This window comes from Choloepus didactylus, chromosome 2 (genome assembly GCF_015220235.1).
Source record: "Choloepus didactylus isolate mChoDid1 chromosome 2, mChoDid1.pri, whole genome shotgun sequence".
Taxonomy (NCBI): domain Eukaryota; kingdom Metazoa; phylum Chordata; class Mammalia; order Pilosa; family Megalonychidae; genus Choloepus; species Choloepus didactylus.
In genome coordinates, this window is record NC_051308.1 from 136,997,730 (window position 1) to 137,141,908 (window position 144,179).

Below are 144,179 nucleotides of genomic sequence, written 5' to 3' on the forward strand. Positions count from 1 at the left end.
CTTCAGGCGGCTAAACGGGGTGGCTGCTTTCTTATAGGTGGAGGAGGGGGTTCATCGAAAGGTAAAATCATCGGAAGGTGCCCAACATTTTGTCATATCTTTGATTATTATCCAGAGTATATACCAAATAATAACATTAGCAAAGAAAAAGAGAAAGCAGAAGCACAAAGATTAAAAGAATCAGCATTGCAATAGTCCATCGGTGGTAGGCTTTGCCAGGATCCGTCGAGGGGCCACGCCCACTGCCGTGCAGCACATCCACAGTAATGTTTTCTGTTGAAACTGAGGCCTTGCCATCAGGTTTAGGATGTGGTGATTTGGCTCCCGACAGAAAATGGTATTTTTTTCTTGAGTGCTTCTTCAGTTTGTTCATTTCTAGCATATAGAAACATTACTGACTTATGTGCATTAATCTTGTATCCTGCTACTTTGCTGAATTTGTTTATTTGCTCTAGTAGCTGTATCGTCGATTTCTCAGGGTTTTCCAGATATAAGATCATATCATCTGCAAACAATGACAGTTTTACTTCTTCTTTTCCAATTTGGATGCTTTTTATTTCTTTGTCTTGCAGGATTGCCCTGGCTAGCACTTCCAGCACAATGTTGAATAACAGTGGTGACAGCGGGCATCCTTGTCTTGTTCCTGATCTTAGAGGGAAGGCTTTCAGTCTCTCACCCCTTGTCTTGTTCCTGATCTTAGAGGGAAGGCTTTCAGTCTCTCACCACTGAGTACTATGCTGGCTGTGGGTTTTTCATATATGCTCTTTATCATACTGAGGAAGTTTCCTTCAATTCCTACCTTTTGAAGTGTTTTTATCAAAAACAAATGTTGAATTTTGTCAAATGCTTTTTCAGCATCTATTGAGATGATCATCTGATTTTTCCCTTTTGATTTGTTAATGTGTTGTAATACATTGATCGATTTTCCTATGTTGAACCATCCTTGCATACCTGGAATGAACCCCACTTGGTCATGGTGTATGATTTTTTTAAAGTGTCTTTGGATTCAATTTGCAGGTATTTTGTTGAAGACTTTTGCATCTATATTCATTAGGGAGATTGGCTGGTAGTTTTCCTTTTTTGTAGCATCTTTGCCTGGTTTTGGTATTAGATTGATGTTAGCTTCATAAAATGAGTTAGGTTGTGTTCCATTTTCTTCAATGTTTTGAAAGAGTTTGAGTAATATTGGTGTCAGTTCTTTCTGGAAAGTTTGGTAGAATTCCCCTGTGAAGCCATCTGGCCCAGGGCATTTATTTGTGGGAAGATTTTTGATGACTGATTGGATCTCTTAGCTTGTGATGGGTTGATTGAGGTCTTCTATTTCTTCTCTGGTCAGTCTAGGTTGTTCATATGTTTCCAGGAAATTGTCCATTTCCTCCACATTATCCAGTTTGTTGCCATAAAGTTGTTCATAGTATCCTCTTATAATTTTTTTAATTTCTTCAGGATCTGCAGTTATGTCACCTTTTCCATTCATTATTTTGTTTATATGGGTCTTCACTCTTTTTGAATTTGTCAGTCTAGCTAGGGGCTTGTCAATCTTGTTGATCTTCTCAAAGAACCAACTTTTGGTGATATTTATCCTCTCTATTGTTTTTTTGTTCTCTATGTCATTTATTTCTGCTTTAATCCTTGTTATTTCTTTTCTTCTACTTGGTTTAGGATTGGTTTGCTGTTCATTTTCTAGCTTCTTCAGTTGATCCATTAGTTCTTTGATTTTGGCTCTTTCTTCCTTTTTAATATATGCATTTAGTGCTATAAATTTCCCCCTCAGCACTACTTTTGCTGCATCCCATAGGTTTTGGTGTGTTGTGTTCTCATTTTCGTTCGTCTCTATATATTTAGCAATTTCCCTTGCTATTTCTTCTTTAACCCACTGATTGTTTTGGAGTGTGTTGTTTAACCTCCAGGTATTTGTGAATTTTCTAAGTCTCTGATGGTTATTAACTTCTAATTGTATTCCATTGTGGTCAGAGAATGTGCTTTGAATAATTTCAATCTTTTTAAATTTATTGAGGCTTGTTTTATGTCCCAGAACATGATCTATTCTGGAGAAAGTTCCGTGAACACTAGAAAAGTATGTGTATCCTGGTGATTTGGGATGTAATGTTCTGTATATGTCTGTTAAATCTAATTCATTTATCAGATTGTTTAGGTTTTCAATTTCCTTATTGGTCTTCTGTCTGGTTGATCTATCTATAGGAGAAAGTGATGTGTTGAAGTCTCCCACAATTATTGTGGAAACATCAATTGCTTCCTTTAGTTTTGCCAGTGTTTCTCTCATGTATTTTGTGGCACCTTGATTGGGTGCATAGATATTTATGATTGTTATTTTTTCTTGTTGAATTGCCCCTTTTATTAGTATGTAGTGGCCTTCTTTGTCTCTCAAAACATCCCTGCATTTGAAGTCTATTTTATCTGAGATTAATATTGCTACACCTGCTTTCTTTTGGCTGTAGCTTGCATGAAATATTTTTTTCCATCCTTTCACTTTCACTTTCTTTGTGTCCCTGTGTCTAAGATGAGTCTCTTGTATGCAACATATTGATGGTTCATTTTTTTTGATCCATTCTGTGAATCTATATTTTTAATTGGGGAGTTTAACACATTTACATTCAACGTTATAACCGTGAAGGCATTTCTTGAATCAGCCATCTTATCCTTTGGTTTATGTTTGTCATATATATTTTTCCGCTCTCTATTAATATCCTTTATTGTACCCATACCGAATCTCTTTAGTACTGAACCTTTCTTCAAGTCTCTCTGTCCTTTCTTTGTTTCTCTGTCTGTAGGGCTCCCTTTAGTATCTCCAGTAGGGCAGGTCTCTTGTTAGCAAATTCTCTCAGCATTTGTTTGTCTGTGAAAAATTTAAGCTCTCCCTCAAATTTGAAGGAGAGCTTTGCTGGATAAAGTATTCTTGGTTGGAAATTTTTCTCACTCAGAATTTTAAATATATCATGCCACTGCCTTCTTGCCTCCATGGTGGCTGCTGAGTAGTCACTACTTAGTCTTATGCTGTTTCCCTTGTTTGTGGTGAATTGCTTTTCTCTTGCTGCTTTCAGAACTTGCTCCTTCTCTTCCGTGTTTGACATTGTGATCAGAATATGTCTCGGAGTGGGTTTATTTGGATTTATTCTATTTGGAGTTCGCTGAGCATTTATCATTTGTGTATTTATGTTGTTTAGAAGATTTGGGAAGTTTTCCCCAACAATTTCTTTGAATACTCTTCCTAGACCTTTACCCTTTTCTTCCCCTTCTGGGACACCAATGAGTCTTATATTAGGACATTTTATATTATCTATCATATCCCTGAGGTCCGTTTCAATCTTTTCAATTTTTTCCCCATTCTTTCTTTTATGCTTTCATTTTCTATTCTGTCATCTTCCAGGTCACTGATTCGTTGTTCAACTTCCTCTAGTCTTGTACTATGAGTGTCCAGAAACTTTTTAATTTGGTCAACAGTTTCTTTAATTTCCATAAGATCATCTATTTTTTTATTTAGTCTTGCAATGTCTTCTTTATGCTCTTCTAGGGTCTTCTTGATATCCTTTGTTTCCCGTACTATGGTCTCATTGTTCATCTTTAGTTCTTTGAGTAGCTGCTATAGGTGCTGTGTCTCTTCTGATATTTTGATTTGGGTGCTTGGGCTTGGGTTATCCATATCATCTGGTTTTTTCATATGCTTTATAATTTTCTATTGTTTTTGGCCTCTTGGCATTTGCTGAACTTGATAGGGTTCTTTTAGGATTTGTAGACCAATTGAAGTCCTTATCTCTAATTGATCAGATCTACAGCTTCGTGGAGTACACTTTCTCTAACTAACCAGCAGGTGGCGTCCACAAGCCACCTGTTCTCCACAAGCCAGTTCTCCCCTGCTTTGCCTTTGTGGTGAGTGGGGGAGTGAGCCTTGTGGGGTCCAATTGGTGTACCAAGCTTGCGTGTGTAGTTGGTCTTGCCCGCCCTGTATATGGGGCGTGTTTCTGGGCAGTCCGGGAGGGGGGGTGGCTCTAACAATCAAATCTCCTTAGTGATCCTGGAGTTTTAAAGCTGCTGCAATAGTCTAATCCTTCAGTTCAGTCCTGCCACAGTTTGTCTCTGCCACTGACCCAGAAGTCCTTGGTATTGGCGTATGGCTCCTGAGACTTGCAAGTGTGTCCCTCTTCCAGGCCGTGCACCCCCTGGTCCTCTGTTGAGGGATGACTGTGCTGTTACAGTTGAGTGCCGTCCCCCCAGGGCGGTTCTGGGCTGCTGGGCTGTGTAGGGAGGCTCCCAGTCTGCTGAAATGATGGCTGAATGGGGCTTTGTTAATTCACACTGCTCCACCTTGTGAACTCTGGGACAATCACCTGAGGTTGCAGGGAAGGCTAATGTCCATGCCCAGTTTTGTGGTGTGTGCCTGTTATTTGAAGCACTTCCGTCACACTGGGTTTTCTGGGGCAGCTCTGGGCTATGGGGCTGGCGAAGGGCAGGAGTGTTTCCTGTCCACCAGGATGATGGCTGTGAGTGGACACCCCCCTTTTCTTGGGAAGTTGTGGTGTTTAGTGAATTTTCTCAGCCACTGAATTATTGCCTTTTGTGTCAGAGCTCTCTTAGTTCTGCTCTTGTCTTGACCTGCCCAAACTGCAAGTCTTTGAAGCTTTCTGTATTGGGCTTCTTAGAGTAATTGTTTTAGAAAAAGAAAAAGGATTTTTTTTTTTTTAAAAAAAGGGCCGTCCTCACAGATCTAATGGGTTATTGAAATGCTAAGAGAGAAAGCAATTAGGGCCATAAAGGAAAGGTCCACAGGGCAGAGAGATCATCTTTTCTTCGGGATTTGCATATGAGCCTCAGGGCCTGAGCTCTGCCCTTCTCCTTTCTATGTTCACCAGAACTCCAAAAATCCTCCGCTTTTATTTTGGAGCTTTTCATGGCATTTTTTTCTATGCCTGTCTCCTCTCTGCTGGGCTGGCTGCTCTCAGATTCTCTGGTGTCTGGTCTCAGTCTATCTGTGGTTGGAGTTTGGATCAGTAGAATGAGTTTCCGATAAGGGCTGCCACTGCAGTTCTCCCTTCTCCTTCTCGGAGCTGACAGCCCCTCCTCCCATGGGACTGAGCCTGGCAGGGAGGGGTGCGGGTACCCTGGCCACAAAAACTTACCGATTTCGCTGATCTCAGCAGTTCGACGTGTTCATGAGTGTTGTATGAAGTATGCCCAAAGTCAGATTGCTCTGTAGTGTCCAGTCCACGCAGTTCCTGGCTTTCTACCTACTTTCCTGGAGGAGAAACTAAAACATACAGCTCACCAGTCCGCCATCTTGCCCCGCCTCCTCCCATAGTTTTTCAATCAAACACTAGTCTACGTACTGCAGTGAAGGAACTTTGCAGATGGAATTAAGGTTAAGAATCAACTGGCCTTAAACAGGAAGATTATCCTGGTTTATCTGTGTGGATCCAATGCAATCATGAGTCCGTAAAAGCAAAGAGGAAAGCAGAAAAATCAGTCAGAGAAATGAAACGCAGAAAGAGAAGTCAGAGAGATTATAAACATGAGAAGGATTTGATGAGAGGTTGCTGGCTCTGAGAAGAAGAGGACATAAGCAAGGACAGGAGGACGGCCTCTAAGAGGTAAGAGTGACTTCCAACTCTCAAACAGCAAGAAAATGGGACTTCAGTTCTTCAACAAGAAAGAACTGAATCCTGCCATTAACTTGAATGTGCTTAGAAGGAAATTCTTCCTAGAGCCTCCACATAAGAATGCAGCCCTGCTGATACCTTGAATTTGGCCTTGTGAAAAACATAAAAGAAAACCAGCTGAGTCACACCATGCCTGACTTCTGACTTATAAAACTGTAAAATAATAAATGAATGTTGTTTTAAGCTACTAAATATGTGGCAATTTGTTATGGTGTATAAAGCAAATATACTGATTTTTATTTTATTTTTTCCAGAGAGACAACTATCTTCCTAGTTTCCACAGAGGTAAGATTTTCTCCTTTTATGAATGAGTAATTTTGGGGAAAGGGTTGTTTTTGGTTTCTGTCCCTTTAAGTCTGTAGTAGATATCTGTTTATAGTGTATACTCCTTCTAGATTTTTACAAGCTTCTGTCCATATTATTTCCTTGAATTTGCTAGAAATAGTTATCTCATAGTCTATATCTGACAGTTTCAATCTCTGTTTTTGTTGTTTTTTTTTTTTTTAATCATTTCTGCTTATTCTCACTCATGGTGCATTGTTAGCTTGTGGATTTGGTTACCTTTAACACAGTGATGGTAATTGTACCCTTCCTGAAATTTTACTTGTAAATATAAAATCCATGTGAGGACTGGCTTTCTTCTGGTCCTTATTCTGAAGATATAATACTGCAGGATCCCAGGTTATTATAAGAGATACTTCTATTATGTTGTATGCATGCATTTCTTCCTAATTCTCTCTATATTTCCCCTCATAAGGTTGAACAGTAATGAAAGATTCCTAAGCTTTAACCATTCATTTGTAGTAATAGAGACAAAAATTATTCCTCTTGAAAGATAAAAGTGTAGAAATAGTTTTTAAAAGGAATGAAGCAATACATAAGTTATTAAAATGAAGCATTTAAATGAAAGAAAGGTTAACTAATTAAATAAATATATCACTTTAAAGACAAAAAAATCACTAAAATATTTGTGATTCAGCATTTCTTTAGACATTAAACTATTGTGGTTTATTTTTACAAGTTAACAAATTCTGGTGAATAATTTTTTTTTTTCTTCAGAACTAAACTCAGCATGTTAAGTATAAATCTATAATTGAAATAACATTAATATTCATGAACATTTTGTCAGTTACACAATGTAATAAGTTATTGAGGATCCAAATATTATGTTCCAAACTCAAGAAGCCAACAAAATAAGCATATATTGATTCTCTTTAGCAGGACTTTGCATGCATGTTCAGCTTCTGTTAGTGTTGTTCCCTAACAGTTCACAGTTCTCTACTTCTCTGAAGACTTGCTCTTGGCTGTTTAGTAACCCTCATCCAGGAGATTATGTGCTATACTCAGGGGCAACTTACAACATATGACTGATTGCACAGATGTACAAAAAGACAGCTCTCTTATCTAAGGAGGCAATTTTTCCTCTAGAGATTCCCATGGAATTCTGATGAAGCTGGACTCACTCACACTGAGCTTGTAAATTTGTTTATTTCCTATGCTACTCCCCTCACTCCTTTTTTCCTAGAATCATTCCCTCAATAAATTACATACATCTGAATCTCTGTTCCAGGGTCTGCTTCTGTAGAACCTGACCTAAGATATTGTCTGAATCTAGATCACTGCCATTTCCAAATACCTAGGAGACAGATGATTTACCTAACTCTGAGAGTGACCCAACTTGGTCCAAACAGCTATGGTCAGAGATGATAGGTCATGATGCAATGAATTAAGGATGGAGGCAAATATGGATAGAGATATTCTGATAGTCTTCAGATCAAATTATATCACACCTTCTCTGTTAAACATGTGAGTAAATTAAATTCTAGTACAAATCATGCTTTCTCTGCAATGATAAAGTATCATTATTGTTAAGTCACTTCATTCTTATGGCTCTAATAAGATATATTACACTGGATATAGAATCTCAATTTAGAATACTTTTAAAATAAAGCACTTCTTATATAAAAATTTATTTTCAAACAAAGGACTAACTAATAACAAAGCAAATGTATTATTCTCCCCCAGTGTGACAGTGATGAATAAAAAACTAATATCCCTAAGTTCAGTTGCTGGTCCTAGTTAAGCCCAAATCAATTGCATGCTTTGGAATGTAGCTTTTTATCTGTAAAATAGGAGCAGGGTATTGGTTTCATTTAATTCCAACAAATCTTTATTCAGGGTCTATTGTGCACAGTTTCAGTCTTTTTGACTTCCAGATTAAAAATGGTGAGGAAAACAGGCTACAGAATTGAGATCAATATAAATTATGTAGTTAGAGATACAGTTTTTTAAAATATCACAAGGAATTGAATCAAATGGAAAAATTAATGTTGATTATAGGTCAACAGAAACTTTAGAAAGGGTTGATAGCTGAGATGCACATTGAAAAATGTGTTTAATATCAATAGAAAGAGAAGGAATGAAAATTAATAAAGGATTAAGTGACAGTAGAGCAATTGCATGCAGACTTCAAAGGACAAGATACAGAATATTCAGATGCATTTTGGAAAGGTACATATAATGAGAAATCAGTTATGAATTTATATTTATAATAACTTGTGCAGTTGTTAAACTAAATGGCAATATTTTTAATACATTTTAATATTTTTATTTAATTTCAAATATGTATATTTATATATTGTCATTGTCATTAAGTAGAGTATTAAATCTCACAAAATGGAGAATCAACTGAGTCTTGGGTTCATTTAACTAGCAAATACATTTTCAGTACCTTTTACAAGCTAGTGTATCTCTAAACAAACTGGGTTTTTAAAAATATGTTCTGAGACATCATCAACATGGCAAGGTAACATAGCCCCTGAAAAATCCTCCCCAGAGAGTCAGCAAATAAAGTACAAAACCCACTTGTTTAGAACTTTGGAGGATGGTAGAGATTGGAAAAGGACCCCACAGGTTCTGAATCAAAGAAAGAGAAAAATATCATGCAGGAAACTTCCATCCTGGGCCATCCTCTTCTCTCCCTCTCACTTGGTCCTACGAGTGTGGGACTTGCCCAGAGGCAGTGGCCCAGTCCCTCCCACTGGGGATACAGAATATAGAGGACCTCACAGCAGCAAGTTAGAAACCCATGCACAGGGACCCAACTCCATAGAGACCCACAGCAGAAAACAAGATGCTAAGAAGTGCTGCATAAATGAATGACTGTGTGAGCTACTGGAGCTGAATTGGTTCTTTTCAAATTAGTAGATTATAGATGTAGGATGTGTAATATAAACCCTAGGGTTACCTCAAAGAAAGTGTTTAAAAGTATACAGAAACAAATGAGAAATCAGTAAATATCTCAAGATGAATGAAAACAAGAAAACTTGTAGGATGCAGTGGAGGCAGTGCTGAGAGGGAAATTTATAGCCCTTAGTACCTATGTTAAAAAATAAGAAAAAACTAAAATCAAAAACCTAATTGCACACTTGGAGGAACTAGAAAAAGAACTAAGTCTGAAGCAAGCAGAAGGAAAGAAATAACAAAGATTACAGTAGAAATAAATGAAATTGAGAATAAAAAATAACAATAAAAAGAAGCAAAGCCAAAAGTTGATTCTTTGAGCAGATCTTATCTAGACTGCCAAAGATAAAAGAGAAGATGCAAATAAATAAAATTAGAAATGAGAAGGGGGACCTCACTAATGGGTTCACAGAAATAAAAAGGGCCATAAGAGGATATCATGGACAACTGTATGCCAACAAATTAGAAAACTTATATGAAATGGACAAATTCCTAGAAACACACAAATGACCTACATTGACTCTAGAAGAATTAGAAGACTTCAACAAACCAATCAAAGGTAAAGAGATTGAAACTGTCATGAAAAAAAAACTCCCAAAAAAGAAAGGCTTAAAAACAAACACAACTACTTAAGCATACAACTTAAATGGTTGAATCAACTATACATGCATTTAGTAGAAAACAGAATAGTCAAAATTTTGCAATTATTTACCTTTCAATGACTGTTTCATTTTGTAATGTATGTAAATATGATATTGGTTAATCAAGGAAGATGGTTGTATTAGGGTTCTCTATAGAAACAACTAACAAGAGATTATTTATCGATATTATAGGATGTTATGAAATCATCCCAATTCCACATTGTAGGCAAAAGATAAGGGCTCTGAGGAAGGTTTTTGATGAATTCCTCAGGAGAAGCTTGCTGGCTGAAGTGGTGATGAAAATTCTCTCTTCTGACTTCTCCTTTTAAAGCCCTTCAACTGATTGGATGAAACATTGCTCATTGCTGAAGGCAGTCTCCTCAGTTGATTTTAGATATAATCAGCCATAAATGCAATCAACTTACTGATGATTTAAGAACACAAAATATCCTCAGAGTAGCTATTTAGCCAGTGCTTGCCTGACTGAACAAGTGAGCACCATTACCTGGCCAACTTGACACATGAACTTAACCATCACTTCAGTTAATCAGAAGTTATTTAAGAAAACATATATGATACATGTGGTAGTTTGGAGGCTGTTATGGACCCCAGAAAAGGCCATTTTCTTTTAATCCATTCCTATTGTGAGTGTGACCTTTTGATTAGGTTACTACAATTGAAATGTGACCCACCCCATTCAAGATGGGTCTTAATCCACTTACTGGAGTCCTTTATGAGAGGATAAAACATATACAGATGAAATTAAGAGACGCTTACAGAAAAAGCCCCATAGAAGCTGACAGGAAGCCACTGAAACCAGAAGCTGAAAGCAAGAAAACCCAGGAGAGAAGGACCAGCAGACATTGCCATGTGCCTTGCTATCTGAGAAAGGAGCCCAGGCTCAAAAGTTAACTGGTCTTCAGAGAAGGTATTGTCCTGTTGATGCCTTAATTGGGAGATTTTCATGGCCTAAGAACTGTAAATCATAAATTAATAAATCCCCATTTTAAAAGCCCACCCATTTCTGTTATAATGCATTCTGCAGCTTTAGCAAACCAAAACAATACACATACACTTGTATTAAACAGGTTAATCTTGGTTAAACCAAGTCAATTTATCCTTGTAAATTTCTACATTGTTAGGTCAATACAATCTGAACTCTGACTTCCTCTTTATTACCACATGAGAGCCAACTTTCATATTCTTAACAATTGAACATTAAAGTGACTAGTATATGAATATTGCATATTATCTTGAGTTTGAACACAGTTTAAGTTGATAGATAAAAATAACTTTATTACCGGGACTGTATAACGTGGCAAAAACTGGAGTGGCCAATTACTGTTACTAAATATACAAATATAAAAATGTTTTTGCATGTGGGAAAGCAAATGAATGTCAACCATGTAGAAATTTGAATAAGGGATGGTATTCAGGAAAAAACATAATCAAAGCAAACTGGAGTCTATGGTCAACAGTAACATTGTAATATACCTCCATTAAATGTAACAAAGGCAATACGCCAATGCTAAATGTATATGAGAGGGGGATATAGGGGAGTAATGTGGGATTCTTGGTAGTGGTGTTGTTTGCTGTCCTTGACAGTGTATTGTATTGTATGACATGTTGTTTTTCTTTTTAACATTTTTTCTTATTGCTGAAAAGAAAGAAAACAATTTTTCTTGTAGTAATCAGTATGTTCGGATGCAGATTGTGGTGATAAATGTACAACTTTATGATGATACCATGAACAACTGATTGTACACTGTGGATAAATGTATGGTATGTGAATATAACTATAAAATTGTAGGAAAAAATATATATAGGAGTAAAAGTGTTGGAGAAAGCATGGTGAGAAGGATGATGCCTCACCAATATGGACTAACTACAATGTGTAAACTCAGAATTGAATCTTAGAACACAGCCTAACGTGGACACAATAATTGTAATAGTCCCTAGATTGTAAGCTCTTACAGCAGTTAACTCTATCCCTGAATTGTAAAGCCTATCTCTAAACTTTGAGATGCTGATCCCCTAGCATATGTTGTTACAAACATTGGGACTGGTGGTTTGATGTGCTGAGCCCTTGAGTATGGGACTTGCCCTTATGAAGCTCATTACCACAAAGGACAGTCTAAAGTTGTATCTAATGGTGCCTAAGAGTCTCCCCCTGAGTACCTCTTTGTTGCTCAGATGTGGCCCTCTCTCTCTCTAACTGAGCCATCTCGGCAGGTGAACTCGCTGCCCTCCCCCCTACGTGGGACCTGACTCCCAGGGGTGTAAATCTCCCTGGCAACGCAGATTATGACTCCCGGGGATGAATGCGGACCCGGCATCGTGGGACTGAGAGTATCTTCTTGACCAAAAGGGGGATGCAAAATGAGACGAAATAGTTTCAGTGGCTGAGAGATTCCAAATGGAGTCGAGAGGTCACTCTGGTGGACATTCTTATGCACTATATAGATAACACCTCTTAGGCTTTAATGTATTGGAATAGCTAGAAGTAAATACCTGAAACTACCAAACTCCAACCCAGCAGTCTGGACTCCTGAAGACAATTATATAATAATGTAGAGTACAAGGGGTGACAGTGTGATTGTGAAGACCTTGTGGATCACACCCCCTTTATCTAGTGTATGGATGAGTGGAGGAATGGGGACAAAAACTAAAGGACAAATGGGGTGGGATGGGGGGATGATTTGGGTGTTTTTTTTTCACTTTTATTTTTTATTCTTGTTCTGGTTCTTTCTGATGTAAGGAAAATGTTCAGAGATAGATTGTGGTGATGAACGCATAACTATGTTATCATACTGTGGACAGTGGATTGTATATCATGGATGATTGTATGGTGTGTGAATGTATTTCAATAAAACTGAATTTAATTAAAAAAAAATAACTTTATTTACAAATTGACTTCATTTTGCTTTAGAGAACTTATTCCCTATGCAGGTAGTGCATGTCTTATGTATAACATACACTTACCTTTAGATATAACAATCAGCAGAGCAGAAGTCAATAGCAACTTTGAACTATACTATTTACTCAGAGCATGAGTGAAATATTATAGCTCTGTTTCTCTGTGCTCATAGATAATTCAAAAAGTAAAAAAATTCTATAATACATCATGAGAAGTGCCCTATTGACTTGATTACAATAAAAATGATAGCTTACACCATCTGTTGATTCTGCAATTCATTTCTAGCATGTTAATGTATTTATCATTAATTAGTACATGTTTTAACTTTCTAACTTAGTAAATTAATTTTGAACATATTTAATAATGTCAGTCACCCAGGCGTTTATCAATTTCCCCTTGCATTAAATAGTAATTCACTCACAGAGTGATTGTGAAGACCTTGTGGATCGCACCCCGTTTATCTAGTGTATGGATGAGTGGAGGAATGGGGATAGAAACTAAAGGACAAATGGGGTGGGATGGGGGGATGATTTGGGTGTTCTTTTTTCACTTATATTTTTTATTCTTGTTCTGGTTCTCTCTGGTGTAGGGAAAATGTTCAGAGATAGATTGTGGTGATGAACGCATAACTATGTTATCATACTGTGGACAGTGGATTGTATATCATGGATGATTGTATGGTGTGTGAATGTATTTCAATAAAACTGAATTTAATAAAAAAAATAGTAATTCACTCAGCAGGTATTTTTATATCATTATTTTATAAAAGCTGTTCCAAATTATGTAAAATTTCTGGGAATTTCTAATTTCATGTCCTTTTACCTTGCTCAGTGAAAACATTTTCAAGATAAAAGCACAGGATATTCTCAAATAATTTTAGAAGTCCATGTAATATGAAACTGTACACTCAGGAATTGGAAATTTGCAAGTATTAAGTGTTTTAGTTATAATAGCATCCACCTACATGCCACATTTGCTGCATTGTAGATTTGCTAAAAATAATCTGCTATTGCATGAGTTGATTTAAAAAAAAAAAAAAGGTCTAAAAAGAATATTTATGAACTGGAAACAGGTACCTTAAAAGAGAATTCATGTTTAGATCACTAACATATTCTTCAAGAAAACAAAGTAAACTAGGGGCAGAAAGCAGAGAGCACAGTAAGAAGGAGATACCTATAGGAAACAAAGTAAAGAGAGAGACTTTTTAGTTTTGCAATAAAATTATGGAAAGTTTTGAAGAGAAGAAAGATGACCAACATAAACTAGAAGTTAGATAATGAACAACTTGTTTATTATTGAAAAAGAACAACAAAAATTTTAGAAAAAAGAATTATGAATTATTCTCTGCTAATGTAAAATACAAGACATAGTAAATAATTACAAGCTTCTAAATATTGGGAATATCATAAATATAATCTTAATTCCACGTAACTGCTGTTTTGAATAGCTTTAAAAATGTTTTCTTAATCTTTTCTAGTAGTTCAAATAATTAAAGTAACATTACTTGTGTCATGACATTGTTTATTATGTGGCGATATTAACTATCCCTAAAATAGAGGTTGAAACAAGAAGGAATAGGTGAAAATGTTTTAAAAGGTGATATACAATTGCAAGTTATAATCATTATGAATAAAAATTTATCAGACAAAATGCTTCTTTTGCACTGAAACTCAATGAAATAAGCATAAATACTCAATATTCTTGGAACACATAAATGTTTCTTGTTCCTATGAACTAAGATACTCACCAAAATGAAAAATTGTTGTTTCTTTAAGGCAATCCTGTATTACATTTTTGTTTGCATCATTATGTCCATGTAGGATCATAATTTGTTTTAATTCTCTTGAAAAGAAGATCTATACAACCAGGAACACCCTGCTTGGTAAAAGCTATAAGAACTCATTAATCCTCTCAGTTATTTTTAAAACAAGTTACAAAGGAATTGGAAATCAATGACAAAGGTCACTTCACATTAAAAGTATTCCAATGAGTTAAAAATACAGGAATTTATCTATTATAAAATCAGTGCTGGCAAAACAGAACAGACAGTGCTCATATAAATATCTATGAGAAAATTCCAATAAGCCTCTATTCTATTGACAGTATGCTGGAATGGCACCAATTTCTTGCAAATTATCAACACAAATAAAACAAATAAGTATTAGCAGATCTTGTTAGCATATTTTTGAGTGCACAAACACTATCAATACAATAATTGTGTCCCCATTGTCAACATCTTGTTCACTACTGATGAACAAGAGTAAAGTCAACATCTTACTCAGTACTGGTGAACAAAAATAAGCATTGTCACTGATGTAAATGACAAAGAATGTTGAAATTTGCAATCTGTAAGATCATGATTGCCTTGAATATTTTAGGTAATAGAGTGGTATCAGTTTTTATTTTTAAATTACCATTGTCTAAGTAAGGTAGGCTTATTGCAAATTTGTATGACATTATGACGCTTCTCTTAGCCCTCTAAGCGTAAGTGATATGCAGGAAGGGTAATCAAAAGCAGCAAGAGGGAAGAGAAGAGAGCACAAAAACATTCTTCTGACATATGAAACATGTACAAAGAATGTACAAATATTGAAGCTACTTATCATGCATACATGAGAATACAAAAAGTCAGAATCCAGTATCTATGAATTCAAGACATAGCTCCACCTGTTTCAATCCTTTAAGTTAAAAATACAATATTAAAAATTTCAAATTAAATTCCTAAATAATGAAATAAAGGCAAGTGTCTGGTTTATTTATAAAAATGATTGCTAAAATAAGTTTAAGCTCCCATATTATTCATTTTTTACATCAAGATGAATATAACCAAGATGACTATAATTAGACCATAGTATAAGTTTGTATGCCTTCCTTAGAGAAGTTTTTAATTAATATATGCCAAAATACTCATTTTTAAGCAATCATCCTCATTTGAAGACCATTAATTATCAGTCTGATTATATCAACTTTCATTGAGTCCCCAGGCAAAGATTACTATAATATTACTCAGAACAAAGGGGAAAGAGCTGCTTGAGACATACAGGAAATGATCAATCCAAGTGTTTTACTACTTAACAGTACAAATGGTGATGGATCAGGGAAGATGCTGAAAATTACATTTTCCCAAAGGTGCTTCCCTAATGGAGCACTTGGCAGCTGCATCAGTAAACTCCAGTAGTTGAAATAAACACCATAGCTGTGATTATATTTCTCAATATAACACATAATAACCTAACTGAGATCAACACTGAATAAGAAAGAGACTAGTTGTTATTGATGAACTGATGAATGAGAAGTGAAGAGATCAAGTAGATCAGAGAAGTCACAGGCTGGAAATGAAAACAAATGCTGGAAAAACCCATCCACTTCCCAGTTGCAACAATCATACTACTCTAAGCAATAATTTTAGGTTGAAGATTTCAAAAACTAAACATCTATTACAAGTCCTATGTAAGCTTTACTTCCCAACCCAGAAAAAGGGAAATAACAGAGAATAATAACCGAAAGGACCGAAAGGACTCAGAGATGTAGGAGAAAATCACAGAACCCTGGCAGCCCAACATCACAGCTGGGGATATTTGGGGAACCCCTTGCTGGTGACATAAATGGTCACAGGTTTTCAGAGAATGGATTGCAAAAACGGTATACCATTGTTTCAAGTTTGTCTCTTCCATTTCAGTTTCTGACCTCAGATTGAGATTGAAAATGGCCCTTAAAATCTGTCCAATTTAATTTTCTGCTCAAGACGTCATCTTGGACTTTCTCTTTTCTTCTCTTTTCCTTTCTTTTGTTTTTATTTTTTAAACGACACTGTAAAATTTAGTCCTCTTATAATTTATATATTCAGGCAACTCTGCAACTTCAAGTTAGCCCCTTTCAGGTAACTGAATTTGACTATCTTTAGCATTGCTAAGTAGGTTAGTCCTAAATTCTGCTCCTAGGTAGATTTTGGTTTTCTCATTGTCATATGCATAGCCTCTAGGCTTAACAGGATCCAATTTGTTGCTAGCATTTAAAGGACTTTATACTTAAAGACTCGGCATCCCACAGTTTTCTTGCTTCTTTCCTTATGGCTAGAGACTTGCTTGTGAACTCTCATCCTGAATCCAAGAAATTGCTGAAGGAGTAGGATGCTGCAATCTTTCATTCAGAATTTATGGAATCATCTTTGGCAAAAATCAGAAGTTTCAGTTTCTTTTAAAATTGGTTGTTTCTTGGTTTTCTGTCAATTGAACTTCTGGGCCAGGAACTGAAAAAATAAAAATAAATAAAAATTAATATCATTAAAATTAGAATTGTCTTATATTTCAAAAGCCTGAAAGAGCCTTTGAAGTGACAAACTAAAATAAATGGAAGATTTAATAAAAATACTCCCCAAATACTTTTGAGAAGAAAAAAAAAAGTGTCTTTGTCAACAGCTATTACTGCAATGCACCTCTGTATGTAGATGGTGCCACCTTCTTTTAATGAAAGAATAACAGCTCTTTTAGTAACTTGCACATTATAAAAAAATAGTATGTTCCCTATCTGTCTAGTATGTCTCTTATTTCATCACATAAACTTTTCTGGCATGAACTCTCATTTGACAATGCAGTTTTGAATTTTTTGTCATACTCAACAGCTATAGTTACATGTCAATATTTAGACATGCATTTATATACCTCACTAGAATAAATAAATAAATATACTCCTAAGTCCCATTATTACACATGTAATACTCATTACACATTCAACTTTACTGAAGGTTTAGTTAAGAATTGCCATGTACATAAGACTTCAATGTATTTTTTGTAAACAAAATAGCTGTTATGAATAAGCTTTATATATGGTTTAATGTACTGAATATAAGGGGCAAGTGAGAAAATTCCAGAATTCAGAACTGGGAAGACAAAGACTTAAGGATGCTCTGTTAGGTAATTGAAACTATAATACATTGTATTTTGTTCTTCCTAGCTACAAAACAACTCATAGTTAAATTCTGTGAATTTATTTTCTCAGTATAGCTATTTAAGTAAACTTTTTTTTTTAAATTTACTTTCTCTTTCTCCATTTCAATACTTAATTCATGGATTTTAATTTTTTACAGTAGTGTTTTCTTTTGCTATATACATGGTTTTTATTATAAATTACATAAAATAGTTTTTAGAATATAGGGGACATTTTTAAAAATAAAATAATAATTTATTTTTATATTTTCAAAGTGAACCCAGGGAGGACAATAGATGACAAGTAGTGTGTAAAAAATGTACTTTATTTTTTAGAACATGAACTTATTTTGTTTAGTCTACTAATTAAAATTAGTAGGCAATATAGCAGTGATACATAAATATGAGTGGAAAAACTTGTAAACTGGGCATTTAAGGGGAAATTACTACAAATTATAAAATATATACAGGCCGTTAGAAGCAATTTCAGATATCAATTTTTTTCAGAAAGCATTTTATTAAAAGTCAGAACAAATGTTAAAGTATGAAATGCATTAATTTTTTCAAACAAAATTGTTCAAATAGTTATGTCATACATTTAAAGCAACTTCTTCCAAATTGTACAGTAATTTAATCTTTTTAAATAGAAGAATAAAGCTTCTTAAACTCCCAAACTTTCTCCCAAAATAAAAGAATGCTTTTCTAGCTCTAGATGAGTTTCTTAGTGCAGCCATGTACACTTCCTTACAAATGTAGTTTTACCACTTATATATTCAATATGTCTAGAACTTTTACCAATATGTTAAGCTACTTTCTTATAGGTATAAAAGCTTGGCATTTTTATTGCATAGTGCATGCTGTTGGTTATAAAGTACCAGAACTGGTAACCTAAGACTCTCGGATACCATCTTCAACTTTCAGCTAGTCATGTATAATAGACCAGTGCTACAAACTCAGTCCTTTAGGAAAAAGGATATTAAAATCAACCTTATGTGCCTATTTTTTATACTTTCCATCTTGACATCCTAGTAGTGCACATATCATGTGTGGTTTTGCAGTGGAAAGTTGGTCTCTACAGGTTTTGAAATATTTCAAAAATTATTTTTTACAGGAAAATCATGGAAACAGCATCTCACAGGCTTAAACAATTCATATATTTACCTATTTTTCCTTATTTTTGAAATAAGCTAAACTATCCTGTAAAGCAGGTACTTAAATACTAATTAACTCAAATCATTAAAAGTCCCTTTTAAGCAAATTTCACACATCGAAGACATCTATCATGGGCGGCAGAACAAGAACTCTTAAAGTACTCTGCCCAGAAACACGACAAACAGGACCGTTATCTGCAGAGCCCTCCATTACTAGGAAGACTGACCTGACGGCACCCCAAGAGTCCATCCATCCGGAGCTTTGAGGGCCTTGGTGGTCCAGTGCTGGGAGCTGAGGCGTTCATACCCTCCCCCTCAGAGAAACTAGCTTTGGCCCTTGGGCAGTCCCCCCTCCCCTTCCCCCACCCGTATATGCAGGAACTAGGAAGCTTTCCTCAGGAGACCAAATTCCGAGGGTCATCAGGTATCAACAGACAACACAACTGTCACCAAAAGTGACAGACTGAGCATGACCTTTGAAAGCTAGAAGAGTCGTGATGTAGCTATCAGGAAAGAATCCTGCTTTTTCTGGAAGGAGGAAAGAGAGCACCATTTCTCTTTATGGCTGCAGGAAGAAGTGTTTCCACAAACATTACTCAGATCACCTCAGAATTGGTTTCACTGCCTACCACACTTGCCACCAACCCCACCCACTGAATATGCAGCTCCTACTGCCGTTTTAAAATCTATTGAGAGCCACTGGAGCATGGGGGGCATTAGACAAACATGTGGGGAATGAGAAGGCAGTGGTCACCTGTAGCTCTAAGACAGTCCCAGTGAGCATACATCAAACCCAGGACGGACATGGACACTGGACCCCTAACTGGCTGGGAGGCCACTGCTGGGCAGAAACTGAAACAAGGAATGGAACCTACGACTGTAAATTAGACTCTCTTCCCAGGACTGATGTCCCAAGCAAAAGCACCTTGAAAACCATACCTTTTTACTACTGTTTGCCAACACTCTTTGCTTTCCACATGGTCACTGTTGGAAATATATTTGAAGATATCTTTCAAGAGACATTATTACTGAAATAAATCTCTACTGACCCCTCTGAGTGAATGGATAATAAAAATTCAGGTTTTTGAAAGAAAAAGATGTTCTGTGGCTTCACAGTGAAAAAAAAATTAAAGGTTATAATTAAAGTGTTTGCACCTCCTCAATAAAATTTCTCTGAAGTCACTTTTCAGTTCACCAGGTTACAGCTCCTTCAAAGACATATGCTATTCTAACCACAACTCCTATTCTAAGTGTTGATAAGACTCATATCTTTGCTTACGAAAGCAGCACAACCTTCACTTTTTCATCATACTGCATTCAATTTTCTTTCAAGTTTAGTACATTCTGAATTTTGAAAGATATTAAAACAAAAAATTCAAATCACACAGCATATAAGGTATAAAACATGGTTGGAGACATGGCTGAAGGTTAAGAAGTTAGTGACGAGATTATCAGTGATCTGTGCAGTTAAATATATACTTTTTATTATGAAACAGAATATGCCAAGATTATGTCAAAGTTAACATTCTAGTTTTCCCAAGATTTCCTGTCCTGCAGGGGAGGAAGTGTTCCGTGGGGTTGGAGGTGTGTGGCATAAGCAGGTTCAGCAGCAGTACATGCACACACCTTGAGACAGATCTCCAGCTCCCCCTCCACACCTGGAACACAGTGTACAGTCAGGGAAGCCCTGACTCGGCAGGATTTGTATGCACGGTAATGTTTACAAACAAGGGCTTTGTGTAGCGGGGAAGAAACCCTAAAAAGATCAACATGCGTACATTAGGAAGTTGAACGAGTTTTACTTCTCACCAAAGCTCTTTATTATAAAAGTCAAAGAAAGTGATTACTGCATCCAGTACCACCTACCCAAGAGATGGGGGCTCTGCCTTGTCACACCTTTGAAGAACCACATTATCTGTCTCAGAGATGAGAGGGAGAAGAGCCTTAGTGTTGTTTAAATTGCTTGGTAAAATCTAGAATTGCTATATTTTCCAGAGAAAAAAAGAGAGAACCCAAAACTCCATGCTTGCCCCTGGGCCACGGAGGGCATTTGTGCGTGTGTCTTTTATCTTAATACTTTTCTCAGATTAGTTTCAAATCTAGGCAATTGATAGGCATTAAACATTCAAGACCCACCTCAGAAAGGGCTGCAGAACCCTCCCACCACCTGAATTCTCCATTTCAATGCATGCATTTTCCAAGACAGCAGAGTGAAAACTTGTTACGCTACATCAAAATAAAGCTCCTTTTAGTCTTGAGGAAGGATGGCCCTTCACCATTAATTAGATTTCATCTACATGTGTTCCAATCACATGATCTTCTCTGAAGAGAACTTTTTTTTTTTTTTTTTTTTTTTTAGCCATTTCAGATTTGGTCATTTCTTTATGAGTCCATCAACACTGGAAGAGCTATGTCTGTGAATAAAGAGGGAATATTTTCTTCAACCCACTTCAAATCTTCATAAAAATTCTCAGAAATAGCAGGTTTACCTGTTCCACTGGAAAACGTTTTGGAGAATCTTAATTTTATTCCTTCAGTTAAATTTTCAGATGTGACCATGAATTCTTCAATTTTGTCATTGGGATCATCTATTAAGGGCATGAAGGCATATCTCTGATTATTGACTGACGGCCTCCACAGAAACATTATCACAATAAGTTTAAACAGGAAGCTCCAAAAGACATCATCAACCCAGCCTTCCATCCAATCTGATTGGCATTTTGCAATTCTACATGTCTTAGTTGTCCATACCATAAGCACTACAGAAGCCGGTACGGCAAAGATCAGAGCATTTGTAAACTGTCTGTATAAAGAAAATGTTACCGTGTTCTTTCCAAGCCTTGGAGTCTTCATCATTTGTGCCAAACTTACAAAAAATGAACCATACAAATAAGGAGTCAATAACTGCTAACTAATGTCACCCCAAAAAGCAGCTAAATGGTTAGAACCCCCAGTGACTCGCATGACACCTTCGGCAACTGTGAAGATGAAGTGAAGAGCGCCCTTCCCCATCACATGGTGCACGAAGCCTCCTGAAGGAGGCTTCACGATGCGGTAGCTCAAGCTGACGACAATCCCCAGGAGGCCAGCCAAGGTCCTCTTCATCGCAGATGCCAACTCCTCGAGGATCAGCACACCCTGTGTCCACAGGACAGTGCTGTTGATGTTTTGGTATTCAGTATAAAACACTGCCTTTTCAAGCATTCCCAAGAAAATAACAGCTACAATTCAGAACTGGATTCTTAATGTATCTATTCAGTAACAGGCAGACCACATTAGCCAGAGTACACCATAGAAAATACAAATAACACACACCACCATGTAAAAAATCATTAGAGGCCAATCTGATGCAGAGATATACCCCTGAGGCCCCATCATAGAAAGAGAGCCATTCAAATTCCAGCTTGCACCTGTTTTTCTTTTCTTTTTTTTTTTTTTTTTTTCTGTTTTAATAGAAACGATAAAGATAATGAAACCCACCCCTCTGTGTTCCTGCTAAAACATGCATTGATCCGTCCTGGTTTGAAACATTTCTGATTTTTGATATTGTTTCTTAACCCAGAAAATGTGATCTCAGTAATGTTAAACATAGTTTTCCTGAATATCAAAGGTCTTGATTTGTGGGTGGCCGAAATCTTAATTGCCCACAGCCTGGGCTTGGAGACGGCACCCACGGCCGCCGGGGTGCAGCACAGGAGGCCCAGGGTCATGTGCAGGGGCGGGCGCCAGGCGGGGAGGAGGCGGGCAGGAGCCATCTTGATGCCAAAGCAGCACCTGGGGCTGCAAGATGCTGGGTCCACCCCGAGCCCTGCACCTGTGAAAGAATTTGGGCTATATTTTAATATCAGTTCTGAGAGATAAAGATTTTTCTGTCAATTAGATAGTCCAAGAAAAAAAGCATGAATAATCCTGACAAATACTATCTAGGCTGAAAGAACACAGATCAAATTACAGTCTTTGAGAATGGTGAAGGGCTAAGGCAGGGGTTTATTAAAGACGCGATAAATGATTAAAAAAGGAAATGACAGAAATCAGTGCTACCCAACATTTTTTGTAAATAATAAAGCTATTTACATAATATCTTATGGCACTACTGACAAGGCATCTGCATTAATTTTTTAAATATTTTAATCAAAAAGAGATGCACACCATCCTAAGACATTGGGAACAAAAATACTCCAGATGTTAGAAGGCGGCCACTTTGATTTTTTTAAATTCAATTTTATTGAGATATGTTCAGATACCATACAATCATCCCGAGTGTACAGTTGTTCACCGTACCATCATATAGTTGTGCACTGATCACCCCAATCTATTTTTTGAACATTTTCCTTGTACTTCCAGAAAAAGTGAAAATACAAATAAAAAAATAAAAGTAAAAAAGAACACCCAAATCATCATCCCCCCTCCCACCCTATTTTTCATTTAGTTTTTTTATCCCCATTTTTCTACACATCCATCCATACACTGGATGAAGGGAGGGTGATCCACAAGGCTTTCTCAATCACACTGTCACCCCTTTTAAGCTACATTGCTATACAATCGTTTTCAAGAGTGAAGGCTACTGGGTTGAAGTTTGATAGTTTCAGGTATTTACTTCTAGCTATTCCACTACACTAAAACCTAAAAACGAAGATCTATATATAGTGCATAAGAATGCCCATCAGAGTAACCTCTCGGCTCCATTTGGAATCTCTCAGCCACTGAAACCTTATTTCATTTCATTTTGCTCCCCCTTTTTGGTCAAGAAGATGTTCTCAATCCCACAATATTGGGTCCAGATTCATCCTCTGGGAGTCATATCCTGTGTTTCCAGGGAGATTTACACCCCAGGGTGTCAGACCCCACATAGTAGGGGAGGACAGTGAGTTCACCCACAGAGTTGGCTTAGCTACAGAGAGAGGGCCACATATGAGCAACAAAGAGGCACTCAGGGGGAGACTCTTAGGCACAATTATAAGCAGGTTTAGCCTCTCCTTTGCAGTAAGGAGCTTCATAAGGGCAAGTCCCATGATAGAGGGCTCAGCACATCAAACCACCACTCCTCAGTGTTTGTGAGAACATCAGCAACAATCCAGGTGATGAAGTCCAACACCTCTGCATTTTCCCCTCCTCATGGGGGCCCTGCAAATATATTTTTATTCTTTATCCAAATTAATTTGGGATGTGTCTCTATTTCACAATAATCTGTGCAAACCTACCAGGTCTCACTTCTTATTAAAAGTTCCATGTAATTATGGTATTTGAACAAAGTGTACAAATTAGATTGTTTAGGAAATATAGATCTTGCACCAACTGAACATCTCTTCTCTTGGTCTCACATGGAATCTGAAGTTTTAAAATGCAGTCCATATTGTCCTTTACCCTTTGGCCACTTTGATTTTTATAATACTGATTTTACTGTCATTCACATTATAATTATCATCTTCATTGGTTGGAAATTAAAGGTACAATTATATTTAGAATACATTGTGGCAACCTAATGATTTAAATTATAAAGTTTTCAAGTAATAGACAAACATGTTGTATTCAAACATTCATACAAAAAAGTCCAGTTTCCCCATTTTATAAATAATTTACTATTCTCTTATTCCTAGGAGAAATTTATAAGAAGGGATCATAGTTGCTTTGAAAATCAAATAAAAATATCTTAGAAAAATGGGAAAGCAATGATAAAAAAAATGTGATGAGTATTAAAAGCAACACCCAAAGCTCTTAGAAATATTTTGTGTTACTGCAACAGTAGTGGTGTTCTAGCTTTTACTTAAATTCTCCATTTACAAGACAGGTTTTGCCAACGAAGTTTATAGGCACTTTGATAGACATGTGACATTAGACCTCACAAAAATGATGACATTTTTAACAAATTTCTTTTTCTCACTTGCTATTATATTTTATAAATGTTGTTCTGAAAGTTCATTATTTTGACTATATTTTATAAACTTACATTCATCCAATTTCAACTTCAGATCCAGGAATCTCAGAGAACACCAAGCAGAATGAATACTAACTACCAATAAATAACAAAAAGGCTAAACCTAGGCACATCATATTCAACTGCACAAAACCAAAGACAAAGAGAAATCTTGAACAAAGCCAGAAGGGGAAAAGCTAAAAAAAACAAAACACAAAAACACTTGCCTATCAATGAATAAAATAAGAATTACAGCAAATTACTGAGATAAACCATACAAGCAAGAAGAGAGTGAAGTGAAATACATATGCAATATACCAGCTTTGCTATATACCAGCAATGAAAAATTTGAATTTGAAATTTAAAACACAGTATCATTTCCAACAGCACCAACAAAAAAAAAAGAGAAAGAAATGCTTAAGTATGAATCAAACACAATATGTACAGGAACCTACAAAACTCTGATGAAAGAAATCAAATAAGATCTAATAAGTGAAAAGATATTCCATGTCCATTAATTGGAAGATTCAGTATTAAAAAGTCAATTCTTTGTAACTGAGTCAATAGATGCAATGCAATCCAATCAAAGTCCCAGCAAGCTTTGTACGGATATTGACAAAGGTATTGTAAACTTTATATAGAAAGACAAACGACCCAGAATACTAAAGAACAAAGTTGGAGGACTGATGCCACTTGATATCAAGATTCAACATAAAACTACAGTAATTGGGACACCATGGTATTGGTGAAAGAACAGATACATAGATGAATGGAACAAAATAGAGTGCCCAGAAATAGACCCAGATGCATAGAGTCAGATGATCTTAGAAGAAACAAAAAGTAAGTTAACGGAGAAAAAATAGTTTTTACAGCATACTATGTTGGAAAAATTGGATGTACATAAGCAAAAAAATGAATCTAGACACAGCTCTTACAACTGTCACAAAAAAATAAGCTTAAAGTGGATGATAAATGTAAACATAAATGCAAAACTAAAATGTTTAGAAGAAAACATAGGAGAAAAACCTAGGTTTCCTGCAGTTTGACAATGATATTTTAGAGACAACACTAAAAGCTTGATCCCTGAGAGAAAAAAAAATGGTAAGGTGGACTTGATTAAAAATTAAACATTTCTTCTCTGTTGAGACAATTAATAGACAAGCCAAAAATTGGGAGAAAATATTTTCAAAACACATATATAATGAAAGGTTTGTATCTAAAATATAAAAATCATACCTAAAATTCAACAATAAAAAATCAAACAGCCCAATTAAATAATGAACAGTTTTGAACAGATATCTCACCAAAGAAGATAGGCAGACAGCAAGATAGAAACAGGCATATGAAAATATGCTCTACATCATTGTCTTTAGGGAAATTGCAAATTAAAACAGCAGCAAATTCCACACACACCTATTAGAACAACTAAAGTCAAAAAAAAAAAAAAAAGAAAGAAAGAAAAAAAACCGAAAACCCTGGTAATACCAAATGCTGGTGAGGATCTAGAGCAAAAGGAACTTTTTTTCATTGGAATGAATCCAAAATGGTATCCCTCTGTGAAAAACAGCATGGCAATTTCTTACAAAGCTAAATATATCTGCCACATCATCCAGCAATCATGCTCCTTCAGATTTAGCCAACTGATTTGAAAAATTATGTCCACACAAACCTGCATGGGAATTTTCATAGCAGATTTGTTAAATCACCAAAACCTGGAAGCAGCCAAGATGTCCTTCAGTAAGTGAATGGATCAACTGTAGTTCACTCATACAATGGAATATTATTCAGCACTAAAAAGAATGGGATAGCAAGCCATGAAAAGGTGTGGATTTGTGTCAAATTCATGTTCTTAAGTGAAAGAAGCAAGCCTGAAAATCTATATACTCTATGATCCCATTATAATACCTTCTGGGAAAGCAAAAATATAGTGATGGTTAAAAGTTCTGCTGTTTTCAGTGGTTCAGGAGGAGGGGACAGAGTTGTATAGGTGAAGCACAGGGGATGATTTTTGCATCTATATTAACACTCTGTAGTTTTGTCAAAACTCATTGAACTTACAGTATAAAGAGTGAATCTTAATGAATGCAAATTTTTTTAATTATGTAGAACATCTGATGATCCTATTGTATGGAATGCAGAATGTGTGAGTTCCAGTTTGCTAATGCTGCCTTTCCGCAAAACACCAGAAATGGATTGCATTTTGTAATGGGCGTTTATTTGGTTACACAGTTATAGTCTTAAGGACATAAACTGTCTAAGGTACTGCATCAACAATTGGATACCTTCACTGGAGGATGGCAATGGCATCCGGAAAACCTGTTAGCTGGGAAGGCATGTGGCTGGCATCTGCTCCAAGTAAAATGTCTTCCTCCCAGGACATTCTTCTCTAGGCTATAGCTCCTCTAAAATGTCACTCTCAGTTGCTCTTGGGGTATTTGCCCTCTCTTAGCTTCTCTAGAGCAAGAGTCTGCTTTCAACAACCACCTTCAAACTGTCTCTCATCTGCGGCTCCTCTCTCAGCTCCTGTGCATTCTTCAAAGTGTCCCTCTTGTCTGTAGCAAGCTTGTTCCTTTGGTCTGAGCTTATACAGTGCTCTGGTAAACTAATCAAGGCCGATGCTGAATGGGTAGGGCCACACCTCCATGGAAATTATACAATCAGAGTTATCACCTACAGTTGGGTGGGCCACATCTCCATGGAAACAAAGAATTAAAATCTAATCAACACTAATACATCTGCCACCACACAAGATTGCATCAAAGATAATGGCGTTTTGGGGGACATAATACATTCAAACTGGTACATTCCACCCCCTGGACCCCAAAATGACATGATCTTTCCATATACAAACTACATTAATCCCATGACAATATCACAGAAACCTAAATCATTTTAGTAATAATAGTTAAGTACAAGATCCCATCAAAATCAGTTACAAGCATGGTCTGTCCAAAAGCAAAATTCCCCTCTGGCTCTGTACCTGTGAAATTTAGAACAAGTTATCTGCTTCCAATATACAAAGGAGGAACAGTCATAGGGTAAACATTCCCATTGCCATAAGGAGAAACTGAGAGGAAACAGGGTTTAACAGACCAAAACAATTTCTAAAAAAAACCTGCAGGGCAAACTCCATTAGATTTCCAAGTCTGAGAGCCATTTATAGAATGATGTTTATCCTTGGGGCTTGAAATAGTGAGAGTCCAACCCTTTCCAACGGCTTTTGTGGCAGCACTTTTCTCTCCAAACACTGGGGTGAGTGCTCCAACATATCCATACACTGGGGAGACCACCTTTTCAGCCACACCCTCCTCAAACATCAGGGTGCCACCTGGGCTCTGCCTCTCTGGGGCAAAGGCTCTACCCTCTCCAAACAGTGAGGTGATGGCCAGGATCTTCCCAATCCCAAGGGAATGTGCTCCACCATTTCTAAGGCCTGGGGTGGCAAAACTTCCTGAGCATTGAAGCGGAAGGCCTGTCCTCAACCTCAGAGGCAAACTCACCCTTTCCATGCATGTGGGCCACTCGACTCTCCCAGCCTGAGACTTCTTGACTTCAGACCGTAACCTCCATGGCTCTGTCTTTGAAAAGGGTCCCTCTTGTCTGTAGCCAGCTTGCTCCTTTGGTCTGAGTTTATACGGTGCTCTAGAAAACTAATCAAGACCCATGCTAAATGGGTAGGTCCACACCTCCATAGAAATTATCCAATCAGAGTTATCACCTACAGTTGGGTGGGTCACATCTCCATGGAGTCACTCAATCAAAGAGTTACAATCTAATCAACACTAATACCTCTGCCCCCACACAAGATTGCATCAAAGATAATGGCATTTAGGGGACATAATACATTCAAACTGGCACAATGTGACAAAATAATTACTTGCATTACAAATTCGAGTACACTGGAATTGAACAAATCAGTAAATGAATAGTGGATAGTAGGAATTGTATTTCTTACTCTTGGAGCTGGCGGTGACAGATAAATTAGGGCAAGAGGGTACAATGATCCACATGGTAATGGTTCAGAGTCAGATACATCAGTATGAACTCATGTTTGACTTCATATGGATAGATGGGCAACACACTGAGATATTTATAGATATCTGTATATACACAGATTAGCGTACACGCAGCAGTTTCCTTGCTCTATTAGCTGAGGGTGCAATGAGACACCAGTAACAATGAGCATGCCTACCACCCAGATCTTGGTTTCTAATGCCACTCTCCAATTAAAAGAATCAAAGTACCTTCGAAAAATGGCTGATTCTAGAACTGGGAAAATAAATATCCAAGGTGAACCTGGAGCACCTTTTACTGCCAGAAAGTAATGAATGTTCTAAAAAAAATAAAAAAAAAAAGGTAAAAAAACAAACCATCAAGCAAGCCAATAATAGAGGTATGTCAAAGAGAGGGACCCAGTAAGAATTGCCAATGGCAAAAGCTGGAACAGTATCCATCAGTACATACTGATATTTAAAAACAAAAAAACAAAACAAAACAAAACAACAAAAAAAACTGTTTAAAAAAACATAAATGAATGGAGAAGAGACAAATCAACTTTGAAAAAAATTACAAATAATTTATGTAGATACTATGCCTTCAAGGTAGTAGAGGATAACTCCCCATTCCTTAAGAGTGCATTTTGCATGATGAATCCCATTCAAATAGTACGGTGTGGAAAGGTGGGGAAAAAATAACTTTATCATTGAAAAACATGACAAACACTACCTCAGTCAGGTGATCAAAGTTAACACCAGTAGGGATGTCATTTTTTAATATGTAGCCTTGCTACAATGTGATGAAATGGCACTTTTCCTCTGAGGTCTTTCTCAGAAAAACACATAAATACAATCTAATAATAAGAAAAACATCATAAAAATCCCAAAGGTGTTCTGCAAAACACCTGAACAATATTCCTTAAAACTGTCAAGATCATTCACACGTCAGAAGAAACATCAGCAAAACTGTCATAACCAAGAGGATCCCAAGAAGACCCAAACACTGATTTTAATATGATAACTTGGATGGGAAGTTGGAACAAAAACAAAGGACATTAGGGAAAAACTAATCTGAATAAAGTATGTACTTCAGCTAATAATAAAATATCAATATTGGTTCATGAATTGTAACAAATGTACAATACTAGTTGTTCTAGTTTGCTAATGCTGCCAGAATGCAAAACACCAGAAATGGATTGGCTTTTATAAAGGGGGTTTATTAGGTTACACAATTACAGTCTTAAGGCCAAAAAGTGTCCAAGGTAAGGGGGTACGTTCACTAGAGGATGGCCAATGGTGTCTGGAAAACCTTTATTAGCTGGGAAGGCATGTGGCTGGCATCTGCTCCAGAGTTCTGGTTTCAAAATGGCTTTCTCCCAGGACATTCTTCTCTAGGCTTCAGCTTCTCTCCAAAATGTCACTCTCACTTGCTCTTGGTGTGTCTGTCCTCTCTTAGCTTCTCTAGAGCAAAAGTCTGCTTTCAGCAGCCATCTTCAAACTGTCTCTCATCTGCAGCTTCTCTCTCAGCTCCTATGCATTCTTCAAAGTGTCCCTCTTGGCTGTAGCAAGCTCTCCCCTTCTGTATGAGCTTATATACTGCCCCAGCAATCACCTACAGTGGGGTGGGTCACATCTCCATGAAAACACTCAAAGGATTCCAAAATCTAATCAACACTAATATGTCTGCCCACACAAGACTGCATCAAAGATAATGGCATTTTTGGGGGACATAATACATTGAACTGGCACACTAGTATTAGATGTTAATAATAGGGTGAGTAGGGTGATGGGCATATGAGAACTCCCCATACTATTTTCACAATTTTCTAATAGTTTTCAAAAATTGTTATAAAATACAAAGTTTATTAACAAAAAATATAAAGAACCTCCCAAAATATGCAGCAAAAACTTGTGAAAATTGGAACTTTATAAACAAGTATAATGTAAATGCAATTGAATTCCTAGAAAGAAAAAGAAATAAAAATAGATCAGAAATTACATTTGAAAAAACAGTGGCAGAGAATTTTCCAAAACTCATAAAAGACATCAACACAAATTCAAGTAGTTTTTTTTTTAATCTACAACAGAAAAATTATTACTAAGCCTAATATAGTAAAATTTGTAAAAAATAAAAGACAAAGAAAATTTTAGGTGTCCTGAGAAGTAAAGACATTTCCTTCAGAGGAACAATGCAGAAGACTGAAAAGAAGCAATGGACTGAAAGAAGCAATGGAGGCCAAAAGATGGCATAGAAATATATTCAAAATTCTGAAAAGTAACTGCCAGATTAGAATTTTATATAGTGTGAAAATATCTTTCAAAATGTTAAAATAAATATATTTCCATTTAAGCAAAAATTATAAGTATTCATCACCAGCCAACCTGATCAAAAGGAACTACTAAATAGAATTCTTTAAATGAAAGAAAAATAATCCCAGAGAGAAGCACATATGCAACAAGGAAAGATGAGTTGTTATTCTGGAAAATCTAATGAAATATCAGCTTAATCAAATGCTACTATTAAATAATAATAATGATGTGTTATCAGATTTAAACATATATAGAATTAAAATATGTGGCACAAATAGTACAAAAGTTGTCAGTGGGTATAAATGGAATAAAAGTGTATGCAGACCCTTAAATTTTCTGGAAAGTGACAAAAGTACTTATTTACATTAGATTTTCATCAGTCAAGATTATTATTGTAATTTCTAGGGCAAAGACTTAAAGTATTAAAGATATCTAAATGAAATATAATAGAAAATGGAATGAAAATATGAATTAATGCAAAAGAAGACAAGACAAAAAAAGAGGAAAGAAATAAAGCAGATGTAATTAATAGAAGACAAATAGTAAAATATGTTGAACAGACTTTGGGAAGATGGCAGAGTAGGGAGCTCTAAGACTAAGTCCTTCCACCAAAACATCATTAAACATGTATGAACTATCTGAAATAACTTTTGAAAATCCAGGGGCCAAGAGCATACTATACAGAATCCAGGGAAGATCAGGAGGAAGAGGCTGATAAATTACAGTAAAGAACAATAAACTGCTCTCTCCACATGGTGGTCACTGGTGCCCACACCCTACACTTGTGGCAGGCTGCCATGGGATCTAGTCCCTGATTAGCTTGCTGGTGATGGAAAGGGACAAAAACATTTTCTTCCCCAAGAACAGGGGTGGGCACAGCCAATTACTGATCTGGCATTTGATTAGAGAATTTGCATTACCGGGGGCCTGGCTCTGAGAGCAGCCATTGTTTCACCCACTGCATTAGGGATGGCCACGGTGGCAGTAAAGACTTAAGGACACTGTTTCCTCAGGGCTGCAGCATACAGGTAGTTGAAAGGTGGCATTTGCTTGGCAGCTTAGCCATGGGGAGAAATTGGAGAAGTTTTTGGTGCCCTTCCTGATCCACTCTTCAGGACATTTTAGAAAAAGGCTTCATCCACTTCATGGGTCCCTGGCCTTGTTTTGGTGAAGAATAGGAAAGACTGACTTGGGAAAGTAATCTCTGGTGTGCCCTCCTCCCAGAATTTGCCCACCAGACAAAAGCAGCTTGAGACATTGAAAGAATTTAAGAAACTATCGAGGTGACATTCTGGGGTAAAGGCCTGCCAGCTTCAAACACCCAAGAAAATGAGGTCTCTCCCCTGGAAAGGAAAGGGGACAATGAAACTCCTTTATAAAGAAGAACTCCAAAACAACTAACAGGCAAGTGTCCAGGACAAAACAGAGGACCAGAAAGACAGGTGAAATACTGCACACTGCAGTCACCTTGGGCAAACCTTCTTGATAAGGGCTGAAGCTCAAGAAAATCTCCATCTAATCACCAGCTGGTTACAAAATTAAAAAAACAAAACAACAGCAACAAAAAAAAACAGACATCTCAGTGAATAAATCACAGTGTGCCACAAAATCATACAAAACAAACAAAGAAACAGTAAATGTTGGCCCATCCAAAGGAAGAGGATAAAAATCCAAAAACATTACTGAAAAAGACCAGACTGTGGACATACTGGACAAAGACTTTTAAAAAGTTATCTTCAACATGCCCAAGGAAATGTAAGAATATATAGAAGAAGAACTAAAGATATCAGTAAAACAATGAATGAACAGTAAAAGACTCTCAATAAAAAGGTAGAAATTTTAAAGAGGAACAAAGAGAACCACAATAACTGAAATGGAAAATTCCTGGGAGGCTTTCAACAGCAGATTGGAGCTGACAAAAGAAAGAAAGAAAGAAAAAAGCCAGTGAATTCACAGACAAGACAACTGAAATGTGTCAGGCTGAGGAGGAGAAAAGAAAAAGAGTTATAAAAAATGAAAATAGCCTAAGAAATCTGTGGGACACCAGCAAGCATACCAATATACACATTATAGACAGCAAAAAGAGAAAATGGCAGAAGGACTATTCGAAGAAATAATGACAGAAGACTTATTAAACTTATAAAAGTAGTAAATATGCACATCCAAGAGGCCCAGTGAACACCAAGCAGGATAAACTGGAAAAAAAAAAAAATACACTGTGTCACACATATTGACCAAACTGTTGAATGCAAAGGACAAGGAGAGAGTTCTGAATGATCAAGAGAAAAGCAATGTATTATGTACAAGAAGTCCCAATTAGATTAAGTACTGAATTATCATCAGACCATGGCAACAAGAATGAAGTGTGTGAAAATACTTAAAGCACTGAAGGAAGACAATTGCCAACCAGGAATTTTATATTGGGTGAGATTTTCTTTCAAAAATGGGGGAGATTAAGGCATTCCCAGATAAACAAAAGCCGAAGGAGTTCATTACCACTAGAAATGCCCAATAAACAATGCTAAAGGGAGTTCTTCAGACTGAAAGGAAAGAACAATAGACAGTGTTTCAAAGCCACAGCATAAAGAAATAGACTTGTGGTAAAGGTAAGCACTTGGGTAATTATAAATGCCATTATTATTGCAGTGGATTGTTTGGTATGGAACTCCACTTTTTACTTGCAAAAGGTGCTAAACTGTAAATGCATAAAAAGTAATGATAAATCTATGGTTTTCAGTATATAATGTATAAAGATATAAGTGGTATCAAGTTAAAAAAGTGTGGGATTTAGAGTATAAGAAAAGTATATTTGCAGATCATTGAAGTTAAGGTTGTGTGCCAGTTTGAAACTGTTATGTACTCCCGGAAATACCATGTTCTTTTAATCCAGTCTTGTGGATGTGGATTTATTGTGGGTGGGACCTTTCAGTTAGATTGTATCCATGGAGATGTGACTCACCCAACTGTGGTGAGACCTTTTGATTAGATTATTTCCATGGAGGTGTGACCCCACCCATTCAGGGTGGGTCTTAGATCATTGGAGTCATTAAGAGAGCTGGGAGCCCACACAGACCCAGATGCTTGGAGATGCTTTGAGATGCTGGGAATTCAGACCGAAGGATATTTGGACATGCTAATCTAAGAGATGAAGCAGAGTTTACCCTGGAGAAGCTGAGAGGACCCTCCCCCAGGTACTTAGAAACACCTGGGAAAACAAGCAAGGATGCACAGAGGCTGAGAGTGAGAAGCTAAGAGAGACAGAAGCCCAGAGACATTTTGGAGAAAGCCATTTTGAAACCAGAACCCAGAAGCAAAGGACCAGCAGACACCAGCCATATGCCTTCCCAGCTGACAGAGGTGTTCTGGATGCCATCAGCCTTTCTTCAGTAAAGATACCATCTTGTTGATTCCTTAGTTTGGACACTTTTATGGCCTTATTTGTAAACTAGTAACCCCCTTTATAAAAGCCAATCCATTTCTGATATTTTGCCTAATGGCAGTTTTAGCAAAACAGAACAGGTGGTATCAAACCAAATATGATTCTTATATATTTAGGATGTTAAAATTTAACCCCATGGTAAACACAAGGAAAATAAGTGAAAAATATATGTAGATATAAAAAAGAAGGCACTCACTATGGAACAACACACATTAAAAAAAAAAATGTAAAATTAGGCCATAATGGAAGAAATGAGGTACAGAAAAAGGTATGACAAAAAAAAAGAAAGGTTAAATAACAACATGGCAGAAGAAAGTCCTGCATTATCAGTATAAATTGATTAGACTCTCCAGTCAAAATGCATAAATTGGCAGAATGGGTTAAAAACATGACCCAAACATATGCTGTCTGCAAGAAACTTAAATTCAAAGATAAGAGAGGGTTGAAAATGAAATCATGGAAAAATACATCATGAAATTAGTAACAAAAAGAGAGTTCAGTTAGCTATACTCAATCAGATAAAATTTAAGTCAAAAACCATTAAAAGGGGAAAAGATGGTCATTATGTACTGATAAAAGCGAGAATTCAATAAGAAGATATAATAATTATAATTATATATGCACCTAACAGCAGAGCATCAAAAGATTTGAAGGGAGAAATTGGCAGTTCTACATTAATAGTAGGAGACTTCAACATACCACTCCTAATAATGGATAGAACAATAAGGATATCTAAGACTTGATTGACACTGAAACCAACTAGACCTGACAAACATATATACTTCACCCAACAAAATCAGAATATACATTTTTTATGAGTACACATAGATCATTCTCCCAGTTAGACCATATGGTGCATCACAAACTCAGTGTCAATAAATTAAAAACATATTGAAACCATACAATATATACTCTCCAAACATAACAGAAATGAAGCAAAAAATGAATAACAGAAAGAGAAATGGAAAATTCACAAACATGGAAATTAAACCATGCAGTCTTAAAAAACCAATAGTTTCTTTGTAGACAGGATAGTTGGGTCATGTTTATTCAGAAGAAAAATTAGGAACTATTTTGAGCTGAATGGTAATGAAAATACAACATACAAAAATTTTGGGGATGCAGTGAAGGCAGTGCAGAGGGGGAAATTGATAGCTCTAAATGCTTGCAATTAAAAAGAAGAGAGCTTCTGGGAAGATGGTGGATTAGGAGAGACAGAGTAAAATTCTCTTCCATGAAAAACACTCGATAAAAGAAAAAAAGCAATCCAGAACAGCAGTTCCAGGGTTCTACCACCTGGGCATGGACTTCTACACCCATAGTGAGTGTCTACTGGGAGAAACTGATAGACTTTTTTTGTTTGTTTGTTTGATAGGTGAGTGTTTGGCCCAGAATGCTGCCAGGGAATAGGCAAAGCCAGCAGACAAGCACAATGGGAGCAGCTTTCCATGCCCCAGGCACCTTCCTCAGTATTTGACTTGGGTGATAAAGCTACACAGACCCACAGCCAAGAGCCCCCGTGCCAGGAACTGGCAGTTGGAGCAGGCAGATGAGTGCAGAAAACGGAAGCTTTCCATACCCCATGCAGCCATCTTTGCAGTTGGCTGAGAGATAACCCCCCACAGCTCTGAACCAAGAGTTTGCTTGAGGGAATTCTGGATTTGTTAGACTTGTGATGGCATCCACTCTTCCTCCACAGAAGCCCATGGTGAGCATGGCCTAGAGGCAAGGCCATCACATGGAAGTGTCAGGAGCCATCCTCCAATCCCAGTGACCCATGGGTACATGGCAAAGAAAGACTGTGGGACACTTGAGCTGCAAGGTAAGATGCACAGTTCTACAGCCCCAGAGTACTCCACCCACAGCAGTAGGAATGGCTGGGACCACTGTGTCCTGGAGTGGATTTCCTGCCAAAATGTGCAGGGCACATTCCACACCCACAAGACTAGCAGTCCCCAGTGCACACAGAAAATTGGTGCACTGATTGGACTTCCATATTGTTTGGACCCCCATTCAGTGCATAGACGAATTTGGAGAGAACTGTCTTGAGGGTAAGAAGTGGGTCAGGAGCACCATCAGCTGGTAGGCCAAGGAAAGTGCACTCCACCAAGCCGTAGCTCTGCCAAATTATCGATCAATGTTCAATTGATCCTGAATATCCTAAAAAAAAAAAAAAAAAAAAAAAAAACCCTATCAAGATGAGCAAAAGCCAAGAGGCCAAAAAGAATGGCAAATTATAAAACATACTAAGAAACCAGAAGATATGGGTAACCAAAACATCCAAATTCTGAAAACTGCAAGGGAGAAGCAATTCACTACATACAAGGGGAACAACATAAGACTAAGTACTGACAACTCAGTAGGCACCATGGAGGCAAGAAGCAGTAATATAACATATTTAAAATTCTGAAACAGAAAAATTGCCAGCCAAGAATTCTTTCTCCAGCAAAGCTCTTCTTCAAAATTGAGGGAGGGTTTACAATTTTCACAGACAAACAAATGCTGAGAGAATTTGTTAACAAAAGACCTATCCTACAAGAAATACTAAAGGGAGCGCTACTGGCTGTTAAAAAAGACAGGAGAGAGAAGTTTGGAGAAGGGCACAGAACTGAAGACTATTAGTAAGGGTAAATTAAAGGAAGTAATTAGAAATGACAAATAAAAAACAAAGGATAAGATAGCTGATTCAAGAACTGCCTTCACAGAAATAACAAAGAATGTGAATGGATTAACCCCCCCATTAAAAGATACAGACTGGCAGGATGGATTAAAAAATATGAACCATCAATATACTGTTTAAAAGAGACATATTGTCTCATGTTAGACCCAGAGACACAAAGAAATTGAAATGGAAAGGATGGAAAAAAAATATACCATGCAAGGTACAGCCAAAAGAAAGCAGGGGTAGCAATACTAATTTCAGTTGAAATAGATCTTAAATACAAGGATCTTATAAGAGACAAAAGAGGACACTATATACTAAAAAAGGGACAATTCACCAAGAAAAAATAACAATCATAAATGTTTATGCACTGAATCAAGGTGCTCCAAAGTACATGACACAAACATTGGCAAAACTGAAGGAAGCAATAGATGTTTCCACAATTGTGGGAGAATTCAATGCACCACTCTTTCCTGTAGATAGAACAACCAGACAGAGGACCAACAAAGAACTGATAACCTAAACAATGTAATAAATGAATTAGATTTAGCAGACATATGCATAGAATTTTATTCCAAATTACCAGGATATACATTCTTCTCTAGTGTTCATGGAACTTCCTCCAGGCTAGATCATATGTGGGGGCATAAAAAAGACTCAATGAATATAAAAAGATTGAAATTATTCAAAGCACATTCTCTAACCACAATGAAATGCAACTAGAAGTCAATAGCGGTCAAAAATCTAGAACATTCACAAATAACTGGAGGTTAAACAACACACTCTAAAACAATCAGTGGGTCAAAGAAGACATTGCAAGAGAAATTTTTAAATATATAGAGACAAATGAAAATGAAAAAACCAAATATCAAAACTTATGGGATGCAGTGAAGGCAGTTTGAGGCTTAAATTTACAGCCCTAAATGCATACATTAAAAAGGAAGAAAGAACTAAAATCAAAGTACTAACAGAACACCTGATGGAGCTAGAAAATGATCAGCAAACTAATTCTAAATCAGTAGAAGAAAATAAATAATAAGGATTAAAGCAGAAATAAATGATATGGGAAAAAAAGAGAGAGTGAATTAAACCAAAAGTTGTTCTCTGAGAAGATCAACACTGACAAACCCTTAGATGGACTGACAAAGTCAGAAAGAAAGTAGACTCAAATAAACAAAATAATAAATGAGAGGGGGGACATTACTGTGGATCCCAAAGAAATTTTAAAATCATAAGAGGATTCTATGAACAAATGTACACCAACAAACTAGATAATTTAGAGAAAATGGATAATTTCCTGGAAACACATGAGCAACCAAGACTAGCCAAAGAAGAAAGAGAAGACCTCAACAACCAATCACAAGTAAAGTGATCCAATCAATCATCAGAAAGCTCCCTATAAATAAAAGCCCAGGGACAGATGGCTTCATAGGGGAATTCTACCAAAGTTTCCAAAATGAAACGACACCATTCCTACTCAAATTATTTCAAAAAATTAAAGGAAAGGGAACACTACTTAACTCATTTTATGAAGGCAACATCACTCTAATACCAAAACCAGATAAAGATGCTACAAAAAAGGAAAACTACAGGCCAATCTCCCTAATGAATATAGATGCAAAAATTCTCAAAAAACAAAACCACAAAAACAAAAATAACTTGCAAATTTAATCCAAAGACACATAAAAAATTCATACATCTTGACCAAGTGGGACTCATCTGAGGCATGCAAGGGTGGTTCTGCATAAGAAAATCAATCAATGTAATACAAAACATTACAAAAGGGAAAAATCAAATGATCATCTCAATAGATGCTTAAAAAGCATTTGACAAAATTCAGAATCCTTTTTATAAAAACACTTCAAAAGGTAGGAATTGGGGGAAACTTTCTCAATATGATAAATGGCATATATGAAAAACCTACAGCCAGCAAAGCCCTGAATGGTAAGAGATTGAAAGCTTTCCCTCTAAGACCAGGAATGAGACATGTATGCCCACTGTCACCAGTATTATTCAACATTGTCCTAGAAGTTCTAGCGTGAGCAATCTGGAAAGACAAAGAAATAAAAGGCATCCAAATTGGAAAGAAAGAAGTGAAACTGTCATTATTTTCATGACATGATCTTATATTTGGAAAACCTGAATAATTGATGACATAGGTACTTAAACTAATAAATTCAGCAAAGTGGCAGGATATAAGATTAATGTGCATGTCAGTAATGTTCTTATACACTAGAAAAGACCTAACTGAAGAAACACTCAAGAAAAAGATTCCATTCTCAATAGCAACCAAAAAAAATCAAGTACCTAGGAATAAACTTAACCAAGGGTGCAAAAGACCTCTACACAGAAAATTGCATAGCTTTACTAAAAGAAATAAAAGAGGACCAAAAGAAATGGAAAGATATTCTGTGTTCATGGATAGGAAGGCTAAACTTTGTTAAGATGTCAGTCCTACCCAAACTAATCTACAGATTCAATGCAATTCCAATCAAAATCCCAACAACCTAATTTTAGACTTAGAAAAATCAGTTTTCAACTTTAATTGGAAGGGAAAGGAGCCTCAAAATGCTTAAAACATTCTGAAAAAAAGAGAAATGAAGTGGGAAGACTTACACTTCCTGACTTTGAAGCCTACTACAAAGCCACAGGAGTCAAAACAACATTGTATTGGCACAAAGATGGACATATTGATCAATGTAATCAAATAGAGATTTCAGAAATAGATCCCCGGATCTATGGTTGACTGATTTTTGATTAGGCCCCCAAATCCACTGAACTGGGACAAAACAGTCTCTTCAACAAATGGTGCTGGGAGAACTAGATATCAATATCCAAAAGAATGAAAGAGGACCCCCTACTTCACACCCTATACAAAAATTAACAACATAGATCAAAGACCTCAACATGAGATAGTACCATAAAACTCCTGGAAGATAATGTAGGGAAACCTCCTCAAGACCTAGTATTATGAGGTAGCTTCTTAGACCTTACACCCAAAGCACAAGCAATGAAACAAAAATTGACACATGGGGACTCCTCAAAATTAAAAGCTTCTGTAACTCAAAGGAATTTGTAAAAAGTTGAAGAGACAACCAATGCAATGGGAGAAAATATTTGGAAACCATGCATCTGATAAAAGACTGATATTTTGCATATGAAAAAAAATCCTAAAACTCAATGATAATAGTGCAAACAGCCCAATTATAATATGGACAAAAGATAGGAAAAGACATTTCTCTGAAGAGGAAACACACATGGCTGAAAGGCACATGAAAAAATGTTCATCTTCACAAGATATTAGGGAGATGCAACTCAAGACCACAATGAGATATCATCTCACACCAATAAGAATGGCTGCCATCAAACAAACAGGAAACTACAAATGCTGGATAGGATGTGGAGAAATTGGAACACTTATTCATTGCTGATAGGACTGTACAATGGTACAGCCACTCTAGAAGACAGCTTGGCAGTTCCCCAGAAAACTAGATATTGAGAAACCCTATGAACCAGCAATTTCACTTCTTAGTATATACCCAGAATATCTGAAATCAGTGACACAAACAGATATTTGCACACTGATGTTCATAGAGCATTGTTCACAATTGCTAAGAGATGGAAACAATCCAAATATCCTTCAACTGATGAGTGGATACACAAAATGTGGTATATACACATGATGGAATAGTATGCAGCATTAAAAAGGAATGAGGTGATGAAACATATGACAACATGGATGATCCTTGAAGAAATAATGCTGAGTAAAATAAGTCAAACACAAAAGGAGAGATATTGTATGTTACCACTAATGTGAACTCCATGAAAAATGCAACATTTCTTATAAAGTAAAACATAAGAGTACTTGAGATGGTCAGAAGCTAGTGAAGGGGGAATCATAATCTAATATGTGCAGATATAATAATGGGGGTGAACTGAATCATTTGGGAATTGTCAGGTGTGACTATGATTGTTTAATTGGACTATAAGTATCAGTGATGCATTGAAGGCAAACATGTTTGAAAATGGTTGTTTAAAGGCATGTAACCTACAGAGAAGCACCACAAATCTAGATAAGTGTTCGCATAATATACTTATAAGGTATGACACTGATACAGAAGCTTAACAACAAAATGGTATTGCAAAGCTACCCATTACATATTATAGACTGTATTTAATAGGAATACATTACCAACAGTATACTAATACTAGGGATGAATAATTAGCAGCTGATAAGAGCTCTGGGATGTTTTATGTCATAATTTTGTAAAGTTGAGAGTGAGGAAGATTCTAAATCTAAGTGAAGATAATGTAAGAAATATAATATAATGTAAGAAATGCAATATAATATAATGTAAGAAAGACGTATTCTAACTTTGGATAGAATATATAAGTGAAATTAGGAACCGACTATTAATAAATCAAGTCCTCAATTGGAGGATTGCTCTTGTGACATTTAGGGTAGTAAATGGGAGGCTACGTTCTCCTATAATTATACCTAAGAAGCAACTCCAGGGACCCTCTTTTGTTTTTCAGATGTGGACTTTTTCTCTAAGCCCAACTCAGCAAATAAATTCATTAACTTTCCTTACACAAGAGACAGGACTTCAAGGGGAATGAATCTCCCTGGCAATATGAAACAGGAGCCTGGCCCTGGCAGCAAGGGATTGAAAATGCCTACTTGACCAAGGTAGGAAAGGTAAGAAAGGTAAGAAGCCAAGGTCACAGTGTCAGAGATCCCCAAAAGAGTCAAGAGGCTGTCCTGTAGGTTTCTCTCATGCAAACCCCAGCTAGACATCCAAAATACCCAAGATATGCCATGCCCTTACCAAAAGTAGTTCCCAAATATCTAGGTCCCTAACTGAGATTCCGTAAAAATTGACTCACTAAGATTTATCTCTCATTATCTTAAATCCACCAGTGTTCCTATGCCAGACAAGCCTTAAAACCCAGATGCAGCAGCCTCTTTAAGTTCAACAGTCAGATGAAGCCCATAGTGTTGAAACCCCCTTTCAACATGAACAAGTTAGGGAGCTCACTACCTAGACACCCCTGAAGATGGAGAAAGAGATTGAGAGGAACGGATAGCAACAAACAAGATAAGATTTAACAAAGTTCTATGAATAATGAAATTTTATATAAATATTATTTATACATATTAATAGATTCTGGTATGTTGGAATAGCTGGAAGGAAGTAATTGACATAGTGGAACTATGAACTATAACATCCTTTGAAATTTCTCTGTAGCTACTCACTGAATTGTGCTTTGAAGGTCTTCACATTTCTGTATATCCCTCATATTGCATAATGGGGAAGGAACAGAGACTGTGGAACTGTAACCCATAACAATTTTTGAAATTACCTGTATAACTGCTTGGCAAGCTGTAAATCAAAAGCTAACACAAATAATGGAAATAGCTGAAGTTGTGGAACTGTGACTCATGATATTCTTTTAAATTTGTCCTCTATCTACTTGTTGAATCATACTTTGAAAGTTGTCACTATTATGTATATATGTTAAAATTCATAATAAAAAATATTAAAAAAAGAGGAAAGTCTTCAAATCAGTGAACTAATCTCAAAACTGGAAGAACTAGGAAAAAAAAAAAAAGCAAACTAATCCCAAAACTGGCAGAAGGAAGGAAATAATAAAAATTAGAGCAGAGACAGATGAAATAGAAAAAATAGAGACAATAAACAAAAGCAAAAGTCAGTTCTTTGAAAAGATCAATAAAACTGACAAACCTTTAGCTAAACTGATGAAGGAAAAAAAAGAGAGGATGCAAATAACTAAAAACAAAAATGAATGTGGGGACAATACATAAAAGACTTGCTGAAATACAAGTGAATTTAAGAGGATATTATGAACAACTGTATACCAATAAATTAGATAAAGTAGATGCAATGGACAAATTCTTAGAAACACACAGACTACCTACATTGACTCAAAGAGAAGTAGAAGATCTCAACAAACTAATTACAAATAAAGAGACTGAATCAGTAATCAAAAGCCTCCCAACAATGAAAAGGGAAGTTAATGAATTTATTTGCTGAGTTGGGCTTAGAGAAAAAGGTCACACAAAATGGCTTCGCAGGGAAATTCTTCCAAACATTCTGAGAAGACTTAATTCCAATTCTGCTCAAACTTTTCCAAAAAATTGAAGAGGAGGGAACACTCCTTAATTCATTCTACAAGTCTAACATCACTCTAATATCAAAGACTTAAATATACCACAAGAAAAGAAAAATGCTAACAAATACTGCTCATGAATATAGATGCAAGAATCCTTAACAAAATAGCAGCAAACCAAATTCAATAGCATATTAAAAGAATGGTACACCCTGATCAAGTGGAACTTATCCTGGCTATGCAAGGTTTGTTTAATGTAAGAAAATCAATTAAGGTAATACACTACATTAATGCAATGAAGGAAAAAATAACACATGATCATCTCAATTGATGCAGAAAAGGCATTGGACAAATCCAGCACTCCTTCTTCATAAAAACACTAGGAATAGAGGGACACTTCCTCAATAAGATAAAGGGCATATATGAAAAGCCCACAGCTAACTTCCTACTTAATAGTGAAAGACTGACTGCTTTCCTTCTGAGATCAGTCATAACTGTTATTCAGCACTGTACTGGAAGTTCTTTCCAGAGCAATTAGGTAAGTAAAAGAAATAAAGGTCATTCAAATTGGAAAAGAAGTAAAACTTTCCCCATAGCCATTGATATGACTCTATATACAGAAAATCCTTAAAAGTCCACAACAAGGCTCCTAAAGCTAATAAATGAATACAGCAAAGTGGCATGGTACAATATCAACACTCCAAAATAAGTAGTCTTTCTATACACAAGCAATGAACAACCTGAGGAAGAAATTAAGAAAAAAATTCACTTTCAATGCAACTAAAGGACTCAAATATCTAGGAATAAATCTAACCAACAATTTAAAGGACTTGTGCACAGAAAATTATAAACCATTGCTAAAAAGAAATTTTTAAAATATCTAAATAAATGGAAGGATATTCCATGTTCATGGATTGTAAGACCAAATATCATTAAGATGTCAAGCTTATTCACAGCAATTTACAGATTCAATAGAAGCCCAATCAAAATTCCAACAACCTTCTTTGCAGAAATGGAAAAGCATACCATCAAATGTATATGGGATGTTAAGAGTACCCAAATAACCAAAGCCATCTTTAAAAATTAAAATGAAGTTGGAGGATTCACACTTTCTGATCTTAAAACTTATACAAAGCCACAGTTATTAAAACAGCATGGTATTTGCACAAGAACAGACACATAGACCAAAGAAATCAAATTGAGAACTCAGAACTAAACCCTCACATTTATGGCCAATGATTTTTGAGAAGGTGGCAAATACCACTCCATAGGGAAGGAACAGTCTCTTTGACAAATGGTGCTGGTAAAACTGGATCTTCATTTGAAAAAATATAAAAAGAAGGACCCCTACCTCATACTATATACTAAAATTGACTTAAAGTTCATCAAAGACTTTCATATAAGAGCTAGAGTTGTAACCCCCCTAGAAGAAAACATATGGAAACATGTTCAGGACCTTGTGTTAAGCAATGGTTTCTTAGATTTTACAACCAAAGCACACGCAACAAAAGAAACAAAAATAGATAAATACAACTCATGAAAATTAAAAACTTATGCCTCAAAAGACATTACAATGAGGGGGCAAGATGGCAGAGAAGTGAGGTGTGTAATTTAGTCTCTCCTCTAGAGCAGCTGGCAATTACCAAAGAACAATATGAAACAGCGTTTTGGGGGTCTCCAGTGACCAGTCACATATCAGACACAAGTTTGGATCACAGGAAAAGCTGATATCGCAGAGAACATTGTAAGTTCCACCAACCAGGGGTCTGGCGCCCCTCCCTACCCAGACCCAACAGACTGTCTTGCAGCTGGCTCCCTGAAAGGGAAAAAAAAAAAAACAAAAAGTAACAATCTGCTGAGGGCAAGAAGGAGGGCTCAACCCAGCCTCACCTACAGAAATTAATTAACAAATTAATTTACTAATTTTTGGAGCTGCGGGTGCTAAAGAAGGACTGGGCTCTGAGAAAGAGGGGGCAAATAAAAGCAGACACCCATTCCTAGGCTCCAAAAAAGACTTTTTATTCCACCCCTCCACAAACACATTTTGTCCCTTCTCCCTTCTTACTGACTCCTTATCTTTTTGCACTTCAATTGTCCCCAGCAGGGGCAGAATTGAAGCTGTTGGAGAGTAATTATCAGACAATAGCCCAAAGTACATCTTTAAATGCTCTATTTTGACAGGACAAAACCTCCAGGCTGGGGAAAGGCTTTTAAAAAGGTACTCCCTTTTTTTTTCTTTTTTCTTGTTTTTCTTTTCTATTTTTTAAATCTGAAAGTAACACATGTGGTCATTTTCTATCAGAAAGCCCATGTTGAAGGACAAGGCTAGTCTTAGGGGGAGACAGAGTGCCCAGAAATTCTTTGAATTCCAGCTTCACTTCTGAAGAAGGTCTCTACCACCATCTTTAAGTGGCAACTCAGGCTTACCAAGGAATTAAATTGGAGTTGCCCCAAAGAGGAGAGGGGAGAAGGGAAGAGTGTCCCTGGAAGAAAACTGGAGTTCCTAGGATTAGGAGAGTGGAGGGAGGTCCAGCTCAACTGGCAGTTTTCCTTCTGGGAACTCAGACCCCAGGGGCTGGAATTCAGATTCCAGCTTCAGTCAGCTACACCCCTGACAGGATCAGAGTCACCAGGAGAACTAGTCTCCATACCTCCTTACACTGGTGGGGGAGCTGTAGGCTGGCAAATACCACCCACCAGACAGGAGAGGAAAAGCACCAATTGTCAAGGCCTCACAGGAGGTCTCATTCTCAGGGAAACCCATACACCGTCCTCATGAGACCTGGGCCTCTCTAGACTGGGAAAATCTGAGTGGGGTTGAACATATCTGAGGAGACCCTCTCACAAAAAGGTTACATAGAGGCAGGGCAAGAAATAGAAAATCAAGAGATGAAAAATTCTGATCAACTAAATAGAACCTAAGTTAGAGGTCTAGAATAAGATGAACTGAACAACAGAGGTCAGAGAACAAAGCCAACCAACAAGAAACTCATAGGTAAAAGACTGAAAATGAGCTCCAGAATAAACTAATCAAGAAAATTAGATGCCTAGACAACTTAAGATAACAAGCCATACCTGGAAACATGAAAATATGGATCAGCCAAAGGAACAAACTAACAGTTCAACCAAGATACAGGAGTTGAGGCAACTAATGCTAAATCAATTCAGTGAACTGAAGGAAGATATGGAAAAAGAGATGAAGAATATAAAGAAGACACAAGATGATCATAAAGAAGAATTCATAAACTTGAAAAAACAAATGACAGAACTAATGGGAATGAAGGCCACAATGGAGGAGATGAAAAACACAATGGAGGGACACAACAGTAGATTTGAAGAGGTAGAAGAAAGGATCAGTGAACTGGAAGACAAGACATTTGAATTCATACACACAAAAGAAGAGGTGGTGAAAAAAATGGAAAAATATGAGCAGGGTCTTAGAGAGCTGAGTGACAACATACAATGCCTGAATATGGGTGATATGGGTATCCCAGAAGGAGAAGAGAAGGGAAAAGGGGTAGAAAGAATAATAGAAGAAATATTCACCAAAAATTTCCCAACAATTATGAAAGACAGAAAATTAGAGATTCAAGAAGTACAGTGTACTCTAAACAAAATAGATCCCAATAGACCTACCCCAAGACTATTACTGATCAGATTGTCCAATGTCAAAGACAAAGAGAGAATTCAGAAAGCAACAAGAGAAAAGCAATCCATCACGTACAAGGGAAGCTCCATAAGACTATGTACGGATTTCTGCACAGATACCATGGAAGCAAGAAGAGAGTGGCACGATATATTTAACATACTGAAAGAGAAAACTGCCAACCAAGAATTCTATATCCAGCAAAACTGTCCTGAAAAAATGAGGGGGAGATTAAAATATTTTCAGAAAAAAAGACACCGAGAGAGTTTGTGAATAAGAGACCAATGCTACAAGAAATACTAAAGGTGGTGCTACAGGCTGATAGGAAAAGACAGGAGAGAGAGAGAGTTGGAGAAGAGTGCAGAAATGAAGATTATTAGAAAAGGTAAAAGGAGAGAAAGGAAAAAATAAGATATGGCAGATAAATTCCAAAAGATAAAATGGTAGAAGAAAGTACTGCCCTTACAGTAATAACACAAAATGTTAATGGATTAAACTCCCCAATAATAAGACACAGACTGGCAGAATGGATTAAAAAATAGGATCCATCTCTATGTTGTCTACAAGAAACTCACTTTGACAGGACAAAAATAGACTGAAAGTGAAAGGCTGAAAAAAGATATTTCATGTAAACAACAACCAGAAAAAAGTGGGAGTAGCTATATTAATATCAGACAAATTAGATTTCAAAAATAAAACAATTAAAAGAGACAAAGAGAGACACTATATATTAATAAAAGGGTCAATTCATCAAGAAAACATAACAATCATAGATATTTATACTGAAAGCCAGAATGCCCCAAAATTCATGAGGCAAACAGTGAAATCACTGAAGGAGAAGTAGACACCTCTACAATAATAGTTGGAGACTTCAATACACCACTGTCATCAATGGATAGAACATCTAGAGAAAGGATCAATAAGGAAGCAGAGATGTTGAATTGAATGATAAATGAACTAGACTTGACAGAAATTTATAGAACACTATACCCCACAACAGCAGGATACATTCTTCTCAAGTGCTCATGGAACATTTTCTAGGATAGACCACATGCTGGGTCACAAAGCAAGCTTCAACAAATTTAAAAATATCGATATAAAAAATACTATCTCAGATCATAATGGAACGAAGTTGGGAATAAATAACAGGCAGAAGATTGAAAAATTCACAAATATCTGGAGACTGGACAACACCGTGTTTGAAAACCAGTGGATAAAGGAAGAAATTATAAGTGAAATTAGTAAATACCTTAAGGCAAATGTCAATGAAAACACAACATATCAACATTTATGGGATGGAGCAAAGGTGGTGCTGAGAGAAAAATTTATTGCCCTAAATGCCTATATTAAAAGAGAAGAGAGATCAAAAATTGAAGAATTAACTCTTCACCTGGAGGAATTACAGAAAGAACAGCAAACTAACCCCAAAGCAAACAGAAGGGAAGAAACAACAAAGAATAGAGCAGAAATAAATGAAATTGAGAACAGGAGAACAATAGAGAGAATCAACAAAACCAGAAGTTGGTTCTTTGAGAAAATCAATAAAATTGATGGACTGCTAGCTAGGCTAACAAGAGAGACAGAAAGAGAGAGAGAGAGAGAGAGAGAGAGAAAGAGGATGCAAATAAATACAATCAGAGATGGGAAAGGAGACATAACTACTGACCCTGCAGAAATTAAGGAGATAATGAGAAGATACTATGAGTAACTATATGCTAATAAACTAGACAATTTAGATGAAATGGACAACTTCCTGGAAAAGCAGAAACAACCAACATAGACTCAAGAAGAAGTAGACAACCTCAACAAACCAATCACAAGTAATGAGACTGAGTCAGTCATCAAAAAGACCCCAAAAAGGAAAAGCCCAGGACAAGATGGCTTCACATGTGAATTCTACCAAGCATTCAAGAAAAAATTAGTACCATTCCTGTTCAAACTCTTCAGAAAAATTGAAGAAGAGGGAAAGCTACCTAGCTCATTCTATGAAGCCAACATCATCCTAATACCAAAATCAAAGATACTGCAAAAAAAAAAAATTATAAACCAATCTCTTTAATGAATATAGATGCAAGGATCCTCAACAAGGTACTTGCAAATTGAATCCAATAGCACATTAAAAGAATTATACAACACAACCAGGTGGGATTTGTTCCAGATATGCAAGGCTGGTTCAACACAAGAAAATGAATTAATGTAATACTCCACATCAATAAATCAAAGCAGAAGAACCACATGATCATCTTGATCAATGCAGAAAGGGCATTTTGACAAAATTCAACATCCTTTTCTGATGTAAACACTTCAAAGGATAGGAATAGAAGGGAACTTTCTCAATATGATGAAGGCAATATGTGCAAAACCCATGGCTGACATCATACTCCATGGAGAGAGACTGGGGGCTTTCCTTCTAAGATCAAGATTGGGACAGGGATGCCCACTGTCCCCATTGTTATTCAGCATTGTGCTGGAAGTGCTGTCTAGAGCAATTAGGCAAGAAAAATAAATAAAAGGCATCCAGGTTAGAGAGGAAGTGTTGGAACTTTCACTATTTGCAGATGACATGATTCTATACGTAGAAAATCCAGAAAAATATACAGCAAAGCTACTAGAACTAGTCAACAAATGCAGCAAAGTGGCAGGCTACAAGGTAAACATGAAAATATCTGTAGTGTGCCTATACACAAGGAATGTGCAACAAGAGGAGAAAATCAAGAAAAGAATTCCATTTACAATAGCAACCAGAAGAATCAAGTATTTAGGAGTAAACTTAATGAAGGATACAAAAGACCTTTACACAGATAAGTATGAGAAACTGCTAAAAGAAATCAAACAGGACCTTAGAAAATGGAAGAACATGCTATGTCCTTAACTGATTTATATATTCAATGCAATGCCAATTAAAATCCCAATGGCTTGATTTGAAGAAATAGAAAAACCAATAACCAGATTTGTTTGGAAGGGCAAGGTGCCCTGAATAGCCAAGGATATCTTGAGAAGGAGGGGTGAGGAGGGAGGTCTCACACTACCAGACTTTGAAACATGTTGCAGGGCTGCAGGGGTCAAGACAGCATGGTGTTGGCATAAGGATGGATATACTGACTGGTGGAATCCAGTTGAGTGTTCAGAGGTAGACCCTTGCATCTGTGGACCATTGATCTTTGATGGGGCAGTCAAGCCCAGGCAGCTGGAACAGGGCAGCCTCTTTGATGAATGGTGTTTGGAAAACTGGATACCCATTTTCAAGGGAATGAGGGAGGACTCCTATCTCACATATTATATGGAAATTGACTTGGGATGAATCAAAGACCTAAACATTAGCACTAAGACCATGAGACCCTTGGAAGAGAATGTAGGGCAATGTCTTGAAGACCTTGTGATGGGAGGTGGTTTCCTGGGCCTCACACCCAAGGTGCGAGCAACCAAAGAACAAATAGACAAATGGGATTGCCTCAAGATTGAACACTTTTGTACATCAAAGGTCTTTGTCAGTAAAGTAAGAAGGCTACCTGCACAGTGGGAGATGATGTTTGGAGGCCACATATCAGATAGGGGTTTAATATCCCTAATGTGTGGTGGGATCCTACAGCTCAGCAACAGAAAGACAGGCAATCCGGTTGAAGGGTGGGCAGAAGACATGGACAGGTGCTTTTCTAAAGGGGAAATACAGATGGCTCAAAAACATCTGATGGAATGCTCAACTTCACTGGCTATTGGGAAGTGTGGATCGGAACCACGGTGAGGTATCATCTCACACCAACCAGAAGGGCCATTATCCAAAAAGCAGAGAATTGGTGCTGGAGGGGGTGTGGAGAAAGAGGCATGCTTATTCATTGTTGGTAGGGGTGTGGAGTGGTGCAGCCACTCTGGAAGACAGTGTGGAGGTTCCTCAGAAAGCTAAGTATAGATTTGCCATATGACCCAGCTATTCCATTGCTTGGTATATACTCAGAAGAACTGAAAGTTAAGACACTAATAGACATTTGTAAACTGACATTTGTTGCAACATTGTTCATAGTTGCCAAGGGATGGAGGCAGCCCAAATATCCATCAACAGATGGGTAGATGAACAAACTGTGGTATATACACATGATGGAACGTGCAGCTCTAAGACAGAACAAAAACATGGAACATATAATAAGGTGGATGAACCTTGAGCACATTGTGTCGAGTGAAGTTAGCCAGAAGCAAAGGGATGGATGCTGTGTGGTCTCACTAATATGAACAAATATTAGTGACAAAACTTCGAGAGTTAAAAGCTGACAACACAGGCCAGCAGGAAATGCTAAGAGGGTGGAGATCGGGTATTTGATGCTGAAGGACTACAGAATGTTCAGTAGGATTGATTACATAGATCCAGAAATAGATAGCATAATAGTGTGTAATGGCAGCACAATATTGTAAGTACACCAAAAAAAGATGTCTATGTGTAAAGCTGAAAGAGGAGGAATAGGGGAATGTATGACACCAGAGGTAAAGATGGATGATAAAGACTGGACTGTTTTACTTGGAAAAGACTGGAGTGGCCAATGACTTACTAAACGTACAAATATAAAAATGTTTTTACATGTGAGAAAACAAATGGATATCAACCATGCAGTGTTGAAAAACTGATGGTACTTGGGAAAAAACATAACCAAAGCAAACTGGAGTCTATGGTTAACAGTAACAGTGTAATATGTTTCCATTAAATGTAACAAAGGCAATATACCAAAGCTGGATGTATATGAAAGGGGGATGTGAGGGAGGGATATGGGATTCTTAGTGGTGGTGGTGTTTTCTGTCCTTACTATTATATTATATGACATGTTATTTTTCTTTTTATCATCTTTTTTATTATTCACTAAAAAAATCAACTTTTTTTCATAGTAATCAATATGTTCAAGTGCTGATTGTGGTGATAAATACACAACTATATGATGACACCATGAACAACTGACTGTACACTGTGGATAAATGTATGGTATGTGAATATAACTGTCAGATAGTAGGAAAAAATATAAATAGGAGTAAAAGTGTTGGAGAAAACATGGAGAGAGGGATGTATCTATCTACTGTTGATGAGCAGGCAGAATGGTATATCCTTTCTGGAGGTCAGTGTGGTGGTTCCACAAAAGCTAAGTATGTGGGGGCCATAAGGTCATGCAGCCTCATTATGGGGTATGTAATTGGAAGATCTGAGAGCAGAAACATGAATGGACATTTGCACACTGGTGTTCATGGAGGTGGTGTTCATGACTTGCAATGGGTGGAGGTGGCCTAAGGGTACATAGACTGAGGTACGGAATGGTGAACTGGAGTGCATGCAAACAATGGAATATTGAGCAACTATGAGGAGTGAAGCTGTGAGATATGCAGCAAGGTGAATGGATCCTGTACACAGCATTTTGAGTGACGTACACTAAAAACAAAGGCAAACACTATAATGCCTCATCAATATGGACTAACTACAATGTATAAACTCAGAATTTAATCTTAGAACACAGCCTAAGAGGGGAATGATTATTGTAATGGTGCCTAGATTGTAAGCTCTTACAGCAGTCAAATTCTGAATTGTAATGGCTATCTCCAAACTTTGAGATGCTGATCCCTTAGTATATAACCTGATCAGTCTCTGGAATACTGGTTATCTCTGTGACACCTGAAACTCAGAGCTAGAGTTTGGCAGATATGAATGTCAGTATTAGTGCATAGAGCAACTGTTAAAAAAAAAAAAAAAAGCTGAAAAAGAGCCCAGACTTTAATTAGTGATATGAATGAAGCAGATCTGGTTAAGACTAGGACAAACCAGGCCAAAGGGTAAACGTCAAAACCGACTGTGTGTTAAAACTTCAACTTCCATGTGATACCAAGGGAAGGGATGTCTATTTGGTGCAGGATCTATGTTTTCTAAACATTATAACTCTACAGTTTATTCAAACAGCACAATTACATGGAACTCTGAATGGGAAGTGAGACATGATCATTTGTATAGGTTAGAGTGAAATAATGACACATCCCAAAGTAATTTGGGCAGAGAATAAAAATATATTTGCAGGGACCCCCTGAGGAGCTGGGGGAAAACACAGAAGTGTTGGATTTCCTCACTTGGACTGATGCTGATGTTCTCACAAACACTGGGGACTGACAGTTTGATGTGCTGGGCCCTCTGTCTTGGGGCTGACCCCTATGAAGCTGGTTGCCGCAAGGAGAGGCTAACCCTGCTTACAACTGTGCTTAAGAGTCTCCCCCTGAGTGCCTCTTTGTTGCTCAGATGTGGCTCTCCCTCTCTAACTAAGCCACCTTGGCAGGTATCCTCACTGTCCTCCCCCCAGGTGAGACCTGATTCCCAGGGTTGTAAATCTCCCTGGAAATGCAGGATATGACTCCCAGGGATGCATCTGGACCTGGAATTGTGAGATTGAGAATATCTTCTTGACCAAAAGGGGAATGCAACATGCAACAAAATAAAGTTTCAGTGGCTGAGAGATTTCAAGTGGAGTCAAAAGTTCACTCTGGAGGACATTCTTATGCACTATATTGATAACACCTTTTAGGTTTTAATGTATTGGAATGGCTAGAAGTAAATACCTGAAACTTTCAAACTGCAACCCAGTAGTCTGGACTCTTGAAGATTATTTTATAACAATGTAGCTTACAAGGGGTGACGGTGTGATTGTGACAACCTTGTGGATCATGCTCCCTTTATCTAGTGTATGGATGGATGAGTAGAAAAATGGGGACAAAAACTAAATGAAAATTAGGGTGGGATGGGGGTGATGATTTGGGTGTTTCTTTTTACTTTTATTTTTTTATTCTTATTCTGATAATTTCTGATGTAAGGAAAATGTTCAAAAATAGCTAGGAGTGATGAATGCATAACTATATGATGGTGCTGTGAATAGGTGATTGTACACCATGGATGACTGTATGGTACGTTGGTATGTGAATATATTCCAGTAAAACTGAATTTAATTAAAAAAAAAAAAAAGACTTTACCATGAAAGTAAAATGTACAGAATGGGAGAAAAATTTTGGAAACAACATATCTTATAAATGTTTAGCATCCAAAATATATAAAGAAATTATTCAACTTACAACAGAAATAATTATAAAATGGACAAAAGACTTGAATAGAAATCTCCCAAAGAAGATATGCAAATAGCTCGAAAGCACAGGGAAAGATGCTTTACATCATTAGCCATTCAGGAAATGCAAAACAAAATTTCAATGACGTATCATTAGACCACAGGTTATTGAAAAAAAAAGACAGAAACTAACAAGTGTTAGGATGTGGAGAAATAGTAACACTCATTCATTTGCTGGTTGCAATGCAAAATAATGCAGCCGCTGTGGAAGACAGCATAGGGGTTCCTCAGGTAATTGAGTAGAGAACTACCATATGACCTGGCAATTCCACTACTAGGTGTATACCCAAAATAATTGAAAGCAGGACTCTAACAGATATTTGCAGACTGATATTCACAGCAGCATTATTCACAATTTCCAAAAGATGGAAGCAATCCAAATATCCATCAACCAATGAATGGATAAATACATGTGGTATATACATGCAATGGAATATTATTCAGTCATAAAAAGGTATGAAATTCTGATACATGTGACAACATGGATGAATCTTGAAGACATCATGCTGAGTGAAATAAGCCAGACACAAAAGGACAAATATCACACGATCTCACTGATTTCCAATAGTTAAAATAAGCAAATCCATAGAGATACATTTTAGAATATAGGCTACCAGGGGATGAGGTGGGGATAGAGAATTGGAAGTTAAGGCTTAAAATGTATAGGGCTCCTATTTGGAATAATAGAAATATTTAGATAATGGATGGTTGTGATGTTTGTATAACATTGCAAATGTAATTACAGCACTGAAATATATATCTCAATGTGATTAAACAGGGAAATGTTAGATTGCATATTTTGTAACAGAACAATTTAAAAAAATCCATGGAACTACGGTACACATGCAGTGAACTCTGTGTTAAACCATGGACTATAGCTAATAGCACAACTATAAAGATGCGCTGTTACCAATTGTAACAAATTTTCTACACCAGTGCAAGTTGTTAATGATAGTGTGGTATATCAGAATCCTGTATTTTTTGCATGTTGTTTTATAAACCCACAATGTCTCTAATAATGAAAAAATAAATTAAAAAATGATATGTTGTAACTAGATCATACTAATAACTACAATAAATGTAATGGTTTAAATACAGCAGATTAGAGAAAAAGTTTATAAGAGTAAATTAAAACATCTCTCTTATAGACAGTTTACATGTAATATACCAAAATGCAAAGATTCAAAATGCTTTAAAGAAAAGGATAGAAAATTGAACACCAGTAAAATATTAACTGAAGAAAGCTGGTAAAAGCAGCAGAACCAGGCAAACATGCACACATACTAACAAAAAATATGTGATTTGGGGAGTCAGGATGGTATTTACTTTCACAGAGATGAAGTTGATGGTTGAAAAGGATTTCAGTGATTTTTTTTTTTTAAATAAATATTTTTCTGGTTGTAGGCTACATGGATGTATTTACTTTGTGAAAAGTCAGAGAGCTGTACAATTTTGATATGGACTTTTTTGTCTTTTTATCATACTTCATTTAAAAGATTATCCTTGAACAAAGAAGAAAGCCCAAGAACGAGTATTTTCTGAGAAGAAACCAATGAAATCACATTACTAGGCAAATCACAGTACTAGGCCAAAGTTCACAGTTGGGTCCTCCAAATTCACAAAACATATGGAAATTGACAGTCTTGAGAGTGAGGATACAGGTCTTACAGAATATAAATCAACTGAAAATCTGTGTGAAAAGTGTTGGTCATTCAGGATTCTTCCGTTATGCTGCATATCCAGAAGACAACCACTCCACAATCTTTGCCTATGATCCATATAGTATTTGGACTGAGGGGATAACACTTTAATAAATCCTCTAATAAGACAGAATTCAAAAGAAAAATAGAATGGAAAATGAGAAAATCAAAGGAAGAAGTGAAAGAACATAGTAAAACATTAATTATGTGTGACGATTTGAAGCTCTATGTACCCTAGAAAAACATATTCTTAAATCTAATCCATTCTTGTGGGTGTGAAACCATTGCAAGTAGGACCTTTTGATGAGGTTACTTCAGTTAAAGTGTGGTCCAGCCCAATCACAATGGGTCTTAACATATTACTGGGGTCCTTTATAAATAGAATGAAATTCAGACACAGAAAGAGAAAGGCATAGAAGCCAGAAGCAGAAATTCAATGGAATCCTGAAGACAATGGTGAGGTCTGGAGAGGCCACCATGTGTATTGCCATGTGACGAAGGAGCTAAGGACCAAGGACTGCTGGCAGCCAGCCCTAGAACAAAAGTCTTCAGGAAAAAACCATTCCTTTGATAACACCTTGATACAGATTTTCTTTTAGCATCAAATTCAAGTGTGAAAAATTCCCACTGTTTAATCTGACCCATTTCATGGTATTTGCTTGAGCAACCCAGGAAATTAAACACCATATAGTAAAACAGAAACAAGTGATAAGAGAAGATATTAAACTTATAAAACAATAGCTACACACAATATAAAAGGAGCATGAAGAAAGCAAAAAGTATGTGCATGTCTGAAATGAATGATCCAACTGCAAGCTTAGAAGGATAAACAAAGAAAATTCTCATAGTAAGTAAAACAGAAATCAAAACCAAAAAAAAAAAAAAAGAAAAAGAAAACAAAACAAATTAAAAGAAATAAAAATGAGAGAACAATATCAATGATGTTACAAAAATTAGAGGCTTAATCCAGGAAGATTAACATGCAAATAATAGAAATTCTAGAAAGCTAGAAAAACTAAAATGGGGAGGGGGGGTCAACAAAAAAACAAGAGAAAATTTCTCAAAACTTAAGTAAACACAGAGTGTCTAGAATATTGGATGAAAATTAAAATGTGAACTTGATAATATTCAAAAAACTTCCACACAGATAAAAAAGTTTTTTCTTAATAATAATTATAGAATGAGTGCAATTATAACTATAAATAGCTAACCTGGAAAATAGAAAGCAATATTTATTCTTAAAAGTCTTTCTTTTTCCACCATAGAATCTTACACCCATCTACTAATCAAGCAAATATTTTAGTAAAGACATTTTCAGCAATACATGGTTTCAAAAAAACTTTCCCATTTACACTTTCTCAGAAACTAATGGAAATGATTACTCAAAATGATGAAAATTAGGAATTTAAAACCAAAACAGCACTCAGAAAATGGAATCAAACAACAGAGACCAGGAGTAGGTTGGGTACATGGGGAGGGAGGGAGGAAGGAAAGGAAGTGAGGGAGAAGGGTAGAGAGCCCACTGTGACAGTGAAAAGAAAATCACCTGTGCAGCAAATCTAAGAACAGGAGAACAATTAGTTGAGGTTAATTTTTGTTAACATAGTGAGAGTAATTTTCTGCCAGATAGCTTGGGCATGAATTAGTCATAGGTATTTAGCAAACTAAGCAAATGGAAAAACAAACAAACAACGACAGCCATTTGCTTCAGGCAAAAGAGCAAATTGAACAGAAAAGGAAATGAAATCTTATTTTACTACATGATTCAGCTCTGAACAATATTTATAGTGTAATTACATTAGATGTTGATCTAAATTAAACTATGATGGTGTTATGTGTACCTGAGAGAGAGGTCATACAGGGCATAAATACTCCTCTTTGACCACAGGAAGTCAGTATATAATATTTAAAACTCTATAATTAGTAATTAGCAACAAGATATGTTACTCAGATCTATTAAAAGAAAAAAAAAAGAAATAGCAGAACATATGGAAAACACCTGACTTGGGAAAGCAAGAATTGGCAGGAGTAGAGAGAGGAAACTGATACTTTTTCATTATCTATATTATAATATGAAGTCTAACTTTATATAGCACTTTCTGGTAAGTAGTGTGCTGGTTTGAATCTGTCATGTACCCCAGAAAAGCCTATGTTCTTTTAATCCATCCCTGTGGGTGCAGACCTATTGTGGGTGGGACTTTTCAATTATGTTGTTTCCATGGAGATGTGACCCAGCCCATTCAGGGTGGGTCTAAATCCTTTAGTGGAGTCCTTTAAGAGAGTCCACTGAGAGAGAGCTTAGAAAGAAAACCCAGGAGAAACAAGAAGGACCCACAGAAACTGAAAGAGACATTTTGAAACCAGAACCCAGCAGAAGGACCAACAGATGTTGTCATGTGCCTTCCCATATGACAGAGGAACCTCAGACACCATTAGCCTTTCCTCAGAGAAGGTTTTCTACATCTTGATGCCTTAATTTGGATGTTTTCATGCTTTAGAATTGTAAATTTGCAGCCCAATAAATCCCCATTGAAAAAGCCAACACATTGCTGTTATATTGCATTCCAGCAGCTTTAGCAAACTGAAACAGGTAGTATTAATATACTTATTTTACACATAAAGAAACTGAAATGCAAAGAGGTTACATACATTCCCAAGTCTTCCAACTAATGAATAGTATACCTGAGGTTGCAACCCAGGCAGTTTGTTTTTAATGACCTTGCACTTAACTCAACAAACAATATTGAAGTCTCTAGACTTTGAATAGATAAAATATATGCATTCATACTGAAAAACAAAGGTAAATTTGAAAACTCCAGCTATCTTGAACTTTTTTCTCATGTCATTATTACTTAAATGTCAAAAATAAGTATGAAAATAATGTGAAAGTAATGCATTGCTTGCAGGTTTCTGTCAATTCAGGTATTGGTGTACTAGCAAAGCTTTGTATACACTATGTACATTTCTTGAAAGGTGAAATAAGTTGACCAAGGATTGTAAGTAAATAATTGCCTTCATTAAGGAAGTTTGACTTAGACTGAATGTGATTCTCAGTCACATATTTCAGTTCATTGGCAATTTGGTGACACAGACTCATTAGGCTGTCTTTTTGATTTATATGGGGAAGGTAAGAAACTTGTACACAAAATATAATTGAAGACATACATAGAATTCCAGGAGAAATTAAAATATCAGATCAAAATTCTTAATTAAAAAGTAGAATAAATAATAAAGCACAAATAGAAAACATGTTTTTATTTGATAAAATAATTTTAAATAAATAATAAAGCACAAAGTTGCCTTTAAACAAATCTTATAGTATCCCCTTATAGCCACAGTTTATTCATCATTAGGAAATGGATCAAGTGACTGCAGAGACTAGTGCAAAACTTGCTTTTATGTAGAAATTCTCCCTACCTTATACTAACGATAACCTTGAGCAGCCTCCTGCAGATGATGTCTCATTGCCTTCTCCTTCAAGCATAATCAACACTAAATTCAGTATTAGAGGATCCTTATTTTCTTAAGTTTGGCCTTGTCTCAGTGTAGTTCATCCTGATTTTAAGCAACAATTTGAACTTAAACCAAAATCATTCACATCCCAAATGTCCCAAATATGGTGATTCTTTTAAGGAAATCCACTGGCAAAGATGTCTTCTGTTTAGTAACCATTCACAACCCCACTGCAGATATTTACCAAAAGAATTCCTCAACATCCAGGAAGAAACTAAGAATATTTTTAAAAAATTTAACATTACACTTTTAACATACTATAAGCCTAAATAAGGAGATGTCAACTAATTAACAAATGCAAAAACATCCTTTAAAGTAGAAACTACCTGAACCAGAGAGGCCTTAGGCTTTCCCACAATCCTATTACCAACATAATTCTCAACTTGGCCTGAGGTCACATAACAAATGTTGAATTAAGAGTATGTCACTGCTTAATTGCTCTCTATCACTAGTTCCCCTACATTCTACATTATAAACCATTCATTTTACATTTTTCAATGTTCGCATTAGTGGTAGCGTATAATATTTCTCTTTTTCTGCAGTTAAGGAAGGGGGAATGACAATCCAATAAGAACAGGTAAGCTATATTGGGTAAATTTAATGTTCTGGGAATGCCCAGGAATGACTATGGTCTGTTAATTTCTGATGGGTATAGTAGGAACAAGTTCACAGAAATGTTGCTATATTAGGTTACTTTCTTGGGGTAGAACAGGAACATGTTGGAAGTGAAGTATTTATCTTAGGTTAGTTGTCTTTTTCTTACTCCCTTGTTATGGTCTGTTTGAAATGTTCTTTTATTGTATTTTTTTTTATTTTTTTATTTTTTATACAGTTGATTTAAAAAAAAGAGTTAATTAAAAAAAAAAAAAACAAACAAACAAGGAAAAATAATATGCAAAGCCCCCTTGAGGAGCTGGTGGAGAATGCAGGGGTATTGGGCTGCCCCACCTAGATGGTTGCTAACGTGCTCACAGACATAGGGGACTGGTGGTTTGATTGGTTGAGCCCTCTACCACAGGACTTGCCCTTGGGAAGACTGTTGCTAGAAAGGAGAGGCTAGACCTCCCTATAATTGTGCCTAAGAGCCTCCTCCCAAATGCCTCTTTGTTGCTCAGATGTGGCCCTCTCTCTCTAGCTAAGCCAACTTGGCAGGTGAAATCACTGCCCTCCCCACTATGTGGGATCAGACTCCCAGGGGAGTGAATCTTCCTGGCAACATGGAATATGACTCCCAGGGAGGAATGTAGACCTGGCATTGTGGGATGGAGAACATCTTCTTGACCAAAAGGGGGAAGTGAAAGGAAATGAAATAAGCTTCAGTGGCAGAGAGATTCCAAAAGGAGCCAAGAGGTCACTCTGGTGGGCACTCTAACGCACAAAATAGACAACCCTTTTTAGGTTCTAATGAATTGAGGTAGCTGGTGGTAGATACCTGAAACTATCAAACTACAACCCAGAACCCGTGAATCTTGAGGATGATTGTATAAAAATGTAGCTTATGAGGGGTGACAATGTGATTGGGAAAGCCATATGGACCACACTCCCCTTTGTCTAGTTTATAGATGGATGAGTAGAAAAATGGGGGAAGGAAACAAACAAACAAACAAAGGCACTCAGTGTTCTTTTTCACTTTAATTGCCCTTTTTCACTTTAATTATTATTCTTGTTATTTTTGTGTGTGTGGTGATGAAGGTGTCAGAGATTGATTTTGGGGATAAATGCACAACTATGTAATGATACTGTGAACAATCAAATGTACGATTTGTTTTGTATGACTGCATGGTATGTGAATATATCTCAATAAAATGATTTAAAAAAAAATACATAAAGACTTTTACTTCTTCCATGAAGGATTAAACAGCTATGAGAACTGCTCTCCCATAATTAAAAAAAAAAAAAAAAAGAGAGAGTATATCATATATGCTATGTTAGACCAAAAGGATGGTCCACATTGAAGGAATCTGAAAATAAATAATCAGGCCCAATTAAAGACTATTGTAACTCTAGTTTAAGAATGAATCAAAACAGGCAGGACAAAAGTTATATACCTGATAAGGATACCTGTCAATATGTATATATTCAAGACAGGCAATATACTGTGAAGTATATCTACAATTATGACACTCTAAAAGATTATAAAATTAATTATTTTATGTTTCCTTTCAGCTACAAGATTGCATATCCTTTAAATTTGTTCTCTAGCTTTTGCAATAGTTGGGTTAGTTTTATTTTAAATATGCTATCATTCTTCCTAAAAAAATAATAGGTAGTAAGACAAGCATGAAAATTTACTTGAGCAATATTCACAGCTTGCATATTTTTAAAACATTTGGCTTCTAGAATGCTCACTCAGTCCAACTAATCTTTTTACATGCATTTGCAGATTGAGTTTTTTTTTCTATTTCATGATTAGAAGAATAGAATCTAATAGAATGTATTAAATGAAAATTGATAAGATTCATTTTTAGAAGATGCAAAGGTTTTGCTGAAACGTTTTAGAGATACAGTAGAAAATGAAATTAAAATGATGCAATTGTATCACAAATTTTCTTTTGATGGTTTTATTAGCCATGGGATTTCATTTTCTTTCAGGAGATGATATGTGATGAAAGCTCTAAATATATTCAGACTATTTTAGGAAACTTTCAATAGTCAATGGACTTTCTCAGAATACGGATCACTAACACTGCTAAATTATGTGCCCAATTTATTCCATCAAATATACTGAGTATTAAATAAATTAAATTAAATCATGAATAGTCTAATATTGTCACAGTTAATTTTATTATACTTCTTTCACATATATGAATTTTACTATCATATTATCAACATCAGCATATAGCCATTAAAACCCCAAAGTAGTCTCACTTTAAGGGTGTACATCTCATAAATTAGTTTCCCTGCATGAACCCAGTGAAACAAATGTTCTCTGAAACGTATTTTGTTAAACTGTTTGCTTGCATTTTTTATTTCTAGATATCATTTTATACCTGCCTTCATACATAGCAAAACATTCCCATGAGTGTTTTGATTTCCATTCCAAACCTGCAGCTGAAGAGTGTTTCTAAAAATGATGCATATAATACATCCCCTGAAAACTGATGTTAACAGAAAAGATGTTAAAGGTTGCCTTTACAAATGGGGACTGATATTGATCTTTATAAAGAGAGTTCTACTGTGCTTTTCATGTGTTCAGTCATTAACCAGGGCATTTGGATTATACTGCTTTTATGATTCTCTCAACAAATATAGACTGATTTAATTTTAGCATTCTCATTGATTTCAAGGGGTGTTGCAGAGGGCAAGAGAAATGAACTGAGTTGACAGAGTTCAACAAATGGCATTCAATTAGAGACACCAGAGAATGTCAGTACTTCTCTCTTAAAAAATAAATAAAAAGCACAAACACTATAACACAGTACTTGAGAGGAGAGTGTATCTAAGATTCCACTCAAAAGCCTTAATGGGATACCTTTGTTATCATAGTTTATCACAGTAATTTGCATGAGGTATATAAAAGTGTTATGTGAAATTTTAAAATCATAAGAAATATTTTTGGTGACAAGAACACTGGATATGGCACAAGATAGTACTATTTACTATCAAAATGGTGAACTTGGGTAATTTATTTAACCTCTCTTTGTCTCTGATTACTCATTGGTAAAATGAAACTGACAATCTAGCTCATTCAGTTGGAATGCATATATAAGGGGAATATGGTAAAAAAAAAAAATTCCCTTGTACATTATCCAATAATAATAGCTTCTCAATAAATATTAGAAGAATGATTGAGAAAAGGAAGTCAAAATAAATACAGTCGATACCTCTGCGGCAGCTGGTGGTGCTGGTGGTGCAGGTGGCTTGCGTGGACGCGGCCGGAGGCGGCCGACAGTAACAGCAGCCTCTAGTGCCTGCGGCCCCGGCAGGCGCGTCCAGCCGCCCAGAGGCATCCTCCTCCCCCTCCCGCCGGCATCCTCCTCCTCCTCCCGCCGGCATCCTCCTCCTCCTCCCGCCAGCCCCGGCCCCGGCTGCGCCGCCCGGCTCCCCGCCTCGGCTCCAGTCTGTCCTCCCGCATCCCCTCGCTTCCCGCAGCGCCGCAGCTCCTTCCTGGCCTTGGGACCCCCGGCATCACCCTCGAAACATGACTCGCGATTTCAAGCCTGGAGACCTCATCTTCGCCAAGATGAAAGGTTATCCTCATTGGCCAGCTACAGTAGATGAAGTTCCTGATGGAGCCGTAAAGCCACCCACAAACAAACTACCTATTTTCTTTTTTGGAACTCAAAAAAGACTGCTTTTTTAGGACCAAAGGACATATTTCCTTACTCTGAAAATAAGGAAAAGTACGTCAAGCCAAATAAACGAAAAGGTTTTAATGAAGGTTTATGGGAGATAGATAACAATCCGAAAGTTAAATTTTCAAGTCAACAGGCCTCAACTAAACAATCAAATGTATCATCTGATGTTGACGTTGAAGAAAAAAGAAACCAGTGTTTCAAAGGAGGATACTGCTCATGAAGAAAAAGCCAGTAACGAGGATGTGAGTAAAGCAATTGATATAACTACTCCGAAGGCTGCCCGAAGAGGGAGAAAGAGAAAGGCAGAAAAACAAGTAGAAATGGAGGAGGCAGAAGTAGTGACAACAGCAACAGCATCTGTTAATCTAAAAGTGAGCCCAAAAAGAGGACGACCTGCAGCTACGGAAGTCAAGATTCCAAAACCAAGAGGCAGACCCAAAATGGTAAAACAACCTTGTCCTTCAGAGAGTGACATGGTAACTGAAGAAGACAAAAGTAACAAAAGGGGGCAAGAGGAGAAACAACCTAAAAAACAGCTTAAAAAGGATGAAGAAGGCCAGAAGGAAGAAGATAAACCAAGAAAAGAGCCTGACAAAAAAGAGGGGAAGAAAGAAGTTGAATCTAAAAGGAAAAATTTAGCTAAAGCAGGGGTTACAACAACCTCTGATTCAGAAGAAAAAGGAGATGATCAAGAAGGTGAAAAGAAGAGAAAAGGTGGAAGAAACTTTCAGGCTGCTCATAGAAGGAATATGATGAAAAGCCAACATGAGAAAGAAGCAGCAGATAGAAAACGCAAACAAGAGGAACAAATGGAAACTGAGCAGCAGAATAAAGATGAAGGAAAGAAGCCAGAAGTTAAGAAAGTGGAGAAGAAGCGAGAAACATCAATGGATTCTCGGCTTCAAAGGATACATGCTGAAATCAAAAATTCACTTGAAATTGATAATCTTGATGTGAACAGATGTATTGAGGCCTTGGATAAACTTGCTTCACTTCAGGTCACAATGCAACAGGCTCAGAAACACACAGAGATGATTACAACACTGAAAAAAATACGGCGACTTAAAGTTAGGTTACCATGGAAAAATCTACTATGTTGTACAACAAGTTTAAGAACATGTTTTTGGTTGGTGAATGAGATTCTGTGATCACACAAGTGCTGAATAAATCTCTTGCTGAACAAAGACAGCATGAGGAAGCAAATAAAACCAAAGATCAAGGGAAGAAAGGGCCAAACAAAAAGCTAGAAAAGGAACAAACAGGTTCAAAGACTTTAAATGCAGGATCTGATGCTCAAGACAGTAGTCAGCCACAGCATAATGGAGACAGCAATGAAGATAGCAAAGACAACCATGAGGCCAGCACTAAGAAAAAGCCATCCAGTGAAGAGAGAGAGACTGAAATATCTCTGAAAGATTCTACAGTAGATAATTAGGTTGGCATACCTAGAAAGAAAGAACATTTGGGAAGTTTGTAATGGTTTTCATTTGAAATACGAAGACTGCTGAAAGTTTTAAATTGTTATAAGCGTAGGTTTTGAGGTTTAAAACTCGTTTTGAGGGAGAAAATCCCATTATCTTTGTTTTAAAGTAATTAAACATTATTGCTATTTGTACTTGTGCAGTATTAACAGCTACATTATACAGTAAATGTGGGAGAAAATCCATTTAGAAAATGTTAAACTGCTTTTCCAAACATTATGGTTGTAGCATATTTTCAATTAGTGTGTGTATGTTAATGTGTAATTGATAGTAGAAAAAGGTTACATTTTAAAAACTGCTACTTATATAAATCTTTCCTCTCTTGCCAAATACAGTGTTTTTTGTGCGTAGTTTTTACAAATCTTGGATTTACCTATCTTTTCACTGTTTGTGGGTTTTGTAGAAGTTGAGCATTTTTATGGTAGATAAAATGTTACTTCTATACAAGTACTCACTCCTTTTTATCAAAAGTTAATTTTAATCTCATAGCCTACATTGTGCAATTATCCTGCTTCTTTGTAACAATGTGTGGTCTGTATGCCTTTTTGTATGACAAATAGCTATCCAACTAAAGTTGAACTGGCAATCCTGTGAGGTACAAAACTTGTGTTAATTTTTGAAGGTAATTTAGTTTTGTGCTGGTAATCCAGTGAAATGATATGACTGTCCTGCAGAGAGAATGGGTTATAATTTGGAATGAATCTGGCTTTAGGGTTATTACCCCTCATGAAATCAACCATCAAATATTCTTTATAAGCACTAGTAACTAAATATTGAGAACTAAAAGATGAAAGTTTATTTTTGAGAAATGTCTCAAACTTCTAAGTTAAAAAAAAAATCAATCCATGATGTTTACACGGTAAATATAAGTAAAAACTATAAAGAAACTAGACTATTTTGAAAACATGGCTACATTAGAAGGAAATTTTCATTTATTTCTGTACCATATATGTGACAGGATTGCAAAGAATAGAAACATAAGTTGCTTTGAGATAGTAGACAAAATATGTCACTAAGGACTATGATAGTCTGTATACTCACATATATGGACTTAAATCAGGGGGAACCAATGTTAAGAAAATTAAGAGTTCCAAGACATTTTGAGTATTAGATCAGTTAGTGTTTTTCGGTAGCGAAAAGGGACTTACAACATTTTGAAAGTAAATCAATGTGTGAAAATGACTTAATACGAGGTAGAGTTACAATTGATGCCAGTGGTTTTTAAGTTGCCAATAAAAAAAATATGTATGTATGTCATGTGTATTGCCCCTCATGGATAATTGTTTTCAACTAATTTTGAATTACAGTAATTGGATTTCTGATTTTGAGGAGCTTTACAATGGAACTGGGACCCACTGTTTTGAAGGGACTCTGCTTTAATATTGTATAGACCAGTCATTATCTGTTTGGATTTGGACAGATTTATTCTAGTTAAGCCATAGTGTCAAAACCTGTAAACTTGTTTTCATTAAAGAATTTTTCTATCAAAAAAATAATAAATAAATAAATAAATAAATAAATAAGTAAGTAAGTAAGTAAGTAAGTAAATACAGTCACCAAATCCTGGGGTAAAGTAAGAGGTTCATGGTCCCAATGATGACAGACAAAGTCAGAACCTCAGGCATACCTGGCTAACTACAGGGTTGATCTCAGAGATTCAACAACTAAAGTTATAGGCAGGGGACATCTAGTTCAGCATTTGCAGAACATGCATTTAAACAGATTGTATATGTTACACTTAATAGAGCTTTAAAAATATGCAATCTTAGACCCCTTGTTTCTCTATTTTAATGGCTCTAGATAGGAGCAGTGTGCTACAGAGTTCATGTTTTCATAAAGTGCCAGTATTTTTTCTGATACCCAGCTAGGTTTGGGAACCACTAACTAAGCTGGTTTCCAAAAATCCATATGTTAGAGAATTTTAATATTTTAGACTAACTGTTTTCAGTTATAATATAAATAGTGCTCTTAGAAAATAAATTCTCCTCTAGAGTTCTTCCTAGATTTCACATCAAGATTTGCCTATTGTTCAGCTCCTCAGATTTCAGGTCTTCTTTGAATCCAAGGACATGATATCAAGTTAAAACAAAGAAGATGAGTTTGTAGCTAGAGTCATGGAGAAGTAATGACAAAGAGCCAGAATATAATTAGGGGGAAAAAATTACAGAAACTGGGGAGGGGGAATGTGAGAAAAAAATCTCTTTAAGAAGTATTTAGGAGGTTCTGGGAAGATGGTGGATTAGGAGAGACAAAGCAAAATTCTCCTCCATGAAAAACACTAGATAAAGGACGAAATCACTCCGGAACAGCAGTTCCAGTGTTCCATCAGCTGGGCAGGGACTTCTACAACACATAGTGAGTGTCTGGCTGGAAAAGCCGACACTGCATTTAAGACCAGTAGGTGTTCAGACCAGAACACCAACAGAGAATGGGTGATTAAAGCTGGCTGACAAGCATGGAGGGGAGTAGCCTTTCACACCCCATGCACCCTCTTCAGCACTTGCCTGGAACGGTAGCCCTTCTCTGACCCACAGCCAACAGCCCCCATGGCAAGGACTGGCATTTGGAGCAGACATATGAGTGAGGAGGCGGGGAGCTTTCCATGCCCTGTGCAGCCATCTTGGCAGTTGGCTGGGGAGAAAACCCTTCACAGCCTTCAAGGTGGCTGAGAACTCCCTTGGGGGAATTCATGATTTGGGGGACTTGTGACAGCATCCACACTTCCTCCACAGAAGCCCAAGGTGTGCACACCCTAGAGGCAAGGGTGCTGCATGGAAGTGCCAGGAGCCCTCCCACAATCCCAGGGACTTGTGGGCACATGGCAGACAGGGGATGAAGGGCATTTGAGCTGGAAGGTAAAATGTGCAGTTCTGCAGCCACAGAGTACTCCACCTGTAGCCCTGGGAATAGCCAGGACCACTGTGTCCTGGAATGGACTCTCTGCTTACCTGCACATAGCATGCCCCCACCCACAGGGCTGGCAGTCCCCAGTGCACATAGAAAATTGGTGCATTGATTGGATTTACACATGGTTTGGACCCTCATTCAGTGCATAGATGAAGTTGGGGGAGAAATGATTTGAGGGTAAGAGGTGGCTCAAGAGCACCATCTGCTGGTAGGACAGGGAAAGTGCACGCCACCAAGCTGTAGCTATGTCAAATTATAGAAAAACACTCAAATAATCCTGCATATCCTAAAAGAACTCTATCAAGATAAGCAAATGCCAAGAGGCCAAAAATAACAGGCAATTATAAAGCACATGAAAAAGCGAAAAGATACGGGCAACCAAAACATCCAAATTAAAAAGGCAGAAGAGACACAGAACTTGGAGCAATTAAACAAAGAAGTACACACAAACATCAATGTCATGGCTCAGGATATACGAGACATGAAGAAGACCCTAGAAAAGTATAAAGAAGAATTTGCAAGAGTAAATTAAAAAATAGCAGATCTTATGGAAATTAAAGATAATATTCATCAAATTAAAAATATTCTCAAGACACATAACAGCAGATTTGAAGAGGCAGAGTAAAGAATTAGTGAACCAGAGGAATGATGATGCAATGCAAAAGCAAAAAAGAACAAATGGTGAAAAACTTAAAAAGTTTGAAATAGATCTCAGGAAATGATGGAAACATGAAGCACACAAATATAATAATCATTGGTGTTCCATAACCTGAAGAGAAGGGAAAAGGCTAGGAAGAGTATTTGAAGACATTGTTTGAGAAAACTTCCAAATCCTTTTACTTAACATAAATATGCAAATCAAAGATGCCCAATGAACTCCAAATAGAATAAATCCAATAAACCCACTCTGAGACATATTCTGATCAGATTGCCAAATGCTGAAGATAAGGAGAATGTTCTTAAGGCAGCAAGGAAGAGGTGAGTTACCACATACAAGGGAAAGAACATAAAACTAATTACTGACTACTCAGCAGGCACTGTGGAGATGAGAAGGCAGTAGTATGACATATTTAAAATTCTGAAAGAGAAATATTGCCAGCCAAGTATTCTTTATCCAGCAAAGCTCTCCTTCAAAATTGAAGGGGAGCTTAATTTTCACAGACAAACAAATGCTGAGAGAATTTGCTAACAAGAGACCTGCCCTACAAGAAATACTAAAGGGAGATCTACCACCTGAGAAAAAAAAAAAGACAGGAGAGATTGGCCTGGAGACAGGAAAAGAAATGAATAGTATTAGTAAGATAACTTAGAGGAAATAAAGAAAGAGAGGGAAAAAAATAGATCTGACAACTATAAACCAAAGGATAAGATGCCTGATTCAAGAAAAGCCTCCACAGTAATAACATTGAATGTGAATGGATTAAACTCCCACTTAAAAGATATAGTTTGGCAGAATGGATTAAAAAATGTGAACAATCAATATGCTGTTTACAAGAGACTCATCTTAGACCCACTGAGGCACACAAAGAGATACAAATTGAAAGGATGAAAATAATATTACACATAAGCTACAGCCAAAAGAAAGCAGGGGTAGCAATACTAATTTCAGATAAAATAGACTTTAAATGGATGGATGTCATAAGAGAAAAAGAACACCATATACTACAAAAGGGACAATTCACCAAGAAGAAACAATCATAAATGTTCACACACCCAATCAAGGTGTCCCAAAGTACATGCGACAAACATTGGCAAAACTGAAGGAAGCAACAGATGTTTCCACAAAAATCATGAGAGACTTCAATACACCACTCTCTCCTATAAATAGAGAAATCAGAGGACCAATAAGGAAATTGAAAACCTAAACAAGGTGACAAATGAATTAGACTTAACAGACATATACAGAGCATTATATCCCAAATTACCAGAACAGATATTCTTCTCTAGTGCTCCTGGAACTTTCTCCAGGATAGATCATATGCTGGGGCATAAAATGAGTCTCAATAAATTTAAAAAGATTGAAATTATTCAAAGCACATTCTCTAAATGGAATGCAACTAGAAATCAATAAACATCAAAGATCTAGAGCATTCACAAATATCTGGAAGTTAAACAGCACACTCCTAAACAATCAGATCAACAAAGAAGAAATTGCAAGAGAAATTACTAAATATCTAGAGATGAATGAAAATGAGAACACAACCTATCAAAACTTATGGGATGCAATGAAGGTGGTGTTGAGGTGGAAATTTATAGCTCTAAAAGCATTCATTAAAAAAATAAGAGAGCTAAAATCAAAGAATTAAAGAAACAACTGAAGAGGCTAGAGAATGATCAGCAAACTAATCCTAAAGCAAGTAGAAGAAAAGAAATAACAAGGACTAAAGCAGAAATAAGTTATATGGAGACCAAAAAAAAAAAAAAAAAGAATAAATAAAACCAAAAGTTGGCTCTTTGAGAAGCTCAACAAGATTGACAAACCCTTAGCTAGACTGACAAAGTCAAAAAGAGAGAAGACCCAAATAAACAAAATAATAAATGAGAGGCAGGATATTACAGTGGATCCTGAAGAAATTAAAAAAATAATAAGACGATACTATGAACAACTGTACACCAACAAACTAGACAATTTGGAGGAAATGGATAATTTCCTGCAAACCCATGAACAACCTAGACTGACCAGAGAAGAAGTAGAAGACTTCAGCAAACAAGTCACAAGTAAAGAGATCCAATCAGTCATCAAAAAGTTTCCTACAAATTAAAGTCCAGGGACAAGTTTCACAGGGGAATTTTACCAAACTTTCCAAAAAAAATTGATCCATTCCTACTCAAACTTCTTTCAAGTAATTGAAGAAAATGTGATAACACTTAATTCATTTTATAAACCATCATCACTCTAATACCAAAACCAGATAAAGATGCTATAAGAAAGGAAGGCTACAGGCCAATCTCCCTAATGCATATAGATGCAGAAATTCTCAACAAAATACCTGCAAATAGAATCCAAAGACACATCAAAAAAATCATACACCTTGACCAAGCGGGGTTCATTCCAGGCATGGTTCTACATAAGAAAATCAATCAATTTAATACCTCACATTAACAAATCAAAAAAGAAAAATCAAATGATCATCTCAATAGATGCTGGAAAAGCATTCAACGAAATTTAGTATCCTTTTCTGATAAAAACACTTCAAAACATAGGAATTAAAGGAAACTTCCTCAATATGAGGGCATGTATGAAAAACCCACAACCAGTATAGTACACAATGATGAGAGACTGAAAGTCTTCCTTCTATGATCAGGAATGAGACAAGGATGCCTGCTGTCATCACTATTATTCAACATTGTCCTAGAAGTTCTAGCCAGAACAATCCAGCAAGACAAAGAAATAAAAGGCATCCAAATTGGAAAGGAAGAAGTAACACTGTCATTATTTGCAGATATGATCTTATATTTGGAAAATCCTGACAAATCAATGGCAAAGCTCCTTGTGCTAATAAATTCAGCAAAATGTTGGGATACAAGGTTAATGCACATAAGTCAGTAATGTTCTATACACTAGAAAATACCTAACTGAAGAGACACTCAAGAAAAAGATTCCATTCTCAATAGCAACCAAAAAAATCAAGACCTAAGAATAAACTTAACCAAGGATGTAAAAGACCTTTACACAAAAATTACATAACTTTACTAAAAGAAATAATAAAAGAGTACCAAAAGAGATGGAAAGATATTCTGTGTTCATGGGTAGGAAGGCTAAACATCGTTAAGATATAAATCCAACCCAAACTGATCTACAGATTCAATGCAATTCCAATCAAAATTACAACCTAATTTTCAGACTTGTGAAAGCTAGTTATCAAATTTATTTGGAAGAGAAAGGGACCTCAAATTGCTAAAAACATTCTAAAAAAAGGAAAACAATGTGGGAGGACTTACACTTTATGACTTTGAAGCCTACTAAAAGCCATAGTAGTCAAAACAGCATGGTATTGGCCCAAAGACAGACATATTGATCAATGGAAATCAAATTGAGAATTTGGAGATAGACCCCTGGATCTATGGTCGACTGATTTTTGATAAGGCCCCCAAATCCACTGAACTGGGACGGAACAGTCTCTTCAACACATGGGGCTGGGAGAACTGGATATCCATATCCAAAAGAATGAAAGAGGACCCCTACCTCACACCCTATACAAAAATTAACTCAAAGTTGATCAAAGATTTCAATATAATAGTCAGTGCCATAAAACCCCTAGAAGACAATATAGGGAAATATCTCCAAGATCTAGTTATAAGAGGTACCTTCTTAGACCTTACACCAAAAGCACAAGCAATGAATGAAAAAATAGATGACAGTTGTCACTGTTATGTATGTATGTTAAAGTTCACAATAAAAAATGCATTTAAAAAAAGGAAGTATTTAGATTCCCAGAAACTTTTTTTTTTTTTTTTTTTTTTGCTCTATGCCTCTAGAAGACTGAAACTTTCCTGCCAACAACTTAACATGACTTATCTGAAGAAGATAAAAAAGTTGGTTTATAGATTGGTGTTGTTATTAGGTACCTATAAGAACTTGAGAACTTATAGACAGGGATAGATCCTGTTTGTAGGACCAGAAACTTACACAAATTGACCAGACTTCTTTAGGAAAAATAATGCAAAATTATGAATATGAAATTAATTTCAACAGTGAATATTTAATGAGAATGGAAAAAATCCACAAGGAATAAATTTTTAAATGCTGGTAAATTCTAAAGTATCAAAAAATTTAGAAAATTATAGAAAATATTTATATACTGTCTGCCTGAAACACTTCTGTAGTACTTTTCCCCTACATTTTTTCCTGTATGATATCCAATTATAGATTAGGAAACTCTTGCTCAGAATAATATGTGAATAACCCAAGGTTAAAATAGCTGAAAATTGGCATAGCTTGACTTTGAACCTAGTCTTACTCTAGAATACATGCTTTTAGTTTCTCTGCTATTCTACCCAAATAAGAGGAACTCTCTATTACCTACATAGATGCTTATGAATCATTATAGTATCTTTGAAAGTATGGAGAGGAAGTTGGCAAGAGTGATTACGTCTGCAGAGGAGAACTGAAAGACTAAGGAAAAGGATGGGAAGGAAAGTTTTTCATTTTTTACTCTTTTGAATGTTATACTATGTTCACGTTTTTTATAAATCAACAAAATAGAACAAAAAAAAAGAGAACAAAAGAAGGGAGAAAGTAAGGAAAGAAGAAAATTAGAAGGAAGAAATAAAGCAAGAAAGAAGAAACTAGTAGAGCCCATGTCTATATTATGGATAATTTGCTTTTCCAATCATGAGATATTATACCACTTAATCATGGACAATATTTCATGAGTTTTATAATAATGTAAAAACATATTAATTGACATAGAAATATTTATACCTGATATGGTTGTGTCTTAAAAGCAATTTACAAAATATGTGTACATTTAGATATTATTAGACAATGTATATATACTATACATTATATAGCATATAGAATGATAAATATCAAAAGCAAAAGATAATATGGATATCTGTGGTTAGATCTGAGATTGTGCCTTTTTAAACTTCTTACCTAAAATCAAGGAATATATAACATTACCATATAATAAACTGTTAAACAATAATGTAATTAATTTTGTTCCCAAAACAGCCATATGTGTGTGAATCTTAAGTAATTCAGGCTGTTTTCAATATTAACACATTCATTTTCCTTCATGAAATAACTTGCATTTTGTTCATTAGCATGAGTATACATAATGAGGTTATATTCTGAACCACAGGAAGCCAAGAAAAAGATTTCATATATTCTAGGCATAAATATTTTTATTTTATTTTATTTTATTTTTTTATTTGGGGGAAAGCAGGCTTCTTGGTTGATTCCTCTATATGGACTCAAATCAATTCTGTTTACATACAAAAAACATTGTACAGACACATACTATTCTCTTCCGTATTCCAAAATAAATACTTGCTATCTTAATGGTACATAATGCCAAGTTATATACAATCATGACAATATTAGCAATGTATTTTGATTAGATTGTATTTATTTGATAACATTTCAGTGCAAAAGTGCCAAAAAGCACAAAGGCAGAGATACAGAAACAATGACAACTTTCAGGTTTTCACTGCTTTTGTGTAGTGTATATAGAATCCTAGATGAAGATAAGAGTTACACTCCCTTTCAAACAAGAAAATACAAGTCAACATCATTTGATGAAATGTCAAAATGCTAACTCTGATCAAGCCTTCTTTTTCCAAGAAGAAAAATTAGACCAACAAAATTGAAATCAGGAAACTGAAATATAACCAATATATTTATAATGTAAAATATAGACAAATGCAACTATATAAATATATTATATTATATTATATTATATTATGTTGTATTATATTATTATATGTTATATAAATACATTATACACATGTATCTTCTCAGGTCAAAGTCAAATAAATAAATACAAAATACTCTTCAGTATTAAAATGGATCTATTGGACATATGAATTATTATTAGTGGGGTTTTAGAGAAATTTTTGGAGGCATGTATGAACACAATAAAAATGAGTGACATTTGCTGCATGATGGTTATCTGCAGCTCTGAAAGTAATTCTCAACTACTAAACTTGAATTTAGTTTTCCACATTCATTAATGAAGTTGCTTTCCAAAGCCTCCCTGGCATTTTACTTTTATTAAACAGTTCTATGCACAGGAAAATAACTAGTGCTTCACACAATTCTATAGGTCTGTCTATTATCATTTCTTTTTCATCGTGTGCTTGCTGTATATTACCAGAAAAATGTCTAATTTTAATAAAAGAATAAAAAAGAAGAGCTACTGGGTAAACATTAGTATCAAAAATATTTAAATTCAGGATAGAAGACAAAAAATAGCAGATGTTAGTAAACTATTTTAAAATATAACTTTTTATATGGAACAGACATACTCACTTATTATATCTATGATGTTTCTTCTGGAGTTTTGATTTTTGTGATATGTGAAAATATGAACAACAGCAACAGAGAAACCCAGAAAGCAAAATTATGAGTTACGGGCTTATTTTCCCCAATCATTATAAAGAATTTCATTTCACTCACTTCATAGATTTAGTATGAAAATTCTTTCCTTCTCTCCCTTCCTCCTTTCCATCCTTCCTCCCTCCATCTCTCTTTCTCAATCTCTCTCTCATTCCATATGTGTGTGCATACGTGTGTATATGTGTGTACACATGTATGAATATATCATCATTTATTTGGGCATTTTCAGCTTTTAATCAACCATTTAAAAGGCACAGTTTCAGCATATGATCCAGTTAAAACAACAGGAAGAAATGACATTACTTCCAGGAGAGTATATGTAATTAACACCTACTATGTCTCTGGCATCTTGTGAAAACATGAACTACTTTGGGTGACTTCATCATATCCCACATAATACACATCCATCTCACCTTGTTAATACAATGGAATACATTGACGTTCTTTTCAGATTTGATCACAGTGGGCATGCAAGCTTTGCCCAGATCCACTGTCAATAATTCATACTATCACATAGTGGGGGACTATGTATTTGCTACAATTTCTGCTGCACCAATGGAAGATGAAAATTGTGCCATTTTTTTTTTTTTCTCATAAGCATGGAAGAGAAAGGCTGATGAGGGATAGAAAGAGTGTGACTCAGTCATAATGGATTTATTTTCTATTGTTGTTACTAGTCAATGGAGTTCCAAAGTCTATAGTTTTTATAAGACGTAGTTTCAATTTGGGATGAATTGCCTGTTAAAAGTTAATAACCAAATGGTTATGTTTCTGTAACAGTTTATATTTCATTTCTGTGCAGGTGAGAGTGGAGGCATACCAGCTGGTAAGCATTTCTATTATGTTTTGCATCATCTTGTAATAATTAATTTGTTTGCATATTTTCAAAAAAAACAGAGATCATGGATTTGCTACAATGAGCACTGTCCCTGAACCACAGCAAACACTTTAAAAAAGAAATGAGTTAATGGATGTTGCAGTAGATCCAGTCAGTTTCCTGTACAAATAATAGCCCTCATAAGAAGAAGAATAGTGGCTATGATTTCTAGAGGTGGCTCAAAATTGTTTAATTTAGGGGCAATCAACAGTGATTCTTACTGGAAGATTTATTCATTACTTAAATTCAACAAAATGAACTTCAACTTTGGTCTTATTACACTTATTTTTTCCCAGTAATCTAGGAATGAATCCAAAATGTTAATGATTTATTTTCAGCTTCCAGAACAGGCCTTTCTTCCACCTCTCAATTGCAGATGTGGAATTCACAGACTGGTTGAGCAAACTGGAAGACTTTTCTGTGCAGTTACCCAAGTGACTTTTAGTGGAGCCAATGTTATTAAATTATTGGTTACATTAGAGAAAACTGCTGAAAAATGTTAATCGTGGTTAATTGTTGAAATTTATGTTTATGGTTTACTAATAGCATTGTAATAGCAATATCATTTCTAACAAAATTTTCCTGTGTTGATATGGAAAAAAGATTAGAAAAACTTGTAATGCACTAAATTAATTAAATAATCTATTTGAAAGTGGGTGGGACTGTTTTAAACTCATTTACCATTCCAGAAAGGTGGCTTACTAATATTCAGCTATTATGTTAAAATATCTAACTATTTATAGACTGGTTGTGCAGAATTAAGAATACAAGTTTTATTTGGGGCTTACTACTCTTTTTTTACTCTGCACCACACTCAAAATCAATAGATTGGGAATAGCACATATTAGGTATTAAATTTGGGGATACTAGATGTTATGGGTTGATTTGTGTATCTCAGAAAGATATCTTGATGTTTTAATTCCCAGTACTTCAGAATATGACCTTTTTGGAAATAAGGTCATTGTAGATGGAATTAGTTAAGATGAGATCTACTGGAGTAGGGTGGTTCCTTCATCCACTATGATTGGTTTAATTATAAGAAGGGGATTAGTGGCACAGGCACAGGGGAGAAAATGCCATGTGACGAAAGAGCCAAATCAAAGTGCTACATCTGCAAGCCTTGGATAAACAAGGATTGCCAAAAAATTGTCTGAAGCCAGAAAGAGGCAAGGAAGGTTTCTCCCCTACAAGTTTCAGTGGCAATATGGCCCTGCTGACAGCTTGATTTCACACCTCTACCTTTCAGAATTGTGAGACAATAACTTTCTCTTCTTTTAATGCCACAAAATTAATAAAAACATGAATCCCAATAACCGTGAAGACTTGTATACCAGATTGTATTCTGTTGCTGGCACTACCTAAATTCCATGTGGTTTTGTCAACAGAATTCTGTTGGCTGTTCTTTGGTTCTCTGGCTATTGCTCTATGATTTTGGTTAATTCATTCATGAGTAGCTACAATGTACCATGTGGTGTGCTAGGTACATCAACAACAAGTAAGATCTAATTCTGCAGGGAAAAAGAGACAGGTAAATATGTAAATATGACACACAGGATCCTGAAGAATTTATATACTCCCCAAATATATGTTGGACCCATCCACACTTTCCTCCATGCTAAAGTATGACTTGTCAGAAATACTAAAAATTGAATTTGGACAATGTATTCTGCTGTCTCCACCAATTTATTGTCCACAGTCCAGCTAGAGTAATGTTTTAGACAGGAAATATGAAAATTTCATTCAGCTATAAAAATCTCCAAATGGCTTCTTATGGTTTTGTATAAAGTTCTAAATCATTTTGATGTACTTTCAGGTTTGACATTATTTGGCCATGTGTACTTCTTTAACCTCATCTGCTTATATGTGTTACATTTGTTGTCTGTGTCCTAGCTACTTAGGGATTTTCTCTGTTTCTTGATTATGCAAAGTTGCTTCCCACCTCACAGACTTGGCATAGGCTATTTCTCTGCTTGGACCTCTCTCCCTCTGGCCACCACATCCCTCTCAACTGGCTAATGAATCCTCATTCTTTGGTTCTTAACTTTAATAATTCTTTCACAAGAATACCATTCTTAGCCATCCTTTTTAGATTACATTCCTCTGGTGTAGAATGGTGAAAGTGTGAGCTATGGAAACAGAATTCCTAATGTGAATTCTGGTTACAATACTTATTAACTCCATGAGCTTATGAAAGTTGCTTGACATCTCTAAGCCTTCATATCTTCATCAGTAAAATGGGACTATAATACTTATATCATAGGGTTGCTTTAAATACTGTATAAACTACAATGAGAACTTGGAGCAGTTACTGACATTTAGTAAACACTCAACAAATGTTAGGGATTTTTATTAGCTGTCAGAGACTCTCTAATCTCTGTTTTTGATTTCATAATAATCTTCATAAATATAACTGAACACATGAATACATACACACACACACGCAAACACACCTTTGCAATTTCCCTGTCTACTGTGCATCTCCTTCTTTTGAATCTAAGCACTATGAGGTCAGGACCAATGGGCTTTTATCCTTTTGACTTAGCATAATACCTATGGCAATCTAAAAATGTTTTGAACAAATAAATGAACAAATGATAAATACCACCATGGGAGAAATAGTGCATATAAAAGAGGAGCATAAGTGTATGGTCCAGACCAAAATACCATCAGGTCTTAATGCATTTAAATGAAAAAAGTGCACAATACTCAAGACACGTGGCTTTACAGTGAGAAGGAATGTGATAGATGATCTCCAAATGACATCTGAAGGTTACTTCATTTTTCTATTCTATGGTATGAATAATTGACTTTCAGTTTCTACTAAGAATGACCCTAGTTTTTCTCTATCTTTGTTCACTTTGAGTATTCATAAACCTATTTTGATCAAAGCCAAGACAAGCAAATAATAAATAAATTAGATGTTCAAACAATGCATCAACAATAAAGCAATATCTATATGAACAGTACAATTGAAGCAAAGGAAGGAGTCAAAGATGCTTCAACAACTATAAGGTAAAACGACCTGTACAATTTCAAGCCAGGTGACAGAACTGCCCCAAAGTACATGTTTTTTTTTTTTTTTAATTGTTAAGAAGGAAAAAGATGATTCTGGATAAAAAACTATTAGTGACAGTATGACCCATTTAGAATCAAAGTGTATCAGCCAGTAACATGAAGAAATGCAACAATATGCAGAAGCAGACCAGTCAGAGGGTTGTTGTTGTAATGAAGTGTGACATATTTACATAAATTGAGAGAAAGATTTTTCTGTGCAACATGGTGTTGAAGATAAATGGTCTGCTTCACAAATTAGTCAGACAAATGGCAGCCCAGATGCAATAAGTAATTCAATGACTCAACAAGTGGGGCAATGCAATAATGGGAGATTTTCGCTGAATTTTAGAAATTTAGGAATTCAGTGTTCCAAAATTTTGAGACAATTCACTAGAAGGGATTCATCTTACCAGACAAGGTTCTTTCAAGGGACAGCTAATGTTCCATATTAGAAAGACACTGGGAATTATAAAAACAGGTACAAATACAGAAGATTCAGAAAAGGGAAAGGTGACTTGCCTCAAAATTTGCATTATCTGGGTATATGCTCAGCACTGACCTCAGTATGAAAAACATGCTTTTTGGAATCAAACAGACATATATTTAATTTCTAGATCAGCATTAAATACAACTGTGAGCTAGTCACTTATTCAACTGGTGACTTTAATTCCCTCATTTGTAAACAGGGACAAAAAGAGCAGTCATCTGAAAACAAAGACCTGAGGTGGGAATGAGCCTTGGGTTTTTGATATGGAGTTAATGGCTTCAATCTCTAAGACACTTTGAATGAACAAGACCCTTAACAGATTTTTCTAGTTGGAATGAAAATTGAAAAGCACAGAAGACTGTTATATCAAAACACATTAAAACAGATAGTAAGAAATGCTAAGAAACAGTATAATACAGGCAGGCAGTATTGTATTTGAAAGAATAACACTATCCACCTCATAAGATGACTGTGAGTTTTCTATAGGATAATGCATATAAAACACTCAGTATGGTCAATGTCGTAAGGAAGATGCCCATTAAATATTGTCTTTGATCTTTTTTATTGCATCAATAAGGTACAGAATTCTCTGGAAAATAACTTCAAAGCTGAATCATTAATCAGCATTGGAATAGGAAAAATTGATAGTTGACAGTGGTAGAGGAAGAGAATCACAGAGTAAGTGTAATTACAAACTTGCTTTGGGATATCAAAGATGTTTTGGTTGGAACCATGCTCCTTTTCCTTATTTATCAATTATTCCTCTTAAAAATTTCAGTGAATCTCATTTTTTCAAAGAGTTCCTACTAAATGCATTATTCTAAGCACACTATATGGGGATATAATTTTATTATAATTATGAACTTAGTATGTAAAACATATCCATTTCAAAAAATTACCAAAGAATAAAACCTCACAGTTATACTGTTTCTTAGCATTTCTTACTATCTGTTTTAATGTGTTTTGATATAACAGTCTTCTGTGCTTTTCAATTTTCATTCCAACTAGAAAAATCTGTAAGGGTCTTGTTCATTCAAAGTGTCTTAGAGATTGAAGCCATTAACTCCATATCAGACTTTGCTTCAGATCTAATTGATTGTTAAAGGATGTTATGAGATTGTATTGCTCTAGGGAAGTAATGTGCTAGACATAATCCTCTCTGAAGAACTGGAAGGTTTTGATATTCAGCTGAAACCTGAAATGATGACCCTTATCAAGCTAAGTGTTTGAATGATATGTCATGTACAGATGTATTTTTAAACAATGATCAAGTTTAAATTAAAGAAAAAAATGACAGATTCTAAAAAAAAAATCAGAAAGTTCAGTTGTTTGGCATAGCATGACATTTTTGAAATGATGCCTACTGATGTTTTTCTAACTTTAATAAATATGCCTTGAGCATAAATTTAAAGTCAAGAGAGGCAGAGGCAGATGCTTTTGTTTCATAAGCTTTGTTTTCCTTTCTGTCTTAGGAGGTTGATCTCCTTGTAAGATTAATACTGAATCACTCAAGAGGCTTAAGTACAATTAAATTCCTTCTCTGCAGTTGACAGGAACTATAACACAGAGAACCAACCATAATTCTTCACACAAAATTCTCGCCTCCAGTTATGATAGTGCAGTCCTAGGCAACTAGCTTGCCATGAAAGAAGACTGCAGTTTAAAGTGCATTAACAATATGTACCCACAGTTTTATCCATAGGAGTGGAGGATGTTTGATAATTAGAATTCACCAATCAACACATGATAGTCTCTCTTTAAAAAATAATATGGCTGGCAGCCTAGACCCTTCTACTTGAGTCAATCTGTAATCACTGCAAGTCTGGGTCAAATCTTGTGGATATAACACAGATAAGGCTTTGAAATGTTACATTTTTCTATAATAGCTTAAAATAATAGCTACCAAAGTATCTTGCAATAAGCTACAAAAGTATGTATTAAGAAATAAAATTATTTTATCTTATTACTATTTTTCAGTAATTTCCATGGGTTCATTTATTTCTCTATTAGAAAAAAAATATTCTTGTTTATGATTTTCTAGTCATTATTATTAGGCAGTAATATTTTTTCAATAAAAGATCATTTTTAAAGCTTTAAATGATTAAGGATATCACTAAATTAAAATGAATGTAGATTTTAAGTTATTGTCACAGTGATATTCATTGGTCATTTGTTTTCCCATGAGTAATATCCATGATTTAATAGTAATTGTACTTAAGAATTTCTGTGTCATTGGTATTTAAACTGCCATTTTTTTTCTATTTAAAGGACAGAATTAAGATTGTTATTCATTAAAATTATATGCAACAATTTTTCATTATATGTTAAATTTATATTCTCATATTAAAATGTATTTCTTTGCTCTATCATCAGTCCTTTATTTGTTTTTAAATATTGTAGAAGAATATTTCCTGACATTGGAAATTGCAATATATTGTGGAGTAAAAGAGACTTTACATCCAGTGACATACAGTTTGTTAAGAATAAGGTACATGTTCTGAAGGTGTGGTTGTTAGTCTTTTTAAAATTATGGTTCTATATGTGTGTGTGTGTGTATATATATATATATATATATATATATATATATATATATACATGGCACAAAATTTCTCATTTGAAGCATCTTTTAGTGTACACTTTATTGGTACTAATTACATTCCCAGTGTTGCCTACCGTCACCCCCATCTATTACCAATACTTTTTCATGAATTCAAACAGAAACTCTGTACCTGTTAAGCAAAACCTCCCTATCTCCCCTTGTCCCTAGCCCTTGGTAACGTCTAAGCTATTTTCTGTCTTTATTAATTTTCTAATCTAGATATTTCATATAAGTGGGATCATACAATATTGTACATATCTATGCCAAAAGGCTAAATCAGACTCTATTCCTCATCATTTAAATAGGAAACTATTACAATGCATTACATATTGAAGAAAACCCACCAGAAAATTTCTTACACTTAATTAAACCACAATACATACCTATATATAAATGATAAACTATCATGTTACAATGAAAAATGCTGAAAATGCTGTTTCCTTATCTGCAAATCTCTAATATTGTGGTTACCAAGAAGTTGTTTTGTATAATCACAGTCTCTCTTAGCAGCAGCAGCTGAAAGGAACATTTCTTTTGTTTATCCTCAGTATACTTTTCAAAACACATGATTCAAATTTCTATTGGTTGCATTTTGAATATAACTTGAGATATTTCTGCAAATTATTTTGTTATATATATCCTATTGAATTTGGGTGATATAATCATACATTTTCTGCTCTGGTTTAAAAATATTATCTGGAGAAAGAGTTGCACTCTATGAAGTTTGGCTATTACTTTTTTAAAAAACGCAAAAACTTTTAAACAAGGAAATGTTAAACATGAAGACATTTCATGAAGTATATCTGTAATATGTTTATTTATTTTAAGTATTAGCGATTTAAAAATCTAATTTGGTACATTAGACTCTCTCAGTGACTAGTCTCAGAGTTCAAATTTATTTTTTAAACTTCTGATTTATGTTTGAAAACAATATTGAAGAATTTAAGGAAACAAAATGTTCTATATTTATAATAAAGGAGCCACTATATATTTTTGAAGGCCCATTAGATAAATAATCTAATTACTTATGTATCTAATATATCAATTTATAAATATAGTTTAAATATTTGAGACAATTTAATTGACTTAAAACATAAAATAAAGATATTACTTTAATTCAGATAAATTTCTAAACAGAATAGTATGATTAGTGAAACGGACTTGAAACTTAAGGAAAAGCTAGTTTTAAATTATTTTTATTTGAACCCATAATAAACTGAATAATAATTCCATAACCCAAGAGCCACATACACTTTTTAAAAAAAAACAAAGGCCACCCTCAAGACACCCAGTATCATATGGACAAAAATTAGAGAAAATAAACTTCCTAGATTTTATCCAGAAATTCCCATTTTCTGTGGAAATTCCAAATTTATTTTACTAGAATAGGAACTCCTTTGGTTTTCTTTGCTTTACATCTTTGGCTGAGTTCTTCAAGTTTGTTATTCTAGGGCATGATACTGATCCTTTATAAATTTTATATATTACAATCAGGTGTAGAAGAATACTTTAAAATGGCTACTAGATTTTGAGAAAAGAGAGACTGACTTAGTTTTCTGTACTTATATCATAACCATAAAAGAAAAATAACAAGAACATATGGCACTCTTATGTCCTCTGTATTTACTTCGGAAAGCTAAAATATTACTCAAAAATATGTTGCTGAATTATATAATTCAACAGCTAGATAAAGCATGTATTCTTGAAGCTGACTCAGTAGGCAGATGCCTACATAAAGTAGCTTAAGTAGGAGATATTTACTGAAAACCTATCCTCTACTCCTGAGCCAGCAGGTGATGGGAATGCTGCAGAAGCTTTGTTCTTACTCCTGTTTTTGGTAGGAAAGTATAAGTAAGAATTGTTTTTCATCATTTGGCAGTTGCTGTCTGGCCAATTTTGAAACTTTGAAAAGGAGCTTAAAAAAGTCAAAAAGTCATACTTCAAGGAATAAATTCCATTGCATCTGATAGGGATAAAATGTATATTTCAATATTTTAATACAATGAAAAATAAGTTTAAATATACAAAATTAATGAAATAAAATACAAATATATCCTGCTCATCATACAAGCTTATAAAGTAGAAATCATTATGGTTTGGTAATAACATTCTGGCTCTTCAAAATTATCAATAGCAAAATTTGATAAAAATAGTATTTTGAAGGATTACTTTCTACTCAACTTCAATGAGTCCCAAATTCTAGTGTGCAACTATTACTATAGACCAGAGGTCGGCATATATTTATTTCTGTCAAGGGCCAGCTAGTAACTATTTGGGGCTTTGTGTGCTTCACGGTGTCTGTTACAAGTAGTCAAGTCTACTGTTGTGCAAAAGAAAACTTAGACAATACATCAATGGATGAGACTGACCGTTTTCCAATGAAACTATTGGAAAAATTTCATCTGTGTCATATTTTGCAGATTTACTGTAGAAGATTGGCCAAGAAGTGATCATAGGAAATATATTCCCTGAGTTCTTCAAAATGGACCATATGTATCCTTTATACTAGGAGAGCTTGGTTGGATATAGAACACATGGCCCGCTCTTTTGCTCTTTTGATAAACTTCTCTACTGTTCACGGACATTAAAAGTTGTGGGAAATGTGAAAACAACTTTATCATATCATTTATTTCCAAAGGGGAACACTTTTGAGAGTGAAGAAGAATGGAGATTGGGCAGTATACAAAGTATAAGCCAGTAAATGATCCAAGATTACCAGAATGTATGGTCATTCTCATTAAAAATAATCTTGATCTTTTTGCTACGATAGACAAAGAATTTTTTTCTTTATCTTTAAAATCCATCATTTTTCTAAGATATGTTGCCTATTTTTCATTTTGTTCTTTGCAGCTTAGCCTTTACTTTTTTAAATTACTTTGTGTTTTTCTTCTATTTCTTTCAAAATTTCTCAGGTCCTACTAGATTCACCTCCATTGATTCTTTGGCCACAATCTTCTATCTAGTCATATTTTTTCCTGCATGCTTATGGAAGACTGATTTGTAGTCTTTCTTCATAGTTAAAATTGCCTCATTGAGATAATAAAAAGTGTTGCATATTTGGACCACAAATTTATTATGTCACATTTTTCTGGGTAAATTTTTGTTCATTCTCTGATATAATCTGCTCCTATTATTTGTTTTTCTCTGTTCTTCCTCCTCCTTCACATTCTTTTCTTACTAATAGTATATTTGATTGGCAGTGGTCTTTATGCTTTTTTTCTCACTTTCATCTAAGATGGATCTTCCTGTATCAGCAATAATCAAGAATCCTGAGAAGTAGGTGAAAGAACAGTGTGCATTTTCCAGTTTCTTGGGGCTCTCATGAGTTCCCTCCTATTTCACAAAAGTAATGGAATGTTTCTTTACAAAAGGTCCTTCTATGACTCTCAGGTTCTAAGCCAATTCTGGGTAGTTCTGACCAATAGTCTTGAATTTTCCTGGGTCCTTCACCATTGACATGTAGGCATCAAGGTTAATTTCCCTGAATTTAAAGGAAGGGCCTTCTCGTTGATAAGTGGTAGTTTCTTAAGTATGCCACCTCTTTGGTCCCCAGGCACTTCCACATTATCTCCCTCTGCATTGCTGCTTCCTTATCTCTCTGTCTCTCTCCTCTCTCTCTCTTTCTCTCCCCACCCAACCCTCCAACCCTCTCTCTCTCTCTCTCTCTCTCTCTCTGTCTCTCTGGCCTACCCTTGCTTGTTTGTTGTCAATCCTGTTCATAACAGTTCTCATTCAGGATTGAGCTATCTCTTGGGTATGAATATTTGATGTAACTTCTAAGGTTTTCCCACATTTTCAATGTCTATCTCCACCAACCCTACTGCCTTGCAGGTTTCTCTACTGGTTCTGCTGGATTCAGGTATGCTTGACTACATACACATAAATGGATTTGCTGTATTTTTTTCTGCCCTCTAATTACACTAAAAATGAGTTTGCAATTTTGTCTACTTGCGTTAAAGCTCTTCATTGTGCTATATAGCTTTGAGGAATAAAATAGGTTCAATAGTAATTAGGCCATTGCTATGCACTTATAGAAAGGGAAGTTATTTCTATTTATATCCCAAAAACCAATATTATAATATTTCATCAATTTTAAAATGTATATGTTTTTTAAATTTTTACGTTTTTTAAAATCTTGGTGCATATTACAATTGGTCAATTCTTAAAATTATCTTCAGAAACATTTATTTTTTATTTCTGGTATATAAAATGAAGATGTGTTTTACATTAGATTCAATATAATATAGATATAAGGGAAATTTGTAATTTGCAACAAATATTGAATGCATGAACTAATGAATAAATGTATGGTTTACTTCCATTGAACCTCACAAAAACTCTTAGGGTTTGGTACCTTTCAATTCCAACATTTAAGAGATGAGTAACAAAAATCTGTAGAATTTAGCTATCACAGTAGAAGAGATATCCCGGAGATATGGAAACAGAATCATCTGACTTTAAACTCATTACTCTAGGAAGTGACTGAAACTATGATTTGTATTTTTAAACATTAGTTCTTAGGGTTAAATGAATGCAACCCAAGGCTTGGTGCCCTACCAATAAAGGTGAAGCCCCACACTTCTGAAACTTGCAGAAGAAAAATAAATGATGTTTCACTGACTCAGAAAACATTTGAAATATATGAGCATAAAAATCACTGAGCTAGTACAAGTCAAATTCATACAAAAGGCACACGCGTATGTATTACACATATGTATACATACACACATATGTATACATACATAATCTCCTAAGTGAAAATTAGGAATACAACAGAAAAAAAATGCAATTCCAACAAATCCACATTCATGGGAATCGAAGAAAGTAGAAGCAGAAAATTAGAGATGTACAAGACTCAAATCCTAGTCAAGACCATCTACCACAGAGGGAGATATCTAGATTAATCTATACCTAAAGTACTTACATTTTAAACAGAAGTTATTGTGAGTTGTAGGGGATTAACTTCCGGTCCTTTGGAAGTAAACTCATTAGTAAATGGGATCTCAAGTCCTAACCCCCAGTCCCATGTGTAGATTCATTTATAAATAGGATCTTCAAAGATTCTATTAGAATCAAGCCAAATTTAATTGGAGGGAGTGCTTAATCCCATATGACTGGAGGCCTTATAAGCAAAGGAATTTGGAACATGGAAACAGAAGCCACAAGAGGAGACCAAAAGTGACAGACGGCCACGTGATTGTCAGCAAGCTAGCGCCAGAATGCTACAGAGTCCAGAGGATGCATGGTCCACTGTTGCCTTGATTTGGGACATCTGTCCTCCAAACTGTGAGTCAATAAATTCTTGTTGTGTAAGCCAACCAGTCTGTGATATTTGTCATGAAGTAAATCAGAGGTTGACTGGAGAGGTAAAAATAGTGCCATTCTTAGCATGACTGTGTTTTGGCCACTGTCTGTATTCCAGCTACTTAGACACCACTATTCCTCTACTCTCTCCACAGCCCAATCAAGCTGTCCAATCTTTAGTTCTCAAAAACCAGCATGGTCTCAACTATCACAGTATCTTGCCAACTAAACATTCTGGATTGTCCATCCCTCCTGCCTCTACCCCTTCCCTACACCACCTTGTTAACTCCAACACATACTTCAGTCCTCCAGTTCAGATCAAGAGTCACTTACATCATAAAACATTATAGATACTGTTTCTGGTGCTCTACAATGACACTGTATAAATCAGGTTTCTTAGTCATATTTCCTCAAACAGAGGCAGTGTTTTCATGATGTTAATGAAACTTAAGCTTCAGGATTCTTTACTTTATAGTGCCTCTTCTAATCCTCTCTACCTAGGATTTTATTATTTTTTCTAAAAAAGACTTCCAAATTGTAATAGTTTCAGTCTACATGACACCTAGATTAATTCCTGCTATTAAAAAATGCTTTTATTCACAGTGCATCTTTATTGTGAATATTTAATATCTGTCTCCAAGAGAGAGTAAAGATTCTGCCTCTTTATAGTCACCATTTTATAGGAAAGGCTTGGAATAATATCTTGCCTAGCAGGAATGTGGAGCAAACATTTGCTGGATGAATGAGCATCACTTTAGATAATAATCTCTCTACTCTTGACTATACAATTGGCTATTTAGTCAAATGTATCACTGGCACACATACACTTTGTCCTTCCAAATATGTTTTGTAGAATTGAAAGTAGAGCAGCTTATGACTGTTCAGCATAACATTGCATTGGAGATAACGTTTGTTGTAGAGGTAGGATTACTCTGAGATACCTGTATTTTTAAACCTTTTACAGAAATAAGATGTATTTCTTAGACATCCCTTCCTTAAAAAGAATTCAGGTGCTTTTGGAAGCAACTAAAATAAATTGCTTCTAAACATATGTATAATATCACATTAAATGGGGTTATGTATCAATATATCCACCATGTGCTAAAATAAGCATCTTCATCATATTATGTAAGTATTCCTTCATTAAAAGGAGAAATCCTTTCCTGATCTTCCCTCCAACCCTCCACTTTTCCTTTTCCCTTTTCTCCTTGAAAATATGAGCTTTTCATATGACATATGATGGGACGAGCCCTTTAAAAGGATCCACTGTTTAGCCTTCTCTAGTTTGGTTCTGCATTGACAACTCTCACTTCACAATCCTTATGAGTTCAGCTTAAATGCCTATTTTCTTAAATGAGATTGCTTATTTTATGAAGGAATATCTGAAAGTACAATTTTTCTGTGTTTCATCATTTGGTAAAAATTAGTTGGTACTGGACAAAATTGTAGAGAAGGTCTGTAAAATTTTTCCTCAACATTCCTTCTCTGCTATTCTGTCTTATTATCATCAGAATTTTAAAATGTCTGTTTCTGGAACCATTGGTTGAATAGCACACATCTATCAAGTGCCACTTTTATGTTGGGGACCATATCAGGTGTCAGTAAGTTCAGAATTTAGGAAAGAGGAGAGTCATACTAATAGATAATCACAATTCATTGCAATCAGTTCTATATGAGAGTGAGAAATGATAGCTGAAGTTATTAAAGAACAGAGGAAGGATAGGATAACCAAGGCATACTATTCAGGAAATATCTGTAGGGTATAGAAAGTAAAAGAAAATGATAAAATTGGAAATTTTGGAAGTAGGAGAGTTACCAGATTATAAATGGCCTTTTAAGACCTACTTAGGAGCTTAGACATTCCCCAAAGATAACAGGGAGACCAAGGAAGTTAAACAGGGAAAAAAGACATATTTTATTTATTTATATATTCATTACTTTGTTTCTGTATTTATGAAGCAACATCTGACAATTAATGTAGAGCATATACTTAAGTGATGTAGCCCAAGTTGCAATATTTCACATAAGAGATGATGAGGAGGCCTAAACTAACACATGAACTAAAATAATATAAAGGAAGATTGGAGCAGAGATATTTAGTGATGTGATAATAAATTTTTAGCAACTAGCTCAAAACAAGCAAACAAACCATACCTGATGATATAAATACCCTCTTCATGGCCAATTTCAAGATATCGACTTTGTATCACTAAATGCAGAATTGAGAAGCAATGCACTCAATTAGTTCTACTGAGCTAGTACCAGCTGGCTCCAATTCAACACTAGATAATGCTGAGGTACAATCAGTAGAAGGTGGAAGGTGATGGAATCCAAGGTATGATGGAAAAAGTTATATATGAATCTCAGATTCCCAGCTTGGTAAACTGAATATGTCAATGTATTATGGTCTATATTTTATTCTCAAATGGCTTTGGTCTGTTCTGGAAAAAAAATAATATATACTAAAAAACCTTTTAAGTTAAGAATTGAATTTAAATTGACCTCTTCAAAAGACATAATATCTTAATAATTTGGGCAATTTATGTAGAAGAAACCAGTTAATGAAACAGGATAGGAGAAGTTAGGCATATCTCAAGTTATTCCATCTAGACCAATAATCCTCAAACCAGACCAACCCAATCCACTGTGAACTCTGTTGTTCATACTTTTAGGTATATTGTACCAGCTATGACTTTTACTTCTTTTTACAAACTTTTGTGACTTTCCTGTTTTATTTTCTTGCTTTTCTTCTCTAGGCCCTTATGTAACTTACATTTTGGAACTGTTAAATATAATTTTTTCATTTTTAAAAACTCTTTAGGAGAAAGATACTTTGCAAGTATACAGAACAATGAAACTCCATATATGTTAAATGTGGAGAAAAGTGTGAATATAAATGAAATGGCTATGTCTCGATTGAAGCAAAATGAGCTCAATCACAAACCTATTCCAAAGAACCAGTTGCTAATGTTGAAAAGAGAAAAAGTTCCTAGCTATATTCAACATAAATAGCACTATAAAGCCATTATTTGATAATTAGTGCCCACTGATTACTGAGAAGTGTAACCACTTACTAGAAACGCTTTTAAACCAACTCAAATTTGAGAAATAATTTGCACAGACTATCTAAACATCACTTATAAGTTCATGTCTCCAATCCAATTACACAGCTAGTTAACAGAAAATCATACTATAGACTTTAGAACATATTTGCTTGACACTAACCTATGAAATTAATAAATTCAATCAAAACCAATTAATTTACTGTGATGGTTTAATTTCATGTGACAGCTTGGTAGGTTATGGTGTCCACATCCAGTTGTTTGGCCAAGCAGACACTGCTCTGATTGTTACTGAGAGGGTCTTTTGTAGATGGATTTACGTCATTAGTCAGCTGATTGCATCTACAGTAAATTGCATCTACAACTGACAAAGGAGATTGCCTTCAGCAAAAAGGGAATCTCTTCATCCGATCAGTTGGAGATCTTAAAGCCAGGATGAGATTTCAGAAGTTAGAAAAAATAATTTCTTCCTCTTCAGACAGCCAGCTTCTTCTGGGGAATACAGCTTCACTTCCAGCTTGTTGCTTGCCCTATGCAATTCAGACCCCTTAATCCTCATTGTTGTGTTAGCCAATTCTTATAATAAATCTGTTAAGAGTTATATACATTATATATTCAGTTATATTTCTCTGAAGAACCCCAACTTTCCTGCTTCATTTCTTGCTCCTTAAAGATAATGATGGATGATATTTCCATTTGTATCCCCAGCACTGATACATAGTATGTTCTCTATAAATGCTTTCTGAAATAATTCTTGAGTAGTCAAAGTGAATCTTTGTGAGACATCTATAAAATATATAAAGCACATGAACCCTGAAATGAGGGAAAACACAATAGAAATCCCATGTGCTTTAGGGTCATTTTAAATGTCATCGATATTTTGACCTTTTTATCTATATTTATTGATTTCTGTCAACAGCCAGTCCACAGGCAGTGACAAAGTCACAGATTGGTATTTAGAGTAGGACTTGGAGAACCATGAAAATGTTTAGGAGAATCATTCTTTTAAATAAACAAGTTGGCATGAAGCGGCCTCTAAATGACTCTTTGATTTTATTTCCTTGTTTGCTTTTTAAAATATTCACTTAAAAGTGGCATAATATCATTTTTCAGGAAAAATCTAGCTCTTCTTGGCCAGAACATTATGCAGGACATCTGATATTAAGGCTACAATGAAAACAAGGTAATGAGAAGGAAAATACGGGAGACCTGAGAAAGATAACATGCTGATATTTCTGAATTTCGGAACACAGTTACTATCTTATTTTAGCTATACTCAAAATTTCTACTTGATCTCTGAACAGATACAATAAACTGCAGCCTGAATTGCAGACTGTACCTCACAGTTATGACAGGATCTTTATTAGGACATGATTCTTAGATAAGTCATTTTTTTAAAATATTGTGATGATAATGGACTACTTTAGCTACATCTTTGCAATATGGAAAAAAACTATCTGATGTTTTTGTCTTCCAAACACATCCCATCGTTTTCATTTTGTCAGTGTTGGTGCATATTGCCATTAGTTGGGCACATAGGCAATTCTGCCTCATTTGTTAGGATATTCACCCCATAGGTATCCATGCAGTATCCCGTGGAAAATGTGCAGATGTCTAATCCACACTGCTGTGACTTCTTCATAAACCATTAAAGACTGCAATTACTCATCATTTAATTACCATATTGCCATCATGTGCCTTTAAAAATACATATGTGCAATGGCAAATTTGACTTTTAAATTGGCCCATGCCTAATAACTATATGCAGGATGATTCACGCTGTTCACCTACTAAAGATTCATAGCTCTCTGTGTAAACATTGCAGGAAAAAATAAAAATTGTCCTTCACCCATTTCAGGCAGGTGTCTGGAGCCCTTGACATTGCCATTTTGCTTGAAGATATTACTGCAGAGAACAACAGATCACACAAATCTATCTACTTTCTTTCCATACACAGAAAAAGCCTTCTAGGCAGAGGTATTAGTTCAGCACATTCATTACCTTTTAATTGCTTCTAAATTGCATTGTGACCTGTCTCATCAATAGCCAAATCTATCTAACTGAAACAAGCACAGATTGGGCATCTGTGCTGTGAAAGCTTTCTTGTAAGTTGATATGTGTGTGTATCTATGCGTATCTGCCTGGGCATGCTTGTGTAGCTGTACCTTTTATGATAAAATCAGGTAAAGACACTATCAAAATCAAAGCAAAGCAAAAGCATCGCTGGAAAACAGGTAAATATTTAAAACAGATGAATTTCCTCTAATCATATGTGGTTACATATGGCTAAATGAAGGCCATATTAAAAAAGAGAATTTCTAACTGAATAAACAAAATTATTTGCATTGTCTGATGTTTTCATGTTAATAAAAGTGAGAAAGTCATTGTAGAATTAAGCATTGCATTTAAGATTTTAAATTATGTAGAAAATTTCACTCAGAGAAAAGACATTCAATTATTTTAGGCTGGGCCACAGCAAGCATAAAACCTTTAAAAAATAAAACAAAAAATGCTAACACACACACCACTGTGAGCAATGAGGTATTAAAAACGTCGCTCCCTTGGAAGACTTACTAAAAGCTATTTCACAATCACTCAGAATATACACCATCTTACTTTCAAAAGAGAGCAGCCAGAAAGCTCATGTTTCTGGACCTGCAAAGAAAAATGTCATCATTCAGAACCATAAGCAGAGCTTTCAATCTACCTTACCCATTTACATTTCTTTCCCATATCCATTTTCATAGTTCAGTAAAACAAATTAAAAATGTAGACATAGTGAATTCACTTATTTTCTCCTTTCATTTCTTAAGTCAACTCTTTATGGCCAATTAAACACTTTTCAGGAAAGGTGTTGAGAAAAGTGGAAAATTATATTTGCTTCCCAAATAGGAAAAGCACCACATCCAGTAAGCTCAAGGGCTTGCACAATAGGCTTAGCAGGAATATAGAGGTGCTGAGCTGAGCTAGCCGTCATGGGTAGCAAGTTCAATTTTGTCACTGGCATCATGTGAAGAAGTTTAAATGCAACAGCCCTTTAAGCCTTGATGTATGCAGTGATTTAGGAGGGAGCGTAGAAGAACAGAGCAGGGAGCAATCCCAGAGGATTAGGTTAGAAATGAAAAAAACTTGAACCAGGTGAAGCAACTCCAAGCAACAGCTGGTGAAGAGGAGGGATAATCAAAAGAGGCTGAGATACTAGAAGAAAGATTAAGAATGGATTTTAACAAGTTAGAACCTATCTTGCAAACAGGTCAAATAACACAGTGATTGAGAATTAATCCTTGCATTTTGCAGAATCTAGGCTAATGTTGATCTTGGCAAAAACCTTTTTGGTGAAGTGTTTCAGGAAAGAAGGAATTTAGAAGAGAATGGGAAGAGAAAAGTAGACACTGAGTATGAAAGCCCTTTTAAGGTGCTTTGATGTGAAAAAGGGCAGATACATTAAACAATAGTTGCTTAAGGCTGTGGATCAAGGGAGAATATATTATTTGGACAACGGTAAGAATAAACCATTTATAATACTGAGGGAAGTAGTGAGGAAAATAGTGAGGTAAAAGAAATAAAAAAAAAGAAAAAGAAAAACAGGTGATGGAGGAATAATGAGGAAAAAATTCCTGTAGAAATACTTAATAGGCTAGAAATGCTGAGATCAAGTGCACAATGGAGAGATTTGCTGCATTTAGAGTCACGGGCAATTCATTGGTTGTAAAATGAAGACAGGTAAATTGCATGGGTACAGATGCAAGAAGGGGAGGAATTGTTGGCAGGACAGTGTAGTAGACTGAATTATGTCTGCCAACAAAAACATATTCTTAATCTCAATCCAAGTCCCAGTACATGTGAAATCATTTGTAAGCAGGACCATTTGGAGGTGTATAATCAGATAAAGTATGGACTCATTAAGGTGTGGTCAGACTGAATGAGGGGGCCTTAATTCATATAACTGGAGGCATTATTAAGAGAGGAAATTCAGAGGCAACTAGAGGAGGAAGGAGTTAGAAATCAGTGGAAACTGGAAGAGCAAACACAAGTTAAGAGAGAGTGCCATGGGACCAGAGGCAGAGATACAAGCCAAGGAACCCCAAGGATTGTAGCAAGTCAGCATCAGAATGCTACAGACTTCAGGGCAAAAGCATGGCTTTGATTTTGGACTTGTAGCTTTCTAAACCATGAGTAAATAAATGCCTTGTAGCTAAGCCAACCCACTGATGTTCGTAGTGTCATCATTCACAGTTGCCAAAAGACAGAAGCAACCCAAATGTTCATTACTCCAGAAAAGAAATAAAGACAAAAAAAAGAAAACTCAAATCCTCCCACATCCCTAAACAGCCCCCCTCCATTGTTGACTCATAGTATTGATAGAGTACATTTGTTACTGTTGATGAAAGAATGAAAATACTACTAACTGTGGTACATAGTTTGCAATAGGTATATATTTTCCCCTGTATATCCCTCTATTATTAACTTCTAGTTATAGTGTCATACATTTGTTCTAGTTCATGAAAGAGATTTCTAGTATTTGTACAGTCAATCATGGACACTATCTACTACAAGATTCACATTTGCCAATTAAAACACCAGTTGGAGCTGGGCTGAGCTATATTCACTGGTCTGTCCCACAGCAAGGTTTTGCAGCCCGGCCTGTTGTGGTGGGGAGGGGGCTCCCGGCATGGTTCAGCATTTCTATTTACAGTTTTTATGCTGCAATCTCAACCATTCCAACCAATCCAGGCTGGTGCACTAGTTTTTCCTGGTTGTTTATTAGTTGCTCCAGGGGACTAACTAAACTCCTGTCCTCTCTATGTTGCCATCTTGTCCCCTGTTCCAAAAATTAGGTTTTGAGACAGGCTGCAACATGTAAACATTATGCCCAGTGAAATAAGGAAGGCACATAAAGACAAACTTTGTATTATAACACTTAAGAGATTTGACTAGAAATAACAAATTTGCAGAGATAGAAAGCAGAATAGAGGTTAACAGGGGAAGGGAGGAGGGGAAGGAGGGGAAGGGTGGGTGTTTGTAAAAATAAAAAAATATTTTTTAATTTAAATAAATAAATCAATAAACAAATAAATATAGATAAACTGTCTTGATATTCTTCCCCTTCTAGTTCACATGCTATTTTACTATCATTTTTTTTCTACTACATCTTTATTTCTTGCCCATCTCTTTTTGAAAATTGTCTTTCTCTTTTACAGCAAAATTCCTAGAGAAATTTTGTCAATATTCACTGCCTTCAAGTACTCCCCTCTTTTAATTTCTTAAATCCATTCCAAAAGGAATTTCGTACTCCTTGAAACTGTATTAGTCAAGTTCACCAATCATCTTTATGTTTCTTAATCTAATGGCCAAGTTTTCATCATTGCTGATGTAGCATCAGCACTTGATACGGTTGTTCATTCTCTTCTTTTTGAAACAATTCCCCTATTGGTTTCCTGAACACAACATTCTCTTTGTGTTGCTATTATTCCAGTTGCTCATTCTTAGACTCTTTGCTGGTTCCCCTTTTTCTCCCTGTCCTCCAAATATTGCAGTGCCCAAGATCAGTCCATGTTCTTCTTTCCTTCTCTATCTACACTTACATACTTGCTGGTCTCTTCTGGACACATGTTTTAAATTCTCTGAATTGGCTAATAGCTCCTATCTTTTTAATCTCTTGCCCAGTCCCTGTTCTTAAGCTTCAGTTTATATGATCAATTATCTTTTCAAAACTTGAAGTACCTGCATTTTTCCCCATCTCCTTTAATGGCAAATCCATTCTTCAAATGGTTGAAGCCCAAAATCTTGAGATCTCATCTTTGACTTCTTTATTTATTTTCACACACTACTTTCAAAATGTTAGGGGATGTTTTTGAATTTACCTTATAAATATTCTCAGAACTGAATCCTAGCTATCAAAGAGTAGCTTATGTCATAAAAAACTTCCCTGTAAGAACAACTAAAATCTAGATAAAATATAGCACACGCACACACACACACACATGCACACACAGACTTTTTACACATTAGAGAGAAGCAAGTCAGTCCTAGAATCTGAGGAAGAAACAATGAGCTGAAACGAAAAGGAAATATTGCATTCCATGGTTTTCCCTTGAAGAATGTTTCAACTGTAATCAGCAAAGGGCTGATGAGTGAAGAGAAAACAGCAGTTCGGAGTTCTGGACAATATCATGTTTTTAGTAAAGGGGGGTGGAACACACAGATCTTAGTTAAGAGTCATGAAAGACTATACTTCATCAGTAAAGGTAAACTGGAATAAGGCCAAGCACTCTGGATGAAATAAATTCAACCTCAAGCCATATCAAAAATTGATTAAATCAAGGTGGTCTGGCTCTTCTCTAATTGCCTAACGGAAACAAATAACAAAGAAACAAACAAAAATGCATCCTTTTAGAGGAAGATAGCACCATCTTGAATCTCTGCAATTTTTCAAATACGATCTGTAGTCAAAATTTACAGATAGGGCTAAAACATAAAAAATAATCCAGGAACAAATAACCAAACCAAGAGGAAAAAACAGATATTGGAAATATGTTCTAAGGTGACTTGGATTTTGGAGTTACGCATAGATTTAAAAATCATTTTGATTAATCTGTTTAAAAAATAGATGACAAGATGGAGAATTTCATCAGAGTATAGAATCTGTACTAAAATATAAAATGAAAATTCTGGTACTGAAAAACACAATAATAGAAATAAAGAACTCAACAGATAGATCTAACAACACATTTGACATAGCAGAATATCGAATCAGTAAACTGTCATTTAGTCATTAGAATATCCACTATGAAGCAGACAGAAAAAGAGGATGGGAAATATCTGTGAATAGTTCTAACACTTATTTAATTACAGTGCTTGAATGAGATGTGTGTGTGTGTGTGTGTGTGTGTGTGTGTGAGAGAGAGAGAGAGAGAGAGAGAGAGAGAGAGAGAGAGAGAAGGGGAAGAAGAAATATTTGAAAAGAAACAGAATTCTCAAAACCTCCAAGAAGGAGTATAAGAAGACCTCAGGATTCTGGGAAGATGGCGGCATAGAAAGAAGTGGAAGACTTAGTCTCCCCCAGAACAATTCATAAATGAACAAAAAACCAGTAAATAACCTGGAATGGTAGCGGGGAGACAAATGTGACAGTACACTCAACTTCCACAGACATGAATTGGGAGGAATGCCCGAGATCACAGCATAAAATCTGTAAGTAAAATTGCGGACCCGCACTGAGAGCCAAGAACCTAGAGCCGGGAGCCCCTCCCTCACGGAAGCCGTGCCGTGCACTTTCTCAGCCCAGCTCCAAGTGAGCTTTTAATAATAACTGCTCAATACAGACAGCAAATCCTCAACAAGCAGACAGAGGCTTTTGGCGACAACTGACCTTGGGAGAATCGGGGGAAATATTCTGTCTCTCGCTCTCTCTCTCTGTGGAGAAAACCTCAGCTGCTCTCAGCCCACAAGGCGTTGCAGTAAAGACAGCTTCACACATTCTGCATTCTGAAATGAGCTGAGAGCCCCACGTCACAGCCCAGCGGCCCAGGGCTTCCCTAGAGGGACGGCACACACTGATGACATAGCACAGCATTTTCTCTTGGCTGAGGGAGGATCACGGCTGGGAGGGGGGATCCACTCGGAAAACCCAGGGGCGCTACGCCAAGTCCGGTGGTTTACGGGACACCAAGAGAGCTGCCCTTCCTCCCTGGCCACCCGTGTGCGTGCCCCACATTCAGGGCAGGCGACTCCAGTGGCGCACCCAGGCTGAGCTCTCCAACTGAACACACAAGAATCATTTCCCCTCACTACTCAAGAACTGTCTGGAGGGATATAGGTGGCTCACAGACGCCGTCTGCTGGTTACTTAGAGAAAGTGTACATCACCAAACTGTGTCTCTGAAAAACTAGATCGATATCCCTTTTTTTTGATACAACTTGAAAAAACCCTATCAAGCAAAACAAATGCCAAGAGGCCAAAAACAACAGAAAATCTTAATGCATATGATAAAACCAGATGATATGGAGAATCCAGCTCCAAACACACAAATCAAGATTTCGGAAGAAATGTTATATCTCGCAAATTTAATTAAAGAACTACAATCAAAGAATGAAAACATGGCAAGGGATTTAAAGGACATCAAGAGGACCATGGCCCGGGATATAAGCGCCATAAAAAAGACCATAGAAGAGCATAAAGAAGACATTGCAAGAGTAAATAAAAAAATAAAAGATCTTATGGAAATAAAAGAAACTGTTGGCCAAATTAAAAAGACTCTGGATATTCACAATACAAGACTGGAGGAAGCTGAACAACATCTCAGTGTCCTAGAAATCCACAGAACAGAAAATGAAAGAACAAAAGAAAGAATGGAGAAAAAAATTGAAAAAATTGCAATGGATCTCAGGGATACGATAGATAAAATAAAATGTCCAAACTTAAGGCTCATTGGTGTCCCAGAAGGGGAAGAGAAGGGTAAAGGTCTAGAAAGAGTATTCAAAAAAATTGTTGGGGAAAACTTCCCAAACCTTCTACACAATATAAACACACAAAGCATAAATGCCCAGCAAACTCCAAATAGAATAAATCCAAATAAACCCACCCCAAGACATATTCTGATCAGACTCTCAAATACTGAAGATAAGGAGCAAGTTCTGAAAGCAGCAAGAGAAAAGCGATTCACCACGTACAAAGGAAACAATGTAAGACTAAGTAGTGACTACTCAGTGGCCACTATGGAGGTGAGAAGGCAGTGGCATGACATATTTAAAATTCTGAGAGAGAAAAATTTCCAGCCAAGAATACTTTATCCAGCAAAACTCTCCTTCAAATTTGAGGGAGAGCTTAAATTTTTCACAGACAAACAAATGCTGAGAGACTTTGCCAATAAAAGACCTGCCCTACTTCAGATTCTAAAGGAAGCCCTACCAACAGAGAGACAAAGAAAGGAGAAAGAGATATAGAGAATTTTAACAGACCCATATAGTACCTTACACCCCAAATCACCAGGACACTCATTTTTCTCTAGTGATCACAGATCTTTCTCCAGAAGGGACCATAAGCTGGGACATAAAACAAGCCTCAAGAAATTAAAAAAAAAAAAAAAAAAGAAAATTGAATATACTCAAAGAACATTCTCCAAACACAATGGAATACAAATAGAAGTCAATAATTTTTGAACTGTAACTCCACTATTTACTTCCTACATGATAAAAAATACACAAACTCTAATGACAAATCAGTGGTTTTGAACTCAATGTAAAATATGTAATTTTAGACAAATATATAAAGCTGGGGGAATGAAGGAGTATAGGAACATAGTTTATGTGCCCAATTGAAGTGAAGGTGGTATCAAAGAAAAACAAGATTGATAGGGATTTAAGAGGTTAATTTTAAGCCCCACAGTAAACACAAAGAAATTATCAGAGAATATAACCATAGAGATGAAATTAGAGTTTGGGTTAAGAGAAATGGGGGAAGGGGTAATGGGAAGTTAAGAAAGGAGTGTAGGGTTGCTGTTTGAGGTGAAGGGAAATTTCTAGCAATGGATGGTGGGAAAGAGCATAACATCATTCTAAATGTGATTAATCCCACTAATGGAAGGCTAGGGAGGGGGTGGAATGGGAAGATTTAGGCTGTATATATGTTTCCACAATTGAAAAAAGGAAAAAAAAAATAGAGACAGTCTAACTAGACGACAATTGAATGCTAAGGATGAACTTGGATGGGATTGGAGGGTGGAGGACAGGTGGCTCGAAGGGACACAGTTGAGACATAAGGAAAAGGAAATATAGAATGTAAGCATTGTATCATTGTTGAATCTCTTATACTTAGCTGTGCTTAATGGAATTACATAAAAGAATGTTTTTCTTCATGGGAAGTACATACGTGAATTATAGTGTATGTTCAAGGATGTGTGCAGCTAACTCTCACATGTTCAGAAGACAGAGAAATATATGATGGATGATAGATAGGGAGATAAAGAAATAGTGATGTGACAGCATGTTAAAGTTGGTGAATTGAGCTATCGGGGGAGGGGGGTCAGGATATGATGGAATTCTGTGTATGGGGCTAGTGTTGTTTTTGCAGCTATTCATGTAACTTTGAATTTAATTCAAAATAAAATAAAAAAAAAGAAGACCTCAATACCAACCGGCTGAAAACCAAAGACAGACAAAAAATGTAGCCAAGGAAAAATAAAGGCTTAATACGTTGTATAGGCAAAGAAAAACTGAAGTCTAAATTTTCAAGAAGAAATGGCAGAACCAAAACACAATAGAACTAATTATTTAAAAACCTGAAAGAAAACCTGTCAACTTAGATTCTAAATCCCATGAAAATATCCTTCAAAAATAATAGTTATATAAAGTTGTTTTTAGATAAACAGAGATGGAAATATTATTCTGCCTATAGAATTAAATGAATTCTCAAGACAAAAGAAAAAAAATCCCACTTGAAAATTTGGTAATGTAGGAAAGAAGGAAGAGTGGGAAAGGAGGCTAATGAGTAAATAAAAAGTAATATTGATAAAATAAAACAATAATAATTACATTTTGGGAGGTTTAAAATATATGAAGAATTAAATACATGAATATGGTAAAACAAAAGGTGGAAAGGAATAAATGTAATTAAGTTATAAATTATTGTTCTAAACTAGGAAGTGGTAAAAGTACTAATTTATCATAAACCTCAATAAATCAAGGAGGTATACAGTAATCTCTAGTGAAACCAATTAAAATAATAAAAAGGTATAGTGAGTAAGCTGAAATGATACATGCAAAATCTATTCTGTATCTCAACAAACATTATTTCTTAACCTGCTGCTACCTTGGTTTGAACCACCAATATCTGCCATCTCTATTACTGCAATTTGATTTTATGTCCTTGTTGCCACCATTTTTCATTCCACAGTACTCTCAGTATATCAAACACTATGTTCCTATTGTAATATGTCAGATCATGGCATTACTGTGCTCAAAACCTTCCAAATGCATCTCATTGTTCCCACAGTAAAAGCCAAAGTTACTGTATTGCCCCCCATCACCCTATGTTGTCCTCACTCATGACTTCAATGGTCTTATCTACTTCTTTTTTTGCTCCTTTGTTGCCTCACAGGCTTAGCTGGCCTATGAACATTCAGACACACTTTGGCCCTAGAATCTTTACACTGAATTTTCCTCTGCCTTAAATATCTATCATATCTAGAGAATGTGGAATTCTCATTTCCACACCTCCTCCAAGTCCAAATACTTCTCAATGAGACTTACCTGAACTATCCTACTTAAAATTGCAAACCCTTCCTATACTTCTGGTCTCCTTTACCTGTTATACTTTTGTTCTGTTTTGTATGGCTCATCACATATACGTGCTCAAGATGCACTGAATTTTTGGTTCAAGAGCAGAGATTTCAGGGTGTGGTGGTGGACTATATTAAGCCAACCAGAGAGACTAGCAAAGCATTGAGGTGTGATTCAGATGGCATATTTAAGAAAAGGTAAAGTCATTCAGTTTTCCTACCATGAAAATCGGGAGGACATAGTTGAGCAATAGCAGAGGCTGGGAAATAGGCCAAAGCAGGATCATTGCAGCTATGTTTGTAAGTTATCTCCTAAAGAACAAGCAGCACTGAAGGACTTTGGGAAGGGCTTAAGAAGAGCATCTTTTTAAAAAATCCTGTGGTGACTAGAATTGAAGGATTGCAGCAGATATAGCAGACATATGTTCATCCTTGATAACCTGTTCAGGGTTTTTTTGTTTGTTTGTTTTTAAACCTATATCCACATTTTGTGAAGGTCATTTTGGTTCTGATTCTGTTATTTTCTGTTAAAATATTTTATTATCAAGTTATTTATTTTTTGTCTAATGCTAAAACTAGGCAGAATTTCTTAGCATTTCACTAGAGCAGTGGTTATCAACCAGGGGCAATTTGGCCTAAGAAGACAATTTGGCAATGCCTAGCAACACTTTTGATTTTCACAACTAGAGGGAAGGGAGTGCTGCAGGTATGTCGTAGGTAAAGGTCAGGGATGATGCTAAACATCCTCTAATGCCCAAGACAATCCCACACCACAAAAAATTATCCAAAGCAAAATGCCAATAGTAGCAAGTTTGAGAAACCCCTCACTAAAGATAAAGGTCTTTTGTTTAAATATGAAAACTAGTAAAATTACTTTTGTCTGAATATTATAAACACAATTAGGTCATATAGTGCTTTGACATTTTTAATGTTGTTTTATATGTGCTGTCCCTGAGAGGTGTGATTTCCGTTTCAGTTATCTTCACTCCAACTCTTCTTTCATGATTTATATAGTTATCTATGTGAGCTACAGAATGAATTGTGTTTCTTCTATAGTTATTTTTTTTCTTCCCTTCTATAACTAGGGAAGTTAAACTTTTCTTTAAGGATATATTCACCCTGTCACATTGTCATTCACTTATTATCTTCCTAAAAGAGAATAAATTACTGCTTCTCCATAATACTACAGTTAGGACAGTAATCCTATTGCATGCTAATCATCTCCATGTCTGTATTTCCTACAAGATTATGGAATTCTTGAAGAAAGCTAATTTTTGTTATCCTATTGAGTGAGCACTGTACTCAATAAATCACTTCTAAAACAATGGAAAATTGAAAGCATTCAAAACAGGATTCTGCTTTAATATTCTTAAAAGATATGTAGACACCTCAGAAATTCGTAGAAAGATTGATAAATAAGTAGAGATATTCACACAGTGGAATCAATCTAGCCGTGAAAATGAATGTTATGGATATACAGTAGCAACACAGATTTATCTTTGAAATAATGATCAAACACTCATAAATATTTACATATTATATTATACTTTTCATAAAACAAAAAAGGCAAAACTATACATTGCTTGAAAATACATTTGAATATATAGGAAGAGTATTTTTAAAAAGAAAGTGATACTACTCAAGTCAGGAAAGCTTTTGTCACCAGTTTTGGTGAGGAGAAGGGTTAGGATGTAGCATACTGTTAGAAAAGTGTATCAACAGTGTCCTCATTCTAAATCTAGCTGGAGGGCTCACAAAAGTTCACTTTATTACTATAGTCCATAATTCACCTTTTATTTTATGTTGAATCATTCTGTCCATAAGAAATATTATACTATTACAAACATTTAAAAATATAAAAAATTCTGAAGACAATCCAATCTCATAAACTGAGCTCCATACTTCCAGTTAGAATAAGCACTCAAAATTAACCTGAGTGATTTCTCCAAAATATTTTCTCTTGAACATTTGCATAAGGAGATGCACCATGGTCAAAAAGAAAAGTTACAGGGTAAAAATATTTTTTGATGCACTGCCTAAAGTATCTCCTTATTGGAGATTCGTGATACATACCCATAAAAGCCATTAAGTCAACTTGTTTGACTTTGTTTAGTTCAGTATTTCTCAAACTTATTTGAACACATAATTTTCATCCATCATTAGAACAAGTGTTCAATTGAACACACTATAGGTAATACAAATGCTAAATTTACCAGACTTGCTGTAAATCCATGGCCATCAATGGCATCCATGGGGGATGGGAAGTAAATTAAATCTCAATGAAAGTATAAAATTTGATACTAGGTACAAGCTTTCAGATTGATCCTGTAGGCTTGATTTTGTTTTGGGGTTGTGTGCATTATTCTGTGCCCCCTCAGAATAGATATATTATAATGCATTATTAATCTTGACTTAATCATACATTGTTGCCAAAGCTATCTTACTGTTTTACTCATGTGTGCACATAAATTATATTAGACATATTAGATTGCTGGATCAAGTGTATCAGATTCATTCATTTTGCATTCCACAAAGGAATTGGAATAAAGCTTCCAAAACACAAAGTGTGGTATTTTGAAAATATTTTGGCCCACCCTTATATATATTTCATATCTACTGAATTTTTATGTAGATTTATTCTCCTCTTTGCCTAACTCAATTTTTGACTATATGACTCTTTTAGAGTATGACTACACTAACAACAAATATTTTTCTTGAAAGTAAGATTATGCTCCTGTAACACTGCTTTAAATTAATTGTGGTAATATAGATATTATAATTTACTCAGCGAAGTATATTAGTGATTTGAAATAAGTTTCAAAAATGAGGACATGGCATAATTCTATTATTTTAATTACCATGTACTCCAAGGAGAAAAGTGAACATTCTTTAAGTTTTCAATTAACCCTTGAGAAATTAGATGTTTTATTTAAATAAGCTCCTTAATACTAGTGATATAATTCATTTTAAAATGGGAAAATGTTATAATTATATTTTGAAGGTTATAGGAGATGAAAAATACTTCCCTAGAGAGACTAAAAGCACCTTCTTAATAGAAATACTAAAAATATGACACAATGAAAATTCATTATGAGCTTTCCAGTGATTGTTTTTATTCAGTTAAGGATAGCTATTAATGTTACCCTGAAATTTATTCAGTTGTGTTTTGGTACATTCAATGAGCAATCTTAATCCCTTTCCTGGAAAACATACAACTTAAGCAAAATCTATTTTTCTTAGAATGGGTCTTTGATTTGTTTTCCCTTAGATTTATAAAGAATGGCTCACAAGTCATTAGTGCCAGCATTCATATCCATTAGTCATTGGAATAGACCATTTCCCAACTGGGTGACACTACATTTCCAATGGCCACCCAATTAATGATGGTCTAATTGACTCATCTGCAAATCTTGCAAAGCAATACTTTTACTAAGTAAATTGAACTTGCCATTGCTAGAACTCTGCAGGGCTGAGAGACGTAATTAACTATGCTGATGCATACTTGATCTTAGAAGCCCTGGGGGTGATCAATAATTAGTTTCATTCTGAAATGCTTTTGTTGCTAGAAACATGGCACAATATTTCTGAATTACTGAAGTTTTGATGACTTTTTCTTATTTGGATCAGAACAGAAAAGCTGTAGCTAACCCAAACTTTATAGCATAATAAATTTTCCAAAGTATCTTGAGATTAAAAACAATCAAAGTAAATGAAGCATCAGGTACTATTTATCTTCAGAAATATTAGTACCTCCAAAACAATGGAGGCCAAACTAACAACTACTCTGTATCCATCACATTCAAAGTTCTGTAACAGCCACATTTCATTTCATAAGAGCAAAAAGGAATTAAAGGATCTGATTGGCTGATAAAAATTCTAAATTGTGGCTTCCTGGAAAATTCATGACCTGAAATTTATGAGCCTTACTATTTAATTAAGAGTAAGAATTCTGAGCACAGAGACTCCAATCAGTACAATTCATGTGAGTCAATATTTATGGTACCCATCAGTTAGCAAAGCAGGCAGAAGGAATTGCATTCTCTGATAGTCTAATAATAATTCCAAAGCCAGAAATTCTAAGTTCATGGAAATCAAAATATTTTCTTAGCAGATGCTATGTGAATAGCCATATAATATAATTTTCTAGCTTCATAGCCCCATTTTTCTTTAAACTTGGGAAAAAACGGTTAAATTAGTGAAGTATCTCTCTCTTCTAATTTAGGAGATGACACTGCAGCAGATTTGTCTTTCTGCTTCCCAGATGTAAGGGTGTCTGTTTTGCTCTGTATTAGGTGAGATCAACCACTTTTCCAGTAACACTAAGATTTCATCCTGGAACTGAAATAGATTTGATAATAAAGGAAATGCACACTTAATGATTCCCTTAGTTGTGATCACTTTTCTTTGGACATGATCACAGAAATTCTGATATTAAATTGAGTAAGCCCGCCACAGTATAGTCTCACCAATACATTCTAATGCCTGTTAGGGCTAAAAAACATCAGGACTGAATGGTTTTAATGCAGTGACCTTCAAGTTCTGCAGCATGTCACATTTTTACTCTATTATGACTGTCAGAATGTTTAATTAGGCAGGAAAGGAGTAGAGGGGAAAGTGGGATACAATTTCTGTCTTAAGAGCAAAGTTGTATAGCTTGAAGACACGTCTGCATCATACCAAGTCACAGAAGAACTTTGTCTCATGAGTGTATGAAAGAACTGAATTTCCCACTAGCAGAGACCCTAGTTGAAAAGTGTTCCTGCAAGAGCTGGCTCATTCACCTGGCTGCCTGATAATCCTATGGCCACAAACTTCCCCCATCTGACTTGGATTTGTTGGCATGCTTTTCTCTTCAAATATGAAATATATAAAAAGAATCAGAAATACATTCTCAAATAAAATACAAACTAGACTTTTCACTTAGTGTGAGAAAACTATCTCAGTAAGTGAAAGTCAGGAAGAGAAAGAATCTGGTGTGAAATATAGAAGGAGGCCACCTATTATAAATCTTATAGCTCTGCAGTCATACTCTGTGGGTTTATAATACAAACTCCATCATTTACTAGTTGTGTGATCGTGAAAAATGTGTTGAACCTCCCTATGATCTCAGTTTTCCTATTTTTAAAATGGGTTAATATTAAAACATATCATATGATTATGAGGGTTTCAATAGAAAATTAATGTAAATGCATGTAACAAAAATAATTATTACTATTCTGATTGGTCTAACAAATTATCATAACATCTATTTAATTAATGATGATAATAGCTAATATTTATTGAGCATTTGAGCACTTACTATGTTCCAAAAGCCTTACAAATACTGTCACTAATTCTTACAGCCTTCCCATGAGATAAGTATTATTTTATAGATAGGGAGATGGAGGCACAAAGAAATAAAATAACTTTCCCAAAATCACAAAGGTACTGGGGCTGAGATGAAAGAGCTCATGCAAGAATATCATAAAACTCTGAATGACACAAATTGACAACATAAGAAGTGAAACTGGCTGCTGCTTCGGATCTCCAGAGGTTTAATCTCCACGTTACAGAGCTGGGGGAAACAGCCATTACCTAGGTCATGAAAACACTGCCTTTTCCATAGAAAAGAACTCTTTTTACTAGAAGAAAACAGCACTATCTTACCATGTCTAGAAAATAGTTTGAAAATAGTTTTTTGTTTTAATTTTAAAAATATTTTTCCAATATGGCATCTTATAAAACCAAGCTTTTGCATGCACAGGATAAAATAAACAGGGTGAACTGATAGAGAAAAGGAGTCTCTAGAAGTAAGCTATTTAATATATGAGCTTTTAAATCTTTCAAGTGGAAAAAATAACTGCCCTACTTTCAAAAGGAGTTCCCTTAGATTAAAATAGGTTCATAAAAATGTTCTAAGAATAAAAATTATTATATTGATAAAATACAAGATATTAATATTAATCATTAGGGAAACAATGCATATGGTTACATAGACACAAGCTTAATTGAAAGAATTATTGTAAGATAAATTTCCTGGGAGAATACACCTAAAATCTGTCATTTTCCAAGGACTACTATGAATCTACCTTGCAAGCACTTGCTTCATTTGTTTTTCAATGAGCATTTGATATTTTATTCACAAAATATAAGCAACTTACATCCCTCTCTGTGAAACTTTTCTCTTCAAATAAGTTTATGTAGAAGGCCATGAGATGTACCAATTATAAAACATGTTGAAATGAAGACATTTTAAAATTACAAAATACAATCTGGTACTTTATGCAAGAATTCTATAAAGTTTGTCAATCAGTGTAAAAAATATTTTGTTTCAGCCAAAGGTAAGACATGTTCAGTTTATGTTGATTTATAGGGTTATTTCTGCTTTGTTGGAGACTTTTCTCTTTGTCTATCCTGATTTTTCTTTGATTTTCTTTGGTTTTAAAACAAAAAACTATTTTCAAGCTGTTTTCCAGACATGGTAAGATAGTGCTATTTTCTTTGGTTCTCTGTTCAGAATACTTGCTAGATTTTTCCCATCATCTCTCGACACTGTTCTGATATCTATCTTCATCACTTCTAGAGCCTAAATGTTTCCTATTTTTTTCCCTTGACTTTGATATCTCTTTTCTTCTAAAATTTTCACTGTCCTTATTTTGGTGCCTGTGCTTCTCATTTTCAGAAAAAGTATTTCTTCTCTCTCCTCTCTTCTTTTTGGGATCACTATGCTTATTTTCAAAATCTATGTGCATTTCTTCATCTCTGTCATTCACAATCCTACTGTAACTATTTTGTTCAGACGGCACCCTTCTGTCTGAAGTATATTTTTTTGTGGGATCTCTCCAATTTGGATCTCTTGAATTTTGATCTCTGTGTTTTTCTGACCTTCTTTCTCTCTCAGTCCTTGTTTCCTGGTGCCTTTGTCCTGGTCTTCGTTCCTCTTGTTTCCTATTATTTGTTTGTTGTTTCCTGATCAAATTATCTGTTTCTTTATTTCTGGCTTTCCCTTGTGCCTTCTTTCTTATATCTTTAGCTGAGGCAGAACTATGACTATTGGTAGTTGAAGAATCTCTCACTTCACTGGAAGACCCTGAGCTGCTATCACTGCTGTCAGATTCAGAATCAGAGGAGTCAGACTCTGAAGAGGAGGATGCAGAAGAGGAAGAGGAAGGGGAGGATTTATTTTGCTCAACATCTGGTTTCTGGGTCATTATGACCTTTGGTGTATTTTTGAGATGCTCACACAATTCATCCATTAAATCTCCAAGACCTATAGATGTAAAGAAGTTGATGGCAAACTGAATATTTCTTGGATTATCTTGGGGTAATAAACCTTCAAAGAATGGCTGTAAGGTTTCATCCTTTAATCTTGCATTAAGTTTAGGAAGACCCATGTATTCACACAGTTCCTGAAAAAATATTTAAACAAAAATTCTAATGGATGATGTAGTGGTTTCTTCATTCAGCTTCATACACTCAAGAACACTCCAAGTGAAGCAGTGTATAAAAGGGGATCAAACATCATAGCAACATTTATCAATTTGTTTGTTTCCAAGCAATGGATGGTGCCATACTGTTCTCTGAATATGCTTTCAAAAGATTCCATGTATTCTTTTTTTAGCATGTCAAAAGGCCCTTCTAATAAGCCAAAAATTTCTCAAATGTCCTTTGTTGGGCACAGCAATCAAGTCTCATGTTGCAGAGTTCTTTTGTTTGACTCTCAGGAAACTCCATTTTCAGCAGTTTGTGAGCACATTCTTCAAAATCTAAACTTGATTGAAAAGCAAGAAAAATTGTGTGATTAAATGAGATCAGATTAATTTCTGTTTTGTCATGAATAGCTACTTTTTGACCTTCTTCACCTTCTTCTCCCTCTTCATCCTCCTCTTCTTCCTCCTCTTCACTACTTCCAGCATCTTGGTCTGTGTTTGAGTTACTGTCTCCATCAAGAATTCTTTCTAAATGGCTTTGTACTTCTCTTCATTTGCCATAAAATCTTGAAAACATTAAGAACATCTTCTGGATTATAATCATCCTCTAGAGGAAGCACATGGGTGAACTGATCATCTTCCACTAGGTCAAGTCCCTTTAGGATAACAGGGTGGTCCTTGAATCCATCCTTACGTACTGCAAACATCACTTCAATCATATACTGAACTTTTTTGTCAATTTCAGACTCCTGGGGAATGTTTCAAAGGCATTCAAATATAGGATTAATTCCTCTTGGTGACACTTCTATTAATCTGAAGCCACATTCCTTGAGAAAACCAATGGATACTTCAACATTATCATCTGTTGGTCTTTCCAGGAGCAAAGTGGGCATTTCTAAGCATAAAACTTCATGTGTCACATTTTGGTTAATAAGATGTACTATAAATTTTGAAGCAGTCAAACAAAGTTGCTTGTCATTTCTTCGATAGCCTTTTTGAAAATTAAGAATTAATCTCTTGAGGATTAATTCTCCAATTTGTGGAAATTTTGAGTTGATAATTGCCACTAGTGCTGCCTAAACATGGGTGAAGATTGGAGAAACAGTTTGTGCTTGCAGAACAGATCTTGACAGCAGTCCTCTTCCACTAACTATGTTTTCTTGAAGAAGCTCTTGAATAATAATACCTCTATTAGAAATGCTGACTTTGTTGATAAGACCACTGATTGACTTCTTTAGGGCCTCACAGCTCATTCTCTAATATGCTAAGCTGTTTTTATCCGTAATCTGTTCTTGTATCATTCTGAGCTTTGCAGGAGGACTATATGCTCTACCAGTATGAGTGGAGATTCACATCCTTGAACTCTGTTTCCAATTAATTTCTGAATAACTGCCTTATTAGAGACCTTAATGAGTGATAAAGAAACTTTGAAGAGCCCACTATTCCTTTAAATAATAAATTTGAACTCCCGCAGAAAAATCACTGCTGGCTACAATTTTCAAAATTAACTTTAAATTTCTAAAGCTATCTATATTCTATCGGAAATGGAAGAAACATTTTGAAATCAAAATGGGGCAAAGACAACATGAAAACAACATTATGTTGTCCTTAGAATATAATATTTCTTGAAGACTATGCTGTGCTTTTCAGCAGAGTCTGTGCTTTTTCTTTAACCAATTTATTTCTGCCACCACCCTATTTTGTGCTGGAGACTTTGAAAGCTAATTAAAGCTATATTGAATGGTTTGGACCAAAACCAAACAATGATAAATTTCCAGAATGTTTTTGTGCTTAGGGTTTAAAAGTTTCAAGAAGAAAAATGCATCATCTCATAAGCTTTCCCTGTTTTGTCTTCATCTCTAATGCAGCATCATCCAACACCCTAAGGAAAACACTGAGGATTCAAAATCAGAAATTTGAATATAAAGAAACAAAATTTACAATTTTTTCCCAAAAGATTTTCTAAATCCAAAGAAACCTGGAAGTTTGCTAACAGGTAACAAATGTATATGCCTTTTTAACTCATATAAGAAGTTGATAATTTATCAACTTTAATAGGAAAAAAATAGAATAAATATGTATACCTCTGTTGTAGCAAAGTACATTTATTCAGACAAATAAACAGATAAATTATTAGTATCTAGAGATACAATGGAGTAAAAATAAGTGATCAACACCAGAAATTGTGATTCACTTCCCAAATTAAATCATACTAACACAGTCTTCTGGTTCAAGGGATTAGATTAAGTCTCTCATGTGTTGACCCAAAATGTCATGACATGCTTTTCCACCTTATGATACCAACCATTTTCTCTGTAAGTCTCCAAACTTCACTAATTATAGGGGAAACAGTTCTTTCAGTTGGCTTTATCTTTAATACAGGCTCCCTCTACAGCTAAGCAATAGAAAAATCTTAGGTACTCTTTCCACCCCAAAACCATTAACTCTAGAACTAGTTTAAATATCTCAACATCTTCATACTTTAGGACTAATGTTTTCCCATCTTATGTGCTTGACAATTACTTATTACCTCTTGCTTCAAACCTGGAGTTGAGTAATATCTCAAATTTTAACATCAAATTTCCTTATGAAGAAACAGCCTGAAGAAAAAAAAGGTCATGGTTCTCCCACATTTTCCTTAAGAAAATAGAATTATATAAACCTTAATATGAAATGAATCACCATGCTTTCTCTTCTAGCCCTCTTTTCCCTCTCTGGCACCAGTTCTTCACTTCCCAGTTCCATGCACACATTAACAGAAAGAAAAGGAAATAGGACTGACAAATTCTTTCCCACTTTTCCAGTTTCCCTGGCTTGTATATGCTGAATCTCAAGCATACAGAACAAATCTGTACATTGCAGGTCAATGGGCAAGTCTGGGGATATTCAGTGTATATTCTGTATGTGCTACTGTAAATCCTTTTCCCTTTTGAAGCTGCGTACCACACTTGTTATAATTTGTATGAAAAGTGCTGGGTAAGAAGGACACATACTGCAAGAGATCTCAGTCCTGCTCCATATACAATTAGCCTTGTATGTTATACATTCTTAATGCTAAACTCAAAAATCTTTAAGAGGATTTTCAACCTCTGAAGTATCATTTTAGTGCCCAAACTAATAGACAAGCATTAAGAAATGCAAAATTAAATAACTACAAGACACAATGTATATGATAAGGTCAAAACCAAGTAAAAGAGAACATAAAAATATGTCCTTAAAAATAATGATTACATTTTTTAAAAGTATTTTGAATGCTCTAAAATAATATTAAATATATACTATTTTCTCATTTCTGACAGCAAAAATCAAGACCATTTTTATTACTAGCTAAATGGTGTTAAAACAAAGTACATAATATTTTATATTTTGGCAGGGATTATCTGCCTAAAATATCAGTTCCATGGAACACAATTTCTAGCCAATAAAGTTAAAAATGAAATTTTTAAAGCTCTAATGAAATTTTATTTAATTATGATCTTAGGCAAATAAATTCAATTTTATTGTGCCTAAATGAGTTTCTCTCTGCTCATATAATTCCTCATCATCTTTCAATTTAGAAGCAATACAACATCAGTAATTCTTCTCTGACATGTATTTCAGCAAACATTGGTGTGCTTACTACAACCATACTGTATCTTATATCAGCAAAACATATAGCCAGTTTTAAAAGAAAACTAGAATATGTGGATTATTTACAATATTCCCTTAATATCATAGTGGAAAAACATGTTTTCAACATTTGAATATCAATTCAAAAGTCACAACTCTGCCCATCATTTATTTCTATTCTAGTCTGTGTCTTCTTGAAAGTCTGAAATAAAAATGCTAATGCATTTTTTAAGGTTATAGTTGCCTAAGTGGTCGATAAAATAGGAACTTAAACATAGCAGCTTAAGAAATTTAATGCGAGGGCAAACACAAGTTCACCTTGTCTTTTTATCTTCCTTAGCTGTGTTGTCTAGAGACTTGTATAAGTGTCTGAAGATGATTATATCAACTGCAGGATTAGGTGACATATGCCCAAAGCAGATTAAATGATTCAGTCTATGCACTTGGGGTTTCCCATGGCTAAGTAGGGTAAGCATTATTCAGAGGGCAAACACATATTTCTGATGTCTGTGGTTTCATGAGAATAACTTCAGGTTCTGAATCCCATCCATCATTTTATATCTGAAGAAAGCCTAACTCCAGCCTAATGAATGCTGCAGAACCCTGAAGGCAGTGAAGCCACTTCTCATCACAGTTATCAGTCAATGTGCTAAATTGCTCGAGAACTGAAACCCCATAAGAAAACTAAGTGTTACATTTTGCTTTATTTTCCACTATTGCAGACATTTGAACATACCGAAATAATTATGTTGATAACAATAATCCACTTAGCTAAACGTTTTAACAAATGGCTAGGTCAACCGCAGGCCTAAAACATTTTGCTTTTTATTTTACTCTCCAGTATAATCCTAGATTCGTGATTCTCAATTTGGGGTGATTTGCCCCCTGCTCAAGTAGAGTTGCCAGATTTAGCAAATGAAAATGCAGGACACTGCTAAATTTCAATTTCAGATAAAGAACAATGTTTTTATTGTAACTCTGTCCCACAAAATATGTTTACACTAAAAATGATTTATTGGAAATTCAAATTTAGGTGGGCTGCCTACATTTTATGAAACAATCCTACAGGCCCCAGGGGGTATTTGGCAATATCTAGAGACATTTTTGGCTGCCAGAATAGGGGTGGGGTCACTACTGGCATCTAGTGACTAGAGGCCAGGGATGTTTCTGAATATCCTATAATTATCCACAAGATAATTCCCCACAACTAAGAATTATCCAGCCCCAAATGTCAACAAAGCTGAGCTCAAGAAGACCTATCCTTGCTTATAATATAAAAATTTATTATATTATCAGTAAGGCTGATTCTTGATACATTTGGACCCTATGTAGCTCTCCATTAGAACCGCTCTTACAGTGGGTTCTAATTGGAAAGGAAATGGTTATAAAGATAACAGTGAATAGGTGACTAATGGTATAGAGGAGAAGGAAACCGTTGATTAGTATCTAAGATGCTCAGCAAGAAAGTCAGTGGGTTTGGAGAGATGAATGAAGTCAAATTTAACCCCCTGAAAGTGCTCAGCAGCATTGCAGACTGGTATAGCTATAGGAGGATGTGATGACCAACATTTTTCCCTTCTATTGCAACTGGGCATTAAGGGTAAACACTATTTAGACCTCAGAGAAATTAACAAAGTTGGAATTTAGAAGGTTATCAGATTAATTGATTCAATTAGAGAGACAGAGGATGGGGGTTTGGTGTCTTGGTTTGTTTATTTTCTAAGTCAGATGTTTAAAATAGAGATTTGGGATCACATTGCTGTATATAGTATAAAAAATACAAAGGATCTAATTAAACTGCTGAGTTGAAAAGGAATTTAGCTCTTCCCTTATTTAGATCCCTAATTTACAGATTGGAAACTTAAAACCCAGCAAGGTCAAATTATTCATTTAAGTGTATCTAAGACAATTGCTCAGATGAGTCTCGGAAACCAGGTCTCTAGACATTCCATTTTAAATAAACCTAAGTAACACCAATAGTACTGTTTAGTATCAGTGATACAGTTTATACGAAAAAAGTAACTCTTACTCACCTTTAAACGTCTTCCACCATGCATTTAATGATCAATTGCTCTATAGGCCTGTCTCAGGAATACACAACTTTCCAGAGCACTGTATGCAGAAAATATGTCCCATTCAATTTGGAATCCTCAATTAAATGCCAAATACAGAATGAACCATCACTCATTTTAGATATCTTCATTTTGTATTTACATCTTTTAGTAAACTTCATTCATTGTATTTAATTTATCTTTTAAATTAATTACTTTCCCTCTAAACAACACATTTCTTCAGAACAGAAACAATATGATTCATTGTTCTAAACCTGGCTAGCCAAATTTTCAGCACCTAGTGTGCACTCAATATATATATGTATTTAAACAAAGTGATCATTCCAAAGATTTTTCATTTTATAATATATGTAAAATCTATGATAATGGGAATCTAAATCATAGCAGTAAGAGACCTATGTCTAAATTCAAGGGAAAAGGTGCATATATACATATTTTTAATGATTTTCATGAAAATTCACATTCTTTTTGCAATAGTTATCTCAATTGTGTGTAAATTTCTTTGCATTTTAAGAATATTTACAATGAAATCCTGGCCTCCATGGTTGAATATTAATTCATTGATGAATATAGTGGTTACTGCAACATCAAATCAATGGAAAGCCCACAGAAATTTGCTGATTATAATAATGGAATCATTTGAGATCCTCCTGCTAAATTTCTTATTATGTCAGAAATGAATTTCAACTGCTCAGGAAAGTAATGAGTATCAGAGTTTGCCTTTTGCTTACAATATAAGAAAAAAAAAAGAGAACCTGAATTTCCCCAGTGCACAGATTTCTAAACTTTAACAAAAAGAAATTACTGTTTAATTACCAGAAGTCTTGCTCTCACAATAGAGGTTCAAAACTAAATCCCAGACCACCTGTAACTGTGTGCTCGTTTGGATGTATTATACCCATCAAAATGACATGTTCTTCAATGCAATCTTGTGGGGGCAGACATATTAGTGTTGATTAGGTTGGAACTTACTTACTGAGTGTTTCCATGAAGATGTGACTCTATCAACTGTGGGCAAGAACTTTGATTGGATAATTTCCATGGAGGTGTTACCCCACCCATTCAAGGTACATCTCATTAAATCACTGAAGTCCTATAAAAGAGATAACAGACAGAAGATCCGAGCAGCTGAGAGTGACATTTTGAAGAGCAGCTAAGAGAGACATTTTGGAGATGGCCATTGAAAGCAGACTTGCTAATGCTTCAGAGAGGCTAGCCCAGAGTTTGCTCCAGAGAAGCTAAGAGAGGACAAAACACCCCAAGAAAAACATTTCGATGAACACACAGGAGCTGAGAGTGGAGCTGGAACACAACCAGGAATCAGCAAATGCCAGCCATATGCCTTCCCACCTAACAGAGGTTTTCCAGATGCCACTGGCCTTCCTTCAGTGAAGGTATACTTGTGCTGATGCCTTAATTTGGACATTTTCAGGGCCTTCAGACAGTAAATTTGTAACCAAATAAGCCCCCTTTATAAAAGCCTATCCATTTCTGGTATTTTTATTAATGGCAGCATTAGCAAACTGGAACAAATGGGTTCTGACAGTGAACTCCAGAGAAAGAGGGTTTGAGAAAGAGAGAAAAGAGGGATGGAGGGTATTTTGAGACGGAGAATTGTTTCAGGGAAAAAGAAAATCACAGTTATTCACTAAAGGGTTTAGATTTTAGAAGTAGCCTTGTCTGCTGAGAAAAGCTTCAGCATCTAAATCATTTTGTATTTTCTCTACATAAATCTTCCTTGTTATTATTTTTCTAATATGCAGAAATGTTACATAACCATGACAGTTATTATCACAGTGTAATTTGCTAGGATTTGAAAATTGTAGTAACTACTGAATTTTGACCACATAATTGTGTTAACTTTCTGAAATATTTGGGGCTGTCAAGAAGACATACTATATTCATAGCTGCATTGCTTATTTTGAGAGAGTGATGCTTTCTAAGGGTGTTTTAATTTCCCTTGGTTTTCTCTTCTCTATCTGCCCACTTTTACTACATGAATCATTTCCCACTGAAATATAGCATCACCACTCATTTCTTCCTATTCCCATTCCTCATCTACTCCAGCCTTATAAAATCTGTTTTATCCTCATAATTCTCCATAGTTCTGATCAAATACACAGTCCCTTTTCTCAATCACAAATGTTAATTTTACATGAAATGTTCATTCTGATATCTTAACATCCTGCTCTAATCTCTATATGGACCCCTATATTATGATATCCTTCTCCAGTAGATTGTATGCTCTTCAGAGTAAAGATCACGTATTTATCTGCCATGTTCTCAAAATATTTTGAATAAATGATTTAATAAATGAATTTTTTAAAATATCAAATTGCTGCACATGTGGAATACAGGCAGATAAATATAACATGACAAATCAGGGTTATAAACATCCTTTACTTGTCTACTGTACATGCAAGTGAAACCCAGGGACCTAGGTCCCAGAAGAACTGGCTGGTAACCATATATCATAGCCAGAAGTCACCAAATGAGAAACAAAAATAGCAAGAAAATGCAAATATGATAAGACTGTACACCCAAAGTAAATAAAAGGGATACAATGGTGACTAAAAAATAGAAATTAATGAAATAGAAAAAATAATTAAGTGGATTTGATTAATAAAATTAAAAAATACTTTTTGGAAAAAAAATAAAAGTGTCAAACATCTTAAGTCCAATTGAGAAAAGTGGAAGAAAGATTCAAAGAAGAAAAACAATTTATAAATATATGAAAACACATATTTGAGAGAAGAGATTTGAAGAAAAGGGAAGTATAAGGTTTACCTTTTATTTGTAATGGAATACTATGGAATATTTCCCGCCCACCAAGTCTAAAATCTAAATTAAATGAACAATTTTACTGAAAAGATATATTTTAAAAAATCAGCTCAAATGGTCTAAGAATGTGAAAATTTACTGAACTTTTGCACTTATATGCATATCATACTTAAAAATGGTTTAAAATGGGCTAGAAACAATGATGAAGTAAAGCAAGAGGGAGAAGAAGGAAGAGGAATCAGAGGAGGAGAACAAGAAGGAGAAGAAGGAGGAAAGGAAGGAGAAGAAGGAGAACGAAGAGAGGGAAGGGGGAAGAGTGATGGGGGAAGCAGCAGGAATAGGACATGAAATGGCAATTATAAACCACTCCCCAATTTAGGCCCTAGGAAATAATTCCTTAAAATGTGAGAAACAAGACCAAGAATACTAGCAGTAATTGTTTTTAGTAAAAAATGTCTGGAAGTGCCAGATAATGCATTAAGATAAGAATCTTTTAAAATTGTATACACGAATTGGAATATAAGAAATAAAAGAATTTTTTCAGGACATATGCTTGTCTATGTTGAAAATACAAGAACATTTACTAGCAATTTATTAGAACCAATAAGTGAAGTTCACAATGATAAACTCAATATATTATATATATATATATAAAATAATTTCTTATATACTGACATTCAACAGTTAAAATAATATAATTTTCAGAAAAATGTGATATAACATATACAAAAGTGATAAAAATGTTAAAGGATTTAGGTTTCATCTAATAATATTCTTTTAAACCATTCCTGTGGGTGTAGACCTATTGTGACTGGGACCTTTTGATTAGGTTATTTCAACTGAGATGTGACCTAGCCCATTGAAGGTGGGCCTTAATCCTTTACTGGTAATCCTCTGTGAGAGGATAAAAGGCAGAAAAGGCCCAGAGAGCTCAGAGAGAAAGATCCTAGAAGAGTTTGGAGAGAGCTGAGAGAAAAGGCTCCCAGAGAAGCTGAGCGACAAAAGCACCAGAGATGCTCTGAGAGGACCCAAAGAAGCTCAGAGAGGAGGCCACTGGAACCAGCCAAAAGCAACAAAACCCAAGTGTGAAGGACCAGCAGATGCCAGCCACATGCCTTGCTAGCTGACAGAGGAACCCCAGATTCCATTAGCCTTTCTTCAGAGAAGGTATCATCCTGCCTTAATTGGGGCATTTTCATGGCCTTAGAACTGTGAATTTGTAAACTAACAAATCCCCATTGTAAAAGTCAACCCATTTCTGGTATATTGAATTTTGGCAGCTTTAGCAAAGTGAAACACTAATGAAATGCAAAATAAAACTATTTTTTAAAATAAGAAGACATGACATAACTATAATAATGTATAAATTTTTAAACACTTGACCATACCAAGTGGTTGCTAGGCTATGGAGGAACTGCAACTCTCATAACTGCTTGCAGTAATGCAAAATGATAAAATTACTTTGGAAAACTGATTGGCAGTTTCTTAAAAAGTTAAACATATACTACAATTATGGCCCAGCATTCCCTTCTTAAGTATCTATCCAAGATAAATGAAAACATATGTTCACACAGAGACTTGCACATGAATGTTCACAGCAGGTTTATTCACAATAGCCAAAAGCTGGAACAAAATGTCGATCATCTGGTGAATACATCAACAAAATGTGATATAGTCAACAAAAAAGAATAAACCGCTCATACATGCGACATCATGGATGAACCTGAAAAAACATTATGTTATGTGAATGAAACAAGATGAAAAAGACTACAGTTTGAATGATCTCCTTTGTACAAAATCTTTCAACGAGGCAAATCTATTAAAGACAGAAACCAGATTAGTGGTTGCCAGGGGACAGAGAAGGAAAGGGGCTCACATGAAAACCTACCCAAGGGTGATTTTTGGAATTAAAAAAAACGTTCAAAAGCCTGGTGGTTTTTGTACAAATGTATGTAATTAACAAAAATCTTTGAATTTTGTATGATGTTTATATGTTAATGAAGCTATTAAAACTTTCAATATTTCTAAAGAACAAAAGGTCCCAGTAAGCAAGTTGAGAAAAGTAATAGCCACAGACTGGCAGAAAATATTTGCAGTGTATAGAATTTCAAAACATCTTACCATGTTCAAATGTAAAAGAAACAATTGAAGGCAAAATGGGTAAAGAGAAGAATAGGTAATTCAGAGAAGAGGACATTTAACAGCCAGTGAACCAATGAATTTTTAAAAGATACTCAAACTCACAAGCAATCACAGGGAATTTCATTTCACCCCTGTGAAACTGGCAAAAATGAAATGTTTGGAAATACTAATTTTGGCAACATTAGGAGAAGCAATTGGGAATCCTGTGCATTATTGCTTGCCATATAAACGTACAATCATTAAGAAAGAATTTGACAAAAAAGAAAATTGAAGCTGTTCATATGCTACAGTTTAAAAATTCCACTCCTGAGTAAATAACTTTAGCATTGCTTCCATATTTGAACAAAAGACATGTAAAAGATTGTTCATAGCAGGTAATATTTTTATGCCAGTTAAAAACTGAAAACTCTGAAATGCTCAACAACAGAAAAATGGTGAAGAATGATAAATTGTGATGTACTATTCAGCATAATGTTATTTAGATGATGTTTTAGAACTACATATACAATTTTGGAAATAAAAAAAATCTATTAAATGAAACAAATTGCAGAAGGACATACAGCATAAAAGCTATTTACATAAATTTTATAATTTAAATAACATTTTATATTTCTTATTGTTATATTCTATGGGTAAAATCATTAATACTTTTGTGGAAATTTACATGACAGCATTATCTGAGAAACAGAGAAGAATAGGATCAAGGACTGCTAGCAAAAGTTTTCAATTTGTTTCCATAAAGTTTTACAAATTAACTTTAAGGTATAAATTTATTTATCATTTTAATCTTTAATATTTTATATTCCTAAAATATTTCATTGAAAAATATCACCATTCACAAATTTTAATACTACTTTCTAGGTACAGATAAACTCAACCTGAAAAAAATTTCTAGAATGCCAATTCTAAAAATCAAAAGTAAAGAAGGAAACAAAACTACAGGTCTATATTATCATATAAACAAAATTTCAAAAATCATAAGCAGACTATTAGTGAACAAAATCAGGCTGTATAATAAAAGAACCCCACAACATGGTAAACATTTCAGAAATGCAAGGATGATTGACAATGGAAAGTTCATTAATTTCCTTTACTTAAAAACAGAAGGGAGCAGAATAAAAATGTTATCAGCTCAATTATTCCAAAAAAATATTTGAAAAATCTCAATAGACATTCCTATATTCATAAAAGTTGATAAGCAACATATAGAAATTATAATTGAATTATTTCATATAACAACAGAAGCTAATCCTAAAATTTTATGGGAGAGAAAGCATATAATACTCCATAAGATAATTTTAATAAAATATATGATAGCTATTAATTCATCCAATTATTTGTTTATTCAATACATTTTTTTGAGTGACGAGCTAGGGCCAGGCATTTTTCCAGTTATTGGGTACGTAACTGTGAACTCTGAAAACAAAGTTCATACTCTCACAGACTTTCCATTCTAGTAGAAGAAGACAGAGAATATACAAATTAAAACAAATACCTAATATGACAGGAAATGATCATTGCTGTGTAAAAAATAAGAAAGTGTGCAATTGTGAACAGGAGATCCACCTCGGCTAATGTCCCAGTTGACCTAAAGGCTTTCTAGGCAAAGGAAACAGCAAATATAAAGGACCTGAAGAAGAATTGTGTTTGAAACATTCAAAGGGCACTAAGGAAGCCACTGTGGCTTGAGCAGAGAACAAGGAGCAAAGTAGTAGGAGATAATATCATGGAGGTAGTATGGTACCTACTCATACAGGCTTTTATTTAAGGTAAGATTTAAAAAAAAAATATTTTGTTGTGAGTATGATGGAAAAGCTTTGGAGGGTTGAGCAGTGATATGACCTGGCTGTAATGTTATAAAAGATTTATTTAGAAACTATGTGGAGAAAGGATGGCAAAATGGCAGATCATTACAAGCTATTTCAAAAATCTAGGAAACAGTACATGAGTTTTGAACAAATACTGGTAGTGGAGGTAGCAAGAAATAATGAAGCTCTGATTAGATTTACAAAGAAAAGTGTACATCAGCCTATGGAGTGGAAGTTGATTGAGAGTGAACAAGTCAAAGAAAGTCTAACATACATGACCTGAGCTTCTGAAAGGCAAAAGTTGCCATTAACTGAGAAGACTGGTGCCAGCCTCCTCAGACTGGGAGACTTTACTTACAGTTCTGTGCCATGATCCCAGCCTTTCCACCCAAAAGGGGTAGAACCTCTTGTTGCTCGGACGTGGCCATGTCTAAAATAAAAGAACAGTAATGTAAAATAATGGACAATGTACTGATGTTCTCACAAATATTGAGGACTGGTGGTTTGGTGTGTCAAGCCCTCTTTCTTGGTGCTTGCCCTGATGGAACTCATTACTGCAAAGGAGAGGCTAAGACTGCTTATAATTGTGCCTATGAGTCTCCCCCTCAGTATCTCTCTGTTGCTCAGATGTGGCCCTCTCTCTCTAGCAAGCAACTCAGCAGGTGAACTCACTGCCCTCCCCCTACATGGGATCTGACTCCTAGGGGTGTAAATCTCCCTGGAAATGCAGGATATGACTCCCAAGGATGAGCTGGACACAACATCATGGGATTGAGAACATCTTGACCAAAAGAGGGATGCAAAATAAAATGAAATCAAGTCTCAGTGGCTGAGAGATTCCAAATGGAGTCTAGAGGTCACTCTGATGGGCACTCTTATGCACTATATAAATAACCCTTTTTAGGTTTTAATGTATTGGAATAGCTAGGAGTAAATACCTGAAACTATCAAACTGTAACCCAGTAGCCTTGACTTTTGAAGATGATTGTATAACAATGTTGCTTACAAGAGGTAACAGTGTGATTGTGAAAGCCTTGTGGATCACACTCCCTTTATCCAGTGTATGGATGGATGAGTAGAAAAATGCGGACAAAAACAAAATGAAAATTGGGGGGGGGGGTGTAATTTGGGTGTTCTTTTTTACTTTTATTTTTTATTCTTATTTTTACTTTATCTGGTATAAGGAAAATGTTCAAAAAATAGATTAGGGTGATGAATGCACAACTATATGATGGAACTGTGAACAGTTGATTGTACACCACAGATGAGTGCATGATATGTGAATACATCTCAATAAAACCGAATTTAATAAAAAATGGGCAATGAAGCACATATATAATGGAAAGAAATCTTGATATCATTTACAGGAAACCAGCATTTTCCAGCCCTACTATATTTCTTTCAAGTATCAGAAGGCTATAAACTGTAGTTCCTAGATTCTCTTTCAAACAAATATCTGACTATGGCTTAGATTCTGTCAATGAGATGCATTAGTGCAAGTATGAGAAACAGAAAATAAACTAAGTCTACCTCTCTTTTACATTGCTCAGTTACAATCAAAGTTTGAAGGATGTCTTATTTTGCAGTGGACATAGTCCACATTTCACTGTCTAATCACAAGCCCAGTGGTTGTGGAGCAGCTTTTGGGGTACTTGCAGAATACTACATAATGAAGCATATTGCAATCTCCTTATTTGAACCTGCATGGTGTGATCTTAAAACCAATAAGAGTCTCTTGTTTTCTAAATTGCAGTAGTGGTAGTGAGAACTTAAAGCCAGAGGCCATCAGTGAAGCTTGTGCCTACCAATCTTCCCATTTGCCAGGGTCTCAAGGATACATGGTTTTCAGTACAAAAGCCAGGACAATTCTGGGCAAAACAGAAAGGTTTTGTCATGGCCCTCTGACATTTGCTGTCTCTATTAAAACCCTTCTTTCCTTGAAATACTTACAGCATTTTCTGCACTCAGTTCTGCATGTGTAGAAAGGAAATAAATTTAAATAAAAGGTAAAATATGTTTAAAATACATTTCAAATACAAAAGAAAAAAAATATCTTAAATAGTATAGTGATAGAGGCTGGTGATATCATCAAAATGGCAAAATAAGATTCTCTAGGATTCAGTCCCCCCACAGAATCTTTAAACAACTAACAAAACTGGCAGAACCATCTTTTCCAGAGCTCTGAAAACCCATTAAAGAGTTGCCGAAAAAAAAAAGCAACTTAAAAATAATAGAGAAACCTGTTAGAACTGTTGCTGCCCTTTCCCCTACCAGCTTCCAGGATCTGTGCAGAACCAGCTAAATCTTTCAGTTCAAGTCCCCAACACCTTGAGAAACTAGAAAAAGAAGAGCAGACTAAACCCAGGGCAAGCAGAGGGAAGGAAAGAATGGAGATTAGGGCAGAGATAAAAGAAATAGAAAATTAAAACAAACAAACAAATGAAATAAACAAACCTAAGTTCTAGCCAGAGCATTTAGGCAAGAAATAGAAATAAAAAATGAATCCAAATTGGCAGGGAAAAAATACAAATTTTCCTATTTGTAGATGACATGATCCTATATACCCTATATATAGAAAATACAGAAGACACTACAAGAAATCTACTAGAGATAATAAACAAATTCAGCAAATTTGTGGGATACAAAATCAACATGCAAAAATCAGTGCTTTTTCTACTCACCGGCAAGGAACAATCAGAAAAGGATTTTTTTTAATCCACTTATAATAGCAACTAAAATAATAAAATGCTTAGGAACAATTTTTTTTTAATTTTTATTCTGGCAACATATAGAAAACTTAAAATTTCCCATTTTAACCACTTTCAAATGTACAATTCAGTGGTGTTCACTACATAGACAATGTTGCACTACCATCAGGACTATATTACCAAAACTTTTCCATCTCCCCAAACAGAAACTCTGTAGCCATTGAACATTAACTCCCAATTTCATAACTCTACCCTCACCCCAGCCCTGGTAGACTATATTCTAGTTTTTGACTCTATACATTTTCATATGATAATTACTTTATAGAAGTGAGATCATGAAATATTTATACCTTTATTATGTCAGGCTCATTTCACTCATCATGATGTCTTCAAAGTTTATCCATGTTGTCACATGTATCCAAATGTTATTCCTTTTTATAGTTGAATAATATTGCATTGCATGTTTATATTTTTATGTTTATCCATTCTTCTGTTGATGGACACTTGAGTTGCCTTCACTTTTTGGCTTTAGGAATAAATCTAAGCAAAGATGTAAAGGACTTGTACATGGAAAACAACAAAAAAAAACATTGCTGAAAGAATTTTAAAAAACCTATATAAATTGGAAGACATTCTTTGTTCATGGATTGGAAAACTAAATATTGTTAAGATGTCAGTTCTACCCAAAGTGATTAGAATTACCCAAAGGAATGGAATAGAGAACTTAGAAATAAATCCTCACATATATTGCTAATTGATTTTGACAATGGTGCCAATTCCACTCAATATGGAAAGGATAGTCTTTTCAACAAATTGTGCTAGTGATATCTACATGCAAAAGAACAAAAGTGAACCCCTACCTCACATCATGTACAAAAATTAACTCAAAATGGATCAAACACCTAAACATAAGAACTTAAAACTCTAAAATACCTAGAAGAAACCATAGAGGAATATCTTCAGGACCTCGTATTAAGAAATTGATTCTTAAAATTTGCACCAAAAGCATGAGGAACAAAAGAATAAAATAGATTAATTGGATTTCATCAAAATTAAAAACATTTGTGCATCAAAGTTCATTATCAAGGAAGGGAAAAGACAACCTACAAAATGAGGGAAAACATTTGAAACCATAAGTCTGATAAGGTTTTAATATCCAAAACATATTCAACTCAAGAACAAAAACACAACCTAATTACAAAACTGGTCAAGGACTTGAACAGACTTTTCTCTGAAAAAGATATACAAATGTCTAATAAGCACATGAAAAGATGCTCAGTATTATTAGATATTAGGTAAATGCAAATTAAAACCACAATGAAATAACATTAAACATGCTATAGAAGGTCCAGTTTTTAAAAGGCCAAAAAATGACAAGTGTTGGCAAGGGTGAATACAAATAGGAACATTCATGCATTGTTGATAGAAATGTAAAATGCTTCAATGACTATGGAAAGCAATTTTGCAGTTCCTCTGAAAGGTAAATATAAAATTACTATTTGAACCAATAATCTCACCCCAAATAATTGAAAGCAGAGACTTGAACAGATTATATATATATATATATATAAAACAAGGTTCATAGCAGCATTGTTAACAATAGTCAAAAGATGGAAACAACTCAAGTTTCCATCAAAGAATGACAGGATAAACAAATGTGGTATATACATACAGTGGAATTTTTTCATCTGTAAAAATAAATGAAGTTCTGAGAGGGGATCTAAGATGGTGGCATACAGAGGAGTGGAAGCTAAATAGTCCCCCTGGAACAACTAAAAAAAAAAAAAACAGAAACAACCAGTAAATAATCCAGAATAACTGCAGGGGGACAAATGTGACCATCCACTCATACACCAACCTGAATTGGGAGGAATGCCTGAGATCACAGCATAAAAACTGTAAGTAAAAACTGTGGAACCAGTCAGGAGACCCCTCCCCCTACAGCCTGAGCTTCAAAGCCTCATGGTGCCAGAGAGAAGCTCTCTCCCAGCAAGTAAATATAGCTCAGCTGAGCTCCAACTAGGGTTTTAATTAGCGAGTGTGAATGGCTCACTACAAGGTATGAATCCCAACAAGCAGACAGAAGCTTTGAGTGAAGACTGACCTTGGAGAGCCAGAGAGTCATCCAGGCTAGCTCTGAAGGGGATTTTGTTTCTTTTTTGGCTCAGTAGAGAAAGCCTCAGCCATTTTCAGTTCCCAGTGCTCTGACCCAGACAAGGGTGGAGACAGCACAGGCAGAGAGAGACCATTGAAATGCTAATGACCGCCCCCTAGGGGGTGTATCTTCTCTAAGAGGAAAGGGGTGTCTCTAATGAAAGACAAGATTATGGATCCAAGAAGCGCAGTGTACCCCAAACAGAATAGATCTGAATAGGCCTATGCCAAGACACTTAATAATCAGATTATCAAATGTCAAAGATAAAGAGAGAATCCTGAAAGCAGCAAGAAAAAAGTGATCTATCACAAAGGAAGCTTGATAAGACTATGTGTGCCTTTCTCAATAGAAACCATGGAGGCAAGAAGGAAGAGGGGTGATATATTTAAGACATTGAAAGAGAAAAACCACCAACCAAGAATCCTATATCTGGCAAAACTATCCTTCAGGTATGAGGGAGAGCTTAAAATATTCTCTGACAAAGAGACAATGACAGAGTTTATGAACAAGATACCTGCTCTACAGGAAACACTAAAGGAAGCACTGCAGACAGAAACGAAAAGACAGGAGTGAGATGTTTTGAAAACAATTTTGGGAGATAGTAGCACAGCAATGTAAGTACACTGAACAAAGATGACTGCGAATATGGTTGAAAGAGGAAGGCTGGGACCATGTGGGACACTAGAACAAAAGACGAATGATAAAGACTGGGACTGTGTAACTCAGGGAAACCTAGGGTGCTCAATGATTGTAATAAAAGGTACAAATATATTTTTACATGTGGTAAAACAAATGAATGTCAACACTGCAAGGTGTTAAAAATAGGCTGGGATTGGGGAGAAAATACAATCAATGCAAACTAGGTGCTAGAATTAACAAAAACATTGTATTATGCTCCCTTTAATGTAGCAAAGGCAATATACGAAAGCTAAATGCATATGAGGGGATGGGGAATAGGGGAAGGGTATGGGACTCCTGGTATTGGTGATGTTGTCTGACTCTTTATTCTACTTTAAGTTAATGCCTTCTTTTGTTTGTCACTTTCTAGGTATCAAGTTTTGTTTTTTTTTTTAATTTGTTTTTCTCTCTTTCTCCTTTATTTTTCTTTTTCCTCTCTGCCTTCTTTGACTCTTCCTCCATCTTTATGAAAGAAATGGAGATGTCCTTATGTAGATAGTGATGATGGTGCTCAATACATAAATATGTGACTATACAGAGAACCAATGATTGTTTACTTAGGATGAATGTATACCATATGAACATAACCATCTTAAAAGAAATGGGTTGATGAAGAAATCTTGAGGTCATTATATTGAGTGAAATAGGATAGACACATAAAGGCAAATATTGCAGGTTCTCACTGATATGACCTAATTATAATATATAAACTCATAGACATGAAATATGAGTTACCAGGATATAGAAATGAGGCTAAAGAATAGGGAACAGTTGCTTATTATGAGCAGAATGTTCAACTAGGGTGAACTTAAATGTTTGGAAATGGACAGGGGTGATGGTAGCATGTTATGAGACTAACTAACAGTGCTGAAAGGTGTGTGAAGGTGGTTGAAAGGGTAAGCTCAGAATCACATGTCACCAGAAGGAAAACTGGAGGTTAAAAGATGGGAATGTATGAAATAGTGAATTTTGTGCAGGACAATGTCCGTGATTAACTATACAAATATTAGAAATCTCTCTCATGAACTAGAACAAATGTATGTCACTATAAGTAGAAGTTAATAATAGAGAGGCATACAGGGAAAAAATATATACCTATTGCAAACTAAAAAAAAAAAAACAAAAAAAAATGAAGTTCTGATACAAGCTACAACATAGATGAACCTTTAAGACATCATGTTGAGTGAAATAAGCCAGAGACATAAAATACAAATATTGTATGTTCTCAAATAAAATAACTAGAATAGGCAAATTTTTAGAGATAGAAAACAAATGACAGGTTACCAAGAATGAGGTTAGAGATGGGAAGTACGGAGTGAGGAGTTAATGCTTTATGGTTGCAAGGTGATGGAAAAGCCTTGGCAATGAATGGTGGTGATGGTAGCACAATATTGTGAAGGTAATTAACACACACTTGGATTGCACACTTGGAAGCAGTTGAAATGGGAAATTATATGTTTTATATAGGTTACCACAATAATTTTTAAAAAACTTAAGACTGTACAATGAAAAAGTGACCCCTAACATAAAATATGGACTTTAGTTAATAATATAACCATAATAATAGCTATTTATGAATTGCAACAATTGTACCACACTAAGGGGAAATAATAGGGAAAACTGTGTTTATGTGTGTGTGTTGGGGGGTATTTATGGGAACTTTGTACTTTCTGTGAAATTTTTCTGTAAACCTACCACTTCTCTAAAATATAAAGTCTTTCAAACAAGATCAGAAAAGGTATAGTGATATTTTATAGATAAAAGACAAAACATGTAATCAAGAGTTGTGTCACAAACTTTTGAGCAACAAGTAGCACACCAACAAAATGTAAAGAAAGAATACGTTGAGTGAGTTAAAATAACTAAGACTTAATTACTGTCATATCACAAATTCCATAAAATGAGGACTCCAATAATATATATTCAATACATTATTTACATTTAATACTATATTTATACCTATTTGCATGTTAGATAACATTGAAATAATATATATATATTTGTATTCTACAAATAAATGTAAAAATTTCCTATGATATGAAAGTCAGTGTAACATAATGAATAAAATCATAATCTCTCTATCCCATGCTTGGGTTTAAATCCCAGTCCCTACACTTCATGACTGTATAATGATCTAAGCAAAACTACAAGGGAATGTCTTGGAGGCATACAGGTGAGATTTGTTTTGCAGAGTTTGCTCAAGTTGTTGTCACTTGAGTTTTATATCAAAACAACTAACAAGCCATGCAGAATGCATGTACCATGTATGGATTCAAGTGAGTGGACTCAGCAACTCAACATTTTCCTACTTTCTTACGGAAATTCACTAAAGATTGATGGTCCTCCCTGGGAGTGAGGACATGCCTGAACAGAAAATGCAAGTTTGCCGTTCATATGTATATATATATATATGTGTGTGTATATATGTGTATGTATATGTGTGTGTATTTATATATGTGTGTGTGTGTGTATATATGTATCATATCTTTTTATGTTAGTTCTATTTCTTACTGTTTTTTTGGTGGCCCTATCACAAGTGTGGCCTGATTTTCCGTGAAATGCTGTCTCTGAACCATTAAATATAAACCTCTTGAGAGGATTATACTTCTATTAACCATTAGTGTTGATCTGAGACATGTTACTGATTTTGACCAACAGCATGTGGATAAAGTGATATTGTTTCTGTTAAGAGATTAGGGTTTATAAACATGTCAAATATCAATCACCCCTCTTAGTCTTTGGTTTTCTGACTTGAGAAGAACATGCCCAATATACCATGATTTTTTTTCAGCCAAAATTCCAGAACTAGAAGAAATGTGAACTCCAAGCCAAGTCACAGTGGACCTGCAGACACAGCTATTAATGGTTAATAGCTGTAAACCACTGAGATTTTGAGGGTGGTTTTCACCATAGAAAAATGACTGATAAAGGGGTTTTATATACTCATGTGATGGCACAGAAGAAGAGTGTGCCAAGGTCTTATATTATCCTCTGCTTCTCTGCTGGTATTCTTATCTGTACCCTTTACTGTTGACCATTGAAGAGAACTACACTTTCTTATCTTATGGGAAAAAATGCTAGAAAGCACCACTGGAATTAATGCATCTCCCTACTGTTCCCTATTCACACCAGGTAGTCTCTTTATTCTAATCCTAACCTTGGCTGTTCTGCCACTTCTATTAGCTCTTTGGTATTAAATCACTAGTGTAATGGCAATTTCTAAAATCCTTGTGTGAAACATAAACAATAGAGACATGATGATGCCTCAGGTAAAATAAGAAGAAAAACATAAATAATATATTTCAAAAGATAAACATAATATCAAAACACATTACCATCATTAAACCTACAAAATGGTCTTAATTGCCTTCCCTATATCTGGGATGAAATAAGTCAGTGTGTGTGAAGGTACTCTATCACACATATCCACTTATCTACTCTCCTACCTGACCATTTGTTATAAATTAATGTGCTTTTGTATTTGTCTGATTCATGATACTTACCAACAATATGCTGTCATTTAAATTGTGTTTACAAGAGAACTTTCAGTAATGGGAAGGAGTGAAATGGTCACACAATCCCTCCCTCCAACAGATAACTTAAAAAAAAATGATTTTGTAAGAGCTATTTAAATACATTGGAAAGTATCCAATAGCAGATGAAAGTTATATGAGAATTTAATCCCAATAATCTATAATTGGAAGAGATAAGAATTGTGAATTTGTGACTTTGTAACCTGAAGTCAGCCCTCCAAACTCCCAAGGCTGTGGCAGCAGAAAATATGTAAGAAGTCACAGACTTACTTGTTAAAAGTTCAGTGCTTGAAGATCAGCTAAGAATTGAGGGAAAATTCTAGCACCTTGAAAATTTCAGGAGTGAGTCCTAAATTCTTTATATAAACTCTGCCCAAATTCCTGAATGACAATTTTGGAAAGAATCTAGGATAAAAACAGACAAAAATGGGAGATATTTCTACTTTTGAAAAATAGAGATGAGTGGGGACAAATCTGTGAATTTGTTGCCTGTGTTTTCTAACTCAGTACATTTTTCACCTATGTACAGCTGGGCAACAAAAAGCTAAAGACTTGCAGGTGTAAGTTTCAGAGAACAGAGCCAAAAACTGGTAAAACATCTCAATATAAGGAGGGAAACCTTATAGCAAGATTATGCAGAAATTCAACCCCATCTCTACCCAAATCTTATCTGCATAACAAATTATGTAGATACAGGAGAAACCGTTGGAAGCCAGGCTAAAAGTACTAGCAGTGTGAAGCCAAAAGAGTAGTAAGTTAATATTGTAGTTGAGAAAATTTTTTTCAGTTTGAGTCTAGGCAATTTAACTGCTTCTAGAGAAAAAATAAATTCCATGGAAGAACACAACTGGCTTTGGATTAGGTACAGATTGCTGATTAAAATATCCAGTTTTTAAGCAAAGTTTACTTGGTTGAAATGCAAACTCGATCAAAGAATACTCATGGAGAAAAGGAAGTCAATAGCAAACACATTTTAAGAGGATTCATATGTTGGATTTCATAGATAAGGCTTGAAACAGGTTGTTATAAAAGAGGTAAGTGAACATACATTCATATAATGAAAGTAAAATATGGTACTAACAAATGAACAGATAAAAATATCAACAGAGAAACAGAAACTAGAAAATATCAATGTTTTAGAGCTGAAAAGTACAATAACTGAAATCAAAATTCACTAAAGGAGTCAACTTCTGAGTGGAGCTGGCAGAAGAAAGAATTAATCAATTTTAAGATAGATGAAAATATTACCAATCCAAAGACAAGAGAAAAATGAATTAAAGAAAAATGAACAGAATTAGAGAGACCTGTGGAAAAATATCATGCAGTTCAACAGAAAAATATCAAGCAGTAATAAGAATCACAGATGAAGGAAAGAGAAGCAGAAAAAATATTTGCAGAAATAAAGGCCAAATAATAGCACTAAGTATGAAGGGTTGGAGTAAATGGAAACATATGGTTAAAAAGTTCTTATATATTACCTGAATGAATTCAATGTTATTCACATATATGTGAACGAGTTATGATTTTCTTTCTAGAAAAATTGCTTAAAATAATGCGATTAGATAGAGATAGAAGTCAATAGAAGAATTAAAATATAATTGAAATGGAAGACTAAAATTATATTTAATTATAAAAAAATAAGGCAATAAATGAGAAATGGAGGGTGAAGGGACAGAATACACTGATTAAAAAACAGATAGAAAAAAGGCAGGCTGAACTACAACTATTTTCAATAATCACCTTAAATGTTAATGGATAAAAAGCCTAATAAAAAGAGAAGAGATTGTCAGACTGAACTGAAAAAGAACCAACTATGTGCTATTTAAAAGATACACAACTTAAATACAAATACACAATAGAATGAAAGTAAAAATCTGGAACCATACAAAGAGCAAACATCAAACATAAGACAGTAAAATAGAAGGAGTGATTACATTATTCTCCTACAAAATAGACTTCAAGACAAGGAGTATTACTAGAGACAAAAAGGATGCTTCATAATGACTAAAGGGTCAAAATATTAGGAAAATAAAACAATCATACAACACATGTTCATTTATGTGTGTGTGTGTATGTAAGCAAGTTTCAAAATAAATGAAAAGCAAAACTAGCAGATCTCAAGACAGAAATCAACAATTCCACAAACATATTTGGAGACTTTAACATGCTTCTCTCAATGATAGAGAAATGATGAAAAAAAATCACCAAGAATATAAAGGTCTGAATAACACTAACAACTTAACCTAATTAATATTTATGGAACATTTTATGCAACTGCAGAATTCACATTGTTTTCAAGCACTTATGGAATGTTTACCAAGTTTGGCCATATCTTGGCATATTAATATATTTCAAAAGATTAAAATCTTAGAGAATACATTCTCTAGCCACAACAAAATCAAATTAGAAATAAACACCATAAATCATCTTAGAAAAGCCTAAATTGCTGGAAGTCAAGCAGCCCACTCCTATACAACCATATTTTAAAGCAGTAAGAAGTTTATTAGAAAATACTTTGAACTAAATTATAATTTTAAACATATTAAAAACTTATGGACTACAGCTTAAAGGAATGCATCAAGAAAAAATTTTAGTTTTGAATGTTTGTGTTAGCAATGATGAAAAATCTGATATCAATAATCTATGCTCCTACCATAGAAGGGCAAACTGAAACCAAAGTAAATAGAAGGAAGGAAATAAAAGTAAGAGCTACAATCACTGAGATGAAAACAGACCAACAATGGAGAAAATTTAGGAAACCAAAAGCTGATTCCTTGAAAAATCAATAAAATTAATAAATCTCTGGACAGACTGATCAGCAAAAAAAGGATGAAGATATGAATTAACAATACCAGGAATGAAAGAGAGTCATCACTATAAATCTCAACCTGGAACACTGAGATGACTTTTGACTGGCATATATAATTCCCTCCTCTCTACATAGATATCTTAGGGATATCTAAAACTTAGCATTTTCAAAATTGATTCACCAAAATTGAATTCTCACATCAAAGCAGTCATTGTTCAGTTTTTCCCAGCTCAGATGAGAGACATATCATTCTTCTATTTCTTCAATCAAAATCTTTCAGTCATCTAGTACTTCTTTCTTTCTTTCACACTCCAAATTCTTTTGAACGTGAATTAAAAATAGTTTCAGACTTTGGAAATGTCTTACCACCTCTACTTCTATAGCAATGGCCAAAACTACAATCATCTCTTGACAGTATTATTGTGATTATCTGAAAAATGGATTACTTTGCTTCCACCTTTTGCCCCTTCTTTTCTCAATACAACATCCTGGAAGATCTTTTATAAAATCTTACAAAGTTAGTTTGTATCATTCCTCTGCTCATAATCCTGATTCAGAAGCCCAAGTTTTTATGGTGACCCACAAAACCTTCCTCAACTCCATCCACTCAAATGTGCCCTTTTCCTATGAGTCTATTCCCTGCTTACTTGACTGTAGCCATGCTGGCTTCCTTGAGTATACACCAATATGCTGCACATGTTTCCACTGTAGAGTCATTAAAATGGTTGTCCCTCAACCTAGAGCAACTTTTATTTTTCTCTTTTGCTTTTTTTTTTTTCCTGCTCATATACCCACCAACTTATTCCTTTAACCTCCCCAGGTTTTGCTCTAATACTTTCTTAACCAAATCTCCTTACAATGTAACATAAAATTGCAACCCTTTTCACACTCCTTACTCCCATCCCTACTTTTAGTCATAGCACTCATCACCATAGTAAACACTTTATGTTAGTTATTCAGTTCTACATTGCTTGGTTCTCTCACTTAGGATGTATCCTCTTCAAAGATAGGGTTTCTGGTATATAGATGCTCAGTAATTTTTTTGAAAAAAAAAATGAACCAAGTAAAATCACCATGTAATCTCCCCCATATGCTCCTCCTTCTTAGTTTCCTACATTAGCAAATGGAGATTTCCTCTTTCCTCTGCCTGATCTCCTATCTTCAATTGATCAATTTTTCAATTTTTCCTCCTAAATATCCCTCATATTTTCCACCTTCTTTCTATTCTCTTAGTTACTAACTAAGTACCTAAGTCTCCCATTTGTTTTTCCAAACTCCTTAAAATGACATTCAAGACACTTTACTTCATGGTCTCTGGCTGTATCTATGTCCTAACCTGCTGATAATATTACAGACATACTAAATAATTTACATGCAATTCCGAAGGCATAAATTGCACTCTCTTAACTCTAGCAAATGCCATTAGTTGTGTTTACAATCCTTCCTCTTCACCTGACAAAGATATGTTTTTCAATAGGCAGCTCACATAGTTGCCTCTCCAGAAAATAAATTCTCAGTAGATACTTGTTGAATATTACTTTACCTAATCTCCCAGGTATATGTGATCTATATACTCATATAGCACTCTGATTATCCATTTATATTAGCACACATTATACCATTTGGCACATATCTGTTTGCCTCTCTGATCTCCGTTACTCCAAGAATGGGAAGTTTGTGAAAAAAGAGACCATGTTTTCATCTATGTATCCCTAATGCCCAACTAAGTGCCTCATGGTAGATACTCAGAAAAATATTTGTTAATAGAATAAATGTAATGCTACACAAAGTGATACTGGGAGACAAGATTAAAATATATATTTTTTTACCTGGGATGATGGCCATGATTACTTTGCTTAAAATTATGTAAACTGTGGAGAAAGTTATCTGGTTTCAAAGTGTTCAAATGTGATATGAATTTTCTCTGATGCCAGAACTGGCTTTGAGACACAGGTAATCAAAGGGCTGGTTCTACAGGAGATGCATCATGATTTATAGAACATATCTTTCAGGCTAAATTTTCCAGAGGCTGTTTTATCTCTTTCTTGAAGTAAATGAGATACAGACAATTAAATACACAGAAAAGAAGAATAAATATGCTCTCAAACTTACTGTATGTCTCAACAGTATCAAGTGATTTGGCATTTTTAGAGATTTTACGTGGTAAATAAATTACTGAAGTTCTGAATTATTGAGTTTTCTCATCCTTTCTCCCTTCTCCTAAACTTGTGTCAAAAAAGAGAAAACCTTGCTTCTCAGATTCAAAGCAAGCTACCAGACAAAGCAAATCTTTTCCCCCCATTCCACTATTTTTCTTTATGTTAACTGTGATAAAGAGATTGAATAATTCCTGTGACTATAAACATGAACTTGATTTAAATACCTTCCTTTTAAGCTCCTACACAACAGGGAGTCAGAAAGAGAAAAACCAGTGCAATAAATGATGAACTTAATTGGAAAAAGCAATATTGTTGAAAAATTATGATAAATGTAAAAAATTGAATATAAGAGAAAATTTACATAGAGTAGTCATTTGTCAGTCCCTCCTCTAGCAGAGTTTAAATAACAGCACTATGAAATTGTGTCTACCGTTACCTCCACTTTATAAATAGAAAAACTGAGAAGAAGGATTTTAATAACTTTAAATATCTTTACAAATATTAAATAACAAATTCAGATTCACTAAGTGAGAGATTAGGGGATGGCATATACTTAAAATTTTAATTGAGAGAATATTTAAAAGAATGTATGTGTGTATAGATAGATTGTGTAAGGTAGATGTATGTATATGTGTATATATATATATAGAGAGAGCACCACTTTAGTGAAATATAAGAGAAAATTTTAAAAAGAATCCCCATTGCCAATTTTTTAGTGTTTTTAGCACAAAGATTTTCTTCATTTGGATTCAGTCTTTCATTTAGCTGCTGAAATAGACTTTGAATAGCTACCCACTCTGAAATCCCCCAGATTGCAGGCCAATGTGCTTAAGTCATTTGTGAACTTTCTCTTTAAAGCTGTTTAAATAGTAATGTCTGTATTTTTCCCTATTAGAAGAGAAAAAAACACAGAGGGAAAAGCAAAACAAAGATAAACAAGAACACAGATGAAAACTAATCTTATGTTTGCTCACATGGCATTCCTTGGCTTCAGTATATCTCTCATTTTTGAAACACAAGGTCTTTCATGTGTGAACTTTGTAGACTATCATGTTCATTATTGATGCTTTATAAATAATAAATGGAAGTAATAATAGTGAAAACAAAAAGTATGAGACTATATTCTTCTAAGCAGATGAAATGCAACTTTTAAAACTATTTAACCAACAGGATTACTAGCAAGGAAAAAAATTTAGTAAACCTCAAGGAGTCAAACAAAATTGCAATATTTTTTATTGAGACAAAGCCTTCATTTTCTAGTAAAATGATAGATTGTAATTTTACAATTCAATGTTTTGGTAAATATATGCACCATTTCAAAAGAGAGAATTTTTATAACACCCCTTACAGTTCCCTGTGTGATTTTCCAGTCAATATCCAGACCAATAGGTAACCACTTTCCAAATTCTATCACTGTAGATTTATTTTGCCTTTTCTTTTATCTTCATATAAATAGACTCAAGCAGCATGAGCACTCCTGTGATTGTCTTCTTTTGCTCAATGTATTTTTTCAATTTATTCATATTGTTGTAGCTGTAGTTCATTTTTAAATTTTGGAGTAGTATTCCATTAAGTGAATATGCTACAATTTGTATATCCATCTCCTTATTGATGGAATTTGAGCTATTTTGAAATTTGTTTCTTTTATGAACAAATGTGTTATTAACATTCTTGTGCCAGATTTGTGTATGTGTGTGTGTGTGTGGCAATATGCTTTCATTTCTCTTAGGTAAATATTTAGAAGTGAAAATGCTAGTTCACAGGATAATTGTATGCTGAACTTTTTAAGAAAGTATAAGTAGTTAGTCTATCTATTATTGATATGGAGTATTTTCTATATTTTTTAGATGCATGTCTTTTGTCAATATGTATTGAAAATATTTTCTCTAAGTCTTTCCATTGTATTCTCATTTTCTTAATAGTGACTTTTAATAAGCAAAATTTTTAAGTTAATTTAATATTTTTATCACCCCATTTTAATTGCCCTATTAGCTTTCAAGTCAGTCTCTTTATAATTTTGGTGGTAATATAAGAATTACAAGAAACATCCTTATCTTTCACAGTATTCTTATATTTGTTACATATTATTGCAGTTAACAATTTTCTCCCTTTACTTGAATGTAAGAATTCGGTCACAAAATATTTCCATTTATCAGTCTGCCACTTCTTTTAAGTCTTTTTAGTCTTTTTAGTCTTTTTAGTCTGCATTTCTTTAAGGGCATGTCCGCTGACAATGAATTCTTTCTTCTATTGTATATCTGAAAATTTCTCTATTTAATCTTCATTTTGAAGGAGTTTTTGCTGGATAAGAACTCAGGTTGAGTTTTTTGTTTCTTTGTTTCAGCACTTTCAAGATCCATTTTCTTTGGCCTTCTATTTGAATAATCAGCTGCCATTTGTGTCATTGTTCCCCCATTTGAATATCTTCTTTTTTCTGTCGTCTTTCAAGGTTTTTCTCTTTATTTTTAGTTCTAAGCAGTTAAGACTATGATTGTACCTCGGTATGATTTTCTTTCTATTTATCTTTCTTAGATTTTGACAAGCTTCTTGCTTCTGTAGACCCATGTTTTTCACCTAATGTAGGATATTTTCAGTCTTTTTTCTTCCTCCAAATATTTTTCTCACTTATTCTTTCTCTTGTCTCCTTACAGAACTTACATTACACAGATATTAGACAATTGGCATTGCCGCAAAGTTTACTAATCTCTGTTCATGTTCACTAACCTTGTTTTCTGTTACTGTCCATCAATTGAACTTTGCATTTCAGACACTACACTTTTAGGTTTTAAAATTTCCATTTGTTTATTTTTCATTCATTTCTTAGTTCTCATTTGAGATTCCCCTTCAGTTACTTTACTATTTCCCTCTTTTTCTTTAAGGCTTGAATGTATGTAATATAGTTGCTTTAAAGTACTCTGGTTTGCCAATTCTAATATCTGTGTCATCTATAGGTATGTTTCCATTCATTTATTTTTCTCTCAACTATGAGCCACAAGTTCCTGTTTCTTTCCATTTCAAGCATTAATGATATAATAGACACTGTAAATGAAATGTTGTAGAGTTCTTGATTATGATATCTTCTTTTGAATATGTTGATGTTTATTCTAATAGATAGTTAAATTACTGATTGTTCACCTTTAACTAGATGAGCCTTAGGCTGTGCTTTGTTTGCATCAATAATTAGAAAGCCCACGATTTTTACCAAGCTCTTCTAACTTGGAAGGCTCAAATTCCAAATACTACTTCCTCTGATGTGAACAATTGAAATATCTATTCAGTCTTCTCTGCCTCCCAGTTGTTTCTTTTCACCAGGCTTCTTGGTGTCTCCCCCATATGTACAGTTCAGATATCATTCAAAGATTTGAGATATATTTATATGTAGATGATGGGCTTTCCATCTCTGTAATTCCCTCCTTGCATTATTCCATATCCTTCAATTTACAGACACCCAAAAAACTCCAAACACCATCCTCTGACACATAAAGACAGTCAGATTGTGCTTTACTGCCTGAATTCTTGCCATCCATTTGCTTGCAGACTGACCAGTGTCCTTGAGAAGAAAGCTATATAAATGTGAATATCTTCAGTTTGGCTTCCTTTTTTAATGATTGGACTCCACTCCAGTTTCTACTTACTCTTGTTCATTCTCCACTGCCTTGAACTACTTTTTATCCTATCAGTCAAGAATTTTTACTCATGCAAAAATTAGTGATAAAAAAGGGGGCGGGACAAGATGGCAGAGTGGTGAGGAGCAGAATTTCGTCTCTCCCCTAGAGCAGCTGGCAATTACCCAAGAACTATAAGAAACAGTGTTTTCGGGGTCTCCAGTAACCAGTCACACATTGGATGCAAGTTTGTAATTGGAGGAAAAGCTGAGATCGCAGCGAACATTGTAAGTTCCCCAGACCAGGGGTCTGGCGCCCGTCCCCACCCAGACCTCACAGACTGTCTTGCTGCCAGCTCCATGAAAGAGGGGGAAAAAAAAAACCCCAAAAAACAGCAATCTGCTGAGGACAAGAAAGGAGGCTCAACCCAGCCTCAACTGCAGAATTAATTAACAAATTAATTAACTAATTTTGGGAGCTGGGGTGCTAAAGAAGGGCTGGGCTCCGAGAAGTGGGGGCACGTAAAAGTGGGCACCCATTCCCAGACTCCAGAAAAGCCATTTTTTTTTCCCCTACATTTTGTCCCTTCTGGCTTCTCACTGATCCCTTATCTTTTCGCATTTCACTATCCCCCAGCAGGGGTGGAACTGAAGCTGTTGGAAAGTAATTATCAGACAATAGCCTAAAGCATATATTTAAATGCTCTATTCTGACACTGACAAAACTTCCAGGCTGGGGAAAGACTTTTAAAAGAGACTCTTTTTTTTTTCTTTTTTCTTTTTCTTGTTTTTCTTTTCTATTTTTTTTTAAATCTAAAAGTAATATATGTGGTTATTTTCTATCAGAAAGCCCAGGTTGAGGGACTAGGCTGGGCTTGGGGTGAGACAGAGTACCCACAGTGTCTTTGAGTCCTGTATTCACTACTGAAGGCCTCCAGCCCAGTCTTTAATTGGCAACTCAGGCTGACCAAGGAATCTACCTGGAGAGGCCCCAAAGAGGAGAGGGGAGAAGGGAATAGTGCCCCTGGGAGACAACTGGAGTTTTGAGGATTGGGAGAGTGGAGGGAGGTCCAGCTCAACTGGCAGTCCTCCTTCTGGGAACTCAGACTCCAGGCACTGGAATTCAGATTCTGGCTTCAGTCAGCCACACCCCCAACAGGATCAGAGTCAGGAGGAGAACTGAAGTATCCCCACCTCCCTCCTTACACTGGTGGGGGAGCTGCGGGCTGGCAAGCACCACCTGCTGGACAGGAGAGGAAAAGCACCAATTCTAAAGGCCTCATAGGAGGGTCTCATTCTCAGGAAAACTCCATACCCTCCCAATGAGACCTGGGCCTCACTAGACTGGGAAAATCTGACTAGGGTCGACCATATCTGAGGAGACCCACTCACAGAAAGGTTACATAGAGGCAGAACAAGAAACAGAAAAAACAAGAGGGGAAAAATTCTGATCAACTAAATAGAACCTAAGTTAGAGGTCTAGAATAAGTTGAACTGAATAACAGAGGCCAGAGAGCAAAGCCAACCAACAAGAAAACCACTAGGTAAAAGATAGAAAACAAGCTCCAAAATAAACTAATCAAGAAAATGAGATGCCTAGACAACTTAAGATAACAAGCCATACCAGGAAACATGAAAACATGGACCAGCCAAAGGAACAAACTAATAGCTCAGCTGAGACACAAGAGTGGAGGCAACTAATGCTAAATAAATTCAATGAAATGAAGGAAGATATAGCAAAAGAGCTGAAGGATATAAAGAAGACACTGGATGACCATAAAGAAGAATTTATAAAATTAAAAAAAAACAAATGGCAGAACTCATGGGAATGAAGGCCACAATGGAGGAGATGAAAAACACAATGGAGGGACACAACAGTATATTTGAACAGGCAGAAGAAAGGATCAGTGAACTGGAAGATGGGTCATTCAAATTCATACACACAAAAGAACAGATGGTGAAAAAAATGGAAAAATATGAGCAGGGTTTTAGGGAGCTGAGTGACATGAAACACACAAATATATGTGTTATTGGTATCCCAGAAGGAGAAAAGAGGGGAAAAGAGGCAGAAAGAGTAATAGAAGACGTATTCACTGAAAATTTCCCAATTCTTATAAAAGACAGAAAATTAGAGATTCAAGAAGTACAACATACCCCAAATAGAATAGATCCCAATAGACCTACTCCAAGACACTCGCTGAACAGATTGTCCAATGTCAAAGACAAAGAGAGGATTCTGAAAGCAGCAAGAGAAAAGCGATCCATCACATACAAGGGAAGGTCGATAAGATTATTTACAGATTTCTCTGCAGAAACCATGGAGGAAAGAAGACAGTGGCATGATACATTTAAGATACTGAAAGAGAAAAACAGCCAATCAAGAATTCTATATCCAGCAAAACTTGCCATCAAAAATGAGGGAGAGATGAAAACATTTTCAGACAAACAGACACTGAGAGAGTTTGTGAATAACAGTCCAGCACTACAAGAAATACTAAAGGGAGTGCTACAGGCTGATAGGAAAAGACAGGAGAGAGAGAGTTGGAGAAGAGTACAGAAATGAAGTTTATCAGGAAAGATAAAAGGAGAGGAAAAAATAAGATATGACATATAAATTCCAAAAAAACAAAATGGTAGTAGAAAGTACTGCCCTTACAGTAATAACACTAAACGTAAATGGATTAAACCCCCCAATAAAAAGACACAGACTGGCAGAATGGATTAAAAAACAGGACCCATCTATATGCTGTCTACAAGAAACTCACTTTAGACACAAGGTCAAACATAGACTGAAAGTGAAAGGTTGGAAAAAGATATTTCATGCAAACAACAGCCAGAAAAAAGTGGGAGTAGCTATATTAATATCAGACAAATTAGACTTCAAAAGTGAAACAATTAAAAGAGGCAAAGAAGGACACTATATATTAATAAAAGGGTCAATTCATCAAGAAAACATAACAATCATAAATATTTATGCACCAAGCCAGAATGCCCCAAAATTCATGAGGCAAACACTGTGATCACTGAAAGGAGAAATAGACACCTTTACAATAATAGTTGGAGACTTCAATACACCACTTTCATCAATGGATAGAACATCTAGACAGAGGATCACTAAAGAAACAGAGATGTTGAATTGTATGATAAATGAACTAGACTTGACAGACATTCATAGAACACTACATCCAACAACAGCAGGATACACTTTTTTCTCAAGTGCACTTGGAACATTCTCTAGAACAGACCACATGTTGGGTCGCAAAGCAAGTCTCAACAAATTTAAAAATATTGATATTATACAAAACACTTTCTCAGACCACAATGGAATGAAGTTGGAAATAAATAAAAGGCAGAAGGTCATAAAATTCACAAACATATGGAGGCTAAACAACACCCTCTTAGAAAACCAGTGGGTAAAGGAAGAAATTACAAGAGAAATTAGTAAATACCTCATTGCAAATGACAGTGAAAGCACAACTTATCAATACTTATGGGATGCAGCAAAGGCGGGGCTGAGAGGGAAATTTATTGCCCTAAAGGCCTATATTAAAAGAGAAGAGACAGCAAAAATTGAAGAGATAACTGCTCACCCGGAGGACTTAGAGAAAGAACAGCAAACTAACCCCAAAGCAAGCAGAAGGGAAGAAATAACAAAGATTGGAGCAGAAATAAATGTGATTGAGAACAAGAAAACAATAGAGAGAATCAACAAAACCAGAAGTTGGTTCTTTGAGAAAATCAATAAAATCGATGGACCACTGGCTAGGCTAACAAAAAAAAAGAGAGAGCAGATGCAAATAAATGCAATCAGAAATGGGAAAGGAAATATAACTGCCGACCCTGCAGAAATTAAGGAGATAATGGGAAGATACTATGAGCAACTATATGCTAATAAACTAGACAACTTAGATGAAATGGACAATTTCCTAGAAAAGCATAAACAACCAACATTAACTCAAGAAGAAATAGATGACCTCAACAAACCAATCACAAGTAAAGAGATTGAGTCAGTCATCAAAAAGCTCCCAAAAAGGAAAAGCCCAGGACCAGATGGTTTCACATGTGAATTCTACCAAGCATTCAAGAACGAATTAGTACCAATCCTGCTCAATCTCTTCAAAAAAATTGAAGAAGAGGGAAAGCTGCCTAACTCTTTCTATGAAGCCATCATCACCCTAATACCAAAACCAGACAAAGATACTACAAAAAAAGAAAATTATAGACCAATTTCTTTAATGAATATAGATGCAAAAATCCTCAACAAAATACTCGCAAATCGAATCCAGCAGCACATGAAAAGAATTATACACCATGACCAGGTGGGATTTATTCCAGGTATGCAAGGCTGGTTCAACACAAGAAAATCAATTAATGTAATACACCACATCAATAAATCAAAGCAGAAGAACCACATGATCATCTCGATTGATGCAGAAAAGGCATTTGACAAAATTCAACATCCTTTCCTGAAGAAAACACTTCAAAGGATGGGAATAGAAGGGAACTTTTTCAATATGATAAAGGCAATATATGAAAAACCCACAGCTAACATCACACTCAATGGGGAGAGACTGAAAGCTTTTCCTCTAAGATCAGGAACAAGACAGGGATGCCCACTATCACCATTGTTATTCAACATTGTGCTGGAAGTTCTAGCTAGAGCAATTAGGCAAGAAAAAGAAATAAAAGGCATCCAAATTGGAGAGGAAGAAGTAAAACTTTCACTATTTGCAGATGACATGATTCTATATGTGGGAAATACAGAAAAATCTACAGCAAAGCTACTAGAACTAGTCAATGAATACAGTAAAGTAGCAGGCTACAAGATCAACACGCAAAAATCTGTAGTGTTCCTATACACAAGTAATGTGCAACAAGAGGAAGAAATCAAGAAAAAAATCCCCTTTACAATAGCAACCAAAAGAATCAAGTATTTAGGAATAAACTTAACCAAGGACACAGAAGACCTTTACATAGAAAACTATAAGAAACTGCTAAAAGAAATTGAACAAGACCTGAAAAAATGGAAGAACATACCATGTTCATGGATTGAAAGACTAAATATAATTAAGATGGCAATTTTACCTAAACTGATTTACAGATTCAATGCAATACCAATTCAAATCCCAACAACTTACTTTATAGAAATAGAAAAACCAACAACTAAATTTATTTGGAAGGGTAAGGTGCCCCGAATAGCCAAAAATATCTTGAGAAAGAGGAATGAAGTGGGAGGTCTCACACTACCTGACTTTGAAGCGTATTACAAAGCTACAGTGCTCAAAACAGCATGGTACTGGCATAAGGACAGATAT

The 144,179-nt window shown here is 35.3% G+C and overlaps 3 pseudogenes; 1 reads left to right on the forward strand and 2 right to left on the reverse strand.

Annotated features, from left to right (window-relative positions):
* Nucleotides 1–20,831: 20,831 nt before the first annotated feature.
* On the reverse strand, nt 20,832–62,983 carry LOC119513420 (annotated as a pseudogene).
* A 145-nt stretch (nt 62,984–63,128) lies between these two features.
* On the forward strand, nt 63,129–64,720 carry LOC119518423 (annotated as a pseudogene).
* Nucleotides 64,721–107,751: 43,031 nt separating this feature from the next.
* LOC119518427 lies at nt 107,752–109,714 on the reverse strand (annotated as a pseudogene).
* Nucleotides 109,715–144,179: the final 34,465 nt, after the last annotated feature.